Raw genomic sequence first — 107,596 nt, forward strand, 5'->3', positions numbered from 1 at the left:
TCTTTCCATAGGAACGGCTCCTTTTTTCCTCCCCCGCCCCTCCCCTGTCCTGGGACCTGGAAGATATTTTCTTTGGAGGATCCCTCCAAGCCGAGGGGTCCGTTTCTGATGGAGGAGCTTCCACCTGGGTTTACCTAAAGGGGGAGGAGTCAGTGGAGGGCGGGCCACTGTCAGGGACCTTGGAGGAGTGGGGATCGCTAGAACTCCTTTCCTAGGGTCCCGCACAGCCCCGTCGTGCCAGGGACACGAGGAAGGGGCGAAACAGAAGGGCAGAGGGCAGGGGAGATTGGTTTATCTCCAGCCTCAGAGGGGCAGAAAGCGATGGGAGGGCGGATAAATCCAAGAACAAAACATAAAAAAAAGATGATTTTGGGAATGATTGCCAAATTTTGTGATGCAGCCAAAGCAGTCTGGAGGAGAAATTTTCTTTCTATCGCTAAACGTTCTCATCAACAAAAGAGAGAGAACAGGTCAATGAAGTGGATGTACCATTAAAAAACCCTAAAAAGTCAACAAATTTTAAAACCCCAATTAAACATCAAATAGAAATCTTGAAAAGCAAAGAAGAGATTAACAAAAATGAGAGCAATTGTTACCACTTCTATTTAACATAGCTCTAGAAATGCTTTTTATAGATATAAGAAAAAGAAACTGAAGGGATAAGAATAGGTAAAGATGAAATAAAACTTTGCAGATTATATGATGGTGTACCCTAGAGAGTCAATTAAAAATAGTTGAAATAATGACTAACTTCAGGAAATGTCATGGTTCCATTGTTAATCTTGGAAAAAAGTTTGTGATAATTACTTTTTATTGGTAAATTCTTTTCATTTTTCTTCTACTTACTTATAATCCTCTTACCATTTTCATCATGAAATGACTGTGGGATAATTTTATTTGCTTAGCTATCTTGCCAAATTTCCTTTTAAAAGGTTTTACTCTCCACTGTTGCTTTATTTTACAAAATGACATTGAGTATAAGCACCCCTCATCATTCTTCATCAGGTTTTGCACAAGTTCATATTCTAGCCCAGTTGTCTTTACTAGGCATCTCTCCTCAGTTAGTAAATAAGTCAGATATTTGTTTGAAAATATTCTTTTTTCCTTCTTTCTGATAATAGCCATTTTGAAGGGCTAGTTGTTAAACATTTATAATTCTACTACTAGGTTTAGGAACTCCTCTTTAAGGGAATTCATAAAATCAAAACTATTTCTGTAAAGATATTGAAATATTTTAATTTTAATACAGTAAATATCAAGAGATATAACCCATGTAAACAAAAGGATTTTAGATATTTTAACTTAATTCTTTTAATTTGGAGGGTGTAAAGGGGTTTGGAGAATAAAAAGTTTAAGAACTGCTTTCTTAAATTATATAACTGTAAGTTATTATTATTATTACTCTATGGCTAATCATAAATATTTTTGATAACTGGATGAAAAAATCAATTGAGTCTATGTGAAGTAAAAAAAGAATAGGAAGAAGAGGCTATGTCAGGTGCACATTAAACTCCATAACTAAATATTAAATGCTAAGCATAAAGGCTCTGTGATAGAAGGTTAGGACTCAAGGTAAAAAAGTGCAATGTAAAGACCAGTGCACATAATCCTTGGCCCCAACTTTCACAGGTTGTGTTTGTGGGTTTTGAAGTGGAAGGGGTTTGGACAAAGTAGGTTACATGTCATCACTAAGCATGGAACTGGACTAGATGGAGTTGAAGTATACAATACTGTGATTATGTTGATAGGGACAAGGATGCCTGGTGTGTTGTTTTTTTTTAATGACTGTGTATGACTCAAAAACCTTGAGTTCTGGTCCCACATCTCCAATTAATTAGACATCCTTTGGGTTTATTTTCTGAGTCTATGTTGACATTTTTCTTTGCTAAGTCATTTGCTTGCCATGGCATGATATCCTTCAATCCACTCTACCACTACATCCTGTATTTGCACTTCATCTTGGCTAATAAACACAGTCTTAGGATGATGAAGCAGAGTCTCAGGACAAGTACTGTATCAAAAATGTACTTGAATTTGTTTCTGAAAGACCATTTCATCACAACATCAAACCTTGCATGAAAACTAGACCCTTACCATTCAAGGAAAGTGCCAACCATTGACATAGAACACCAGGCAACTGGGGAAGTGATATACATATACATATACATATACATATACATATACATATACATATACATATACATATACATATACATATACATATACATATACATATACACATACATTTCCTCTCTCCCTGTTGCTTCCTTGTCAATTTGTATGCCAGGAGAATCAAATAGAGAAATGACTATGTGTGGGAATTTTTGTCTCAGTAAATCCAAATGATGGAACCACACTCCTGTGAGTCCCATAGTCTTACCTGGTTCTGAATCTCACTCTGCAAATAAATCCAAAATGCCTATAATTCCCATAATCAGTGAACCTGATTAGTATACTCACCACCAGTTACAGCTCTTCCCTCTTTTAAAAATCATTGATAATGTCTCCTCTGTATGTTGAAGAAACGATGGTTCAGTTTAATTAAGTTCAACTGTGCTAGTTCCGTTGCTTTCCTAAGCCTCAGAATTTCATTTAGGCGGTTGCTATTTTATGGGGCTACTACCCCTGACCATGGTGCTGATAGTTTCTAATCACTGAAGTAGCATGTTGGTGTCCTTCTCAATATAATTTGAAATCCTCTGAAACTGAGGAAGAGCAAATAGAGAGGTGGCTTTAAAACATAAAAAAAAATTGTGTTTCTACAAAGGAAAAATGAATTAATCCTGGTTCTTCCATAAAAATTTATCCAAACTTCAGTAAAACCACAAACCCAATCTATGAAGGTGCAATTTTTCTAATGATCTTAAGGGATTTGCTGAAGTTTGGGTTTATAAGAATATAAAAATTGGGTATGTGTTGGTATGTATAAACTGTGCATTTTATTCAAATCTGCCTTGACCCTACCACTATCCTCAATTTTTTAAGAATAATAGATATTTTATAAATTAGGATGTTTTATTTGCTCAAAAAAGACTTTTCTCTCTCTTTCAAAGAACCCTCAATTCACCAAGGTTTAATGAACAACTTCTTTTTATTCTTTCCATTATATCTTAATTTTTTATTCAGAATTCAACCAACCATAAAGAAAATGAATATTTACTTATGCAAAGTAAAATGAAGTGAGATTATAGACAATACTGCAAGTCTCTTTATATACAGTTTGCTTTTCCTTTCAAGTAGGTAATAAATTAAACACATGACTTATAAAACTGTCCTTTTTGTGTTTTATTCTATTTTCTTTTGTTCATTTTAAAGACTTTCAATGACCCTCTTTTTTTCCCTTTCCTTTTTTTGCCCAACCTTATTGATATTTTCCTTCCAAAAGAGTTGGGGGAAAAAGAAAAGCAAAACCCTTATAACAAATATGCATAGTAAAGCAATGCAAATTCCTACATTGGCCTTGTCCAAAAATTTATATCTAGTTCTCAGGAAGTGGGTAGTAAGTGTCAATATCTGGAATTATGGTTGATCATTTCATTAATCACAATCCTCAAATCTTTCAATCTTATTTTTCTTTACAATGCTATTGTAAAGTTCATCTGTGATATATCCATAATCTATCACAAGAGCTTATAGACATTAACACACACACACCTTTCTCAGTCTTATGTCTTTCCAGGATGACAGACTCTAATAAGGCATTTTTGGTTTTATGCTCTGTTGTCAATTGGACCAAACTTGTCTCTAACCCAAGGATGGTAAGAGCCAAACAAAGCTGGCTAAAGACAGGAGAGTCAGGAGTCAAACAGAAGTTTAATTTCAAAGTCAGAGAAACAGCTTGCAAACAAGGAGGCAAATTAGGCATATATTCCAGGTCCTTGTCCCTAGTGGGGGGACTCAAGGCAATGTGGGGGGATCTTAATACTTATATCAGTTATATTATGCAGTGAACTGTAGCTCTCACAGTGAGGGGTCACAGCAACAATGAGACAGGTTTGATTCATAACAGGACTTATGGATAGTTAACAAAGTTTGTCCAGTGCTTGTCAGAGCACAGAGAACATCTGGTGCTAGTCAAAGCAATATAATAATTATGTGATTTTGCCAGAGTGTGAGATCACCCAGAGGGTGAGTGCAAAGGATTGTTATGCCAGTTTAGGTCATAGCTTGTTTGTTGGGTCTTAGTTCTGGAAAACAGGATTTCTTCTAATATCTTGACACTGTAGATAACTCAAATATTTGTATAATGCGGTTAAGATGTTTTGTTTTATTTTCATGTCTTGCCAAAAGATATATCAGATTTAGGGTCAATGTCTTCAGGCAGCATTTACCATAGCTTCTTGGTCCTTTCCTGGAATTGCATCAGAGAGTTATTATCTATTGTTAGAGTTTAATTATTTTCCCATCAATGTAATCAATATCCTGTACTATGAAGATCTCACACACATATATGTATATATGTATATGTATATATGTGTATACACACACACACACACACACACACACACACACTCACTTCTCTCCTCTGACACTGCCTCCATCCTGGTTCAAGGTCTCATTATCTCATGCCTAGACTATTTCAATAGCTTGCAGGTTGGTATCATAGCCTTGTGTATCTTCCCACTCCAGTAGTTCTTCCACTAATCTGTAAGATTAATCTTTCTTATACATAGGTTTGACCATGCCACCCTCCCCTCACACTCTGTTCAATAAAGTCCATTGGCTCCTTATTGCCTCCAGGGTCAAAAATTCTCTGTTTTGCTTTAAAAGGCCCTTAATGTCTTTCTGACCTTCCTAGTCTTCTTACACACTACTCTTCCCCAACTATTCTGTGACACTGGGCTTCTTGCTGTTTCTTGAAGAAGACATTCCATTTCTCAACTTCATACATTTATGAATTTTCACTGGTTATCTCCCATAGCTGGAACCGATCCTCTCTCCTCTCATTTCTGTCTCTTATCTCTTCTAGTTTCCTTCAAGACCCAGCTAAAGTCCTACTTTCCTTCCCAGTCTTCAATCTTAGTGCCTTTCCTTTGAGATTATATCCAATTTATCCTGCATATACATTTTTTTTATATAGTCTTTTGCATTTTGCATCTCCTATTAGACTTGAAGTCCATGAGAGCAGGGACTGGTTGTTGTTGGTTTTTTTTTTTTTTTTTGCCTTTCTTTTATCCCCAGTACTTAGCATAGTGACTAGCACATAGTAGGCACTTAATAAATGCATGTTGATGTACCAACTTTAAAACTCAACTTCCACATTTCTGTTTATTCCCTGAATTCTCCATGATTTGGCATCTCTATGGCTGCCTCAGGCTTGGAGATTTCACAATTCACTCTTTCCTCAAGATAATTTATAAAAATATTAGTTGTCAAGTTTTAACTCTGAGTCCTGCGTACCCCAGCATTTTCTACCTTTCCATTCTAAGAGATATTTCTTCTCTTTCCCCTCCTTCAGTCCTTTGTTTCCTGTCTCTAAACTAATTCCTTTCTGTTAAGGTGGCAAGATGTGCTGAAGGGTTGTCTTGAAAGATTTCACAGACTCAGACCATCTCCACCCAAGCAAAGGCATTGACTGAGGATTATACTCTCCATAGTGAGCTGGCCTTCTTAGAGGAACCAGCAACTAGTAAAGCAAGACAGGGATTTTATAGAACAAATGATGCTATTAGAATAACAGATTATATGAATATTATGAGTGAGTTTTGCTAATATGGGGAGGGATCCTTGCCTTAGTGGAACTGTGCATGTGGCTATCCATAATGCATACAGAAAAGCCCACTGGGAGGGTTATTAATGTATGATAATGTGCTATAATAAGCCTCTCTACATTATAAATTCACCTAAAGGACAGTTTTTGCTATTACTGCACACACATCCACTTAGGGAAAGCCTCTTCTATTGTTTTGTGGTAAAACATCCTGCTCCGTGTCCTGTTGATGCTGCTTTCTTATTGTCTGGCTCTTGTGGTATGTCTAATACTATAATGGCAATCAAATTAGGATCTTTTGCTGTTTTTGTTTTACTAAAAGTGCCTCTGATTGAATAATGTGGTTGGGGAGGATCTTTCGCACTTATTGATGGGCCTGTCTATTGTGAGAATCTTGATTAGGGTAGTTGCTTTGTAGGAGGGTCCCAAATAACTTTTGTTTTTCCTGTTGAGGCACTAGGTCAGAGGGTTATGCCCTCTGGTTCTAAAAAGTGTATAAATACTCTGAGGGTGAGATTTTACTTGGGGCTTATTGACTGGAAGTGTTTGTTTGGTCAAATGAGGACTCTGGGAAGCTGCTAAGGAGCCCCCTAGCTTTGAGAACCCATATGTCATGCTTCCATCTCTGGTAATTATGGTCAGACAGTGGTCTGTTAAATAATGGTCAGACATTTTGGAAGCATTTCTGTTGACTTTTAGTTTCTCTGTATTTTCTTTGAAGTTTGGGGTGCTGACACCCCTGAAATAAGTGAATAATATATGTGCTTGACTAAAGGATTGATACATGTGCTTGATTAAAGTGATTGTTAACCCCTCAAAAGTTGCCTTGCCTTTTATGAATGCAGATCTAAGAACCTGTGCTTACTGATACATATACCAGAAGGTTTGGTTTACGTCTATGTCTAAAACTAGATTGATGTGGTTAAGGTCATGGACATGTCTGCTGTTTTAGTGAGGCATATGAGGAAATTGGAATATTGGAGCTGGGGGCAGTAGGCTTCCTTGGAGTCTAGTGACTGCTGCTGAAATAATTGTTGCTAACAACACAGCTGTTGCTAACATTCCTACCATTACTATCCACCATTTTTTAAGCCTTACCTGTGATTTCATTGGTGCAGAAAATTCTATCGGTACATATTTCAACATATACAGAAATAAATATAATATGAGGTAAATAGGAGAGAACACTAAGGGGGTGGGGAAGAGGATGAGGTAAAATTTCACAAAGAAAGTGGAACCCGAGCTGAACTTTGGCAAAAGACAAGGATTCTGGGATTTTAAACTAGGAAGAGAGTGCATTCTGGGAACAGGATTACTTGTCTGCTGGGTGAATGGGCTGTGAGTAGGAAAATGCACTCATATGGCTGGGAAATTAGGAGTACTGAATTTGGAGAAACAACTGGAGAAACAAACAACCAACCACTTTGGTTGGAATGTAAGGTAAGTGAAGAGTAATATATGGGGGGAAAATCAGGACAGGGAAGCGCCTAGAGATAGTAGTGCCTGTTTTTGGCCTTTCTTCGTATCCTCAGCGCTTACCTGGTGCCTGGTACATACCAGGTTCTTGATAAATGCTCCCTGACTGGATTGCTGAGGAATTCGTGTTTTATTCTAAGTATCTTATGAGAAGAGTGACAAAATTAGACCTGTGCTTAAGGAAGATTATTTTGCCCGCTATTTGCAGTTGTTACATTACACAGCTTCTCCTTATCCCTCAAGAGCTCCAGTTGATTAATTGGGTGTTAATTTCTCCCCGCGGGAAAAGACTCTCCTGCCTTTTCTACCGGAATGTGGTCGGGGCCTAAAGCTCCGCCCCCTTCTTCGGGCCCGCCCCCAAAACGTTTCTTCCCCGCCCTTTCTCTACCCTATTGGTTCTCTCCGCCCTTTATAGCCCAGCCTCTAAAGAAGGCGGGTTTGTAGCCCTGATAGGGACCAAACTCTGGGCAGTGAAATGCACAAAGACGGGCTGAGACACTGCTGTCCTGGAGAAAACTTAGGATTGTTTGGTGTGGGGGGAGGGATGCGAAGCTAACCTCCGCCTGTGATTGGCGGAGAAATGGCTCCGCGTCCATTGCCGAAGCTGAGCTTCGCTTCTGGCGTGGCGCAGCTCAGGCATGGGAGATCGAGCCGGCGCTGGGAAGGTGTTGCCGAATTGGCCACGACTTGGCATCGGGAAATGGGAAGAAGGGAGTGGGGGAGGGCGTAGCGGTGGGTGGGAGAGAGAGTAGGAAAGACTGCAGCGGCTCAGCCCGTGTCATTCTGGGAGTTGTAGTCCCAGGAGATTCTCTAGGCGCAAGCGTACTGCGGAGCATTGTCTGGTAATGCGCGCGCAGACTTGACGCCATAATCGGCTTCTGGGCCGAACCCTCTCTTATTGGAGGTCAGGCCAAATCCCCGGGCTGAGTCCCAGGTACTTAGCGAGCCGGCCCTTAAGTTCTACCTCGCTGTGGGGCGGAGAGGGAGCGTGTCATTCCCCTCCATTCCCCACCCCTGAGGACGCGATAATGTGTGAGTGTCGGACGAGAGCTCGGTGTGGGTGTGCGTGTTTGTGTGGATGCACAGATACTCTCAGTCACTCTCTCTATGTTCACATTCCAGCAGAATCAGCGCCCCCTGGGTAAGGTGGCCTTGTCTCTGTCCCCAGCTCCTAGCACAGTGCTCGGCGTTTAGTAAGACGCTTGTTAAATGTTTATTTAGTTGGATCGGAGGTTTGTTGAATGAATGAAGTTCCTCAGGCGCCCTTTTGGACGCCCGACTTTCGGGCTCTCCCTCAAGTGCCCCGCAGGACTCATGCCGTGACTGAGGTTGCCAGGTTCTGTGTGCTGACCCTCATTCTCTCTGTGTCCGCAGCCCTGAGTACCAGAGGAACGGTTTCCTAATGAAGAAGCGGAGATTTTAGCTCCACGGTGAAGGTCCTGGGGAGCCCCGGAGCTCCCGGGCTCTGGGAGTCAGAATACACGCCAGCAGCATGCACTCCTGACCCCTGAGACCTCTGCCCAGAGCTTCCAGAAATGCTCAGTAAAATCATGGACGTGGCTGGTGCTGAAACGACTCCCGACCAGTCTGCTTGGGGGAGCAGGATTGGGGTGAAAGTACAATATCCAGAAACTAACCCTGGAAAATCTCAACCAAATGCTTCAAGACACAGGTGAGAATGACCGACTGCGGGAACAACGGATCAGTTGACCAGAGAGCAGTTTGTGACCTACACCAGTTGCCTTATACGTACACAAAATTACAACATTCTTTTACCTGGAATGACCTTTTCTCCTGGAAAATTTGCCTAGTGAGATGGGTACTGTTTTCCCTGATGGGGCTGACTGCACTCCCACCCTTCAGTTAATGCATAGGATTATTCTGAGAAAGTCAAAGGCAAGGGGATATTCTAGAATTGTAATGAGCAGGGCCTATGGAGTAGATTGTGAATTTGAGACAGAGCATACATCAGAATGCTTGAATGTAGTTGGCACTTTCAAGTAAGCCACATAAAGAAAAGCCATCTGAATGGCACCCCAGCTGGTTTGATTATCTTGGGAGGTGGTTTTTTGATTGGGACTAGAAGCTGTGGTTGTTAACAAGTAGAATGGGTGATAAGAGTTTGGGCCCAGAAGTACTTAGGGACCTTCACTCTGATCTGGGCAGCCAGATAGTGCTGTGGATAGAGGGGTGGACCTGGAATTAGGAAGACTTGAGTTCAGATTTGGCCTCAGGTACTTACTAACTGAGTGATGCTGGGCAAGTCAGGTGACCGCTGTTTGCCTCAGTTTCCTCATCTGTAAAATTGGGATCAAAGTAGACCTACCACCCAGGGTTGTTATGAGGATCAAATGAAACAATTCTAAATCACTTAACGTAGGTCCTGGCATATAGTAAGTGCTACATAAATGTTAAATGTTAGGATTATCTGTGAATATGAGGATGAGGTTACTTCTAGGTTCTCTTTGACTTTCTTTTTCTTTCATAACATTGGGACAGGGAACATATCCCTCTGTCCTTTGCTGCCAAGTAAATGTGGGAAACAAGACAGGATCTTCCTAATGATTCTTTTCTGTTTTGTAGCTTTGCCTTTTTAGGAATCTACCCTTCACAAGAAGGTAGCACTGAGAGGGAAGGAATGACTTCTAGACTCCTGACTACCAGATCCCAGGTAGGTTGACATTTCAGGACAAGAAGAGAGCACATCTCTCCAGTTTCAGAGAACATTTCTTTTTCTCCTCTTAGAGCTTCTCTTTCCAAAAAGCCTAGTTCAGAGACTGAGTCCCAGATGTTTTCACCTAGGAGACTGGGAGAATTCTCAGGGTCCTTCTCCCTGCCAATATTCAGTCTATTTAGCAGGATGTTCTAATGTACTAATTTTGGGGCTGTGAACAAGACAAAAGAAGAAGAAAACACTATCCTTGTTCTGAAGGACCATACTGAGGAGACAAAATGTCTCATGAAACGATGATTTAAAAATTTAAAAATATAAGGAAGCGTATGAGGGCCAAGTCAAAGCAAATGGTGTAGACAATGTCGTAAAAGCTGAAAGAAAAGAAAGGTTAACATGGCTAGAATGGACAAGGCAGGCTTTCTAAAAGAGATGAAATTTGAGTTGAACTTGAGGATAGATAGAATTTATATTGTTAGAAGATGGCAGAGGACATTCTGGGCAGAGAGAGCATCATGGAACTGGAGTGAACATGTCCTCAACTGAAACCCAGTGAGGAGACTGGTCAGACTGGAATAAAGGGTGCATTCTAGGAAGCAGTGAGAAATAGGTTTGTTCTTTAGCATGGGGTCATATTATAGAAGATTTTGAATGGCAACTTGAAGAAATATGAAATTTATCTTAGGATTAGGTGAAATAACTTGAGTGGTTTGGGAAAGAGGGGAGCTAAGGTGGGGGCAAGAAATAAAGTAGTGTTTGAAGAAGCAATGACTAGTGTAGTAGAAAGAATGAGAGAGTTGGAGATGATTTCAGAGTTTCCACATAGGTGGAATGATGATCTAGGCAATAAAGATGAATATAACTATCCATGAAAAGGTCTAATTAAGTTACTCTTTTGAAAAATCTAGAGAGAGATAGGCTAGGCTACAGTTATCCCTTCCATATCATGACTTTCCCCATTTTCGTTATGGGTCAACATAAGAAATTAAATGTGAATTTTTTGAGAAGTTTTGTGGAAGCCACAGATGACACATGAAGGCCAGTAGACAATACATAAAAAGTTTAGAAACTCAGAAATGCATAAAACATATGTATATTATTGCATAGTATCAACATATTTTATCTTTTAATACCATCAATATATACAATTTCTTTTTTTGCACCAAGGGAAGGCCAAAAAATTTTATGTGGGTTTTCTAGATCAAGGGGGCACCACCTCTACTCCCCATGATGTGAAAGGAGTAACTGCATACTATTTTTATAAAGATATGAACCGGTTGAATGGACCACAAAGAATAATCATGAATGATCCCACATCAGTGTGACAACATTCCTTCAGTGGAGTGCCCCAGGGATCCATGTTTGGCTCTGTACTATTTAACATTTTTATTAATGATTTGGGTAAAGATATAGATGGCATCCTAATAAAATTTATAGATTATACAAGGCTAGGAGGGATAGCTAACACATTGGATGACAAGACTTAAAAGGATTCTGAATCTAAGATCAGTTTTATTAGAGATACATATGAAGTATGCTTGTGTTTAAGAAATTGACTTCACAAAGACAAAAAGGAGGAGACAAAAAGATCTGGGGATTTTAGTGGGATTTAGGCTCGATATGTGTTAGCATTGTCATGTATAATAGCCAAAAAAATGAGTAAGGTCTTGGACTACTATGAGAAACTTAACTGTCAGGAACAAGGTGATAGTCCTGTGTTTGCATATGAATGCCTTGATCACACCTCATCTGGAAGGTTGTTTTAAGTTCTGGGCACCTGGTTGTGGAGGAACTTTGATAAGCTGGAGAATGTTCAGAGGAGAGTGATCAGAATGATGAGGGACTTTGAGTTTGGGTCAGGGTTCATGGTCTCTGTGTGTGTGTATGTGTGTGTGTGTGTGTGTGTGTGTGTGCGTGCGTGCGTGTGTGTGTGTGTGTGTATGTGTGTATGTGTTTCTCTGTCTTTTTCTCTCTCAGGAGGGAGAAATCAAGGTGATGCAACCTTATAGTGTTAGAGAGTTCTATTTGGGTGCTAAGGAGTCAGTTGATTTGCCCAGGGTCACATAATACATATCAGAAATGAGACTTTTCCTGACTGTGCAACTTGGCTATCTATCCACTAACTAGGTTAATGCTCTCTATATTAGCTATTTTTTAGCTATTTTAAAAGCCATTTGGTAGAAAAGGGATTAAACTTGTTTTGTTTGCTCTCAGAGGGCAAAACTTGGAAAAATTGGGTGAACCTGCATAGAAGCAAATTTAGACTTGATTTCAGGAATCCTCACAATTAGTTATCCACTAGTCAGCTGGCCTTCCTCAGGAGATAAGTTCCCTGTCACTGGAAGTTTTCAAGCAAAGAATGGATGATAGTAGCCATTTAATAAATGGTATTTGACTGAATGGTAGGGTTTCTTTTTGAAGATTAGATAGTTTTCGAGGTCTCTTCCAGTTCTAAATTCCATAACTCTCTGACTGTTTGAGGCCAGGCCCCAATGTAATAAGTAAATTATCACTGAAACATGTCCTACATGAAATGGTTTTCATATGTAAAAAAGTTCAAGTATTGTTCTTGTTCTGGGAATTCTTAAAGTAGTTTGGAAAGGCCTCCTGAGATCTGTCCTAGAAATCTGAGTTGGGCGAGTATTAGTATTTTCCTGGAAACATACATTTTCATGCCAAGAAAATAAAATCCTCAAGGCAGTTTCTTCTAGGAGAGATGAGCTAAATAATCTGAAGTTTTATGATTTTATTATCCAAAGCCAACTAAGTGTTATGGTACTTAGCTATTTAGATTATATTTACGTGTCACAATTAAAAATTGAACACCTTTTTTCATAGCTTTGGAAGAAAACAGGCTTCATAGTTCATTTCCTGTGAATCTTAACTCATATTTTATTCATTTTATCTTTTATGGATCAGTATCAAATCTAAGAACAATGATGATCTCATAGTCTTATGAGTGGAAACTTTCATATTCAATTGCACTGGTTTTAAAACACAGCTAGTCACTGGGTATTTCCATTATTATCAATCTAGGTTATAATATAGTATATTGTTATTTTTCAGTTGGAAGGAACCTTAGCTGTCTTCTAGGCTTCTTGTTTGATGACTAGAAGTTACTAGATTTTTTAAGAATTTAAAATCTATGTAATGAGGTACCATGCTTTAAAATTCATATGCAAATATATACTTATAGGATTTTAATTCAAGAAGAATTTATCATATCCTGTGATAGATACTCAGGACAGAAAGTCAAAAAAGATAGTTCTTGCCTTTAAGACAATTAAATTCTACTGGAATGTGAAAAGGAGTTTGGTGGGAACAATTTGAAATTCTGAAATAGGAAAATGTGTATCACATATTCTTAAGATGTAAGATGATATTTTGAAAATCAAAAAGCAGATTTAATATCTTATATTTTTGTCCAAATTTCTTCAAGTACTCTTCATTTTTCCTGGGAATATCCTATATCTATAGACCCCTGTACCTATGTGTACACACATGCCAATCCACTGGCAATCCACATATTTAACCATAGTGTCTTTTTGGGATCTGTGTCTTTAAGTGGTCATTTTTGTATTTTTCATAAAGCACAGCTCAAGTACTCCCACCTACATGGAGCTTTCCCCCCTAATATTCCCACACTGAAACTGAAATTACTTTGTATGTTCTTTGTGTTTACTTGTGTGCCTGTTACATCACCCTTGGTCAAATGCAAGCTCCTGGGGTAAAGTATTTGTTTAATTTTTGTCTTTGTAGCCCCAGTATCTAGCATGTAGCCCCAGTATCTAGATATTTAATAAATCTTCTTTGATTTATCTTTCTGGGCTCCAAATAAAATATATACATTATCTTTACTTAGCCATGGATCTGAGAGTTAGGAGAACAGAGTGTTTTTATTGACACTGCTACTAATTCAATGTGTTACCTAGGTAGAGTAAGTCATTTCACACTAGATGAAGTAAGTCATTTCATATCTAGGCCCAGGTTCCAAATATTCTCATTGTTGAAAAGCACCTCTGAGGTCATCAAGTACAACCCACACTTCAGTAAGAGAGTATCTTTGGCAAGTGATCTGTTTGCAGACCTACAGGCCCAAGGCAGCTTATTCTGCTTTTGGACAACTCTGATTGTTAGGTTTTTCCTCATAACAAGCCTAAATCTGATTCTCTGCATCTTCCATCCATTGCTATAAATTCTGTTGTCTGAAACCAAGCAGAAAAAGTCTAATTGCTTTTCCACATGATACATTATCAAATACTTCAAGACAGATACATGCTTCCCTCTAAGTCTTCTTTAACTAAACATCATCAGTTCCTTCAACTAGTTATGATATAGCATCTTTTCTGTTTTTCTCACCATCCTAGTAAGTGTCTCTTGGGTGAATTCATGTCTTTTTTTTGTGTCTTGTTATCACAGACTGATGAAATAAACATTATGATCTTACTGATATTGTAGTAAAGAGGATCTACATTTTAGATCCAGATTTACTGCTTATTTTAAGAAATTACATGTCTGCTCCATCTTATACCATCCTTCATTCTCTGCCTTCTGAAATGTTCCTTATAAGGCCCATATGAAATACTACCTCTTCCACAAAGCCTTCATTCATTCAGTCCCCCGATATATACCTGAAATACTCTTTCCCCTCTGGTCTTATATGGTATTCAATACTTGCTATTATACAAATTTTCTCCTACTTTATTCTGTTAAGCACTATGTTTATTCTCTATTATATAGTACTGAATATTTGTCTGTGTCACATACACTCCTTAGGTTGGAAACTTCTTGAGAACAAGGAGAGGGATAGGGACTAGATCTATGTTTTTCATTGGAATGGGGAACTCCCAGGTGAGGAAACTTCTCCTACCAATGAAAGTTGGTACCTCTCTGTAACTTACAGTCTTAAAGGGTTGCCTAGGACACTGAGAAGTTAAGTGACTTATCTAAGGTCTCACAGCTAGTATATATCAGAGATAGGACTTGAGCTTAAGTCTTTCTTGCCTCTTTTTAGAATGTAATAAGTTTCTCACATAGGCACAATCAAGTCACTCAGAGAATATCTCTTCACTGTGGGCAGTCTCATTCAGGCTTGGGTAGTTGGGACTCATACATAGGATATAGCCTCTTTGATGGCCTAACCCAATCCCTTAAGAGTGGTCCCTGAATCACATAGTCCCTTGATTGGTCATCCAATGAATAGTAGGTGCAGCTTGTTTTATGGTCTGTGGGGATTAGATCCTATCAGGTCTAGATCCTTATGAATTTGGGAGATAAAAGCTGATAGTTATCTTATAGTCCCTCATTGGTATCAGCCAAAACAGCACCTGAGGTGCTATTGAATTGAGTGTCTTGATCTCACAGAGAATTGAAGAAGACAGGTGATTCTTTATGACAGCACTTCATGTAACAACACTATCAACAGATGTTGTAATTCAGTTTGAAAAGTTGTTTTGGGTATCAGAGCCAAGATGGTGGAATAAAAGCAAGGACTTCCCAGAACTCTCCCCCACAGCCCTCCAAATACTTGTAAAAATGACTAAACAAATTCTAGAGCTATAGAACCCACAAAATGACAGAGTGAAATAAATCCCCAGCCCAAGACAACCTGGAAATTCTACAGGAAGGGTCTATTACACCAGGCAGGGAGTGGAGAACAGTCTGGCTTGTCCACATGGCACCTAGAGCAGGCCTCAGGGGACTGAATTATTGGCAGCTGTGGCAGTTTCCAGACTTTTTAACCCACAAATGCCAAAAAGATCAGTGGGAAAATTCTGTGGGACCTGGGTAAAAGAGGAGCACGCAGTCCCAGCCCCAAGGCAGTGGTGGTGATGGTGGTGACTATGGCCTGTGGCGGCAGCAGCAGTGGCAGAGGCTGCTTCCAGAACTCTGGGCCCACAGACAGTGGGGAATCGAATAGCTTATACAAAATCCCTGAAACTGGAACAGTATACCCACCCCTACCAGAAGCAGAGTTCTACCTTGACAAAGCATAAGAAACTCAAGTATTTGGCTGGGAAGATGAGAAAACATTGAAACAGAACAGACTGTAGAATCTTACTTTGGTGACAAAAGAAGATCAAAACGTAACTAGAAGATAACACAGTAAAGGCTCCTACATCAAAAACCTCCAAGAAAAATATGAATTGTTCTCAGGCCATAGAAGAGCTCAGAAAGGATTTTGAAAATCAAGTAAGAGAAGTAGAGGAAAAAATTGGGAAAAGAAATGAGAGAGAAATCATGAAAATTGAGTCAACATCTTGCTAAAGGAAACCCCCCAAAATACTAAAGAAAATAGCACCTTAAAAAATAGACTAACCCAAATGGCAAAAGAAGTCCAAAAAGCCAATGAGGAGAAAAATGCCTTAAAAAGCAGAATCGACCAAATGGAAAAGGAGGTTCAACAGCTCACTGAAGAAACTAATTCCTTCAAAATTAGAATGGAACAAATGGAAGCTAATGACTATAAGAAATCAAGAAATTATAAAACAGAACCAAAAGAATGAAAAAATAGAAGATAATGTGAAATATCTCACTGGAAAAACCACTGACCAGGAAAATGGATCCAGGAGAGATAATTTAAAAATTATTGGACTACCTGAAAGCCATGATAAAAAAAAGAGCCAAGATATCATCTATCAAGGAAAACTATCCTGATATTTTAGAACCAGAGGGTAAAATAGAAATTACAAGAATCTACCAGTCACCTCTGGAAAGAAATCTTAAAAGGAAAACTACTAGGAATATTGCAGCCAAATTCCAGAGTTCCTAGGTCAGGGAGAAAATATTGCAAGCATCCAGAAAGAATTCAAATATTGTGGAAATACAGTTAGGATAACACAAGATCTAGCAGCTTCTACATTAAGGGATCAAAGGGCTTAGAACATGATATCCTGGAGGTCAGAGGATCTAGGATTAAAACCAAGAATCACCTAACCAACAAAACTGAGCATAATGTTTCAGAGGAAAAAAAATGAATATTCAATGAAATAGAGGACTTTCAAGCATTCTTGATGAAAAGACCAGAGCTGAATAGAAAATTTGACTTTCAAATACAAGTCAAGAGAAGTGTGAAAAGGTAAACAGGAAAGAGAAATCATAAGAGACTTATTAAAGTTGAACTGTTTACATTCCTACATGGAAAGATGATATTTGTAGCTCATGAGACCCTTCTCAGTATTAGGCTAGTTGGAGGAAATAGATGCATAAAGAGATAGAGTGCAGAGGGTCAATTGAATATGAAGGGATATCTAAAAAAGTAAAATTAAGAGGTGAGAAAGGAATATATTGGGAGAAGGAGAAAGGGAGAGATAGAATGGGATAAATTATCTCACATAAAAGAGGCAAGAAATTTAGATTTCACAATGGAGGGGAAGAGGGGGGAGGTGAGAAGGAATGAGTGAACCTTACTGCCATTTGGCTTAAGGAGGGAACAACATACACACTCAATTGGGTATCTTACCCTACAGGAAAGTAGGGGGGAAGGGAATAAGAGGGGAAGATGATAGAAGGGAGGGTAGGTTGGGGGAGGGGGTAGTCAGAAGCAAACACTTTTGAAAAAAAGACAAGATCAAAGGAGAAAATAGAATTAGAGTGCAGGATAGGATGGAGAGAAATGTAGTTAGTCTTTTACAACATGATTGTTATGAAAGTGTTTTGCCTAACTATGCACATATAACCTATATTGAATTGCTTACCTTCTCAATGAGGGTGGGTGGGGAGGGGAGAAGAGAGATAATTTGGAACTAAAAATTTTAAAAACAAGTGTTAAAAAATTGTTTTTACATGCAACTGGGAAATAAGATATACAGGCAATGGGGTATAGAAATCTATCTTGCCCTTCAAGAAAGTAAAGGGGAAGGGGATAAGAGAGGGGAATGATAAAAAGGAGGGCAGATTGGGGGAATGGGGTCATCAGAATGCATATCATCTCGGGGTGGGGTGAGAGGAGAGATGGGGAGAAAATTTGGAACACAAATCTTGTGGAAATGAATGTTGAAAACTAAGAATAAATATAAATAAATAGATAGAGAAATAAATTGGAGAGGGACAGATGTAAAAAAAAAGTTGTTTTTGTGAGTAGAGGGAACAATTTTTGACCATGAAAAGCCCAACCAATTGTGGCTCCTATAAAAGTTTTGTGAGCCTGTCACTCAACTTTTTAAGCTGTGATCCAGAATTCCAAAATCCATTCCCAGATGCCATCTTCTTAAGCAGTCATTTTGCTTCCCAAATCTACTTTCTCTTATCCCTTGCTTTGAATAGGCAGCAGTGATGAAAACGTCCCTTTTCCAACAATCCTCAATTTCTCACCAAGACTTTGTAATCTTTGACAAAAAAACCTTAGTTGTTAGCAATATTTTTTATGCCCATGTAAATTACTAGAAATAGATATTAGTCTTGTATTTTGACAGCTGTTGGGAGGTTCTCTTATGATGTTTTAGAAATCCCTACAGAGACAGCAGACCTCTGTATTTTTGTTTTCAGGAACGTAACTTTTATTGTACCTGGAACCATGTACCTTGATTTTCTAGACATTTTCCAAAATATATAAAATTAATCAAAGTGAATAGCAGTTTCAGGCAGTCATTGATCATCAGTACATTCTTCTGTGAAGTATTCCCTTGTCCCTGAAACCAGGTGAGTCTCTTCTTTGGACTCATATGCCTTTACCATTTATTCCTCATGGTGTGGTGGTTAACTGTGTGTACAGTGTAGTGTTTCTCCAGTTTTGTCCTATGTATTTTTTTCTCGCAGGCAAAACTCTTATGTTTCCAAGGACATTAACTATGTTTTATACATCTTTTGTGTCTTTTATATGGTCGTCAGCATAAGGACATAATAGGAAATAAATAATTTGGTTGGCTTGAAACTCTCAGATCCTTAAACTTTGTCAGAATATATAACCCTGTCTGTTCCTTCTGATGCTCTTTTCAGTATTGTTAGTGGATGGCCCCAGGTTGAGCTGAAATGTGTTTGGCATTTTAGGAATCATTGACATTCAAGGATGTAGCTGTGGACTTCACTCAGGAAGAGTGGAGGAAACTGGATTCTGATCAGAGATACCTATATAGGGATGTAATGCTGGAGAACTACAGGAACCTGGTCTCACTGGGTAAGAATAGGTTTCTTTTATGATGACTGAAGGTCAGACTGCCTATTAGAGTATTTTTGTTTTCTCAGATATTAAAATGTATGTATATGTAGAGGTGTGAGGGAAAGGACTCCGAAGTGTTTATTTGTATTGTTACTTGGAATTAAGCGATCAAAAAATCCTAATCCCTTTTGGGTACAGGAACAGTCCTGATCCCTCTTTCCATTTGAGAGGTCTACACTTTGTAAAGTCTGAAATGGATATGTCTTTGGTGTTGCCATAACCTCATCTTTCATTGATCCTCAAGAAGAAGGGATTTGGATTTTCACGGGATGATTCTTTGTCTCCTGCACAAATACTCAAATTCTTTGTTTTTCTATATGAACAGGGCATCAAGGTTCAAAACCATATGTGATTTCCCAGTTGGAACAAGGACAAGAACCTTGGATAGTAGAGAGAGAAATCTCAAGAGATAACTGCAAAGGTGAGTGAGGGAACAAATCACATTGGAGTCATTGTAATTAACTGTTATGAGGGTTTGTAATCTTCAAACTATTCATGTAGTAGTTTTTCTCCAAGCCTCCCTGGCCTGTAAAGAAAACTGAGGTCATTTGGCATGAACTCCCTTAAGTATCAGTACTTATAAAATGTAATTTAATCCAAACTCTCACCAAATGCAGAAATCCTAAAAGCCAAAGAACATCACAACCAAATGGAAAGCTATGGTACTATGTTTGGGTCTGTAAGGTTTCAAACAAATTTCCAAATCCATTTCCTGTTTGAGATATAATTTTGGTTATTTTAGACTCAGGTTTATGGGGAGAGGTGGTAGTTCGTTACCTTGTTGACAAACATGAAACCTCTACTTGAACATTTCCAGCAACAGGAATTTCTTGACTTTCTGAGATAGCCTGTTACATTTGGGAAGGATTATAGATCATAAAGCTGTAAGGGGGTATGTAAGTGGCATTTAATCAACCCCCTCATTTTATAAATGAGAAATGAGGTTCAGGTAGATTAAGTGACTTGCCCAAGTCTACTCAGTGAGCAGATGTAATATTTGAAAACTGGGGGCCGCTAACTCCAATGTCAGTGCCCTTTTTAAAAAATTTTTAATGAAGTCTTGTTATGTTGATCTGAAATTTGCATTTTGCTAGATTCTTGCTGTTTATTCATCCTAGCCCTGACCTTTGGAGGGGAAAAAACGGTGTATTCCTTGTTCTACATAATGATCTTTAACCTATTTGAATATTATGTTAATCATACATTTTCTTCCTTTTGTACATCTCTCCAGTTTGAAGGAAGTAGGTGTCCCTCATCTTCCCTATCAACAAAGATTACACAAAGATGAGAAGGAAAAACTGACATGTCAGATGACAAATTCTGAATCTGAAAAGACCTTGCTTGACAGGCTAGAATATTTTGCTAAAATTTCACATCGTGGCAAAATTTAATAAGAATTGGTATAAGGGCTTACACTTAAAAAAAAAATCAACCTCACAAGTACAAGATGGGGACAGCATGGCTCTTTACCAGTCCACATGAAAAGGATCTGCATGTTTTAGTTTACTGTAATCTCCATGTGAGTCAATGATGTGATGTGGAAGCCAGAAAAGCTAATATTAAGAGTGGCATGATGACTCGGACTAGGGAAGGTCCCTTTATAATCTTCCCCTGTTATATCATATTTGGAGTCTTGTGTTCAGTTCTTTGAAGAACTGCACTGAGAAACACCCATAGGAAGGCAACCAAGATAGTGGTTAAGAAACCTTGACACTGCTGGGTGCTTAGCCCAGAAAATTTGTGAAGTTAGGCAGTACATGGTAGCTGTTTTTGAGCAACTGAAGGGCTATGTGTGAAAAGAGTATTAGATTTGTTCTGGTAAACCATAGAAGGCAAAGTAGAGCAGTGGGTGGAGGGTGTGGGGAGGTGGATTTATGTTTTTTGTAAGGAAGAAACTTCCTAGCTGTTGTCATAAAGGAGAATGGGTGGACCCAGCAGGTGGTATAGGTTTCCTCTCATCTTCCAGTAAAGGCTTCACAACCTTGTTTGGGATACTGTAAAGGGGATTATTTTTCTGGTGTTGAGTAGAGCACTTCAAAGGCCATGTCTATAAAAACGTCAATGACTGCATTGAGATTCTGTGATCTTGAAAGCTATTTATTTAATCACACTCTGGATGCAATTCCCAGTGTCTTCTTCCTGAACCTGAACCTTTAGATTATTCCCTTTGTCACTAGCATTCAGTTCAATTCAATTTAATAAACATTTATTGAACAACCTCATAGTGCTGTAGTTTGTGTCTTTCTGTGTTCATAGTCCCTTCTATTTTCTCTTATTTCTTTCGTTGACAAATTTCTCAAACTTGTACTTTGTACCCACTGTTCTAATTTTTTTATTGCAGTCTTTTTTCTGTTCCTTCTCCCTCCCCTAACCTTGCCCTCAAAACTTTACAAAAATAGTTCTTTGGATGTCACCTCTGACATCTTTCTGGTTAAACCTTATGGCTTTTCCCTTTTTTAACCTTCCTTATTCTTTGAGAGTATTGATCATCTTTTCTTGATGTTCTCTTAACTTGCCCTTATTTAGGTGATACTGCACAATATCCTGATCTTTTTTTATTAACCATTTACACAATTTCTCTTCCTTATTGTCCTCCTCCTGGAACTGTTTCCTAATTACAAGTGTTATTAAAGACTGTGCTCCGCATTCGGTTTTTTCTCTATGTAATCTCTTTTTCTAAAAGTTCATTCCTTCTGATGGCTTCAGTGCTGCTTTGTATGGTGATAACTAACATCCTCATTTCTAGGCTTTGTCTTACACACACACCAGGCTTACCTTCCACCTACTCACCAGCTCTTTCTACTTGAATATCTCATAATGAGTGAACCTGAATTCTTTTCCTCTTAGACTAACAGCCTTTAGAATCTTCTGCATTTTCTAGATGTTCCAGTACCATTTAAAAAACTAGGCTTACTGTCTTTCTCCCCAAATCTGCTTCTCTTCCTGATTTCACTGTTTTTTTTGTTGTATTTTTGCTTTAGTCTTCTCACTTCTTATATCCAGTTAATTATTAGGTGCTAAAATTACAGCCTTCACAATATCTTTCACCCCCTCCTCTATGTTCCCAATACTATCATCTTTGTGAAGGTCCTCATTTCTATCTACCTGAACTGTTTCAACAATCTTCATCAGGTCTTCTATCTCTTCAATCAATCCTTCACATGCCTTTCAGAATAACTTTTTGGTCATAAATGTTCAGTGGTACTCATTTGTCTTCTGAAAAAAATTTAAATTCCTTTGCCTGGTATTTAAGACATTCCAGGCGGAGCCAAGATGGCGGAGTAGAAAGACGCACATACACATAGCTCCAAACCCACAACCCACAGAACGGCTAGAGGGGACCAACTCACGGTGAATTCTGCACCCAGAGGCCACGGAATATTGGAGCGAGGGAGATTTCTGTTCCGGAGAGACCTGCAAACCTCTCGCGGGGGGTCCTTCGCGCTTCGGACTGGGCGCCAGGACTGGGAGCAGAGGGCAGCCCTGCAGCGGCTGCGACACCGTGAGGAAAAGATCCGAGCGGGCTACGGGGATGGGATCTCCAGCAGCCACGCGGGTCCCTCCACCCACAGAGGGACCTGCAAACCTCTCGCAAAAGGTCCGTCGCGCTGTAGACACAGAGCCCAGCCCAGACCTGCAGCGGCCGCGGCTCCGAGAGGTACAGATCCGAGCAGGCTTCAGGGACGGGATCTCCAGCGGCGGCACAAGCCCCTCCACCCACAGGTGATGGGGGTCGGTGAGAGAGTCTCTTTGGCGGGTCGAGAGGGGAGTGGGGTGCCCCCATGGCTCGGGCCCCCCCGGGAGATAGAAGCTGAGAGGCGGCTGCAGACAGGGGCTCCCCAAGCGGGCGGGAGCCTGGATCCACTGTGGAAGGTCTGTACATAAACCCCCTGAGGGAACTGAGCCTGAGAGGCGGCCCTGCCCCGACCTGACCACCTGAACTTAATTCTCACACTGAATAGCAGCCCTGCCCCCGCCAAAAGCCCTAAGGCGGGAAGCAGCATTTGAATCTCAGTCCCCAAACGCTGGCTGGGAGGACCAGGAGGTGAGGTGGGTGTGAGGAGAATATTCAGAGGTCAAGTCACTGGCTGGGGAGAATGCCCAGAAAAGGGAAAAGAAATAAAACTATTGAAGGCTACTTTCTTGGAGAACAGACATTTCCTCCCTTCCTTTCTGATGAGGAAGAACAATGCTTACCATCAGGCAAAGACACAGAAATCAAGGCTTCTGTGTCCCAGCCCACCCAATGGGCTCAGGCCATGGAAGAGCTCAAAAAGAATTTTGAAAATCAAGTTAGAGAGGTGGAGGAAAAACTGGGAAGAGAAATGAGAGGGATGAAAGAGAAGCATGAAAAGCAGATCAGCTCCCTGCTAAAGGCGAACCAAAAAAATGTTGAAGAAATTAACACCTTGAAAACTAGCCTAACTCAATTGGCAAAAGAGGTTCAAAAAGCCAATGAGGAGAAGAATGCTTTCAAAAGCAGAATCAGCCAAATGGAAAAGGAGATTCAAAAGCTCACTGAAGAAAATAGTTCTTTCAAAACTAGAATGGCACAGATGGACGCTAAGGACTTTGTGAGAAAGACAGATATCACAGAACATAGCGAGAAGATTGGAAAAATGGAAGATAATGTGAAATATCTTATTGGAAAAACAACTGACCTGGAAAATAGATTCAGGAGAGACAATGTAAAAATTCTGGGACTACCTGAAAACCATGATCAAAAGAAGAGCCTAGACATCATCTTCCATGAAATTATCAAGGAAAACTGCCCTGAGATTCTAGAACCAGAGGGCAAAATAAATATTCAAGGAATCCACAGAACACCGCAGGAAAGAGATCCAAGAAGAGAAACTCCTAGGAACATTGTGGCCAAATTCCAGAGTTCCCAGGTCAAGGAGAAAATATTGCAAGCAGCTAGAAAGAAACAATTCAAGTATTGTGGAAATACAATCAGGATAACACAAGATCTAGCACCATCTACATTAAGGGATTGAAGGGAATGGAATAGGATATTCCAGAAGTCAAAGGAACTAGGACTAAAACCAAGAATCACCTACCCAGCAAAACTGAGTATAATACTTCAGGGGAAAAAATGGTTTTTCAATGAAATAGAGGATTTTCAAGCATTCTTGATGAAAAGACCAGAGCTGAAAAGAAAATTTGACTTTGAAACACAAGAATGAAGAGAACCATGAAAAGGTGAACAGCAAAGAGAAGTCATAAGGGACTTACCAAAGTTGAACTGTTTACATTCCTACATGGAAAGACAATATTTGTAACTCTTGAAACATTTCAGTATCCGGGTACTGGGTGGGAGTACACACACACACACAGGCACACACGCACACATACATAGAGACAGAGTGCACAGAGTGAATTGAAGAGGATGGGATCATATCTTAAAAAAAAAACGAAATCAAGCAGTGAGAGAGAAATATTGGGAGAAGAAAGGGAGAAATTGAGTGGGGAAAATTATCTCTCATAAAAGAGGCAAGCAAAAGACTTATTAGTGGAGGGATAAAGAGGGGAGACAAGAGAAAAACATGAAGTCTACTCTCATCACATTCCACTAAAGGAAAGAATAAAATGCACACTCATTTTGATAGGAAAACCTATCTCACAATACAGGAGAGTGGGGGACAAGGGCACAAGCAGGGTGGGGGGGAGGATAGAGGGGACGGCATGGGGAGGAGAATGCAATCCGAGGTCGACACTCATGGGGAGGGAAAGGATCATAAGAGAATAGAAGTAATGGGGGACAGGATAGGATGGAGGGAAATATAGTTAGTCCTATACAACACAACTAGTATGGAAATCATTTGCAAAACTACACAGATTTGGCCTATATTGAATTGCTTGTCTTCCAAAGGGAAGGGGTGGAGAGGGAGGGAGCTAAAGAAGTTGGAACTCAAAGTGTTAGGATCAACTGTAATGTTCTTACCACTAGGAAATAAGAAATACAGGTTAAGGGGTAAAGAAAGCTATCTGGCCCTACAGGACAAAAGAGAAGACGGAGACAAGGGCAGAGAGGGAGGATAGAAGAGAGAGCAGATTGGTCACAGGGGCAATTAGAATGCTTGGGTTTGGGGGGGGAGGGGACAAAAGGGGAGAAAATTTGTAACCCAAAACTTTGTGAAAATAAATGTTAAAAGTTAAATTAAAAAAAAAAAGACATTCCACATTCTGACACCACCCTGTTTTTTGAGCCTTAGCTCGAATAATTACTCTGTATTCTGTATTCCAAGTTAACTAGTTTGCCTTCTACTTGCCAAACATAGTATATGCCCTCCTGTCTCCATGCTTTTGCTCAGGCTGCTCCCTGTGCTTAGAATGTCCTATTTGCTTTTTTAATTCCTATTCATCTTTCAAAAAAGAAAACTATTGATACATTTTGTTTTGACACAGCATGCACTTACCAATAAGTTCCAAAACAACTATCATTACAAAGTACACTTCTCAAAAAACAACTAGTTTATAGACAGGTATCAAAAAGAAGGGGGAGGGGGTCACGTGTCCCTTACATTTGATAGTATGGTATTAACATCGACTGTTATAATTGATCAGAATTTTGTCCCCTCTTCATGTTGATTTGATTTACAGTTGTAGTCATTGTGTATATTGGTTTTTTTACTCTGCTTTCTGAATTCCTCATCACCTCACACAATTCTTTCCATTTTTCTCCAAATCTTTCACATTTGTCATTCTTAATGATCTAGTAAAATACTAGTATTACATTCTTCTAACATAATTTGTTAAGGCATTCCCCATTCATTGGACACACTTTGTTTCTAGCTTTCGGTTTTAATAGATAATGATTATATGAACATTTTCATGCCTGTGTGGTATTTTTTTTTTTGTTGCTGATAACTTCCTTAAGATATAGTCCCAGTAGCAGAATCTCTGGGTCAAAGAGTAAGGATAATATATGACTGGTGAGGTCCCCTTCAGTTCTAAGGCTGTTTGATTTATGAACAGTTTTGCTTTTTGCAAAATTAAAAATTGATTTACAGAATTGCTGACCTAGCTTATAACTCTGAAAGCCAGGAATCGAAGTGTTTATCCTTTCCACAGCTCTTTCAAAAATGAATTTTCCTGTTTTTAGTATCTTTGTTAACTTGATAAATATGAAGTGATAGTTCAGTGTAGTTTTCATTTTTTGTACCATTTAAAAAACTTTTATTGGTATCTATTTTTACATTAATTTCATTTCTGAATAGATATCTCCTCCCTTCTTTATCCAATGAGTTATCTCTTGTAACAAAGAATTAACAAAAAGAGAAAAGCAAGTCAGCAAAACCAATATGTGCTTCAAACTGAGGCTGATAGTATAAGTAATATTTGATAGCAGGTAGGTTTTAATTTTCATTGTTTATTTTTATAGTGATTTAGAGAATATTTTTAGGTGATGATTGATAGTTTATCTTTCTTTTTCTTCTCCCCTCACCACCAAAATATTTATTCATGTCCTTTGACATGATGTGTTCCTGTCCTTATTGGATAGTAACTCTTAACCTTGTACATTTGTGTCAATTCTCTGTAGATTTTAGGTATTCAGCTTTTATTATGATTACTCTTTTAAATGATTTATTTATGTGCACCTGAAACTGCAAATCTATTATGTACAACTTGAACAAATTACTTAATGAGAATATTTTCCCAATCTGTATCTTTTCTTTTTTTCTGATTCAGGCTGCATTGATTTTATTTGTGCACAAACTTTGAACCTCACCACAACCCAGTAAGGCAAGTTCTATAAGTGTTATTATCCCCATTTTACCAGGCTCAGAGAGGGTAAGTGATTTGCTTATAGTTACATAGCTAGTAGGTGTCAGAAGCAGGATTCGTAACTAGGTGGTCATCCTTATTCCAAGTCTAGCTCTCTATCCGTGGTTACACTGCCTTGTATGTGTGATATTATGAATTCCCCTCAACTATAACTGAGATATATATAACCTTTAATTCTCCTTTAATTTTTAAAGGTGTGATTTTTATATTTATAGCTTTTCTTCCACATAGAATTTATTATGGCATAAGGTTCAATATATCAAAAAAGGTTTGAAGACCCTTCCCCTTTGCCTATTATGTTTAGCCTCCTTCATGATACCATCTTTCAGACTTCACTCAAAAAAAAGTATAACCTATTTCTTCTCTCTAGTCATGGCCCTGAAGTTGTAAAATAGCTTGAACCCTCAGAAAATTTAAAAAAAAAAATCAACCTTATTCATCTAGTTGACAGGGGGACTGACTAGTGTTTCCAGTAATAATCTCAATCTCACCAGTTCCCTGTCTACATAAGCTTTAAACTCGATGAGCACCCCATTTTATCTCTCTTATCTCTGTCACTGACTGTCTATAGACAGTCTATATCTTATAGAATTTTCTAGAATTTTCCTTCTATAGCCAACTGATTTTGCTGATACATCATATAGCTTAACATCACAACATTATCTTCTACAAATTTGCATTAGAAAATATCACATGGATCTTTATTTTTTTGTCAGCTCCTTGAAGAATTCACACATTTTCTTAGTTGGTAATTTTCTTCTTCTGACTTTGTGTAGCATTTTGTTTTATGATTTTGAAGTACCTTGTTTTGCAATACATTTTAATTTTTGTTCTTCTAGTAAACTGTAAGCTCTGTGAGGGCAGAGATTTGCTGTTACCTAAACTTTTTTTTCTCCCCTAATACCTACCATAATGCTCTGCACAAAGGAGACTTGATACATGCTTTTTGTATGTATGAATGCATCTAATTTAACATGATCAAATATAGACACTCACTTGAGCCCTATATTATATCCCAGTCTTAAATTACATAGTTCAGTACTTCAGTGGCTTTGAGGCTATAGATTCCTTCATAGAAGAGCTACTCAGCAAACTAGGCCCCCAGGTTTTCTTCTGTTATGTGAATAACAGTGCAGCACTCAGTCTGACCCTCTGTTGTTTTGGAAATGTGACTGATCTGCCTAATTTTCCAACTTGTATCTTTGGAAATCTTTTGTACTACTTCTTGTATGTAATTCTCCATTAGCAGTATGTATTCACACACTTATACCCATTGCCCTGGGTGTCATCCAAAATTTAGACTCTTTAGAGATTATGGCATTCTGTTATACATACAGCCCCAATGGATGAATATTGGTATTAAATTATGTGTTTTGCTATCAGCATCAGCTTGGAATTGTTGAAGCACAGTTTCCCCAAATGCAATCCAGCTTGCTCTCTTCCTCCTATTGAATTCTGGACCCAGCTCATTGTCAATCTGCAGTTTCTGTCCAAGATAATGTGTACTGAAGGATTACCTCCACATGAAGACACAGAGAGACAGTTCAATGAGGAATAAAGGTGGGAGTCATTTAAAGAAACTAATGTGGACACATAGAACACTCATCAACTAACTTAGATATTTTAAAGATGTACAGAAGATGGAAGCAAAAGCAGGTAATGGAGGATAAATACAGAAGCATGGCATGGTCCTGAAAGAATGGTGTCAAGTATGTTATAACTCATAATGAGCTGAGGTTGGTGAAGAAATCAGGACAATAAAATGGATATTTAACTATATTGAGGAATAAAAAGAAGAGCAAAGAAGGGAAAGGACCATGGTTTGGGGTAGAGGTGATGGTAACTAGAAAATGGAGAAACAAAAAATATAAATAATTATAACAAGGAGGCATGAAGTTCAGGCATGGGGAAGATCAGTATGCTGAAGGAGTCAAAGAAAACTTTTATTGTGAAAATGAAAGTAATACATAATTTGGTCTGTCAAGAGTTTTAAACATTTGGATACAGTGAGTACAAAGTCAGGAATGTTTTGGGCATTTGAAAGAAACAAATTTCACTCTGCCTTTTAACTTTAAATCTGCTAGAGATACTTTTTTTGTAGTTTATGCAAACAGTTTTGGGGAGAGCTATTAGACTGACAGAGTTTTACTCTTTTACCAGCCAAACTGATTACAATTTTCAATCAGTATACATAGCAGAAAATATAGAAGTGAAATCAAAGGTAATTAGGCTAGATCACAAGCTATTAATAAATATAGGAAATAAAAGCTATTACTAAATATAAGAAATATGGGTAGAGTGTGCAGTTCTCAGGTATGGTTTTGTGACATCTTTCAAAATTGTTCATCACAGTATTAATAGGAACACTGGTGATAAGAACATATAATAAAATGTTTGGGTCATTGGTTTGAATTCACAAGGAATAATAATAATAATTGACATTTATATAGCACTTGCTATGTACCACGCACTGTTAGGTACTTTATGATCTCATAGCAACCCAGAGAGGTAGGTGCTATTATTATCTCTATTTTACAGATGAGGAAATTGAGATTAAGTGGCTTGCCCAGAGTCATAACTAATAAGTGACTGAGACTAGACTTACCTTCAGTACAATTTCATATTAACCTCAGTTACTTAATTACTGGGGTGCCCTAGGTCTGTGCTTAACTTTGTGTTGTTTAAAATTTTTGTCAAACATGGATTAAAAGCATATTTTAATTAAGCAACACAAAGTCAAGCACAGACCTCTGAGGTACTCCATTGGATACTGCCTTCCAAACAGTAATGATCATTTTTTGGGTTCAGCCAATCCACTAGTTCCAAATATATCTGATAGTACTGTCTCACCTAACTCTCTCCATGTTTTCCACAAGAGAAACATGGGAGATTTTATTAAATGCTTTTCCAAATTCTATGTAAATTCTGCCTATAGTATTTCCATGACCTACTAGTTTAGTGAATCTGTCAAGAAAGGAAATAAGGTTAGATTGTATGATCTATTTTTTATTAAATCATGCTGGTCATTTGTAAACATTGCTTCTATTTCTAGATATTCATATACCAGATCTGTAATACACTCTGGAATTTTGCCAAAAAATCAAGGTCAACTTAATCTCCAAAGTAATTTCTTTCGGATTTGATAGTTTAAGACTGCACTAAAATTTTTGAGATATTGTATTTTATAGACTTCATTCTCTTCTCTTTTTTGAAAATTAGGGTAACATTTATTCTTTTCCAGTCTTGACATACCTCTAATTTCCTGCAACAGTGGCTCAGCAAGTACTTTGGCCAATTCTTTCAATAGTTCATCTGAGCCAGGTAACTTGAATTTATCAAAGAAAGATAGATTCTTTTTATCCTTCATTTACATTCTGTATCATTTCCTATTAGCCATTTTCATTCTTTCCAGAACCAAAGTCATTCTCTTTGGGAGAAAAAAGTAGAGGCAAAATAAAAACTGAGCAGTTGTCTGTTATCTGTTCTACTCCAAGGCTCTCTTATCTTTGACACAATCTAGCTTAAAACAAAACAAAACAGATTTTTTAACAAAACCCACGTTTATTGTCCTCAGCTTTCTTCATCAACTTAAATTAATTTTTGGCTTTAGAATTTCTGACCTTATTATAGTACCCTGTTTCACTTTTGTATTTGTCTTGTTACCTGTTGTTGTTTCTGTCTTCTGTTCATAACTTAAAAAAAATCTGAGTTGGTTGTTGAATTCTTTGTATATATACATCTCTTCAAATAAAACTTGTTTTTTCTCCTCATTGGAATACTTTATTGTAATTCCTTTCTTCATATCTTTCAGAATTTCATTTTTCACAGCTTCTCATGCCTGCAGGATCTCCCCTATAGAATTTAAGTCAATAGAATCCTACTTATTAACTCTTTAAAATCTCCTCTTACAATAACAGGAAACTTCTGTTAGCTTCACACTTGTCAGAGGTCCAAGGTTGGCCAAAGGCATGGAATTTAGAATTAGAAGTAAAATAGAGGAAGTCAGGTGTGAATGGTTCAAATAAGTCTCAGCAGTCAGAACAGATAAATGCATAAAATCTAGTAATCTCAGGAGAGTAAAACGGGAGACAAGTGAATAGAATGTAAAAGTGATACAGATAATGGGATACCAATATTTTGCTCTCTAAACCCTTTAACCACCTGCCAAATGAGGACAGCCAGGAACCTTTAGCAGTGTGTGACAATAGCAGGAAGTGGCAAGAGAGGTAGATAGAGAGAAAGATGTATTATTGTGGCTACAGATGGTCCCTGATTATAATTAGGGAAAGTAGGAGATTGTGTACTGCAGGAGTATTGTCACAGACATGAAATTGTTGCTGAAAAGGATTTCTTTGGTAGCAGTGAGTATAATCTGTTGGAAGGCTTCCACTACAATAATGGCATAGGGTGATGAAGCTGTGGACTTCCCAGATTGCCTGCCTCCTGGTATTCTGCTCTTCACTTTGCCTATATCCCATCTATTTAAGCTATTCCATCAGATAACCCTTCACAATTTCATCTTCCTTGATTGACTTAATTCACTATGCTGTCCTTGCACACCAAATGTTATCTCTCCAACCATCAATGTTCTCTTCTAATTGATCCTTACCCATCTCTCTCATTCTCTCTCCAATTGCAAGGTCTTATTTGAAAGTATTTAAAGCCACTTATTTTATACTCATTATTTCCCTTTCTTATGTTAGTGGTTTCATTTCTTCAAGCATAGTAGTTTCATACCTTTATATCTTCCAGCATGAACAATAGGGCACAGTCGCATTTTTTCTTTCTTTCTTTCAGATGGGGGGACCAGACCTGAACCCAAGGATCCAATTCCCATACAGGGCATTTCTGAAGAAGGAGCATCTCAGGAGGCAACAGTGGAAAGATTCATAAAGGATGGTATCTGGTACTCTAAATTAGGAGAAGCCTGGAAGTCTGTTGATCAGTTTGGGAAACAGCCAAATAATAAAGAAGATTATCTGAGGCAAGTTACAGTTTCCCCCAAGAAAATTTTCCTTGGGAAGATAGACCCTGAGTGTTACGAATTTAGCCTGAATTCAATCCTGGTTACAGAACAGAGGGTTCCTACAAGAGAGAGAGACCATGAATATGATGTATTTGGAAAAACTTTCAGGTGTAATTTGCATCTAATTGGACATCAGAAAATGTGTGTAGGAAAGAAACCATATGAATGTAATGAATGTGGAAAAGTTTTTAATAAGGGTGCCCTACTTAGACAGCATCAGAGAATTCATACAGGAGAGAAACCTTATAAATGTAATGATTGTGGAAAAGCTTTTAGACTTCGTGGAAACCTTACTCAGCACAGAAGAATTCATACTGGAGAGAAGCCCTATAAGTGTAATGAGTGTGGGAAAGCCTTCAGACTGCATGGACACCTTACTCAACATAAGAGAATTCATCCTGGAGAAAAAATCTATGAATGTAATGAATGTGGAAAAGCTTTCCATAGGGCTGCACTTTTATTGCAACATAAGAGAATCCATACTGGAGAGAAACCCTATAAATGTAATGACTGTGGAAAAGTTTTCAGTAATAGTGCCCTTCTCATGCAGCATCAGAGAATCCATACTGGAGAGAAACCCTATGAATGTAATGAATGTGGGAAATCCTTCAGACTTAGAGGAAATCTTACTCAACATAAAAGAATCCATACTGGAGAAAAACCTTATAAATGTAATAATTGTGGGAAAGCTTTCAGTAAGGGTACACTACTTATGCAGCATCAGAGAGTTCACACTGGAGAAAAACCCTATGAATGTCATGAGTGTGGAAAAGCCTTCAGACTTCGTGGAAATCTTACACAACATAAGAGAATTCATACTGGAGAGAAACCTTATAAATGTAATAATTGTGGGAAAACCTTCAGTCAGAGTAAACACCTAACTCAACATCAGAGAATTCATACTGGAGAGAAGCCCTATGAATGTAATGAATGTGGGAAGGCATTTTGTGATAGGTCATCCTTGACCAAACATCAGAGGATTCACACTGGAGAGAAACCTTATGAATGTAATGAATGTGGGAAAGCTTTCAGTAGGGGTGCACTCCTTACTCAGCATCAGAGAGTCCATACTGGTGAGAAACCCTATAAATGTAATGATTGTGGAAAAGCATTTAGTAAGGGTGCACTCCTTAGACAACATCAGAGAGTCCATACTGGAGAAAAACCATATACGTGTAATGAATGTGGAAAAGCCTTCAGACTTCGTGGACACCTTACTCAGCATAAGAGAATTCATACAGGAGAGAAGCCCTATGAATGTAGTGAATGTGGGAAAACCTTCCGTCAAAGTACAGACTGTACTCAACACCAGAGAATCCATACTGGAGAGAGACCTTATGCATGTAGTGAATGTGGGAAAGCATTTTGTGATAGGTCATCTTTGACTAAACATCAGAAGATCCACACTGGAGAAAAACCTTATGAATGTAATGAATGTGGAAAAGCTTTCATTAGAAGTTCATATCTTATTCAACATCATATAACTCATACTGGAGAGAAGCCTTTTGAATGTAATGAATGTGGGAAAGCTTTCAGTCTGCATGCAAATCTTACTCGACATCAGAGAATTCATACTGGAGAGAAACCATATAAATGTATTCATTGTGGAAATGCATTTCGGCATAGTTCAGCCCTGATTAGACATCAGAGAGTTCACAATGGAAAATAATTCTGGGAATTTAGTAAATGTTGTAGGCTTCTTTTAGATGTAGCTTTCATTCCTTATGGTCATGATATCACAGTTTGTCATTATGTGTGATTGTGTTTGGTGTGTTTTAAGGAAAAATATGCTTCTATTCACAATTCTCCATTCTCCCTCCCCCATGTACTTTCTTTCCTCATTATATATACACCCTGTTGCCTACAAGGGAGCTTATATTAAAAAGAAATTCATGATCAATTTGCCAATAATTAGTTCAACCAACAAAATTTAAAGATATTAATCATTTTTATATTTGAGTTTTATTAAATTACTAATTTTATGTTTTTATGAAGCTCTACTGGATTATTTTTGCATTACTTTTCATGATAAAATACTAGTGGTATATGAATACCTAGCAAGAGTTGATACCAATACATGTTAGCTTTTTTACTTTGAATAAATTGCGCTGTTTTTCTTAGAATTAATATTATACAAAACTCAGCGCAAAGTGTGCTTATCCAAATTGTTTAATGAAGTCCAATGAACTTCTAGTTTTCTTTAAAAGGATGGAAATAATAATTGTGGGATATTGATCTAAGATATTGAACAGAGAAGACTGAAGGGGATCATCATGAAAAGTGGCTAAAAATTCATACAAAAAATTAGAAAGCAACCAAATTTAAAATGAGCACAATAGAAAAAAAAGCGTTAATGCAATTTTAAAATATTGTCACATATATGAATTGACTAAAGTGCTAGAAGCAATGGACATAGGAAAAGAAACCATGCAAAGTTATTCCATGAGATGTCCTGACGTAGTAAATAGCATTTTCAAAGAAATTGAGTAGAAATTGGCAATCCTAAGAAAATCATCTGATCAAATAAAAGAATTTGAAGGAAGTAACAAATTAAGTGAGAATAAAGAGATAAAACATAAGAGTAGATGGAAAATACAGTAAAAAATAATCTCAGAAATCTGTAGCAGGTAACACTAGACATTTCAGTGGAAAATGAAATTACATCAAATACAGCAATTGGAAATCCAGGCCCATGGAATTATCCAAGCTACTGGGAAACACATCCAAGCCACAGACCTGAATGTTATATCACAATGCTGAATTTCAGTATTACTGATACCTCAGAGAACTTAGAGAAACAAAGACTTTGGATACTACATTTCAGGAAATTTCCTATTAACTGAATAATGTAGGCATAACAAACAACACGTCCCGAAGAAAATTTATTATTCCTCATTCCCACCCCATTCTAAATCCATATCTCTTCCTGACTTCCCCATTTCTGTCAAAGGCACCATCATTCTTCTAGTCAACTAGGTTCACAATCTTACAGTCATTCTTCTTACACTTCCCTACCCTACACATCTAAGCAGTTGCCAAGGATTACTTGATTCTGCCTCCACAACATCTCTCACATCCATCTCCTCTTTACTCACAAGGCCACCACCTTGAAGAGTACACATCTTATGTGAACTATTGCAATAGTCTAATTGGTTTTCGTGTCTCTAGTGTCTCTCTTTAATACATCCTGTACTCAGCTATCAAAGTGGTATTTAAATCTAAAGCACAGGTCTAACTATATTAGTCAACTGTTCAATAAATTCCTATAGTTATTATCTGTAGGAGCAAATATAAAGTCCTCTGTTTGACATTTAAAGTTCTTCTCAACTCATTTCCAGCCTATCTTTCCATCCTTATTATATACTACTATCCTTCACACATGCTCTGTGGTCCAGTTAAACTGGCCTTCATGCTGTGCCATACACACACACATATACATATACATACACACACATATATTCCCTCTCCTGTCTCTGTGCCTTTTCATAGATAGCCTCTCATGCTTAGAATGTACTCCCTTCTCACTTCCATCTCACAGAATCCCTAGATTCCTTCAAAGTTCGGCTTAAATAGCACCACCTATGTGAGGCCTTTATATTCTCAGCTGCTAGTGCCTCCCCTTGAAATTACCTTGTATTGATTTTTGTATGCATTTTGTATTTATTTCTATGTATATGTGTCTTCCTAAATAGAATGTAAACTCCCTGAAGGCAGGAATTGTTTTTTATTTTTGTATCTCCATCACCTACCACAGTGCCTGGCACATAGTGGACATTGAATAAATGCTTGTTGATTGAAATTGTCAAAGAATATTTTCAGAACTGGTGAAGAAACTAGCTAAATACAAATAGAATAAAAAGAACACTTAAGATAAAATATTTAATGAATTTAAACACGTCATATTTAAACTACACCACTACAATGATAAGGTAAAATACTGTCCAGTGTTTAAAAAGTTATGAAATCATTGACTCAGAAATAATAATTAGCATCAGAGCAGACTTTTCAGGAAAAAAATGCTAACATGAAGAAAGTGGAACCCAGCATTTACAAAATTAAGGTACATAAGCCATGAATGCAATATTACTGACCCAGGATAATTAAGCATGTTTTATATGAAGAAAGTATATGGATATTTGAGAAGCAAATATACTTCAAAAAATTTATAGAGCTTGTCTTTGAGCAGTTCTTAAGAAAATCAAGTCACCCTTAAGATGCATGCTTTAAAACAAGATAAAACAGGTGATAACAAAATGTGAGACCCCTTAGAACACTACATTGATTGAGTCATTGAAGGTTTCAGAATATGTCAGATAAACAAGGTAAAAGCCTCACTATTAAAATAACGGGGAGCAAGGTAATCCCAAAGCAAGGCTCCTCTCTTTGACAAAAGGGAAATCCAAGTTAAAGTAACTGTCACAGTTACTAATATGTCTACCAACAACTTTGTTTAAAATTCTGTTCAGTTTGGATTAATAGATATGAGATTAGGAAATTTTATATTTTCTTCTGAATGAGTCAAGGAAAAACTTCATTTTATCAGAGATCTGTAAGTTCTCCATGTAGTTTATAACCTATTTATATCTTAGAAAATAGTTTTAGAGAGTTACCTAAGCTTCAGAGAAGTTAAGTATTTACTGTGACTAAATTTAATCAGCAAACTACAAGAAACTTAATTAAATATTTATTAAATATTTACTATGAAATAAGTGAATTTTTCAGAATTAAGTAGTTTGCTCATGGTCACATAGCTAGAGCTAATAAGTATCAGAGGCAGAATTTAAAACCAGGGTTTCCTGACTCCCAAGACCAATACTGTCTACTACTTTATACCACATCTCTTTGCCAAAACAAACCTAAGAACTATAACTGAACACAAATTGGCCAAACTCCCCAAATAAATTGCAGAATAGTCACACAATGTCATTTAATAACAACAACATGCTTATGTGAAACATTTAATTCAGAAATATCAGTAGATTTGAAATGGAAGGCTAGTCTAAAATTCACCATGCTGCTGCTAAGTCATGAAGAGCATGAGTGGCGATGATATTGATCAAAATCAAATTCAAATTGGAAAGTAATTTTTAAAAAAATTGGGATATAACAATCATAAATATATGTAAATACATATACATATATTCATCTAATAATTCTGCTGCCCAATTCATAAAAACCCAACAGTGTAGCAAGAAGAAATAGATTTAAATAATTACACTTAAGAGATTTTGAAACTTCTTTATCAGAATATGATAAGTGTATAAAAAAGATAAGAAATCACAAAGCTGGTAAACATTAGAGGTATGCTTTGAACTTGGGTTTTCTGGCTCTAGAGTTTGACAGTATATGACTATTCTATACCTGTAGTCTAACCATTTCTACTGACAGGAGGAAAGTGTCATGGGTCTTTTGAAATCAAGATTGGTCATTGCACTTATTTGAATTATGAGGTATTTTAATATTGTTTTCCTTTATTTCTGTAGGCATTATGGCCATTGCTTTCTTTTATTTCTGTTTACTTCACTCTACATCATGTTCATATAAGTTCTCAATTTTTTCTGAAACCCTCATATTCATAATTTCTTAAGGGGCAATAATAAAAAATAATACTCCATTATTTTTATATGCCAAAATTTGTTCATCTTTCCCCCCAACAATGAGCACCCATTTCATTTCTAGTGTTTTTATTACCATAAATTTCCCTTTTAAATTTAACACCTTATGATTTCACCCTAGTATTCTAGCCATTAAAAATCTTTTTTGTATCTTGACTATGGTATGTTAGCTCTCCCTGCTGGTTTTGTGTCATCTTCAGATTTTATGAGCCTGCTTTCTTATTCAAACCTTTGGTGAAAATGTAAAAAAGTATAAGTCCGAAGACAGGTCCTTAAAGGGCACCCTATTACAGACCTTCTTCCAATCTCATATTAGACTATTAAAGGACTTTTGGGTCTGGTCATCTAGTCAGTTCCATATCCACCTAATTCTGCCACAGTCTAGTCTAGAACATGCAAATGAACACACACAAGGAATGGGAACCAGTAGTTGCTTCAAGATAGTTTATAAGAACAAATGTGCTATCAATCATTCTAGTTAAAGATCACTTCTTTACTTGCCATGTTTGTCAGTAAGTCTGTCCTTGGCCTATCTACATGACAACTTATAACTCTGCTGAGCCAAGTCTCCAAATTCTAAGGCATGTTATACACAACACCAGGCTTGTTTACAAATGTATAGTGTTTCTTTTCTTTGCCCTTTAGACAGGATTCCCTTCTGCCTCTTCAGATACTTTTACCCTGAATTCATTGTTACATTTTTTTTCTAGAAATATTTCATTCTCCCCCATAGCTTGGAGAATAAAGTGATATACTTCTAGCCCTTTTGTCCCTTCTTTCAGGAAGAAGATCAACATGTACTTTGTGCATACATAGATAGCAGTTACTTGCCATAGCAAAGAGACAGATATGATTCACTCACTACAAAATTCTTCTTGCAGTCTATCAATTGCAAGATCAAGAGTTTCAGTAAAATGCAAAATAGATCCATAACAATCATGAGCATTTCTATACAGTTAGCAGCAGCAACAACAATTTAAAAAAAAACCTAGGAAGAAATAGAAAGATAAATGCTAGTTAAAAAAGAACAGCTACAGAATGCATGAATATCTGAAGGTTAACCTGTCAAGGCATACATATAAGATTTATGTAAAAATGACTAGAAAACGCTATAGAAATGAAGGCAGACAAATAATTGGAGAGATGTTTACTGCTTATATTGAGCTATGTCAATATAATTTTTAAAATGCCTGATTTAATTTACAAATTTAGTACTATACCCATTTTATTTTATTTTATTTTATTTTATTTTATTTTACTGAAGGGATACTTTATATAACTAGAAAAAGGATACATGTAGGGACAGGGATAGGACTTGGACTTATTACCTCACTGATGTAGGGAACTCCCAGAACTAAACAAAATAGTAACTAAATTCACTTGAAGAGAAAAAAGGTTTCTACTCTCAAGGAATATGATTAGAAAAATGAGAATGAGAACATAAAACACCAGACCTCAAACTGTATTATTACATTACAAGTATTAAAAAGATACTGGTGAAAACTGGTACCAGTTAAAAATCAGAAATGCAGATCAGCAGAACAAACAAGATAAGCAAGAAACACAATTGGCATTTGACATTGATATTTGAAACATCTGAAAGACCATTCAAAAGTTTGACATGAGACTTGGTCCAATCTTGAAGCAGCTATGGGTGTAGGCACTTCAGGGGAGAGTGTTGGACATGTAAACCTTGTGGAACCACTTAGCATTGGTCATAAAGGGATATTTATTGACAGTTATATCCAAGAGATGAGAGGGATAACACAGCTATATGCCACTAATGGATTGTGGAGCTAGAAAGGATCTTAGAAGCTTTCCAAGTTCAGCCTCATCATTTATGGATGAGGAAATAGCTTCAGAGAAGTGAAGTATTTTTTGCAAGTTCACAAAATGGCAAATATCAAGAGGTTACTTATGAATTTAGATCTTCTGACTCCAAATCCAAAGTATAAAAGACTTTACCACATCATCTCCAGTGGAACAGAGGCCAGTCTACTGATGAGTAAGATGGCACTTAGGAACTCTTACTCCGTTGAAAAAACAATGCTCTCTTCATGATAGGGAACTAGGGGAGGGAATGAAGGATAGTATAGCCAAAAGAAACCCAGGATTGAGTTATGACTAGGAATGAAATGAAGTGTCAGAGGAAGAGGATGATGGTCAAAAGAGACGTTCACTGGCAATAAGGGAGTAGAATGTTCCAAAAGGCAGAAAAGGGTAGGCAGAAGAAATTAGGACTGGGAAGGGGGAGGGGGGGTTGTGATAGATGGAGATGAGTGTTGAAGGAAGGAAGAGGAAGATAAATTAGGTTTTGGAGAAGCAGATTTCGATGTCAGAAATAAAGGGAACAGAGGGTTGGATTGAGTAGACAGAGGTTATGGAATCTTCAGAATTTTACTTAGAATGTTGGAGTGGAACTTTTGTGATTAGTGTGTCTAAGCTGCTGTTTGGTGGAATCAAGTTGTCTTAGCAACTTGTGAGGAGCTGAGCTAGTTTTATACTTTCAGGAATAGTTTTACTGTAGTTATATTTCCTCTTGAAATATAAATTCAAAAATAATTTTTATCATAATGGATGTGCCCTTACTATGAGCAATGAGTATCTCCCCGATAAAGTATTCCTTTACTTCTTTAGAGGGAGTTTTGTATTGTATTTAGCTAAGTCCCATGTGTGTCTTGGTAGGCTAACTTCAGATATTGTATGCATTTTGTAATTTTGAATGGAATTTCTCTATCATATTCTCCCGGTTTGTATTAGTCATATACAGTAATGTTCAGTGTTTTTAAAAAATTATTTTTGCTACATTGTTAAACATTTTGATTAGTTTCCCCTCCACAGATTATCAGAATTTTCCAAGTAAATCACCATATTACCTTTAAATAGGAAAAAAATTACATCCTCTTTCCTATTATTTTTTCCTTTAATTTCTATCTCCTATCTTGCTGCTATGTGGAATCATATCTATAGAGAAAGAAGAAAAGTTAGAGGTCATCTGAATTCCTTAATTTTACAGGTGGGGAAACTGAGGTCTAGAGAGGTTAACTGACTTGCACATGACAACATAGATGCAGAACCAGAATTTAAACAAGTTCTTTCACTCTAAATCCATTGCCTTTTCCATGCCATCCGTGGTACCTCTGTGTCAGTAATAATGAATAGTAGATCAATCTTTCTAATTAATGCAAAATTTAGAAATCAATTTTAGTAAAAGTACTACAGTATTCAGTTTTTCAAATTATAATTACAGTTATCCCTTCCACATCACAACTTTACCCATCATGGTTTCAATATATCATGGGTTGGCATAAGAAATTAAATGGGAATTTTGGAGGAGTTTTGCAGAAGTCACAGAAGACATGTGAAGGTCAGTAGATGACATAGAAAAAGTTTAGAAACTCAGAAATGCATAAAATATATAATATGTAAATATTATAGAATATAAACATTTTCTCTTTTAATACCATAAATATACCCAAATTTTACAGTAAGGTATGGTAAACACCCCATAAAAGAAAAAGAAAAAATTCAGGCTTTTTCTCTGGTATCAAAGGAGGGCCAAAAAATTTTACATGGATTTTCCAGATCATAGGGACACTAAGCCCCTAACCCCCCCTGATGTGGGAGGGAGGGATAACTATATTGATTTTATACCAGGCCTATAAAAATGGTTCAAAATTAGAGGACAAAAATAGCACAGGTACTCAGATGGATCTGTGAGTAACAATGGAGAAAGGGAAATGCTTGCTTTACTATGGAATCTATTAAATCTTTGAAATCATTTTATTATTTATATAATTAGATATACGTACAGATACACATATGTGGGTGAATGCAGCATATACATATATATGTAATACTTAGAAGGGCCCTTCCATGTCCATGCTATCTATAGTTTTTTAACATAACTGATAAATAAGTATTGTATCTTGTCACATACTTTTCAGTATCTGTTGATATAATAAATATGTTATTATATAATCAACATATATTATATAATCATGTAATTAGTTGTTTTGGTATTTATATAATTTATATATATATGTATATACGTATATTATATATATATAATTATCTATGCTACATAAAATAATGGATGTGCCCTTACTATGAGCAATCCATAAAATCCTACTCTGATGTCTTACTATGGCATGAATTGTGGAGTCAACCGTGGGTTCCTGAAAGCTATGCCAATGGAGGGCAAGGTCTGGAAAGTTCTACCATGCTGGAAAAGTTCTGAGTATGCCCCCAGTAATAGACTGAGTCTTATTTTCCAAAGATCAACCTAACTATTTATGGAAAGGCACATTACTAGTAGGTTGGACACCTTGTGATGAAATTATTTTTGCCATGGCAACCCACGAAACAAAAATTTTCAATGGCCCTCTCTTTTGTGCAGTTCCCTTTTTTTTCTTGCAGTAATGGTAGCACAGTAGTGGGATGATACTAAGAATCTCACATTTTTCAGACTGTCAGCACATTTCCAGTTTGGCTAGTGGCATTCTAAATGTGAAATCTTTGTCCAAAGATCAATGGCAAACTTTTAGGAGAAGATGGACAAGAGTAGCATAGGATGGGCAGTCATGCATGGATTGCACTCTGTCCTTTAACTCCTGTATCAATAAGGCCACAGACTGTTTTGAGTATATTAATTGTTCTTTAAATGTTGAACCATCTTTATATGCCTGGCATAAACTAATTTTGATTACGAGTTTTTTATCTTACTGTATTCTTCTTGTAAAAAAATTTAAATGTTACATTAATTAGTGAGATTGCTCTGCAATTCTTTCTCTGTTTTATCCCTTTGTAGTTCAGATATCGATTCTAATTTGTCTCATAGAAGGAGTTTGGTAGAATCCATTCTTTCTCCTGAGAACAATTAATATAGTGTAAGTATTAATAGTTTTTAAAACATTTGATAGAATTCACTTGTAAGTCCATCTGAACCATTTTTTCCTTTGGTAGTTTTCCTGAGATTAGGTTAAGATCTCTATTTCCTTTATGGTTAACTTAGGTATTTTATATTTTTGTAGATGTTCATCAATTTCCTTTAAATTCTCATCTTGCTGTCACAAATTTTGTGTAAGTTTTTTTTATTCTCTTTATTTCCTCTCTATCCACTGTGGATTCATCGTGTGTGTGTGTGTGTGCGTGCATGCGTGTGCACACGTGCATGTGTGAAATTTGGCTTCTTTGTGATCAAATTAGTTTTTTTAATTGATTTTGTTAGTATTTAAAAACTTATCTTTTTATGTTAATTAGATAAATAGCTTTGTGGTGCTGATGAAGGTAGGGATCTCTTTCTCTGTCTCTCATTCTCTCCTCTCTTTTTTAAGAGCAGTGTATTATTTATGATTTAGGAACTTTGGGTTCTAGTCCTGGCTCTGCTCCTAATTAACAGATACCAGGATTTAGGGGAAGGGATATGCATATGCACAAAGTCACCACCTAGTACCTCTTTTTTAGTTAGTGTACTAGGGAACTGATAAAAGAAAACATCTTTTGGGAATAGGGAACATAGCATGTGGCATAGTGAATATAGTTCTAGCCTTTCAGTCGGGAAGACCTGAGTTCATAATCCTTCCTCAGATGCTTACTAGATGTATTGCCCTGAGCAAATCACTTAACTTCTTTTCAGCCTCAATTTTCCCATCCGTAAAGTGGTAATAATAATAGTACCTACCTCTGAAAGTTGTTGTGAGGGTCAAATGAGATGGCCTGGAGAAAGCACTATGCAAACCTTACTCTATTCACAAAGTTTACCTGCTTTGAGTCTTTTTTCTGCAGTCCAAAATACTTAAAGGCACCAAAGCTACTCATCCTAATAATTGCAACCAAAACCAATCCTTCCTTTGCCTTGAATGTCCTCTTAGTGTTAACTGGGGCATGCTCTGCATGGTGATACAGTGCAACACAGCGGTGGTAGCTTAGTTGTTTTTCTGTGCCTCAGTGATGATCCAGCTAGTTGCTGTCTGCTGTGCTGTTATCCCTGGCTATGGTGCTGATAGTTTCTTTAATAACAGTGTTAAGTATTTTGGCCTCTTTTCAGTTAATAATCCAAACGCCCCCGAGACAGTAGAACAGCCAGTGAAGGTCATTTTAAAACATGAAATAACTGTATTCATGTCAGGGGAATACCTGCCTGTATGTAGACAGAGGGACATTCATATACCGCATTTCTTCTATCAGAATTAAATCAGGTTTTAGTACACCTAAAGATTGAAGTTATTAAGGGTAGATTTTTTTCTCTCACAACCTCAAGGGATCTGTTGAGGGATGGCTTTGATAAGAATGTAAGAATTGGAATATGGGGTAAGATCTGATGTAGGGGCAGCATTGGATGTCAAATTAAAAAGGCTGGGACTCTAATATTCTAGTTTTTTAAAATGACCTATTATGAATCTCTCAGCCATATAATTTATCTAAGCTATTCTTGAACATACAGATATTTTCAGTCTTTAAGGGCAAGAGGTTACACATAAATTAGTACTTTTTGTCCAAAACTTCTTTCCGTCTTCAAAGTAATAATAATGACAGCCGACATTTATATAATGCCAGGCACTTTTGTTATCCCCCTTTTACAGATGAGGAAACTGAGGCTGAAGCGTCCGAGGTCAGATTTCAAAGTAGGTTTTCCTGACTTCAAGCCCGGCACTCGGTGTCAGCCAGCTAGTTCACTAAGCCTTAGTGAAGAAGTTCATGTTCAACCTATTATACCCTTCATGATTTTGTATGTTAGTGTGACCCCTGCTCTGCCCTGCGTCCTTCCAGGTGGAGGGTCTTAATCATTTGTTATCAGTTTACCAGCCGCATCCTCATCCTCTCGGTCACTGGAGTTCCATTTTCTGAGACTTCCAGCGCTGACACGTGAGTCAAGATATCTGTGGATCAGAACTGCACTTTGTGGTCTGGGTGCAGATGAGCCATGGGTTTTTGCAGAGGTAGAGAAACGCTTCCTTTCTTTTTCACCCCCAAAGTCCAGGGACGTGTGGCAACGTATTGGGCACAGGACTTCAGAGGGCAACCTGCGGACGGTTTGGTTCTCTCCCTGGTCCGCGTCAGAGCGAGGTGTACTGTCATCCTGTCGGGAGAGTTTGCGTTCTCCTCTGGTTGCATTCTCTTGTGTTTACCCGCGGTGAAACTCATCTGCCACTTCCTTGTCTCCTCGCAGAAAGTCCAAAGGTTCTCCTGCCGCTCGTCCGCTGTGGAGCGGCCTCGGAGCCTCCACGAGCCCCGGGACGGCTGCACGCCTGAGCTGCTCCTCGTCTGCTCCGCCTCCCTCTCTGACGTAACCACGTTAGACGTCCGGTCCTAGCTCTGGGTTCCGCAGCACTAACGCTTTCCCTTCTACGCGGTCCCATGATTTTAACTTTCCCCCCTCTGCCTTTAAACCGGTTCCCTCTCCATCCTAAAGTGTTCTGCCGCCCCACCCCCCAGTTGGTGACCTCATATCTGACCCGGAAACCTGGTCAAGTATTTTGAAAGTGCAAACGAATCATTCCATTCAATTCCGCAAACATTTATTAAGCACTTCTGCAAAGTGCTAAGAATACAAAGAAAGCAGTTCCTGTCCCGAAGGAGTTTATGTTCTAGGGGGAGAAGGGGCACGTACAGGAGCAAGCTTGATACAAGTGAATTGGTGAGCGCTGAAAGGCAACTGAGGGGTTTTCGGGAAGAGCCAGGAGGGACAGAAGTCCCATGGAGCGGTCCTCCACCCTAGGGGGAGGGGATGTCGGCGACTGTGGAGAATAGCTAGTCTCCGTCCTTTTACTGCTGACAGCTTAGCTCTGGTCATAGCCGTGCTCCGGGCGGAGAGGCCAGGTTAGTCCTGCTGGTGCTGGGCCAGAATCGAACTTGGCGCTGCTTGCGAGCGCGCTGCCTGCACCTTTGGGTGACCAGTCACAGGAACCTTGCAAAACAGAAGCAGCGTGTTCCGCGTCATTCTGGGAGTTGTAGTGCTGAGATTTCTTTGGCGCAAGCGCACTCCGAGGCGGGCCTGGAGATGCGTGCGCAGTATCCACGCCATCATTGATTCTTTGGCCTTGAACCAGCTTCTTATCCGAGGTCAGGCCAAGCCCAGGACCCAGTTCCAGGTATTTAGTGACCAGGCCCATTCCCAGCTGCCAAACCCGAGCTGGGCGGATGCGGACGGACCCAGGGGCCGGGCTTGTATGCAGGGCTCTTACCTCCTCTGTCAGGGGCGGGACAAGGGGCGGGCTTATCCTCTGTGAAGCCACTGGGGGACTGCGGGGAGGTCCCTTCTGTGTGTGCGCGTGCGTGTGTGTATGTGTGTGTGTGTGTGTGTGTGTGCATGTGTGTCTGTCTGTGCTTCCGTGCTTGTGAGCGCGTGTTGTTGGGAGACACCCTGTGGTTGTGCCCAAGTGAAGCAAGCTGTGAGAAGAACCCGCGGGGTGTGAATGTAGGAAGCACCTGCTGTGTGTCTGCTCTGTGATATGCCTTGTGTGTGTGTCTGTCTGTGTCTGTCTGTGCTTCCGTGCTTGTGAGCGCGTGTTGTTGGGAGACACCCTGTGGTTGTGCCCAAGTGAAGCAAGCTGTGAGAAGAACCCGCGGGGTGTAAATGTGGGAAGCACCTGCTGTGTGTCTGCTCTGTGATATGCCCTGTGTGTGTGTGTGTGTGTGTGTGTGTCTGTGCTTCCGTGCGTGTGAGCGCGTGTTGTTGGGAGACACCCTGTGGTTGTGCCCAAGTGAAGCAAGCTGTGAGAAGAACCCGCGGGGTGTAAATGTGGGAAGCACCTGCTGTGTGTCTGCTCTGTGATATGCCCTGTGTGTGTGTGTGTGTGTGTGTGTGTGTGTCTCTGTGCTTCCGTGCGTGTGAGCGCGTGTTGTTGGGAGACACCCTGTGGTTGTGCCCAAGTGAAGCAAGCTGTGAGAAGAACCCGCGGGGTGTAAATGTGGGTAGCACCTGCTGTGTGTCTGCTCTGTGGTGTGCCTTGTGTGTGTGTGTGTGCGTGTGTGCATGTGTGTGTGTCTGTGCTTCCATGCCTGTGAGTGCGTTTTGTTGGGAGACACACTGTGGTTGTGCCCAAGTGAAGCAAGCTGTGAGAAGAACCCGCGGGGTGTGAATGTGGGAAGCACCTGCTGTGTGTCTGCTCTGTGATATGCCCTGTGTGTGTGTGTGTGTGTGTGTGTGTCTGTCTGTCTGTCTGTCTGTGTCTGTCTGTGCTTCCGTGCTTGTGAGCGCGTGTTGTTGGGAGACACCCTGTGGTTGTACCCAAGTGAAGCAAGCTGTGAGAAGAACCCGCGGGGTGTGAATGTGGGAAGCACCTGCTGTGTCTGCTCTGTGATGTGCGGTGTGTGAGTGTGTGTGTGTGTGTGTGTGTGTGTATGTGTCTGTCTGTCTGTCTCTCTGTGCTTCCGTGCTTGTGAGCGCGTGTTGTTGGGAGACACCCTGTGGTTGTACTCAAGTGAAGCAAGCTGTGAGAAGAACCCACGGGATGTGAATGTGGGAAGCACCTGCTGTGTCTGCTCTGTGATGTGCCGTGTGTGTGTGTGTGTGTGTGTGTCTCTCTGTGCTTCCGTGCGTGTGAGCGCGTGTTGTTGGGAGACACCCTGTGGTTGTGCCCAAGTGAAGCAAGCTATGAGAAGAACCCGCGGGGTGTAAATGTGGGAAGCACCTGCTGTGTGTCTGCTCTGTGATATGCCCTGTGTGTGTGTGTCTGTCTGTCTGTGCTTCCGTGCTTGTGAGCGCGTGTTGTTGGGAGACACCCTGTGGTTGTGCCCAAGTGAAGCAAGCTGTGAGAAGAACCCGCGGGGTGTAAATGTGGGAAGCACCTGCTGTGTGTCTGCTCTGTGATATGCCCTGTGTGTGTGTGTGTGTGTGTGTGTGTGTCTGTGCTTCCGTGCTTGTGAGCGCGTGTTGTTGGGAGACACCCTGTGGTTGTGCCCAAGTGAAGCAAGCTGTGAGAAGAACCCGCGGGGTGTGAATATGGGAAGCACCTGCTGTGTCTGCTCTGTGATGTGCGGTGTGTGAGTGTGTGTGTCTGTCTGTCTGTCTGTCTGTGCTTCCGTGCTTGTGAGCGCGTGTTGTTGGGAGACACCCTGTGGTTGTGCCCAAGTGAAGCAAGCTGTGAGAAGAACCCGCGGGGTGTGAATGTAGGAAGCACCTGCTGTGTGTCTGCTCTGTGATATGCCCTGTGTGTGTGTGTGTGTGTGTGTGTGTGTGTCTGTCTGTCTGTCTCTCTGTGCTTCCGTGCTTGTGAGCGCGTGTTGTTGGGAGACACCCTGTGGTTGTACCCAAGTGAAGCAAGCTGTGAGAAGAACCCACGGGATGTGAATGTGGGAAGCACCTGCTGTGTCTGCTCTGTGATGTGCCGTGTGTGTGTGTGTCTCTCTGTGCTTCTGTGCTTGTGAGCGCGTGTTGTTGGGAGACACCCTGTGGTTGTGCCCAAGTGAAGCAAGCTATGAGAAGAACCCGCGGGGTGTAAATGTGGGAAGCACCTGCTGTGTGTCTGCTCTGTGATATGCCCTGTGTGTGTGTGTCTGTCTGTCTGTGCTTCTGTGCTTGTGAGCGCGTGTTGTTGGGAGACACCCTGTGGTTGTGCCCAAGTGAAGCAAGCTGTGAGAAGAACCCGCGGGGTGTAAATGTGGGAAGCACCTGCTGTGTGTCTGCTCTGTGATATGCCCTGTGTGTGTGTGTGTGTGTGTGTCTCTGTGCTTCCGTGCTTGTGAGCGCGTGTTGTTGGGAGACACCCTGTGGTTGTGCCCAAGTGAAGCAAGCTGTGAGAAGAACCCGCGGGGTGTAAATGTGGGTAGCACCTGCTGTGTGTCTGCTCTGTGATATGCCCTGTGTGTGTGTGTGTGTGTGTGTGTCTCTGTGCTTCCGTGCGTGTGAGCGCGTGTTGTTGGGAGACACCCTGTGGTTGTGCCCAAGTGAAGCAAGCTGTGAGAAGAACCCGCGGGGTGTAAATGTGGGAAGCACCTGCTGTGTGTCTGCTCTGTGATATGCCATGTGTGTGTGTGTGTGTGTGTGTGTGTGTGTGTGTGTCTGTGCTTCCGTGCGTGTGAGCGCGTGTTGTTGGGAGACACCCTGTGGTTGTGCCCAAGTGAAGCAAGCTGTGAGAAGAACCCGCGGGGTGTAAATGTGGGTAGCACCTGCTGTGTGTCTGCTCTGTGATATGCCCTGTGTGTGTGTGTGTGTGTGTGTGTGTGTCTGTCTGTCTGTCTGTCTGTGCTTCCGTGCTTGTGAGCGCCTGTTGTTGGGAGACACCCTGTGGTTGTGCCCAAGTGAAGCAAGCTGTGAGAAGAACCCGCGGGGTGTGAATGTAGGAAGCACCTGCTGTGTGTCTGCTCTGTGATATGCCCTGTGTGTGTGTGTGTGTGTGTGTGTGTGTGTGTGTCTGTCTGTCTGTCTGTCTGTCTGTGCTTCTGTGCTTGTGAGCGCGTGTTGTTGGGAGACACCCTGTGGTTGTGCCCAAGTGAAGCAAGCTGTGAGAAGAACCCGCGGGGTGTGAATGTAGGAAGCACCTGCTGTGTGTCTGCTCTGTGATATGCCCTGTGTGTGTGTGTGTGTGTGTGTGTGTGTGTGTCTGTCTGTCTGTCTGTCTGTGCTTCCGTGCTTGTGAGCGCGTGTTGTTGGGAGACACCCTGTGGTTGTGCCCAAGTGAAGCAAGCTGTGAGAAGAACCCGCGGGGTGTAAATGTGGGAAGCACCTGCTGTGTGTCTGCTCTGTGATGTGCCGTGTGTGTGTGTGTGTGCGTGTGTGCATGTGTGTGTGTCTGTGCTTCCATGCCTGTGAGTGCGTTTTGTTGGGAGACACACTGTGGTTGTGCCCAAGTGAAGCAAGCTGTGAGAAGAACCCGCGGGGTGTGAATGTGGGAAGCACCTGCTGTGTGTCTGCTCTGTGATATGCCCTGTGTGTGTGTGTGTGTGTGTGTGTGTGTGTCTGTGCTTCCGTGCGTGTGAGCGCCTGTTGTTGGGAGACACCCTGTGATTGTGCCCAAGTGAAGCAAGCTGTGAGAAGAACCCGCGGGGTGTAAATGTGGGAAGCACCTGCTGTGTGTCTGCTCTGTGATGTGCCGTGTGTGTGTGTGTGTGCGTGTGTGCATGTGTGTGTGTCTGTGCTTCCATGCCTGTGAGTGCGTTTTGTTGGGAGACACACTGTGGTTGTGCCCAAGTGAAGCAAGCTGTGAGAAGAACCCGCGGGGTGTGAATGTGGGAAGCACCTGCTGTGTGTCTGCTCTGTGATATGCCCTGTGTGTGTGTGTGTGTGTGTGTGTGTGTGTCTGTGCTTCCGTGCGTGTGAGCGCCTGTTGTTGGGAGACACCCTGTGATTGTGCCCAAGTGAAGCAAGCTGTGAGAAGAACCCGCGGGGTGTAAATGTGGGAAGCACCTGCTGTGTGTCTGCTCTGTGATGTGCCGTGTGTGTGTGTGTGCGCGTGTGTGCATGTGTGTGTGTCTGTGCTTCCATGCCTGTGAGTGCGTTTTGTTGGGAGACACCCTGTGGTTGTGCCCAAGTGAAGCAAGCTGTGAGAAGAACCCGCGGGGTGTGAATGTGGGAAGCACCTGCTGTGTGTCTGCTCTGTGATATGCCCTGTGTGTGTGTGTGTGTGTGTGTGTGTGTGTGTGTGTGTGTCTGTGCTTCCGTGCCAGTGAGCGCCTGTTGTTGGGAGACACCCTGTGGTTGTGCCCAAGTGAAGCAAGCTATGAGAAGAACCAGAACCTGCGGGGTGTGAATGTGGGAAGCACCTGCTGTGTGTCTGCTCTGTGATATGCAGTGTGTGTGTGTGTGTGTGACCTCTAGTGGCTGTGGCTGTGACACTCAGCAGTGTGTGTCTGTACCAAACACCCACAAAGTGTCTTATGTGAGTGAAGAACTGTGTGTGTGTATATGTGAAGAACACCGCTGTGTGTGGGAGGAATCCATAGAATGTCCAGGTGTGCATCTGTGTATGCGTCAGTATGTGTGTTTGTGTGAAGAACACGGCGTGTTGTGTGCCCCTGTGTGTGAAGACCCTGTAATATGTCTGTGTTTTGAAGCTGTGTGCATGTTTGTGAAGAACCTGCAGAGAGAGAGATAGATGTGTGTGTGTGTGTTGTGTGTGAAGAACCTGATGTATGTGTCTGTGTACATGGAGAAACTTCACAGTGCATCTGTGTGGTAAGCCATATCTTTGCTTGTTTGTGTATCTGTGTGAAGAACTTGCAGTGAATGTGTTATGAAAAATCTGTTGCGTGCCTGTTTCTGAACAACCCACCTTGTATGTGTGAATGTGTAAAGAACTTGTCTTCTAAGGCAGGCATTGTGTGTCTTTCTATATGTGAAGAACCATTTGGTTGTATCTGAAGAAGTCAGAGTATCTGTTTAATGTGAGTGAGAAATTCACAGTTGTGTGGGTGTGTGTCCATCTGTGTGGTTGAGAGTCTGTGGTAGCATGTAAGTGGAGTATCCACATGGTGTGTGAAGCACTTGCATTGTGTCTTCCCTTTGTGATGAGCCTGTTCCTGTGGGGGGGGGGGGGGAGGGCCTTGTGCGTTTGTGTGTATATTGTGAAGAACCTGTAGTGCCTGAGTGTCTTTGTATGTGAGACCTACAATGTATGTGTCTGTGCAAAACACCCCCAAAGTGTCTTATCTGTGAATGAAGACCTGTGTCTTCACACCTGTGTGTGTGTGTATGTGTACATTTGAAGAACTCCCAGTTTGTGAAAAACTCCACTGTGTCTGTGTGTGTGAAGAATCCATAGGATGTCTGGGTCACTATGTGTATTTGTATGCAGAACTTAGTGTGTTGTGTGCCTCTGTGTGTGAAGAATCTGTGGTATGTCTGTTCTGAAGCTATGTGCATCTGTGAAGAACCTGCAGAGAGAGAAGTGTATGTGTCTGTGTGTATGTATGTACATGGAAAAGCTTCACAATGCATCTGTGGAAAAGCCCCAAAGCATGATCGTATCTGTACCTGTTTATGTATCAGTGTGAAGAACTTTTGGAGTGATTGTATTATGAAAGTTCTGTTGCATGCCTGTTTCTGAAGAACCTTGTATGTGTGAATGTGTAAAGAAATTGTCTTCTAAAGCAGGCATTGTGTGTCCTATATGTGAAAAACATTTTAGGTGTGCCTGTTTGAAAATCTCAGAGCATCTGTTTTATGTGAGAGAGGAATTCACAGTTGTGTGTGTGTGCCCATCTCTGTGGTTGAGAGCCTGTGATAGTAGTGGGTAAGTGGAGAAAACTGTGAAATATCCACGTGTGAAGCATCTGCAGTCTGTCTCCACCTTGTGAAGAGCCTTCCCCTAGTGGGCTATGTGTATGTGTGAAGAATCTGTAGTAGCCAAGTGCCTTTGTATGTGAGACCCACAATGTGTGTGTCTGTACGAAACACCCACAAAATGTCTTATCCATGAGTGAAGAACTATCTGTGTGTGTGTGTGTTTTTGAAGAACTCTCAGTTTGTGAAGAGCCCCATATAGGTGTGTGTATGTATGTGTGAAGAATCCATACTATGTCTGGGTGTGTGTTGTGTGTGTCTGTATGCGTGTTTGTTATGAAGAATGCACAGTGTGTTGTATGCCTCTGTGTGAAGAACCTGTAATATGTCTTTATGTTCTGCAACTGTATGCATCTGTTTGTGAGGAACCTGCAGAGGGCGTGTGTGTATGTGTATGTGTATGTGTGTCTGGAAAGAACCTGATAAACATCTGTGCATATATGGGGAAACCTCACAATGTATGAGGTGAAAAGCCACACAGTGTGACTGTATCAGTGTCTGTTTCTGTGTCTGTGAAGAACTCAAAGTATATTTGTGTGTGAAAAACTTGCAGTGAATATGTGTTGTGAAAAATCTATTGTATACCTGTCTTCTGAAGAATTCACCTTGTGTGTTTGAAGGTGTGAAGAGCTTGTCTTCTAAAGCAGCCATTGTGCTATGTAGAACCCTTTTGGTGTGTCTGAAGGGCTTGAAGTATCTGCTTTATGTGAGTGAAGAATTCAGTGTGTGTATGTCTAAGTAAGGTACCTGTAACATATCTGTGTAAGTGTGTAAAGAACACACACACACAGGATCTGTGTGAAGAGCCCATTGTGTGACTGTGTGTAAAAAACACAATAGTGTGTGTGTGTGAATTCACAGTATATCTGAAGGGAAGAAATCTCAGTGTGTCTGAGTGAAGAACTAGTGTGTCTTTGTGTCAGAGAGAAGAACCTTCAGTGTGTCTTTGTACGTGCAGAGAATCCACAATATGCCTGTGTGTATATGAAGAACTTGCTGTGTGCATGTGCAAATAAAGAACCTGGAGTATGTCTGTGTGTCTCTGTTTATGAAGAACTCTCCTTGTGTCTGGGTGTGTGTGATCCTGTGTGTGATCCTGTGTGAGATCCTGTGTGTTTCTGGGTGTGTGAGGAGATCTTGTAGCATGTGACTAGCCTTGTTACTATAAAGAACCCAAGAGCCCACAGAGTGTCATTTTTCTGTGAAGAACTTGTAAGGGTGTCACTGCGTGTCTGAATAATCTGGCATTTTCTCTCTGCGTGTATCTGTGAGGAACCTGCAGTGTATTGCGTTTTGTTCTTGTTTGTAGACATTTACAGTGTCTGTCTGTGTGAAGAATCTACAGTGTGTCTATGTGGGGGCTGAACCTAGAGTATATGTCTATATGTGAAGAATCCAGTGTGTCTTTGTATATATGTGAAGAAATCTATGAAGCATCTGTTCTCTCAGTGTTAAGAACCTGCACTGGGTCTTTGTGTTCTAAAGAACTGCAGTGTATCTGTGTTTGCAAAGAATCTTCATTGCACTTGTGTGTGTGTGTGTGTGTGTGTGTGTATGTGTGTGTGTGTGTGAATCTGAGCTATGTCTTTGTGTTCTGAAGCTTTTCTTCTCTTCCTTGTCTCATATTACTCAGAAATCTTGCCTTACTTAGATACTCTTTTACTCTGGATGAAATTTTTGATGAGGAGGTGTCCCTTCTTACCAACACTTGTACATGTGTCTTTTATTCCTTCCCCTCTCATCTTTTTCAATGAATTGTCCCCATTATCTCCACTTTCTCTTTTAGCTTCAACTTCTCCCTATCACTGGATCTTTCCTTGATGCTTACAAGTGTATATATTGCCCATCCTTAAAAATCTTCACTTGATTCTACCATTCCTTTAGCTTTCATCTTTCTTTCTTCCTAGGCCAAATTACTTAAGAATTAGCTGTTTTAACTAGATCCCTCCATTTCCTCTTTTTTCAGTCTTATCTAAGTGCTTTATAGTCTGGTTCCTAACCTCACCATTCAACTGAAACTCCTTTCTCCAAAATTACCATTGATCTCTCAGTTGCCAAATCTAATTTTCTTAGTCCTCATCCTTTTTGACCTCTGCAACATTTGATACTGTTTGATCACCCTCTCCCCCTGGTTATTCTCTTCTCTCAAGGTTTTTGTGACACTGCTCTTTCCTGGTTCTCCTACCACCTGGTCACTGGATCCAGATGGCTCAGGAGAAAGTGAGAGTGGTGACCTTTTACAGCCCTCCCTCACTCAAAACAAAGTCAAGTACAAGTCATGTCATCATTTCTCTGATGTCATGGTCCTCTTCGAAAATGAAGGACGAACACAACAACAACACAGCAACCTGTCTGACCACTTGTACCTTCTCAGTCTCCTTGCTGGTTCTTCATCTGTGTTATGTGGGTGTCTTTCAAGTTTCTGACCTGGGCCCTCTTCTCTTTTCCCACTATACTGTCTGTCATGGTGATCTCATAAACTCCCTTGCGTTCAGTATCTCTGTGCAGGTGATTCCCAGATGTGTATATCTTACCCTGGTCTCTCTTCTGAGCTAAAGGCCCACATTACCAGCTCCTTTTTAGACATTTTAAACTGGATGTCCTATAGGCATCTCAAACTCAACATGTCCAAAACAGAACTTATTTCCCTAGATGCTCCCCTCTTGCCACCTCCTCTATCAAGAAAAAGGCCTCTACCATCCTCCTAGTCATCCAAGCTCACAACCTTGGTGTCATCCATTACCCTTCCCTCTTGCTTACCTCATACTCATATATACTTAGTAACTAAGTCTTGTCATTTTTACTTTCACAATATTTTTCATGTGTATCCCCTTCTCTCCACTTACACACCTACTTTAGTCCAGGCCTTCATCACTTTTGTTTTGATTATTGCAGTAGCTTTCCAGTTGTTCTCTCTGCCTGAAGTCTTTTCCTCACTCCAATCAGTCCTTCACTCAAATACCAAAGTGACTGTCAAACGTAGGCCTGATTGTGTCAATGCTCCCCACACTTGATAAGCTCCAGTGGCTCCCAGTTATCTCTAGTATCAAATATAAAATCAACTGGCATTTATAACTCTTCCTAACCTTGTCCCTTCATATCTTTACAGTTTTCCTACATTTTATGATCCAGCTACACTGGCCTCTGGGCTGTTGCTCGCACAGTCCTTGCCATCTTCTCAGTGCCTTTGAATTGACAATTCTTCATGTTTGGAATGTTTTCCCTCTTCACTTCTACCTCTTTGCTTCTCTGGCTTTCTTTAAATAGAAACTCAGATCTCACCTTCTGCCCCAGGCCTTTCCCAAGTTCCCTCAAATGGTAGTACTTTCTGCTCTGAAATTATATCCCATATACTTTGTATTTATTTCCTGTTGACATTGTTATGTACACGTTGTCTTTTCCATTAGAATTTGAGTTTCTTAAGGAAAGGGGCCATTTTTATCTTTCTTTGAATTCCCAGTTTGTTCATAGTGAAGACTTAATAATTGCTTTTTGATTGATTGCTTTGTATCTGTGCATGTCAAGAACCCTACTGCATCTTTGTATTCTGAAGCACTCAGTGTTTGTCTGTGTCTGTGGGTAAAAAAGGTTTTAGTGTGTTTGTGTTGATATCTTGTGTTATGTGTGTGTATGTTAAACTTTCTGTTTGTCAGTGCTCATGAAGAACCTTATTGTAGCTGTGTTCTACAGAAATGCTTGTGTGTTTGTGTGTGAAGAGCCTGTAGGTGTATCTGAGTGAAGAACATGCAGAATGTCTGTTGATGTATGTGAAGAAACCATTGTGTCTGTTCTGAAGAACCTGTTAGAGGTCTGTACATATGAAGGATCTGCGTTGTCTTCTTCATGTCCAAAAGACCTATTTCACATATGCCGTTTTCTGGGCTTACATGTGAAGAACCCACAAATTGTATGTTCTCAGTAAGTGCAAAGTTTCACTGTATTTTTAAAGAGCCTGCTGTATGTCTTTGTGTTGTAATGAATCTGTTCATTATATGTATGTGTATGTGGAAAGAACCTAGTCTTTGTGCCTTGAAAAACCCATTGTGTATCTGTAAATGTGGGAATGATCCACACTTTGTGACCTAACCCTCTCTGTGTATGTGTGAATTACCCACACTGCCTCTGTGTTCTAAAGAGCCCTCTGCATGTTCTGGTGAATGACCATACTTTCTGCATGTCTGTGGCTTTAAAGGGCATGTAATATGCATGAAGAACCCACACCTTTCTTTGGCATGAATCTGCTGTGTGCATGTGTTGATAAAGAACCCACAATGTGTCTGTGTATTCTGAAAATCACATAGTGTGTTTGGGTCTGCATGTGTCTGTCTGTGAAGAATTTATAATGTGTTTATATGTTCTGAAGAATCCATGATGTAGATGTTTCTGTTAAGTCTGTAAAGAACCTGAAATGTTTCTTTGTGTGTTATGGGTATGTGTAAAGAACCCAAATCATGATTTTGTTTTTAAGAGTTCTCTGTGTATCAAGAACCCACATCTGTGTCATTTTGTTCTCTAAGAACCACTGGATGTCTCTAATAGTGAGGAATCCTCAGTTTATCTTTATGTCTATGTCTGTGTCTGTGTGTGTCAGTGAAGCTCCCAAAGGGTGTAAGATGAATCTGTTTTATATCTGCCTGTTCTGAAAAACCCATTGTATATTGTGTGTGATGACCTTACACTGTGTTCTTGTATTTGTTCTGAAGGTCCCCTTGTGTATTCTGTGTTAACAACCTCATCCCCCCATCTATGACCTTGTAAAGCCTGCATTATGTTTGTGATAGATCAACCCATAGTGTATATGCCTGAGGGTCTATGAGTGAAGAATCTACAGCATGACTGAGTATACAGAAGAGTCCACATTGAGTCTGTATGTGTGGAAAAACTGTCTTGCATTGTTGAAGAGCCCATGGCATATCTGTGTATTCTTAAGAATCCTAGAGTGTATCTGTGAAGAACATTTTGCATGTCTGTATGTTCTGAAAAACCTGCCTTGTGTCTCTATATATGGAAAAACCTACAATGGGATTTTTTTAATCTGAATCTGAAGCATGCCTATGTTGTCTTTCTTTGTATGTAAAGAAATCTCAGTGTGTTTGAAGAACATGTGTCTATTTTGAACACTTGAACACTGTGGTGAGTACATTATAAACAATCCCCTTTGTAGCTTTGTATTCCATAGATCCTGCTGAGTGTGTGTGTGTGTGTATAAAGAGGCCTCATTATGTCTGTATATGTGAAGAACCTGCTTTGTGTTTGTATGTTCTAAAGGACCTATTGTGTGCCTGTGCCTGTGTGCAAAAAGGTCCCAGTATGTCTATATCTGTTTTTGCATGTGGGAAACTCAGTGTCTTATGTTGGGTCTTTGTGTGCTGTAAAATTTTGTTATATATCTGTGGGCAAATGAATAACTTATACTCAGACACATTGTGGGTTCTTCACCAACACATATGTGTATCAGATTCATTTCAAATAGGTGCAGTGTAGATTCTTCACATGTATTATATGCTCTTTACAGGCACAGACATACAGAGATGCTCTTCAGAACACAGATTATGTGTATCATTCATACATACAAACAAGATAGATCACAAAGACACAATGTGGGTCCTTCCCACATGTATAAATATATAATGATATGTACACTGAATTTTGTGTATGTTCTGAAGAAACAGCTATATGTATGTTTTGTGTATATATATGCATGTAAAGAAACCATTGTGTATCTATGCACTGGAAAATCAGCTGTATGTCTGTGTCTTGTGTGTCTTTCTTTCTTTGAAATCTGTGCTCTGGTTATGTTCTCAAGAACCAGCTGTGTACCTTTGTCTTGTCTATATGCCTGTTTGTGAAGAAGCTACTGTGTGTCTTTGGTCTAGTGAACAAGTTATGTGTCTTTGAAAGATCCCTCTGTGTGTGTATGTGTATGTGTGTGCATGCTTGTGTGTGCTATGGAGAACCAGCTGTGTGTCAGTGAAGAAGATGTGTGTCTCTGTTCTGGAGAACCAGCTTTGTGTGTGTCTTAGAAAATCAACTATGTCTTTGTTATATTGTGTGTGTCTGTTTGCAAAGAAGCCACTGTGTGTCTTTTTTGGGGGGAAGAACCAGCTGTGTATGTGCATGTATGTTTGTGTTCTGGAGAACCGGTTTTGTGTCTATATAGTGTGTGTGTGTGAATGTGTGTGTGTATTCTGGAGAACCAACTATGTAACCATGTTACAAAAAAAGCTGCTGTATGTGTTCTGGGGAATCATCTGTGTCTGGGTTCTAAAGAACCAGCTTTTTCTGTGTGTGTATGCACAAAGAAACAGCTATTTTGTTCTGGAGAATTAGGTGTGTGTGTGTATGTGTGTGTGTGTGTGTGTGTGTGTGTGCTGAAGAGCCAACTATGTGTCTTTTTTATGAATAAATATATGATTTTTATCTTTCCAAATTAAGCATTTTAGATTAATTTGCCTTCCTCAAATTAAGCAAAATAAATAAATAAGAAACCCCCTAAGTATATATCTACATAATCTGACAAAACAAATTTCCACTTTAGCAAAGTTCCACAATATATGCCTGCTCTGAGTTCCCTTTCTCTGTCTCCCTCTCTTTTCCTTCCCTCCCCCCCATATTCCTCCCTCTCCCTCTCCCTCCCTTTCCCTGTCCCTGTCCCTTTCTCCTTCTCTCCCCCTAATTCTATACCCTGAGTCCATCCCCTCTTTGTTAGGAGATGGATAGCATGCTTCATCATCATGTGTGTATGAGTATGTGTTCACAGTGTTGCTGCTGTTGTACCATTCTGATTCTTTTCTGAACTGATGTTTCATCAGTTCATAAGTCTTCAAAATTGTCATTTTTATATTGATATTTTAATATTAATTGGTCTGATTCTTGTCGCCTCACTGCATTAGTTCATACAAGTCTCTTTGAAATCATCATTTTCTTCATTTTTTTTTACAATATAATAGTATTTTGTTAAATTCATATATCACATCTCTTCAGCCACTCCCCAATTGATGGTCATCACCCTTAGTTTCCAGCTTTTTGCTATCACAAAAGTAGCTGCTATAAATATTTTTGTACATTATAGGACCTCTTCCTATTTCTTTGATCTCTTTGGTTACTTTGTAGTGACCTACACCTAGCAGTGCTGTAGCTGGGTCAAAAGACATACACTGTTTAGTAACTTTTGTGTTTAATTCCAAATCGTATTCTAGAGTGGTTCAGCCCATTCACAGGTCCAGTTAGTGTCTCAGTGTGCCTGTTTTCCCACAGTCCCTCCAACCTTTATAATTTTTTAAAAATGAGCTTTGTCAATCTGATGGCAGTGAAGTAGAACCTCAGCATTACTTTAATTTGTATTTCTCTATTAATTATATACATATGTATATGCATATATATGCATATATACATACACACACATATATAGTCAGTTTTTCACCTTAAGAACTGCCTTTTCATATACTTAGGCAGTCTTAGACCATTTATTAATTGGGAAATGATTCTTATAAAAATTTTTACTCTAAGAATAGATCTGATAGGTAATTTTTTCCTTGTTTCTCAAATTTGTTAATGAAATAACTTTATATCTAGATCACCAATCTATTTGGAGCTTCTCTTGGTATAAAGTATTAGTAAAATTTGTTTAAATCTGATTTCTTCCATACTATGCTTCAATTTTCCCAGCAGTTTTAATCAAATAATGAATCTTTACCCAGTAGCTAGAGTCTTTGTATTTATTGAACACTTGACTACTAGGTTTGTTTGCTTCTGTGTACTTAATCTATCCCACTGATTGATCTCTATTTTTTATACTACTACCAAGTTGTTTTGAATACTACTGCTTTGTAACATAGCTGTAGATCTGCTTCTGATAGACTCCTTTCATTCTCACTTAAAAATTTTTTTCCTTTGACTTTACTTTTTTTGCATTCATATAAATTTTGTTATTTTTTTTAGCTCCATAAAATAAGCTTTTGGTAGTTTGGTTGGTATGGCATTGAATAAGTAAATTAGGTAGTATTTTCTGTTTTGTTATATTGACTTGTCTTACCAATGAATAATGAATTTTCTTTTAAGTTGTTGAAGTCTGTCTTTATTTCTGTGAACAACGTTTTGTGATTATATTCACATCATTCTTTCATGTCTTGGTAGTTAGACTCCTTAATATTTTATATATTCTGTAGATATTTTAAATGGAATTTATTTTTCATTTTCTTCCTTCTGAGTTCTGTCGGTATTATACAGAAATTCTGGTGATTTGTGTGTGTATTTTATATCCTCAAATTTTCTGAAAGATTTTGTTTCCATTAATTTTTGGTTGGCTCTCTAATGTTCTTTAAATACACCATCATGTCATCTACAAAAAGTGATAACTTGTTTTTTTCTTTACCAGCGCTTATTGCCTTGATTTATTTTTCTTGTCTTATTGCTATAATCAGCATTTTTAGTACTATGTTAAATAGTGGTAACAAAGAACATCCTTTCGTTACCCCTGATTGAATTGGAAAGTGTTGCACTTTATCCCCATGGCATATAATGGCAGCATTTGCTTTTGGATACATACTAGTTATCATTTTAAGGAAAGGTCCATTTATTCCTTTTTTTTTTTTTTTTTGGTGTTTGTAATACACAATGACCATGTCGTGTGTGTGTGTGTGTGTGTGTGTGTGTGTGTGTGTGTGTAAAGAAACCTCTTATGTATTTATGCTATGGAGAATCACCACTGTGTCTATGTCTTGTACATACATCTTTTTCTGAATATCAAAAAAGTGTGTTTTGGAGAACCTATTGTATATCTGTGTCTTGTGGTATGTGTGTGTGTGCATGTATGTGTTTGTGTGTGTAAAGAATGTATTCATGCTATGGAGAATCACCAGTGTGTCTGTGTCTTGTATATATATCTTTTTCTGAATATCAGAAAAATCTGTTTTGGAGAACCTATTGTATATCTGTGTCTTCTGGTATGTGTGTGTGTATGTGTGTTAATCATGAAGTTGATGTTGTATGCCTGTGTTCTGGAAAACCAACTGCTTGCTTTTTGACCTGTGAGAAAGTCACTGTGCATTTGTATTCTGGAGAATTAACTGTGTATCTGTGTGTCCTCAAGAATAGTTGTGTGCCTGGGGCTTGTGTATCTGTGAAGACCATTATATGTGCATATTTCAAAGAATAACAGTTTATTTGTCAAGTACCCATTGAATCTGCCTGTTTTAGAGAGCACACTGTCATGAAGAACAACCATCTGTATCTTCTGTGTTCTCTTTATGTCTCTGTTCTAAAGAACACATATATCCATATCTTTTAATGTCTGTGTTTTCTGAAGAATAACTATGTGTGTGATGTGTGTGTGCACATGCACCTCTGGAGAATCCTCTGGGTCTGTGTGTTCTGAAGAACAGTGATGTGACTAGTTGTGACTATATCTGTCTGCTAAAAACCTGCTGGATCTGTGTGTTCTGTTTTGGCTTGTGTCCGAAGAACTTGCTAAATATCTGTGTATTCTGAAAAACAACTGTAACTGTCTGTGTGTTGTATATTGCTGCTTTTGAAAAACTTATTGAGCCTGCATCCTCAAGAACACTTGTGTGACTGTCAGTGTCTTCTGTATGTGTCTGTCTATGAAGACAGTGGTGTGTGGTCTTCTTGTTTTGAAGAAAAGCTGTAAGTTTGTTCTATGTCCTTTTCTGTCTCTAAAGAACCTGATATGTGTGTGTATTTGTGCCTATATGTTCTGAAAAACTGCCTCTGTTGTCTATATTGTGTGTGAAGAGCCCAAAGTTTTTCTCAGTATTCTGATGACTGTATTCTGTGTGTGTGTGTGTGTGTAAGAAGAGCCCAAGTTGTTTTGTTTCTGTGTGAAGAGGCTGCAGTATGTCTTCTTCTGTGATAACAAGTTACACAGTGTATCTATCTATATCTGTTGCACCTGAGATGTATCTGTCCCTTTGTTTCTGTGTAAAGAATATGCAGCAATGTGCATGTCTGCAAAGACCACTCTCTCTGTGAATATTCTGAGGAATAGCTCTGTGTCTGTTTCTTGTGTGTCTGTAAAGAACCCAGTGTATGACCTGAAGAATAGTTGTGTGCCTGTGTCTTTTGTGTCTATTTCTGAAGACTACATTGTGTGTGTGAGTGCATTTTAAAGATCTACTTTGTTTTTATTTTGAAGAACTCACTTTTTTACCCATGAAAAGAACCACACGGTGTACCTGCATGTAGAGCCCATAGCCTGTCATGCATAGCCCATATGTGTATGAAAAACATTCAGTCCATCTGAATGTAGATCACCAACAGTGTGTCTGTGTGTAGTGAAGAAGCTAACAGTGTCTGTGAAGAATAATGTGTCTGTGAATAACTTATTCGTGTCTTTGTGAAGAATCTGCTCTTGTCTGTGTGTGAAGAACCCCCTGTGTGTTTATGAGTGTTAACCTGCTGTGTGTCAGAGTGTTCTGGAGATGTTGTGTGCCTGTGAAGAACTTGCAGTCTGACTTATGTTGGTGTATTTGTGAAGTACCTTGTGTTTGTTTTAAAGCTCAGTTATTTTCTGTCCTAAAGAGCCTGTATATTTTTATTTTGTTTGTGTATGTCTGTGAAGCATCCACTCTGTTTCTGTGGCTCCTGAAGAACCCACTATTTTTTGTGTCTATGTGTTCTGAAGAACTCACATTATGTTTCTTCATGTGAAGAAACTGAATTGTGTCTGTGTGTTCTGAAGAATCCAGCTGTGTGTATGTGTATGTGGGAAGAACTTTTCATCTGTCCTTTTGTGTGAGAAGAAACTGCACTGTGTTTAATTGTCAGAAGGACTTACTATGTGTCTGTGTCTATATAAGGAACCTGCCCTATATCTTTGTATTCTAAAGAATTTGCAGCGTATCTGTTTTAAAAAATAACCTCATTGTTTCTATATCTGCCTGTTTGTAGAGAATCCACAGTGTATTTTGAGGAAACCAGTGTGTCTGTGTCTTTGTGTTTTGACATACCCATTTTATGTCTGTGTGAAGAATCTGCATTTTATCTCTCCTCAAGAACTCATTATGTGTTAAAAACTCGAACTGTATCTCTGTTCCCAAGAACCCACCATATCTGTGTCTGTGTCTTTTTTGAAAGTATGAAGAAACTGTAGTATGACTATGTATTCTGAAGAAGCCCCTATACCTGTCATACATTTCTTCTATTATCATCATCATATCTCATTTATCTTTAATCTGTCCTTATCTATTAACTCTTTCTCTACTAATACACACACACACATCACATACACAAACATACACACACAAACCAATTTCCCTATCCTTAAAAAATATCTTGCTTAATCCTCTTGCCTTTCCTGATAGCTGTTGTCCTGTATCTTCTCCTTCCTTAACTAAACTCCTTGAAAAGGTTTTCTATACTAGGTGCCTCTACTTTCTCTCCTCTCACTCTTTTTTAAACCCTCATTCAACTGAAACTGCTCTCTCCAAAGTTATTGTTGATCTCAGTTAACTGTAAAATCTAATGGCGTTTTATTAACCCACCTTTCCATAGCATTTGAGATTGCTGATCAACTTCTTTTCCAGGAGACTTTCCACTCTCTCTCTCTCTTTTTTAATGCTGCTGCTTTCTTTTGGTTCTCCTTTTGGCTGCCCTACTGCTCCTTCTCTCCTTTGCTGGATCTTCATCCATGGATATACATTCTTCAGTGCTCTGTCCTGGACTCCCTTCCCTTTTTTTCTATATACTGTCTAACTCGGGGAATCTCATAAATTCCCATTCAGTTATCATTTCTATGCAGATGTTTCCCTAGATCTGTATATCTACTCCTAGTCCTTCCTCAGCTCCAGTACCACATTACTAGTTGCCTATTGTACATATCAACCTGGATGTCCTATATGTATCTCAAATTCAACATATCTAAAACAGAACTCAGTATTTTCCCTTGAGAACCATCCCCTCTTCCTAAATTTTCTTTTACTCTTGCGGGCATCACTACCTTCCTAGTCATGGGTTTGTAGCCTTGCTGTATTCTTGACTTCTCATTCTTGTTTACTTCACATACTGAGTTGTTGCCAGAGCCTGTTGTTTCCACCTTCATACCTCTTAAATTCATTCTGTTCTCTCACAGTCACCACCCCCGTTCTGACCCTTCTCATCTCTCACCCAGACTTATTGAAATAGCCTTCTAGTTTGTCTTCTCCCCATTCCGAACCACCCTTCACACAGCTGCCAAAGTGATTTTTCTAAAATATAGGTCTGATCATGTTACCCCTGCCCTGCTACTCAGTAAACGTAAATGGCTCCTCATGAACTTGAGAATCAAACAGAAAATCCTCAATTTAGCACTTAAAGTTCTTTATGTCCTGGCTCCTCTCTAGAGCCTTCCCCTCTGTGTTATCTTTCATTTACTCTCAGTGTATTTTTTATGTAACTGATTATTTACATGTTGTTACCTCCATGAAAATATAGGAAGCTCCTTGAGGACAGCTTCTCTTTGTAACCCCAGGGCTGAGCACAGGATCTGGCACATCGTAATTACACAATAAATTCTTGTTGATTGATATACTACTGTGTGTATGTGTGTATATAGAACCTTAAGTTTGTGTCTCTGTAAAGAATGTGCTGTTTCTGTGTATGTATAAAGAATCCAAACTATTATAGTAGTTTTTGTATATCTAAAATTCCATTCTAATCACAATTTTTAGATAACAAGGATATTTGTGTCATCAATAACTTTGTCAAAACATTCCTTAGAACTAAAAATGTGTTTTCTATTTATACATATTCTGTATCATACAGGTAGAGGAACAACAGCTTCTCCTCAGGAAACATAAATGTTCTTTGGGAGTGAGGCATAGTCTTCCATCCATGTCTGCAGCAATATTCTTAAGTAGTCCTAGTGATTTTTATATCCACTTGCCACCCAGTATTCTGTGGTCCATTCTCTCAGATTTTTATCTCTAAGTCCCTAGCCTGAACTTCAGATCTAAGGATGGGGTCAGAACAACAGTTAATCAGAAACGTGTCCACAACGCATGTCCATTTTATAACAGACATTTTAATAAGTTTAAAAAAATAATCATTGTAGACACATTTAGTTCATTTTTCTAACATGCCTGTTGTTCTGGTCTTCCCTATCACTAGTGTTTCTACCTTCCACAAAATGCGTTGTTTCTTTCTTCTTTTTACTATATGGTGAGATCGTGTGAAGGGCTACAGGAAGTTGACAGCTTTGAAGTACTTGTCTGCAGTATAGATCTCATGGCTCAGATTCTTCATGAAGATTATTCCATATTTATCAGATTTTGCAGTAACATTTTAGTCAGAGTAATTAACTGTTTCTTGATCTTGCCACAATCACATTTGTAAGTCGAACCATTTGCAGACTTTGGGTTTGGATAACCTTGGGTAATAGATGGTTCATAGTCTTCAGCATCCTCAAGCCTTATTGAATGTGGAATCAGAAGATATGGTAAAGACGCAGAAGGTGCAGTACTTTATGGACCTCTAATTCTGATCAGAGGCTCATTCGGGTTCATCAGGTACATAGTCGCTGTGAACATTTTGTGCCTTTATAACCAAATGAACTTTATTTCTATATATTCTTCTCTATTTCTTATGATAGACTTGAGCAGTTTTATAAATAACTTTCCTGTATATTTTCTGAAGCTTTTTATAGCCACCTTCTCTAGGTATTTTTGTCTCCAGTCAGGCTTTTCAGAAGAGATTCTGGGGAAAATGGCAGCTGTTCATCTTTTCTCCCCACGCTGCCCCCCATGATTCCAGCAGAGAAAGAGTCATGTTTGTGCTTTGTGAGTGTGTATGTAAAGAACCTGTAGCATGTGTGTTTTGAAGAATATCATGTGTGTTCTTAAGCACATGTTATGGCTTCATTCTTATGAATCTTTGCTGTTTTGTGAAGAATCTACATCACATCTTTGTGTTTTAAAGGGTGTGTCTGTGGGTGAGGAGCCTACAGTAGTGTCTGTGTGTTCTGAGGAATTCAGGGCAGAAATTCTGTTTACAAGAATTCATGATATGTCTGTATGTGCCTTTGTTTTCTATGTGAAGAGTACACATTGCTGATTTTTTTTCCTCTTTGTATGAAGAATCTGCTGTATGCCTATATCTGTGTCTGGGAAAAACCTGCTGAATCAGTGTGTTCTGAAGAGCCTCTTGTGGGTCTGGTGTATGGTTATTTGTCAGTATATGTGTGAAAAAACTACTCACTATCTATGGGTGAGTAATCTGAGTGTCTGTAACTGTAAAGAACCCACAGTCTATGTGTGTGAGAAGAACCTTCAGTGTGCCTTTGTCTTGGTGTCTCTGTGTATGTGAAAAGCCTCCTGTGTTTATGTGTGAAGAGCCTTCAGTGTGTGGAGAAAATGAAGTAAGATTATGTTCTCATGAACCTAAGTTTCTGTGTATGTTCAGAAGAACATATGGTGTGTCACTGAAGAACTGGCATTGTGTTAGTGTATCTGTTAAGAACCCCCTTTGAGTCAGTCTGCTCTGAAGAACCTACATGTATGTGTGAGTGGGTGTGAGTGTGTAACAAAGTTATAGTTTGTTAGTGTAAGGGGCTTGGAGGGAATAAAACTGAAAGATTTGAGTTGGGGGAAAAAATCAGGTATGTCTGTGAGGAACTGTCAATGCTTTCTCTCTATGTTAAAAATTGTGTATGATTGTATTTGTGTGTGTGCGAAAACTACAAGTTGTCTCTGGGAAGAACCAGGAGTCTATCTCTGTGGGTCTTTGTGAAGAACCAGCGTTTGTTTGTGTAATAGTGGAGACCCTGTGGTAGGTTTCTTTAGGTGTTTTTGCATATGGAGACACCTCTATGTCTGGCAGAATCTGCTGGGTTTATGTTTGTGTGTGCCAATGTCTCTTTGTATATCTCTTCAAAGAACCTATTATGTGTCTTATTCATAGTATGTCTGTGAAAGTTTGTGTAGAGCTCAGTATGTATACATGTGAAGAATCCTCAATGTGCATGTGTGTGTCCTTAAGAAGAACAGTATGTGATATTTGCACATATGTTAAGAAACCATTATATGCTAGGGTATGTGAAAAAAAGACCACTGTGGATTTGTGTGGAGATAACATAGGGTGTTTGCCATAATGTCTGTGTTTGAAGAACTTACTGGGTATGAAGAACATGGGGTATGTTCGTGTTTGTGTAATATGCAGTGTGTGAATGAAGACCTGTTTGTGCATATGAAGAGCATGTGGTATGTATCTTTGTGTGAGAAGAACTCTGGTATATTTCTGGGTCTTCGTGCAAGTGAAAAAGCCACAGGTATCAGTGTCTGTGTGTGGGAAGAATCTACTGTCTCTCTGTGAACTCTGAAGAACCCCAGGTATATCTGTGCTAGCTTTTTTGAAGAGTGTGTTTATGTGTGTTAAGAAGATATGGAATGCGTCACTGTGTGAGAAGAAAGTTCACTGTGAGGAATCTCCCCATAGTTTGGCCAGAATGACTGTAGATATGATGAATCAGGTGGCACAGTGGAGAGAGTGCTAGAGCTAGAGTCAGGAAGAGCTGAGTTCAAATGTGACCTCATACTATGTAGCCCTGGGCAAGACATTGCTCCTCTCTGGGCCTTAGTTTTCTCATCTGTAAGGTGAGGAAAATGAAATTACCCCTGGTGCCTCTCTCTGTGTATGAGATATCCACTCCCATGTTGTCTGTGGGGAGAAGCCCAAGTATTTGTATCTTTGTGGGTGGGGGAGAGAACTCAAAAGAGGTGTGTATATCTATGTGTGTGTATACATTGGTAGGAAGAACCCACAGTTTGTATGTATGTGTCCATGTAGAAGACATTCCTCCTTCTATGTGTGTGCATGTGTTAAGAACTTATAGTGTATCTGAGTGTGAAGAACTTGTGGTTATCTCTTTGTTGTATATGTTTCTGTGTGAAGAACCATCTCTAGTGTGCCTGGCTGTGTGTCTTTATGTTAAGAATTCACAGTATGTTTTTATGTACTTTTCTAAAATAAGTATCTTCCATGTGTCTGTATTCAGAAGCTGCAGTGTGTTTCTGTGCATGTCTTTGAATGTGAGATGAACCCACAATGTGCGTGCCTGTGTGTGTCTATATTTGAAGAACTTGTAGGAGGTCTATGTGTGGGGAAGAAGAATCCTCAGTGTGTCTGTGAATGGGCCTGAATATATGGTGTGGACCCCAAGTATGTCTGTGCATGCCTCTGACTATAGGAAGAACATACAGAGTGTGTGTATTTGGCGTGTCTGTAGACCCAGCAGTGTATCAGTATGTATAAAGAATCTGTAGTATGTATGTAGTGTATGTGTGTATACCAACAGTATATGTAAAGAACGTGAAGTATGTATATATGTGTCACATTTACAGGCACATTGTAGTGTAGAACCTGTAGTTAGTGAGTGTACTTGAACCTGCAGTTTGTGTGTCATTGTGTATACAAGTTAAAATCACATGACAGTGCATATGTGTATATATGTGTGTTCTGAGACCCTTTAGTGCGAGGAAGTTGCAATAGGCCTTTGTCTGTGTGGGAAGATTCCTTCCCCTCTCTCTCTGTTTCCACCCCATATTCATAGGTGTCTTTTTGTGTAAAGACTTTGGTGTGTCTTCATTATATACCAAGGACTAATTATGCCTACATGTGACATTTGCAAGGGATAGATGGAAATATATGTGTGTATATATGTGTATACATGTATCTGTGCATGTATATATACATATATATGTATATGTGCATGTATGGGAAGTACTTGCATTATATTTGTTACTTTAAAGCATAGTATATCTGTGTGGAAAACCTGCAGTGGGTTTTTGTATGAGTGCCTACAATGTGTATATCTGTGTAAAGTATCAATGAGTCTGTGTGTGTGCCTGAAGAATTCACAGTGTATCTCTGCATGTCTGGGGAAAGAATATGTGTGTTCAATTTGAAGAATCCACAATGTTTGTGTGCCTATACATGTGAGAAACCTACAGTTTGTATGTGAGTCTGTGTCAAAGGAACCCAAAGCTTACCTTTTTGTGTGTTTGGTGTGTGTAAGGAACCTGTATTTGTGGAAAGAGCCTATAGAGTTGTGTATAGAGTGTGTGTGTGTGTGTGTGTATAGAACCTACAGTGTATGAAGGACTCCAGGTGTGTCTGTGAAATGAACCCGCAGCATGTGAAGGACCCAACAGTGTGTGTGTGTGTGTGTGTGTGTGTGTGTGTGTGTGTGAAGAACCTATGGTGTATGTATCTTTGACATGAACCCATAGAGGATCTGCGTGAATGAAGAAGATATATTGTCTGAGAATTTGAAGAATCTGAAGTGTGTCTATGTCCACGTGTGTGCAAAGAAACTTACAAATGTGTTTTTGTGTAGAAAGAGCTGCTCACTGTATCTGTGTCAGTATGTCTGTGTCAGTATGTGAAGAATCCCTAGCTTGTGTCTGGCTATGGCATGTGTCCATCTTTCAGGGTCCATTAAAGGAGTTCTGTCTGGGCTGTGTGACTGTAGTGTCATGTACCCTCTGACATTTTAGGCCTCTTGAGGTCAGACACCTGGATTTTTTCATTGTTGTATCCTCCACAGCAGCTGCCATAGGTTTCTTTGAATACAGTGAGTCCCCCATTAGATCCTTTAATATGCCTCATACATCCTTCCCTCCCCAAATTACCTTTTATTTATCTGTATACATGTTGTTATTGCCTCAGTAGAATCAAGTAGAGGCTCCTTAAAGTCAGGATCTGTTTTTTGTTTTGTCTTTGTATTCCCAAGAGTAGCATAAAGTCTTACACTTTATGGGTTCTTAAATGCTTGCTGAATTGAATTGAATTAGATCTTTGTTTAATGAATGCAATTCATCATGTGCCCATTTGTACATCTGGTCTTCTGGCTGTCTTTCCAGTGCTCTTCAGGTCTCAGACTGTGACTGAGGCTGCTAAATTCCCTCTCTTGATTGAAACTTCTCACCCACAGCAGCCCTGCAAAACTACCGCAGATATCTGATCCTGCTGAGGAGCTCAGAAATCTCAGCTCCAGAGGGAACTTTTCAGCTAAGGTGACTTTCCTTCTGAGACTCCAGACCTGCATAATCCAGGAGATCCCAGGAGCAGATGCAAGCAGGAGACCTCTAGTCGGACATTCAGGGAGGAGAAGGTCCTGGAGACGCTGATGCTTGAACGTTTCCTGATCATTCTGCTTGAGTAAGTAAGACTGCGGTGATTATCAGATATCTAGACACCTTTGAGGAGTGGATGATCTTGGTGGATCTGACCCAGATGCTTGGGGACAGAGGTGAGAAAGGAGAGGGGAAGGAGGTGTGGATTAACTAGAGGAGATTGCTTCCTCTCCTAGTTGCCAGAGTAAACTATAATATTTCGGAAAAGCACTTTTCATTATTTGACTTGGAATTGCCTTTCCTTTAGAATGATTGCGTAAGTAGGTGATTATTATACTCCCTGGGGAAGCTAAAGTGTACTTTTCACTACACGACCATGCTTTACTCACCAGCGGATGGTTTTGGGAAGGAGTCAAAGGCAGGATATTTCAATATATTTTAGTGATGTTTTCCTTGGGGCTTGGGATGAGAAGAAATGGGGATTTATAAGATTGTGAATTTTGTGCAAGGAGCATGAAACAGAATACTTTTAACTTCTGTAGATGCTGTAAAAATGAGTGAAGATCATCTTAATAAAAACTGTTAGCATTTTCCCTCCTCTGGCCTGGTAGTCTTTTGAGATGGTTTTTAGTTGGGGTTGTAGGCAGTGGCTAAATACTTAGCTAAAATCTGCTAGGACCACAAGGATAGAGCCTGGATTCCAGATGGTGGTATCTTTGAATCCTTTATTTGATGTGGGATTTGGGTAGTGCTATTTATGGGCTCCTTCTGACCTTCCTCTTTGTTCTGTAAGACCCAGGAGGGGTAGAGGTATTAACGCCTGCTTGCCCTGTGAGCATTGTAGAGTGGTGAGTTGGGGAACCACAGAGCAAGTGTCTAACCCTCAGGAAGCTCCTTTCTCTTTCACAGTTCTTCCCTCTCAAGAATCTGTTATTGCCCAACTGGTGAGCACTGATGAGTTAGAAATGACTTCGGGGCTTTTGACAGCCAGATCCCAGGTGAGTTGGGGGTTTCTTTTCTAGTAAGACAGTGAAAACATGTCCTCCTACCCTGAAGCTTTTCTACCCAACGAAATTTCATTGAGGATCCTGATCCCCTATTGTTCCAGTCCTGGAGACTGGGAATATTTTGCCTTTCATCTGGTAACATTCCATAGGGGCCTGTTTCCGTGCAGGCTTACACTTCAGATTCTTCTCCCAGAGCATGTGTGTGGCTTCTTTATAAATACACACAGACATCTTGGGAGGTTCTTCACATAGAAGCTAACACAGATTCAGTACTGAAAGCTCAACATTGTCTTAGTTTGTCTTCCTGTAGCCCCTCTAGCACTTTTAAGTGGGCTGGGGTAATTGTCTAGGATGATCCCCTGCCCTTACATATATTCTCATTTGAGATTCGTATCAACTCTGTGAGTTAGGTTCTATGGGAGTTATTATCCTTAGTTTTTATATGAAGACACTGAGACAGAGAGAGGCTTTAAAATGACTTGTCCATAGTTATATAGCTAGTAAATTTCAGAGGGAGAATTTTAACTCATATCCTCTTTAAGTTTAGCCCTTTGTCTACTACACTGTATATGTATGGTCATGCTAGATTATTTAGGGCCTTAAATACTAAACTAAAGAGGAACCACTGATGACTTTGAGCAGAGGGCATGTCCAGATTTATGCCCGGGCAAATTGACCTGTGCCAGCTATTAGTTAAGGCACTAAAATTATCACAGGAGTTCTCCATAAAAACACCTGGAACCAGCTCAGACCCATCTCAAGCCCTCATCACTTCCTTGTCTTGTTTTCTAACCATACATGTAAAAATCCAAAATTATAATTGCTCCTCTGCTATCCCTTGCTATATTCCCATCCTGATACATCTCAGCTTTTGCTTCCCTGTCCTTTTACATTTCCACTTTGACCTCCAGAATTCCATTCTTTTCCTCATGCCATCCCTTCCCTCACTATCAACAAATTTCCATTCATCCCTCATCCTTTCCTCTTACAGGCCTTCTGTATCCTTATGCTCACTAAAACCTAGCTTTCTTCTGAGGAAACCACACTCCTCAGCCCCCTGTTTTAGTGTTGGCAGTCCTGCTTAGCACAGTGCCAGGCACAGAGCAGCAACCTGGCAAATGTTTATTGACTGACTTCTCTCCATTCTCCTGACTTAGAGATCAGGAACATTTGTTATCATTCTCTGTTTCCTGCTGCCATATTCAGACCCTTGCTTTACTGCTGTCACTTAATAGCCTTTTTCCTTTGAAATTTGTGCCATATGATTTTATTGATCCTTATGCTTTTTGCTGTAATCCAGCAGCCTCCAGAACAGTCTCTTACTTTCCTCAAGGACCTCAAAACTTGACTTAGTTGCCTTATGAGCTGCTGCCGTGATTCTTATTTCATACTTAGCCCATCTCAGTCCTTTCAGTTTCTAAACCTCCTCAACTCTTATTACCACCGTCTCCACTCTACTCCTGCCACCCTCCTGAGTGGGCACATCCGAGACCTCAGATACCTTTGAAACTAAATTTTTTGCTTTGACCAGTATCCTGTCCTTGCACCTTTCCTACATCCTTATTCTTGAACTTATCAGCCATTACTGTGACTTCTATTCCTCAGTTCCACCCTGTCCTTCTACGTCTTCACATTTATTATGGCTTCCCTTTCCACCCATTACAGTTTTGATGCTATGGTCAATCACCTCAATAATATTTTTCCTATTGCTTTCAGTCTCTAGTTCTTTGACCTTCCACTGTTACTACACTGCTAATCCCCAATACTGGATGCTGTGTTCCAATTTTTAAGCAATGGAGTGCTGCTGAAAGAGGACCATGCACAAACACACACACCCCCATATACACCTTTACCCTTCTATCTCTCTGATCTCAAGTGAGCCCTTAGTGTGCCCCAGCAGTATTGGTAACGTATTACATTCCCCACAGTGGACATTCAAAACCTTTTAATTTGTGTCAGGCCCCTAACTCTATCTTAAGCTTATTCTTTTGCTGGAGGTAATGTCAACTACTACTTTACTGAGAATGAAATTATCCAATCCAAGTTCCCTTCATTCCTTTCCTACACAGTTTATATCCTCCCTGGTCTATTCCCATATTCTCTTCCATATAACCTCAGGAGATGAGGAGGCCTTTGACCTTGTTAGACCTAACCCTTCCATTTGTACTCTTGATTCCATCCCCTCTTGTCTCCATTGATCTATCCCCCTTTTTTCTTGTTACCTGCAAACAGTCTCAGGCCTGTCATTCTAAAAAATTTTCCTTTGACTTTGTTATATCCTTAAAGCTTTGGATTCTCAGTCTCCCTTTTACTACTAAATTTCTAGAAAGAGGTATTTACACTTTCTGATCCCATTGCTTGATCCCTCAGAATTCTACAGGTACAAACACAGAACCAGAGAGACCCATGAGCAAAGATATTCAAGAAAAACACTTAGGGCTACATTGCTTTTCTATAAAGAGGTCTCCCTAAGCTAAATAGCTTTTCCTTAGTAAACAGTCCTGCAGCAATAGTACAGTGGGCCAGCTTCTAAACCCCAGCTTAGGTTCTGCTTCTGCTTGATTTATCTGGTGCCTGCAGGAACTGATACAAGTGCTGTCCTCAAGGACTGCCTATGGCTATTCCTTACAGGCTTTCCTCAACCCCCTCCATTAATTTCTTTCTCTTATGACCTACATTCTCCCTCATTCTTCCTCTGATGCCTTTCCTGTTGATTCTCTGAGACTTTCCTCTGAAATTTCCTCCATACTTATTTTCTTAATTTTATTGTAATTTTTCATATACATATTTCAGCCCCCTATTTAATTCCATTCAGCTTTTAAAAATGCCTACTAATGCAAAAAAAGTAACAATCTCTGCTGTCAAGGTGCTTGCATTCTAAGGGAGTAGGGAATAAGAAAAGACATAGATAAATAAAAGTGTAATAAGGGGGAATGATGGAAACAAAGGAGAGATTTATACAAAGTGATCTAGAAGCATTAAATAATGAACACTTTCATCCTGAAAGGGTTTATCTTATTGCAAAATAATTATTCTCCATTGCTACATGGATATTTTTGTATGTATCTGAGAGACACATGCCATCCCTAAGTATCTTAGATTCCTTGTGGACGTATGACTTAAGCAAGTTTTATAGGATTAAAACCTATGATTTAGATAATGGAATAAGAAGCGACTTCTATCTTGTCTATGAACATAAGTTGGGATCCAGTACAACAGACTTTTTCATTTCAGAGTGACCAAAGTATTCTAGTAAATGCAGTTAACTAGCTAATGAAGGTTTTTTTTTTCTAAGCATACAATGAAAATGTCCCATTAATCTTGGCAGTTCCTTTTGTTCTAATTGCTTATTTACTAAGCTATATTCTGACTTTCAGTTTTCAAGTCATTTCATCAACCAAGAGGATAAAGCACCAATGGCTGGCACAAATATTCAGTTTACTTGGCAGTTCTGTTTCTCAATGTAAGTGAATGAATTGGTGGCAGAACTAAGAGAGAACAGTGTAACAAAAAATAGAGACAGGAGAGAGGCTTCAGAGTAGGGTGTGCTCAACCATGTCATATTCTATAGAAGTGTCAAGAAGAGTGAGAGCTAGTAGAAGGCCACTGGATTTAGCAATAGAAAGATCACTGGCATTCCACAATAGACAAGTAGGCAGAGTATGACCAAACAGTTACTGAAAGAATTGCAAACTATTCATTGTGATGAGTGTGATGAATATAGAGAAGCATGGAAACACCTTTATGAACTGCTACAGAGTGAAGTAAGCAGAGCCAAGAAAACATTATTCACCATGACTTTCACAATGTAAATGGAAAGAACACACATGCACACACACACACACCTCCTTCTCCCACAATGAATGTAGCAAAATTTAATGACTCAAGAGAAGAAATATGAGAGGACACTCCCAGCCCACCTTTTTCTGGAGGTGGGAGGTCTACAGGTATTGTACTGGTTTTTAGATTTTTTTCATTGTACTAAGCATTTGTGCTGATTTTTTCCTTTCATTCATTCATTCATTTATTTATTGTCCTTAGAAATCCTATTTGTTATACTGGATGGCTCATTGGGAGGAGGAGAAGAAGGTGTACTGGGAAAAATTATTTTGATGTAAAAAATACATAAATAAAAACTTATTTTTAGAAGAATTGGTGACCTTTGAAAGAGTATTTTTATTTGAAATGATAGGGTTAGAAGACAAATTGAAGCTGAATAGGTAATGAGAAGCAGGTGATAAGGGAATATAGTTAACAAGCGTAGGAACCTTTTTCTAGGAGTTTACTGTGAAGAGATGCAGGCTTGTGGAGTAGATAGAGATCTAGCCTTGGAGCTCGGAAGACCTGGGTTTAAGTTCTTCTTCTGCTATCATCATCATCATCATCATGAGCTTTAAGGTTTGCAAAGTGCTTTACAAATAACCAAATGATGGATGGAAAGAGCAGGGAGGTGTTAAGTGATTGGAGAGTACAGTAACAGTAAAGGAAAACCAAATGAAAATACATAGGAACATTATAGACAAAATTCAGTTTTTCAGGTCAAAGGCAGAAGGAAAGAGTTCAAGCACCCAGGTACCATTCTACATAATACAAGACTATATGCTGCAATTATTCTAAAGGAGAGAAAACTTTGAAACACAAGATTCGGAAAGATCAGAAAATGCTTACAATGAAGAGGAAGAATATCCTGCAAATTGAGTGTAATTCTCAAGGGGAAAAATGGATCTTTAATAGAATAGACAATTTCAAAGCATTCTCAACACAGCGTAGTAGAATCTTTGAAATGTAAGCACAAGATAAAACAAAAGGTAAATATATTTGAACAGTTGGAAGGGGTTAAGTGACAATGAAATTTTTTTTACTGCTTTATACACAACCCTTCTGATAATGAACCACCTTCCGTGGTTCTTCATCCTCAGACTTGAGCAAATAGTATACATGAATGGAATCCTGGAATAGTGTTTGTAATGCTACAATTCCTATCATCAGGATGACTAAGCTACTCTATTATCTGTTACAGAGTTTCTTTGTAATATGAACTGTTTTACAGGGACATTTTTTTCTTGCACTTGCCTTGCAAACCCCACTGTGCTTAGGTGATTTTCAGTGACATCTATTTAGCTAAAGTGGCATGTAAATAGATACCTAATAGTTATGGCACTCCTGAAAGTTTTTGAATTTAAGAAGTAAGGTTTGGACATGTTGGTCTCTTGGGTAGGATTTTAATTAAAATGCTTACATCAAAACTGGTCCATAGTTCTGTTAGGATCGTTTCTTAGTCATAAAAAGCTTGGAAAAATGTTTTCTTTTTCAATTTGCTTTTTTTAAATGTTATTATTTTAAAAATTAAATTTATATTTCCCTCCTTTGGGGTTTTTCTCACATCACCAGGATTTGTCCCAGTATTTAGGCCCCCTCTCCCCACTCAGAGAGGGATGACTATTTTATAAAACAAATAATACTTTTAGATGTTGTATTGTATTTTTATTTAATTTGTTAAACATGTCAATATTACGTTTTTATTTTAAAAATTTATTTTCAGTTTCAAATTCCTTCCCTCTCACCTCCTTCCATACTCTTTAAGGAGGTAAGAAATATGATAACCCATTATACATAAAAATCATGCAAAAACATGCTATTTCAAAAAATATTTTTATTTAGAGTTTTGAGTTCCAAATTCTATCCCTCTCCCTTTACTCCCCTCTATTCCCTCCTTCCTGAGACAATATGCAATCAGATACAGGTTATCAAAACATATTATTTTTTAAAGAAAAAGTTTGAGGAAATTTTATTCCCATAGGCTCTTTTCCCCACATTATTCTCTTTTACTGGTTTTGGAATTTTGCTTGATCTGTTCTTTTTTTTCTTTTTGTCTAGTTATCCTTTTCTTTTACCTCTCCTTCAGTTTGTTTTGTTAGGTTTTTTTGGTTTACTATGCCTTTGTTCTAAAAAGAATTTTTTTTCTCATTCTCTCCATTAATTCTCTTCCCTTTCTATCTATTCTAGATTTTTATTATTATATTCATGATCCTTATAGTTATTTATTCCTTCTTTGGTCTTTATATTCCTCATGAAATTAAAGCTTCTAAGATAAGTATTATGAATCCCTCTAAGCAATTTCTGTCTTCTTGCTTTGTAGATCTTTTTTTCTTTCTTTCTTCTGGGGTAATTTCTTTCATTATTTGTGGCTCCCTTGGTTACTGTATTTGTTTACCTTTCTTTTGTTTCTGCTATTTGGAAAGCAAATAGTGTGTGTGTGTGTGTGTGTGTGTGTGTGTGAGTGTGTGTGTGTGTGTGTGTTGGTAGGAATACTTAAAATGTGTTTCTTCTGTTGAACTTCATCTTGATTGATCACTGTCCACTGATGATTATGGGCTAAGGTCTTCAGGATATGTCACTGGGTTGCATTGTGAACTGCCATTACCTGTGGGTATAGAATAGTCTGGCATTATTCAGATTTATCTTCCTTTATTTTTCAAGATCTTTCTCCCAGTCACTTGCAGAGTTTGTTTGTCATTGGAATTATGAAGTTTGACCTCCATATGTCTTGGAGTTTGCAGCATAGGGTTTTATTACTGTTTGTTTGCTTTCTAGAGAGGATTATGGGTTCTTTCTATTAGAATTTCATCTTCTATGTTCAGAAGTTCAGGGCAACTTTGTATTATTTCTTGTGTTATCATGTTAAGGTGATTTTGTTGTTTGTTTTGTTTTTAGTTTTCACATTCTTCAGGGAGAAGTTGTCTCTATGTATTTTGTGTTCAATATCAATATGTTTTGCTTTCATAGAGATCATGTTATTTTAACATTTTTGCTTTTCTTCTTCTATATTGCCCTTCACTTCCTTGTATTTATATTCCCGGTCAATTGTTCTCTCTTTTCTTTGAAAAGACTCACCACCATGGATTCAGGCTTTTTCATTCTGCAAATTATTTCTGCTGTTTGCTATATGAACCATAAAAATCTGCTCTCATGATTCTTATATCTCTTAAAAAAGAATATCTTGCTTTTGTGAATCCTCAAGGGGCCCTGTCTGTCAATATTTATTCAGAGATATCTGGACTTTTTAGATATCCTGGAGGCTGTCCTCCTTTCTGTTATTAATATTTTTCCAGTTGGTTTTTCTGCTTGTGCTTGAGGTTTTTATGAGTTTTCTGGATCCTGAGACCTTTGGTAATTTTGGTCTTTTTTCCTTATATATTCTCCTTTTGTTCACTTGCTGACTTATTTTCCTTTAATATCAGAGCCTATGAGGGCTGTCTAAGCTGTCTCAGTCTCTTCACACATTGGGGAATTCACTTTTCTCCAGGCTCATTCCCTGCCCCAAATAACTTTTGTGGGGCTAGAACTGGGCCTAGTTTTATGTTAGTTCTCTTTCTTTCAGGCCTGGTAGGACTCCCCTCTCCCCCTCCCACCCCATCCCCTCACATTTTGGCACACTACTGATTGGGTCCTGCTGCTATCTCAGGCAGAGCACATTTATATTTTCCTATGCCTTCTTCACATGGGGAATGGTGGCAGAATTGAGTTCTGTTGCTTCTTGCCTTAAAATGTATGGTGGTAAGTGGTGGTAGTGGAGAGAAGGGGTTGGAATTTGACAGAAACTCTAGCAGCAACAGGGGAATTGCTGAGTGTACAGCAGAAACGTGCTGTGGTGTCCCTGTACTAGGGTGTGGAGGAAAGAGGGTGCTGAATGTGTTCATTAGGGATTAGTTTTCTCTGGTATTTATTCATCAAATTATAACCTAAGTTTCTTGGCCTATGGAGAAAGTTTCAGTTGCTTTACTTCTTATAATTATTATTTTGAAAAGTGTAAGAGGTTTTAAGGATCAGAGAAAATGTCGAGTCTTCTGTCTTCTTGTTCATGTGACCAGGAAGTCCCCTCAATTTCTTTTTAATTTTTATTGCTATCTTTTGTTTTTATATTATCTTCATCTCCCTTCTTTACTACCCAATGAATCATACTTTATATCAGAGAATAAAAGAGAAGTCAGTTCAGCAAAACTAATCAACATCAACCAAGTATGACAGTATTAATAAGCATTTATTATGCATTTATTGTGTACCAAACTTTGGAGATAGAAAGAAAAAGCAAAGGGGTGGGGTCAGGATGGGGTAGTGGTAGAAAGCCCTGTGGTGAGCTCCCCCTCCCACGAATTCCTTTAAATAGATCAAGAAAATAGAATCGGGTGGGGAACCTGTGGCCTCAAGACCATATGTGGCCCACTGGGTCTTCAAGTGCGGTCCTTTGACTGAATCCAAACTTCACAGAGCAAATCCCCTTTGTGCTGTATTTGTTTCTGGGTTTGTTCTATAAAACTTGGACTCAGTCAAAAGGCCACTCCCAAGGACCTAGAAGGCTACATGTGGCCTCGATGTCACAGGTCCCTACCCCTGGACCAGACTGAGGCCTGATAAGAAAATTAAAAAAAAGGTCTTGTTGAGTCATTTGTCCATCCCAGTTGGGCTTACAGAGACAGGGAAGCAGGTTTGAGGACAATGGCACTGGGTCTGGCCAAGAGTACACTTCATATGTAGCACTCCAGCCTTCAAGGAGAGGCTATACATCAGTGTGGGAGGAGATCCTGGACCTGTACTGGAATTCCTTAATAACCATACTGGGGCTCTACCAGATCCATACTAGGGCACTGCGACAGGGCAGGTGGGAATTGGCAGTTTTGTCACCCACTACCCAGTTTTGGGTCACAGACCCAATGTAAATCAGGGGCTGCAATTTCTCATACAAAAAATAATTGACCTGGAACACATATCAAGGAGAAAAAAAATTTAAGAATCATTGGATCATCTAAATGCCATGAGTGAAAAAAGGAACCTTGACATCTTATTTCAAGAAATCTTAAAAGAAACTTCCTAGATCTCCTAAAACCAAAGGGTAAAGTAGAAATACAAAGAATCCACCAAACAACTCCTGAAAGAAACCTCAAAATGTAAATTCCCAAGACCATTGCAGCCAATATTGTATACAGCTATGTGATGGAATACTGTTATGGTGATCTTATAGCATAATGACTAACCACAATTCCAAAAGAATTTCTCCACCAATTTTCAAAATACCTACTTTTGTATTTATTTTGGGTTTGTTAATTTGATGATTCTCTAGTTTATAAGACTGCATTCTCAATCTTCTCACTTTCTATTTTGTAATGTGCTATTTCAGAAATATCTTCTCAGAGGTCTGCTTTAGCCTCATCCCTAAATTTGCAGTTTCTAAAAAGTTATTTTCTTTTACATAGTTTATTGTTTGCATGATTTGTTATTTGATCTGCTTAATTGTTTAATCCCCACTATCATCCTTTATCTCTTTGGCTAAAATCCTTGCAAAGGTTGTCTACAATAGGTACTTCCACTTTCTTTTTCTTTTACTTTCTTCTTAATCCCCTATAGCCTGACTTCTGATATTATCATTTTATCAAAACTTCTTTCTCCAAAATTATCTATTATCTCTTAATTATCCAATCTAGTGCTCATTCCTTATTCTCCTCAACCTCTCTGCAGCCTTTGACACTGTTAATCACTTTTCTCCTCCTTGGTACTCTCTTCTGTCTCGGTTTTCAGGATACCATTCTCTCCTGGTTCTCCTACCTACCTGTCTGCTCCTGCTTACTCTCCTTTGCTGGATCCTCTAGATCATACCTTCTAACTGTAGGTGTCCCTTAGGGATCTGTCCTGGGCCCTCTTCTCTTCTTCCTCTATACTACTACACTTGGTGATTTCATCAGCTTCCATGGATTTATTTATAGTCTTTATTCTGATGATTCCCAAATCTACTCATCCTGCCTCAACTTCTCTGCTGAACTCCAACTTCCCATCTCCAGTTGCCTTTCATACATCTCAAACTTGATGTCTACTAGACATGTCAGACATATCAAAAATGAAATCTATTATCTTTTCCTCTAGACCTGTCTCCCTTCACCGCCAATGACACCATCCTCATAGTCTCTCAGGCTGACAACCTAAGAGTAATCCTGGACTGTCTCACCTCACTGTCTCACCCACTGTCTCACAACTGTTGCCAGGGCCTGTCAATTTTGCTTTTGAAACATCTCTAGAATAAACCCTCTTTTTACCTCTGACATTGCCACCAGTCTGGCACAGGCTCTTATCACTTCACTCCTAGACTCTTGCAATAGCTTACTAGTGGGTATGCCTGCCCTAAGTCTCCGCTGTTCCAGTCCATCCTTTATTCAGCCTCTGAAGGGATTTTTTTTAAAGTATAGGTCCAACCATGTCACTCTACTATTCAAGAAACTCCACTGGCTTCCTTTTATCTCTGTGATCAAATACAAAATCCTCTGTTTGGCTTTCAGAACCCTCTGTAGCCTGATCCTTTCCTACCTTTCTGGTCTTCTGATATATGATCCCCACTCCCTGCTCTTCTGCCCAATGACCCTGGCCTCCTTGCTGTTCCACAAACAAAATACTTCATCTCTTGGCTCTGTCCCCCATTCCTGGAATGCTCTCATTTCTACCTGAGGTCCTCTCCGGCTTCCTTTAAATCCTGCCTCATCTTCTATAGGAAGTCTTTCCCAACCTCTCTCAAATCTAGTGCCTGGTCTTTCAGTTATTTCCTGTTTATCCTGTGTATAGCTTGTTTGCTTGTCTTCTTCCCCATTAAACTGTGAAATCCTTGAAGGTAGGAACTGTCTTTTGCCTTTTTATATCCCTAGCACTTAGCACAGTGCTTGGCACATAGTGAGCACTTAATAAGTGTTTATTGACAGACAGAGAAAGACCTGGGGGAAAAGCAAACAAGCTGAACTCCTCAGACTTCCTTGTATTTAACTGCTTTGTATTCTTTTTATATTTGTACTCTATGTAAATACATATGAACTAGTTTCCCCATATAATATTAATAATAATAATGCCACTTATGAATGCTTTAAGGTTTGCAAAGTGCTTTACAAATATATCTCATTTTATCCTCACAATATCCTTGGGAGGTAGGTGGTGTTACTACTCTACAGTTGAGGAGACTGAGGCAGAAGTTAAGTGCCTTGCTCAGGGTCACACAGATGTTAATTTGTGAGTCTGTATTTGAATTCAGTTCTTCCTGACTAAAGGGCCACTGTACTCCCTAACTGCCTTTTAAGTAAGGATTATTTCATTCATTGTATTTGTAGCCCAGTGCGTAGCAATATACCTTGGAACATAGATTTAATAAATACTTGTTGATTGCCCAGGAGGCAGTTTGCAGTTCAAAGAAAGGAAAAATTTCATTCTTTAGAGAGGCAAAAACGTGAATTGAGCTGTTTTATGAGACAGTGACTTCTCTAGTGTTAAAGTAGAGGTTGGATGACTAAATATGGTCAACTGGAGAAGGATGTGTAGAGTATTCATCCACTAGGCAACCTATAAGGCCTAGTTCTACTGGATGACCTACAAGATCTCTCTCAACTTTAAGGTTCTGTAATTTTTTTGGGAAGTCTTCCCTTCCTATCAGAATCCAAGACTGTTTCTTTTTTTTTTTTTCTGACTATTGTTTGCTTATTATCAGTACCACACAGCTCAGCACTTTAGTAGATACTCTTTACCATTGTTTGCCAGCTGTGTTATGTGTATGTTTTTCTCCCACGCAAAACTATATGCTCTTCCAGGATACTGGCTCATACTTTTCTTTTTGCATGTCCTTTTTTTTAGACAGAAACCATATAGTTACCTGTATGGTAGAAGGTAAATTAAATAATGTAAGTTGGAATAATCAGATTTCCTGATCCTATTAAGAACATATATTCTTGTATCCTCCCTCTGATTTTGCAGCTTCTTCCTTGAGATCATTAACATGGCTTTTAAGGGAGGTCAGTGACCCTAACTTGAGCCAGCATTTGTTTGGCTTTTCAGGAATCATTAACATTCAAGGATGTCGCAGTGGACTTTACTCAGGAGGAATGGGGGCAACTGGATCCTGGTCAGAGATACTTGTACAGGGATGTAATGCTGGAGAACTACAGGAACCTGGTCTCATTGGGTAAGTGTACTTTTCCTGTGTGACTCAGGGTCATTCTGTCCATTGTAATATTTTTTATTTCCTTAGTAGTTAAAAGATGAGGGTGGGGGCCCTGGTGTATTTTTGTGGATAGGGGTTTGTGGCTCAATGATTAGCTTTTTGGTCACAGAAACAAAATGTTCCTACTCTCCCTAAGTGAAAGGTCATGCTTTGTAGAGGATGAAATAGATGCATTCTTTGTACTGTCTTTGATGCTGCAATTATTTTTATCCTTCGTTGATCCTGAAAAAGGAAGGGAGTGGAATTTTTCTGGGATAGTTCTTTTTTTCTGAACATAAACACCTAAATCTTTGTCTTTCTATATGAGCAGGACATCAAGTTTCCAAACCTGATGTAATCTCCCAGTTGGAGCAAGGAGAAGAGCCTTGGCTGCTAGGGAGAGAAATTCCAAGAGATGCCTTCCCAGGTAAGTGAAAGAGAACCAGGCACAAAACAGAGTGATTGTAACAAAGTCATGAGAAGTTATCTTGGAGCTATTGATTTCATAATTCTCCTTAAAGTTCTATAGACACTTGGCATAAGCTCCCTCAAATGTCTTGAGCATATTATATAAGAGTATTTCAAACTTACCAGTCAACTAGTAAATTTAAGTTCTTACTATGCCCAAGGAGTAATTAAGAATTATGGAAAGTTGTGTTAGTAAGTGGTTGTGAAGATGGTGAAGAGCTTTAAATGCCAAGATAGAGGAGTTTCTATTTTATTTCAGAGGCAGTAGGAAAGCCCTGGAGTTTTTGAGTAGGGAATGACACAGTTAAATCTATGCTTAATTAAAAATCACTTTAGCATCTATGTTAAGGATATATTGGAATTGGGAAGAGGCTTGAGGTAAGGAGACTAAATAGTAGACTATTTAGTTTAGGCAAGAGTTGATTAGGGTCTAAAAGAGGATGGTGGCTATGTGTGCAGAGAAGGCAATGAATTCAAGAGATGTTGTAGAAACAGAAACAGGGTTTGGGAACTGAATGGATTTGTGGGGTGAGTGAAAGTGAGAAGTGGAGGAAAACAAAAGTTGAACCCAAGTAACTGGAAGAATGATGGCACCTATGATTGTTATAGGGAAGTTGGGGAAAAGTGAGTTAGGAATTCGAGAGAAGATACTGAATTTTGTTTTGGACATGTTGAATGTCCAACAGGTAGTTGGTTATGAGGGACTAAAGCTGAGGAGACAAACTGGGGGCGGATAGATAGATCTGGGTGTCATTTAATAAATATCTTAATTGAACCCATGGAAATTGTTGAGGTCATCAAATGAGAGAGCATAGATAGAAATGAGAAGAAGGCCCAGGACAGAGCCTTGGGTAACACCAACAGTTAGTGAGTGTGACATGGACAGAGAACTAGTAAAGGAGACCAAGAAGAAGTGGTCACACAAGGAAGAAAATCAAGAGAAAACAATGTCATAAGAACCAAAAGAGGAGAGAATGCTCAGGAGGAGAAAATAGTAAAGTGTCAGATACACAGAGAGATCTAAAAGAATGTAGTCTGAGAAAGGACCATTAGACTTGGCAATCAAAAAGTCACTGACAATTTTTTAAACAGCAGTTATAGTTGGATGAGGTATAAGCCAGATTGCAGAAGAGAGTAAGAGAAAAAAATGGAAGCACTGAACATAGCATATTCTAGGAGATTAGCTAAGAAGGGAATAATGATATCCATGGGATGATAGCTATTAGGATTGGTGGAGACTTGGGTGTTATGTGTAGGTGGTAGGGAAGGAATCAGAAGATAGAGAGAGAATGTAGATTAAAGAGATAGTGGGGCACCAGAAATTTGGCTTCAGACCCCTTTGTAGGTCCTAATGAATATTGGCAATCCTAAACCTCTTTATGTCTATGTAGGAAATGATTGTAATGATTTGAAGACTAGATCACTGTTGCTAAAGCTGGGCTCTTATTATGGTCAAGGAGATTGAAGAGAAGCTAGGAATGCAGAAGAGTCCTTACTTTTGACAATGGCATTGTTGTTTATGAATGATTATTTTAGTACCAGTGGCATCAGCTGGGAGAGATAATATGAGGGGACCTAGGAAACCAGTTAGGACTCCAATCCAATACCTAGGCTACCTCTCATAATACTAATATTTGACCCTAGACAAATACCTCCTATTTAGCCTATTCCAATTTTTCTTACCTTTTAATCTTCCTTAACAGGCTTGTGTCTATTTCTGTGCTCATTGTTCACAGTCAGCCCTTTACAATTATGTGTGTCCTCTGCTTGCTGTACCTTGCCTCCTCTACTACTCTCTAGAGTACAGGACCATATTCACATATTTGAAAATTATCAGAAACCACCTAAACACTCGTCATATTCCCTCTCTTATTCTCATTTTATAGTTTCCACTCTTGTTGCACACATTCTTGTAGGCACAAGGGCACATTTGTTTTTTTTATTTTCTCAGATTGGGAGACAATGCCTGAAATCAGTGCATCAACTTTAAAGCAAGCTATTTATGAAAAGCAGCTATCCCAGGAGGTGACAATGGAGAGATTCACAAGGGACTTTTTCTGTTGCTCTAATCTAGGACAAGCCTGGGAATCTGATGACCAGAATAGGAGACAGCAAAGAATCCAAGAGAGACATTTGAGACAAATGGCAATTCCCCAGAAGAAAATGCTGCCTGTGAAGAGGGCCCTGGAGTACAATATGTATAGTCTGAGTTCAGTCCTTGTTACAGAAGAGAATGTTCCTAGGAAAGAGAGAGATTCTGAATGTAACATATATGAAAAAACCTTCAAGTGTAATTCACATTTAATTAGACATCAGAAAATCTGTGCAGCAAAGAAACCTTTTGAGTGTAATGAATGTGGCAAATCTTTCAGTAAAAGTGCACTCCTTCGGCAACATCAAGTAGTACATACTGGAGAGAAACCGTATAAATGTAATGAATGTGAGAAAGCGTTTAGTAAAGGTGCACTCCTTATTCAGCATCAAAGAGTACATACTGGGGAGAAACCTTATAAATGTAATGATTGTGAAAAAGCTTTCAGTAAGGCTGCACTCCTTATGCAACATCAGAGAGTCCATACTGGAGAAAAACCCTATATGTGTAATGAATGTGGGAAAGCATTTAGTCAGAGCATATGCCTTACTCGCCATAAGAGAATTCACACTGGAGAAAAACCCTATGAATGTAATGAATGTGGAAAGACTTTTAGATTGCGTGGACACCTTACTCAACATCAGAGAATTCATACTGGAGAGAAACCATATAAATGTAACGAATGTGGAAAAACCTTCAGTCAGAGTACAGATCGTACTCAACATGAAAGAATTCATACTGGAGAAAAACCCTATAAATGTATTGAATGTGGAAAAACCTTCATTCAGAGTACACACTTAACTCAGCATCAGAGAATTCATACTGGAGAAAAACCCTATGAATGCAGTGAATGTGGAAAAGCATTTTGTGATAGGTCATCCTTTACTAAGCATCAAAGGATTCACACTGGAGAGAAACCCTATGAATGTACTGAATGTGGGAAAGCCTTTATTAGAAGTTCAGACCTTATTCAACATCACAGAACTCATACTGGAGAGAAACCCTATGAATGTAATGCATGTGGGAAAGCCTTCAGTCTGCATGTACACCTTACTCGACATCAGAGAATCCATACTGGAGAGAAACCCTATAAATGTAATCAATGTGGGAATGCCTTTAGGCATAGTTCGGCTCTAGTCAGACATCAGAGACTTCATAATGGGGAGTAATCCTGAGTATATGGTGAATAATATAAAACTTTTAGACTTATTCCTTCTTCAGATACTCTGTAGTCACAATATCACGTAAGTTACTAGTTATTATTTTGCTTGGGGTATTTAAATTGAAAACTATGCCTCCTTTCCCATCCTCTGCTATGTTTCTTTCTCTTCTACAATAAAAGCTACCACATACAAAGTGAGGTTATGTCAGTTCATCTCAAAGCAGCCCATCTGATAAATTTGTTGAGTGATTAATTCACCCAATATCAATTTTCTAAGAATAAGCATTTTCATTTTGATTCTTTAAAAATTACCCATTTTATAAGAATATTTTTAGCTTCCATTATTTATTTCAAAATCGTTTTTGTTAATGAAACAACAGTGATGCATGAATATACCCATTAGGGTTAGAAAGATTGATCGTTGTCTTTAAGTGAATTGGCTTACTTTCCTTTACGATACAGTTGTAAGGAAATGTAACTGGAAAGTTTTCTTGTGTGGAATATCAGGTAATAATGAGTAGATTCCATAGTGTCTTCAAAAGAATAAAAATAACTTTTTAAAAAAATAGTTACAGTAACTCATGAAAATATCTACTGCAACACAGAGAAGTATTAAGGGATATTGGTAAAAGGAATACATACACTGTATTCTGTTGTAACTATTCATGTCCTTGAAATATTTATTTAAAAAACAAACCTTTTGCAATAAGACAAAGTAACTTAAGAAAAGTTTCAGAGCTAAAGAAATGAATACAGATAGCCCTTACAGTTACTTCTGCTGAAAAAGGTAATTTAAAGTGAAGTAAAGTAATTTGAAATAATATAATTCCCATATGATTTTTATATGGGAACAGTTTTATAATAGGGGTCACATTCCTGCCCAACTTTAAAAAAAAAAGGTAACACTTTTCTAAACCAACTTTAAATAGTTTATCTGTGTGCTATGAAGCTTTCTAAATTATAAATGGAAGTTGATTCAACAGGATGACACAGTAACAAATAGCAAAAAAAATTCATAATGTACTCTACCAAATTAATTTTCTTCATAATTATTGCCTTATTTTGTACTATAGGAAATCAGAAAATAAAGGAAAATCTTTGTTATCATCATGAAATTAGAAAGTGCTTCCTGTTACCTTTCATGTTTTGTTGCTTTTGTCTCATTACAAATTTTCCTGTAATATTAACCATAGGGATGGATATCAATTTGTTAGTATTGTTCTTATGTTTAATTAGCAGAATGTCTTTATTCTTTTTTGAACTGTCATATAAGCACTAGCAGTTTCACCTTATACCCTGATATTTTGCAGAGCAGACTTACCTTGAAAATACAAGAATCAGCTCTTGCTGGCACTGACATGTTCATTCTTTGATCTGTCACTATGTTGTGGATTCATAAGATTGAAAAACCTTGAAGTTTTGATTTTAGTGATTAACAAACTCAAACCAAAGTTGTGAGTTTGATTCTGAATTTGCAGAGTATATGTTGAAAAAGTTGATGAATGTCCTAAGTATTTGTGTTTGTATTTATATTTGTGTCTGTAATAATCATAAAATAGGCTTTTTTTTTTGCTTTGCCTGATTACTGACAAGGTGAAAATTTGTGATATATTGATGCAGTTGCAATACTCATGTATTTATTTTTTGTAAGACAAAGTTTCCAATGACAGTTGATTCTGCGTGTTTCTATCAGCTCAATACTGCCTGTGAATGTCAGACTGAACTACAAGGGGCTACAGAGTCAGGAAAAGAAGTAGTAAAGTCTGGAAGCCAACTTCATGCCATGAGGAGCATGAGAACCCAGACCCCATATTGTCTAGTGGGGAAAAATCCAACTGGAAAAATTAAATTGAGAAATGGAATGAGCATTCATGAATTCATAGTGTGTTTATCTTCAGATAAAGAGTTAAGAAGGAGAAACCCTCAAATGTGATGAGATGTTATAGCTTGAGGTCCAAACAGGAGAATTGTATTACTTGGTAAACAGAAGAGAAAGAATAAGATGTTGCCAGGTTCATAATCTAGTCTGAACTATTCTATGAAGGGCCAAATTGGAGATAATACTGATTTCAGATTCTATTAATTCCTGTAACTTAAGATTGAGGTAAATAAATTCAGGAAAGCTCAAATTCATCATCTTTATCCAAATCCATTAAAAGAGAATAAGAACTAAGATATCACCAACATGACACCTAGTAGTGAGTATGCAGGAAAGCATTCTAACTGGGGCCTAAGTGTAGGATTAAACTATTCACAACTTGCAACATATAAAACTTTACATCTTTTTACCTGTTATCATGACCATACCCTTTATATGTTACTTCTCTATTTTTAAAGTTAACCCCCCTTTAAAAATGATTTTATTGATATATTTGGTTTGTATATTACTTTTAGTTTCAAATCCCTCCACCACAAACTGGGTCATTTCTTGTAACAGAATAAAAGAAATGGAAACAAAGCATTTTAGCCATACTAACCAAAACATCAAGCTTGCCAGCAGATTCATTATTCCAAACCTAGTCTCCCTCCTCTGCAAAGAAGGAAGGGTGGTTCATTTTCTCACTTCTTCAGGGTTAAACCTGGTCAGAGTTCAGTTTTTAGTTCTTATTATTCTTTCCAGCAATTAAAGAAAAGGGATAATGTTCTGTTTCGGGAAGCAAGGGGCTATGGAAGAAGTCAGGTCCTTCCCTTAGGAAGCAATGATGACTGAAATCCAGAAAAGATCTTGGCATTTTAGGGCTCACTAATACAGTGTACTTTAATAGGTATATTTGTGGTAGCAAAAAACTAGCAACAAAGTAGATACTCATCAGTTGGAGAATGACTGCACAAATTGTGCTATATTAACATAATGGAGTGTTATTGTACTGTAATGATGAATACAAGGTATCAAGAAATGTGGGAATATTTGGACTACCCAATGCAGGAGCAAAGCACAAAGAATGAACAGTATACACAGTCCAAACAATACCATGAAAGGAAAATGACCAATCCACTCCAAAGGTCTAGTGATAAAACCACCTTACTTCAGTAAAGAGGTAGTATACTTGTGTTTGTCCTTCATTCTCAAAGAGGACCATGATATCAAGATGATGACATGACTTGCAGTTGACTTTGATTTGAGTGAGGGAGGGCTGTGCAAGGTCACCAACCTCACTGTCTTCTCCTGAGCCATCTGGGTCCAGTGGCCTGATATTCATCAGGACAACTAGAGATGGCCCAGGATACAATGTGAGACCCTGGCCGTTTCAGGCTACAGTCTTATCACATTCTCACTTTGAGTGAGATACACCCATTCAATGAATAGGCTTCTTTAAGTAGTTACTCAAGGGATGGCCCCTTTAAAAAAAAACTGGGAGTCCAGACCCTCAGGGTTCCTGGGTAAAAGAGAAACAATTATTATAGTGAAGCCAAATAATACTTACTACACAATAATAATAAATATATTCTTATTAGAGTATATATGTTTTGGGGATCAGTTGAAGTTAACCTACTTCTAAAACAGACTCCAAAGCAGTTACAAAGGTAAGAACTGGAAAGTGAAAGGTACCTAGCAGTGAGTGCAGGGGGATGTTCCAGTATTTAGGTAATAATGCATCTCACATTCCCAACTCACAGTTCCTTCTTTCCATCAGGAAATAATGTACAGTTGTTTCTTAGAGACAGTAGATACACTGCCACAGAACAGTTTTGTTTGTTCTAGAATGACAAATCCTCTAATTTGGAAAGGGGGGAGAGGCTGCCAGTGGTCACTTTTTCCCTTTGCCTCAAACTCCTTAGGAATAGAAGCTCATTTCCAGTTGTTTAGTCATTTCAACCTTGTCCAACTCTCCATGACCTCATTTAAAGTTTTTTTGGCAAAGATACTGGAAAGGTTTGACGTTTCTTTCTCCAGCTTATTTGACAGATGAGAAAATTGAAGCCAGCAGGGTGAAATGATTTCCCCAGGGTCATACAGCTAGTAAGTGTCTGAGGCAGGATTTGAGTTCAGGAAGCTGAGTCTTCTTGACTCCAGGTCCAGCATGCTATGTGCTATGGTGCCACTCAGCTGCCCATTTAAAATGAAATATATTAATTCAGTATTGAAGATCCTGGCTTTCAGCAGCCATTCAGTTGTAAACAACATAGCAAAAGTCTTTCAATAATTTCCTACTGGTATACAATTGTGTAGAATGAAGCACATGTTATCAGATGTGGTCTATGTTTTTCTTAACTGTACATATAAGGGAAGGTTCTATTGGTGGAGAAAGAATTGGGTAGCCCTTTGATCTCCAGGTCGGGGCTTCCAGGAATTGCAACTATAATGTTTTTGCATCCAATTGCATGGGAGTTGGGGTTACAGTATGTCTTTTTAATTGCTGTATAGCCCCTAAAGATTGCTAATTGACTAGAATTTTTAGCACTTGTAATGTTTCCAGTGTCTAGTGGTCCCATGAACTAGTCAGTTCATGTCTAATAGGTGGTAGAGCTGAAAAATGATATGGCTTGCCCATAATCACTATATATAACAAGGTTCTCTAATTTCATGTTCTTGGAGCACACTCTTTTGATTAATCTCATGTATACATATGTAAATATATAAAGTTTTACATCTATTATTATAGTTGATCTTCACAATAACTCTATGAGGAAGGTAATACATTTTTACCCCAATTTCATGTGCAAAATTCCTAGAAGCTGGATGAATTACCTGAGGTCACACCATTCACAAATAGTTAAATTGGGAATTAAGCCAATGATCTTTCCACTATATAATGGTTATCATTGATTCATCCCTTGATAGAGGCTTCCTTGCCTTTTGTCTTTTAAAGGACATCTTCACATGTCCCATTCTTTTTAAGTATTTATACACAGAGGTCACAGCTGGAATTTTAAAGAGGATAAGCTAAAATAACAGCTGAATTAATTTCTGAAAAAACTACCTCCAGAAGTCATGTGATCAGAAAGATGGCAAAATAGTTTATTTCAGCAGCCCAAAAACAAAAAAAAATTTGTGTGACATAAAGGATATTCAAAGATGTATCTATAAGATGGCAGAAGCCCCACAGATTGTTTTATATATAAATATATTTTGAGAGACAAGTCTCACCAGTATAGAGAGTTCCTGGTAAAGAATACCTTGTATCAATGCAAATCACTTTCTCTGCAACTTGCAGTCTGAGTTGCTTGGCTCACATGAAGCATTAATTAAATTGCTGGGGAAACAGCAAGTACGTGACAGAAGCAGAAATTAAACTCAGAATTTCCTGTCTCTAAGGCCAGTTTTCTATCCATTGCTTCTCATTAATAATGGAAGAAATATTAAATATGTTGTCAAGATTGTGGTCATTTTACCTCTTTTTACCTGTTGTTATGGGTCCACCTTTTTATATGTTCCCTCTCTATTTTTAAAGCAAATCTCCCTTTAAGAATAATTTTATTGATATATTTGGTTTATACATCACTTTCATTTTCAAGTGCCTTGTCCCTGTTGCTTAACTGTTTTACAAAGGATTCAAAGGGGTGAGGAGGTGGGGGGCTGGAAGAATGTATACTGAGAAATGAGTAATGTAAAACAAATGGTGACTCATGTCACCAAAGATGGTGGAATACTTGTGTTAATTTTTGTAACTGAAAAACTTCAGGAAAAGGAATTATGCACAAATAAACAGCAACAAATGTTAAATTTAATGGATGAGGACAAAAACACTTAACAGGATAAAAACCATAAACTAACATCAGAGAACTTAAATACTTAAACTCTTGGTCTCCCTACCCCCATTGCCATTTCACATACATGTCCCAGTAAGTACAACAAGCAAAGTGGAAGGCCTGTGACAGGGTCTGGCTATATTACTGACTGAGTCTGAGTTCACATGGAATAGCACACATAACTAGCCAAATGTGAAAAGGAATAGTTCCCTCCCCCAAGAAAAACAAAAAAACCCTCCTATTCTGGAATAATAAGTATGTCTAACTTTGGAGATCTGTGCAACTGGAGAAGAGGAAAAAGACATGTGGGAGACCAGAAGAAAATAAAGGAGACAAAAGGGCTGAAATACCAAAAGTTCAAGACAGAAAAGTCAGAAAACTATCTCAGTCCATAAACAGATAAATAAACAAAATATTAAAAATACAACAAAGAATGTATCAAATATCAAAGATGATAACACAAAGTATAACATGGAGAAAAATGAACCAAAATTACCCTATGAAAAAGAAAATTCTATAGAATCCGACAAGACTGGCACAACAGCAAGAAACTCCAGAATTGTTCTTAAAAAAAACTTTTTAAAAAATTAGTTTATTGAAAAAAGGGGGGGGGCAGTTAGTATAAAAAAGATGATGCAGTAGATAGAGCACTAGCCTTGGTGGCAGGAGGACCTGAGTACAAATCTGGCCTCAGACACTTACTAGCTAGTCAAGTCACTTAACCCTGATTGCCTCCCCCCACCAAAAAATTATTTTATTGATTTAGCACCATGCTATCTGAACAACCAAGGACTTAATTTATGAAAGTAGACAATAACAAAATTCACCTGAAAAAATAAATCAAGAATCTCAAAATGATGAAGGAAAGTAGGAATAAAGTAGGCCAAGTATTACAAGATCACAAATTATCCTCTAGGATCATTAATCAGTAATTATCAAAACTGGATAAAAAATAGAAAAGTTGATCAGTGGAACAGGTTAGGTAAGCAAATCTCAAAAGCAATTCAACATACAACTCTTCAGTAAGCCCAAGGAAGCTAACTACTTAAGGAAAGATTACATACATGACAGAAACTTGGAAAAACTGAAGAAACCATCGAGGAGAAATTTTGTTGTTGTTGAGGTGTTTCAGTCGTATCCAACTCTTCATGACCCCTTTTTGGGATTTCTTTGGCAGAAATACAGGAGTAGTTTGCCATTTCCAGGACCAGTGACTGTTCTCAAAACATTTTGGAAAGTTCTCAAACTTTTTGGTCTCAGGACCACTTGATATTCTTAAAGATTATTGAGGATCTCAAAGAACTTTTGTCTCATGTAGGTTATATCTATTGATATTTTGTTCAGTCATATTTGACTCTTCATGAACCCATTTGGGGTTTTCTTGGCAAAGATACTGGAGTGGTTTGCCAGTTTCCTTCTTTAGCTCATTTTACAGATGGGGAAACTGAGGTAAACAGGATTAAGTGACTTGCACAGAGCCACAGAGCTAGTAAGTATTGGAGGTCAGATTTGAACTCAGTTGAGTCTTCCTGACTTCAGTCCTGGCATTCTTATCTACTGAGGCACCTAGCTGCCCTAGAGAAATAAGGTTTGTACAAATATCTTACACCATTTGCTACAGTAGGTTCCAAATGAATATTTGAACTAAAACTAAAAGGTCATGTAAAAAATCAGAGGCAAAAGAAATATACGTTGTATACCTTTTACATCTATGGCTAGAAAAGGATTCTGTTGTGTTCAACTGTTACAAATGAAAAACTTCAAGAAAAGGAATTAGGCACCAAACATACAGTAACTAAAGCTAAATCCAATGAAGAAGAGGACAAAAACACTGCACAGGGTAAAACAAATCATGAAATAGCCTCAGAGAATTTAAATTCTTTTTTTTTTTTGAACTGTAGAATTTATTTTTTATTTTTATTTTTTAAAATTTATTTATTTAACTTTTAACATTCATTTTAACAAAATTTTGGGTTACAAATTTTCTCCCCTTTTATCCCCTCCCCCCCCAAACACCAAGCATTCTAATTGCCCCTATGACCAATCTTCTCTCTCTTCTATTCTCCCTCTCTGCCCTTGTCTCTGTCTTCTCTTTTGTCCTGTAGGGCCAGATAGCTTTCTATACCCCTTTACCTGTATTTCTTATTTCCTAGTGGCAAGAACATTACAGTTGATCCTAACACTTTGAGTTCCAACTTCTTTAGCTCCCTCCCTCTCCACCCCTTCCCTTTGGAAGACAAGCAATTCAATATAGGCCAAATCTGTGTAGTTTTGCAAATGACTTCCATAATAGTTGTGTTGTATAGGACTAACTATATTTCCCTCCATCCTATCCTGTCCCCCATTACTTCTATTCTCTTTTGATCCTATCCCTCCCCATGAGTGTCGACCTTGAATTGCACTCTCCTCCCCATGCCCTCCCTTCTATCATCCCCCCCACCCTGCTTGTCCCCTTATCCCCCACTTTCCTGTATTGTGAGATAGGTTTTCCTACCAAAATGAGTGTGCATTTTATTCTTTCCTTTAGTGGAATGTGATGAGAGTAGACTTCATGTTTTTCTCTCACCTCCCCTCTTTATCCCTCCACTAATGAGTCTTTTGCTTGCCTCTTTTATGAGAGATAATTTGCCCCATTCAACTTCTCCCTTTCTCCTCCCAATATATTTCTCTCTCACTGCTTGATTTCATTTTTTTTAAGATATGATCCCATCCTCTTCAATTCACTCTGTGCACTCTGTCTCTATGTATGTGTGCGTGTGTGCATGTGTGTGTGTGTAATCCCACCCAGTACCCAGATACTGAAATGTTTCAAGAGTTACAAATGTTGTCTTTGCATGTAGGAATGTAAACAGTTCAACTTTAGTAAGTCCCTTATGACTTCTCTTTGCTGTTCACCTTTTCATGGTTCTCTTCATTCTTGTGTTTGAAAGTCAAATTTTCTTTTCAGCTCTGGTCTTTTCATCAAGAATGCTTGAAAATCCTCTATTTCATTGAAAGACCATTTTTTCTCCTGAAGTATTATACTCAGTTTTGCTGGGTAGGTGATTCTTGGTTTTAGTCCTAGTTCCTTTGACTTCTGGAATATCCTATTCCATGCCCTTCGATCCCTTAATGTAGAGGGTGCTAGATCTTGTGTTATCCTGATTGTATTTCCACAATACTTGAATTGTTTCTTTCTAGATGCTTGAAATATTTTCTCTTTCACCTGGGAACTCTGGAATTTGGCCACAATGTTCCTAGGAGTTTCTCTTTTTGGATCTCTTTCATGCGGTGTTCTGTGGATTCCCTGAATATTTATTTTGCCCTCTGGTTCTAGAATCTCAGGGCAGTTTTCCTTGATAATTTCATGAAAGATGATGTCTAGGCTCTTCTTTTGATCATGGCTTTCAGGTAGTCCCAAAATTTTTAAATTGTCTCTCCTGGATCTATTTTCCAGGTCAGTTGTTTTTCCAATGAGATATTTCACATTATCTTCCATTTTTCCATTCTTTTGAGCTTGTATTGTGATATCTTGCTTTCTCACAAAGTCCTTAGCCTCCATCTGTGCCATACTAATTTTGAAAGAACTATTTTCTTCAGTGAGCTTTTGAATCTCCTTTTCCATTTGGCTAATTCTGCTTTTGAAAGCATTCTTCTCCTCATTGGCTTTTTGAACCTCTTTTGCCAATTGAGTTAGGCTAGTTTTCAAGGTGTTATTTTCTTCAACATTTTTTTGGGTCTCCTTTAGCAGGGAGCTGATCTGCTGTTCATGCTTTGACTTCAAGTCTCTCATTTCTCTTCCCAGCTTTTCCTCTACCTCTCTAACTTGATTTTCAAAATTCTTTTTGAGCTCTTCCATGGCCTGAGCCCATTGGGTGGGCTGGAACACAGAAGCCTTGCCTTCTGTGTCTTTGCCTGATGGTAAGCATTGTTCTTCCTCATCAGAAAGGAAGGGAGGAAATGCCTGTTCCCCAAGAAAGTAACCTTCTATAGTCTTATTTTTTTTCCCTTTTCTGGGCATTTTCCCAGCCAGTGACTTGACCTCTGAATATTCTCCTCACACCCACCTCACCTCCTGGTCCTCCCAGCCAGCATTTGGGGACTGAGATTCAAATGCTGCTTCCCACCTTAGGGCTTTTGGCGGGGGCAGGGCTGCTATTCAGTATGAGATTATGTTCAGGTGGTCAGGTCAGGGCAGGGCTGCCTCTCAGGCTCAGTTCCCTCAGGGGGTTTATGCACAGACCTTCCACAATGGATCCAGGCTCCCGCCCGCTTGGGGAGCACCTGTCTGCAGCCACCTCTCAGCTTCTACCTCCCGGGGGGGCCTGAATTATGGGGGCACCCCACTCCCCTCTTGACCCGCCAAAAAGACTCTCACCGACCCCCGTCACCTGTGGGTGGAGGGACTTGTGCGGCCTCTGGAGATCCCGTCCCTGAAGCCTGCTCGGATCTGTTTCTCTTGGTGCCATGGCCGTGGCCGCGGCCGCAGCAGGTCTGGGCTGGGCTCCGCGTCTGCAGCGCGACGGACCTTTTGCGAGAGGTTTGCAGTGGCTGCTGGAGATCCCATCCCCGAAGCCCGCTCGGATCTTTTCCTCTTGGTGCCGCGACCCTGGCAGGGCTGCACTCAGCTCCCAGTCCTGGGCGCCCAGTCCGCAGCGCAAAGGACCCCCCGCGAGAGGTTTGCAGGTCCCTCCGGAACAGAAATCTCCCTCACTCCAATGTTCTGTGGCCTCTGGGTGCAGAATTCGCCGTGAGTTACTTCCCTGTAGCTGTTCTATGGGTTGTGGGTTTGGAGCTATGTGTATGTGCGTCTTTCTACTCCGCCATCTTGGCTCCGCCCCCAAGAATTTAAATTCTTAAAACTCTCAGCAGCTCTGCCTATGAATCCATTCCACATACCTGTCCCAGAGGCTTAAGCAAACTTAAAGGCTTATGACAGGGTCTGACTGGAGGGAGCACTGGCTCATTGTATACCTTGGGTGTGCAAATTTTTTTAAAAAATATTTTTATAAACTTCAATATAATTTATTTCTTTTATATCCTCTTATATTTTATATTTTATTTTGTTCATTTAAAAATTTTATTCTAATGAGTCCATAGGTTTCAACAGCTTGCCAAATAGGATCATGACAAAAAATGTTAAGAACTTCTGAACTAGAAAGAGAATGCTTACTTCGGGGCTAGAGATGATAACAGAAGATAAAATTCAGTTTTAATTATGTAGACTTGAAAAGTTTTCACAAACAACAATCAATGCAGTTAGAATTACAAATGAAACAGTTAACTCAGGCAAGGGAGAAAGAAATGTTTTTGTCAATTATCTCTGATAAAAGTCTACAATATAAGATATCTAAAGAATTTATGCACATGTATAAGAACAAGAACCATTCCCCAATAGTTAAGTAAAGGATATAACAACTAATTTTCAAATGGAGAAATGAAAGCAATTAATAGCTATATGAAGGAATGTCCCAAACCACTAAAAAGAGAATTACAAATTAAAACAGCTCTGAGGTTGCAACCTACCAGATTAGCAAAGATGACATAAGAGCAACATAATTGTTAAAGGAGCTGTAGTAGGATGGGAACGTTAATGTAATACTGGTGAAGCTATGAATTGGTCATTCATTCTGGAAAATAATTTGGAACAAAGTAACCTAGAAGACAGAGTATGAGGCAGTAACAAGGATCCCAGAATATCACAAAGAGCCAATTTATTGATCATTTATTATGTTCTGTACTGTGTTAGGTGTTAGACATCCAAAGTAAAAAAAATTAAATAGTTCCTGCCCTCAAAGAGCTTATATATTCTATGGAAGGATGGGGAAACATATACATAAGTTTATAAAAATTATGTGTTAAAACATTTATTTTGTGTTTTTATGGCAAAATACTCTGCTAAAGGCTGGTGATAGAAATAGAGAAGTAATACAGTCGCATTTTGAAGAAGCTAACATGTTAATAGGAGACAATACATATAGGTTTTGAAGCAAGAAATACCCTTTAAATATAAAAATTAACACAATTGAAATAGAGGCTGAAGAAAAATCTTTGCTTCAGGTGAACTAAATAATTAGGCATATTGTTCAGTCATTCAGTCGTGTCCAACTTTTTGTGACCTTGTGGACCATATCACATGGATACTATCCATGGATTTTCTTGGCACAGATACTGGAATCGTTTGCCATTTTCTTCTTCAGTGGATTAAGGCAAACAGAGGTTATATGATTTGCTTAAGGTTACATAGGTAGTAAGAGTCTGAAATTGCATTTGAACTCAGATTTTCCTGACTCTAGGCTTAACCCTCTATCCAATCAGTCACTTAGCTGCCTAAAAATCAAGAGTAGTAATCATGATTACAGACAAGGCAAAAATAAAAATATACATCAAAAACTGCATTATATTTTAAGATGCCATTGATGACAAATTAACAACTATTATTTATGTATGTGCATACATGTATCTGCAGTGAATGACATAATATCTAAATACATGAAAAATTGTTGAATTGCAGAGAGAAATAATAAAACATAGGGAGGATCCTGAACATATCCCTTTCAGACCTAGACAAATCTAACCAAAAAAAAAAAAATTGCAAGAATAAAGGAAAGAACTGATTAGAACTTTCGAAAAGTTAGATATGATAGACATCTCATAATACTAAATGGGAAAAGAAAAGAATTTATACATTCTCAGAAGTGAATAGTACCTTTGTAAAAACTGGCCCTCTTTTAGCAAGTAAAACCTCACAAATGAATGCAGAAAAGCAAAATATTAAATGTAATCCTTTACCATTGACCATACAGTAAAATATCATTTAATAAAGGACTTTTATACAAAGAATTAGCATTAATTGGAGAATAAATAACTGAACTTTAAAGAATTGGAGGGGAGATTAATGAATAAATCATAGAAACAATAGATGATTTCATAAAAGAAACTTCCAAAAATGAAACAACATACTTGTGTAATTCTTAGATTTTGTATCTCTAACTGCTTTCATAAACAAGACAAGTAAAGAATGGATCCATGAATTGGGCTTACAATGAAATAAACTAAAAAAGTAACAAACAAAAAATGTCAACTACACACCAAAATAGAAATTCTGACAATCAAGAGAGTAGTAAAATTGAAGGCAATAACTGAATTGATAAATAAAACTAAGGGCTGGGGTTATTTTTTTGAGAGAGAAAAACTAATAAAGTAGTTGAAAGGTAGTTTTAAGAAGAAAGGAAAAGTAAATTATATAAAAAATAAAAAAGGTGAATTCATGGCAGTTGAAAATGAAGTAAAAGAAACTATGAGGAATAATTTTGCCCAATTATATGCTAACAAGACTGATAACTTAGATTAAATGAATATTTATGAAAATATAAAACACCCAGAGTAATAGAACAAAAATAGTTTATTTAAATAGCCCTATATGAGAAAAATAAAGAAATCATAAATGAATTTTCAGACCAAAAAATCCCAGGAAAAGATAGATTTAAAAATGAATTCTATCAAACACTATAAGAACAATTATTTTAGTATTACATTAACTGTTTGTAAAAATAGGAGAAGGGATTCTTCTAGGCTCTTCATGATGTAAATATAGTCTTGATAATTAAACCAAGGAAAATCAAAATAGAGAAAATCACAAGTTCAATATCGCTAATGAACATTGTCTCAAAATAGTAAATAAAATATTAACAAAGAAGATACAACATATTAAGTTAATGTGCTATTTCTAGGTTGGATTTATGCCAGAAATTCAGAGTTGGTTCAATATAAGGAAAAGCATGTATATAATAAACCATATTAATAATAAAAATACATGATTATATCAAAAGATACTGAAAACTTTCATAAAATCCTACATCCATGACATTAAAAATTACCAGGTAGTGTAGAATAAATGGAAATTTTATTAACTATTTAATGTGGTTGGTATTTATTTAAAATCTAGAGACAATATTATATGTAATAAATAATATGTAGAGGTCTTTTTAATAAGATCAATAGTAAAACAAATGTGTCATATTAGCCGGTCTTATAAGTTTGGGGTGATATTTTAATATTTTATTATTAGAATAATAATTTTATTTTAATAAAAATATTAGTTATTTTAATGTGCACTTCTTTAATCAAGAGTAATTTAGAGTATTTTTTCATATGACTATAGATAGTTTTGATTTCTTTGTCTGAAAATTGTTTATATCCTTTTACCATTTATCAGTTGGGGAATGGCTCTTATTTTTATAAATTTGACTCAGTTCTCTATAGATTTGAGAAATGAGGCTTTTATCAGAAAAATTTGCTCTAATTTTTTTCACAGTTATGGTTACTAATTGTATATTTACTTCCATCCTATTCTTCCTCCCCTATTTATATTACTCTCTCCTTTCTCCCTATCCATCCTTAAAAGTCTTTTACTTCTGATTACCTCCTCCCCTACTCTGCCCTTCCTTCTATCCGCCCATTCCCCCTTCTCTTTTCCCTTCTTTTCCTATTTTTCTGTAAAGATTTCTATACCCAACTGAGTGTGTATATTTCATTCCAATGAGAGCAAGGTTCACTTGCTTCCCCCTTTTCCTCTATCTTCTCAAATATAAAAATATGCCATTTTTTGTGAAATAATTTACCCCATTCTACCTCTTCCTTTCACCTTCTCCCAGTGCATTCCTCTTTCTCATCCTTCAATTTTATTTTTTTTTCAACTCACACCCATGTCCTCTGTCTATGTATAGTCCTTCTAACTGTCCTAATAATGATAATACAGATCTTAGGAGTTACAAGTATCATCTTCCCATGTAGGAATGTGAACAGTTTAACCTCATTGAATCCCTGATGATTTCTCTTTCCTATTTAACTTTCCTTTTACTTTTTTATTTTAGACAAATATGAAAACTTAAATACATAATGAGAAAAAAAAACATTATAAACTTAAGTGTAACATAAAAAAGAAAAAAAAGTCATGTGCACAGCAAAACATAGGAGAGGATTCAGAATATATAGCAATAACTTATCGTTTCAAGAAAGCCTGTACATTAAATACTGTGAGTTAAGCTGAAACCTGTTCAGCTTTTCTTTGCTTCTTTATAGGTTTTCTTTTGTTCTCTGCTATATACTTTTTACTTTTTCCCCCCTACTCCCCCCCTACCCACCACCCCAAGGCTACAATTGAGCATGGCTATATTTATATATAGGTATTGATATATACATACATGTATACATATATACACATACATATGTGTGTGTGTATATATATGTATATATATATATAAACATATACTTTCCCTAAGAGATTTTAATCCTGATTTTGTTTTTATGTTTGTGCATATCTCTTTTTTCTTATGTTTCCTAACTCATCTGTTTTACTTCTACCTGCTACCTTGTCCTCCTATTACTTAACCTACCCCCCATTCCAGCAATACCTCTCTTATCCTCCCATTCCCCTAAAACTAAACACCCTTTTATATACCCCTTTGACCTATTTCATCCCCCTGCCCTCTAAGACTCCCTCCCTTATCCTCTCATTCCCCTAAATCTAAAAACCTTTCCAAATCCCCCTTTTAATCTATTCCCTCACTCTCCCCTCTAAAGATTCCTCTTTTATCTTCTCCTCCCCAACACTTTAGAGTTTTATTTCTTTCTAAATTTAGACTTTTATACACTTCTAAACATATATGTATTTTCCCCTCTTAGACCCATTCTTGATGAAAGTAGGTTTCCAGAGCCTCCTTTCCCCATCTAATCCCTCTGTATCAGTTTTTCCTTTTGCACCTCATTTGTGTAAGATAATTACTCTTTTAGCTGTTCTTGAAGAGTTTTATTTTTTGAAGTCATATCATAATCAGGTCTACCCCAATCTTTCTTATAAGCTGCCTAATTACAAGTAACAATCTTAGATATAGGTTTTACATTTTCCATAAAGGTAAGCATTCTATTCTTATTGAGTCCCTTGTAGTTGGTCATTGGTATACACCTTATATTTCTCTTGGCTCTTGTATGTCAAATCTTCCATTGAGTTCAGGTTTTTTTTTTTTTAACAGAGTTCTGAAAGTGTGATGGTTGATCAAATATCTATTTTTTTATTCAGAATTATGGTTAGCTTTGTGGGGTATGATATTTTTGACTGGAGGCCCAGTTCTTTTGCTCTTCAATGTACAGTATTCCAAGACATTTCTTTCTTTTAGTGCTGCCAAGACTCGGTCTTGTGTGATTCCAATTGTGGTACCATCATACGTAAATTTTTTTTTCTTGTTTCTCATAATATTTTGTCCTTTGTCTGGGGGTTTCAAATTTTAATTATAATATTTCTGTGAGTTTTCCTCATAGGATTTCTTTCAGGTGGTGATTAGTGGATTTTTTCTATTTCTACTCTCCACTCTTGTTCTAATACTTCAGGACTTTTCTTTAATTTTGTCTTGTATTATTGCATCAAGATTCTTTTTTTGATCAGGATTTCAGGTAGTCCAATTATTCTTATGTTTTTTCTTCTTGATCAGTTCTCTAGATCCATTGTTTTTCTTTTTTTCATATAAATTTATTTATTTTCAGTTTTCAACATTTACTTCCACAAAATTTTCTCCCCATCTCCACCCTCCCCTTACCCCAGGACAACATGTATTGTGATTGCCTTTTGCTCCAAGCTGCCCTCCCTTCTCTCACCACCACCCCCTCATCCCCTTCCCTTCTATTTTCCTGTAGGGCAAGATAGACTTCTATACCCCATTGCTTATATATCTTATTTCCTAGTTGCATGCAATAAAAACCTCTAACATTCATTTTTGAGGCTTTGAGTTCCACATTCTCTCCCTTCCTCCTTCCCCACCTACCCTCATTGAGAAGGCAAGCAATTCAATAAAGGTTATACATAGGTGCTCATGCAAAATACCACCATGACAGTGATGTTGTGAAAGACAAATGATATTTTCCTCTATCCTGTCCTCCCTCCATTTATTCAATTCTCTTCTATGACCTGTCCTTCTGCCAAAGTATTTACTTCCAATTACCCCTTTCCCCAGTTTGGTGTCCTTTCTATTATCCCCTCTCTCTTATCCCCTTCCCTCCTGCTTTTCTGTAGGGTAAGATAAACTTCCATATCCAATTAAGTGTGTATTTTATTCCCCCCTGAAGCCAAATCTGATCAAAGGAAGGCTCACATTTCCTCTCACCTTCCCCTTCTTCCCCTCCATTGTAAAAGCTTTTCCTATTTTATGTGAGATGATTTACTACATTCTACCTGTCCCTTTCTCTTTTTCCTAGTACATTCCTCTCAACCCTTAATTTTCTTTTTTAGATATCATTCCTTCATATTCTGAAGCCCCCCATCTCTGTCTGTCTCTCTATCTCCATCTCTCTCTCTGTATATATGTATATATATATACATACACACACATATGCATATTATATATATTCACTCCAACTATCTTCATGCTGAGAAAGGTGTCATGAGTTACCAATATCATCTTTCCACATAAGAATGTAAACAGTTCAACTTTAATAAATCCCTTATGGTTTCTCTTTCCTGTTTACCTTTTCATGTTTCTATTGATTCTTTTATTTGAAAGTTAAAATTTCTATTCAGCTCTAGTCTTTTCAACAAAAATGTGTGGAAGTCATCTTTTTCATTGAAGTTCCATTTTTTCCCCTGAAGTATTATCCTCAGGTTTGCTGGGTAGATGATTCTTGGTTTTAATCCTAGCTCCTTTGACCTTTGGAATATCATATTCCAAGCCCTCCAATTTCTTAATGTAGAAGCTGCTAATTCCTGTGTTATCTTGATTGTGTTTCTACAATATTTGAACTGTTTCTTTCTGGTTGCTTGTAATATTTTCTCCTTGATCTGGGAACTTTGGAATTTGGTTACAATACTCCTAGGAGTTTTGCTTTTGGGATCTCTTTTGGGAGGTGGCTGGTGGATTCTTTCAATTTCTAGTTTACCCTCTGGTTGAAAAATATCAGGACAGTTTTCCTTGATAATTTCTTGAAAGATGATGTCTAGGGCCTTTTTTTTTTTATCATGGATTTCAGGTGGTCCAATAATTTTAAAAGTATCTTTCCTGGATCCATTTTCCAGGTCAGTTGTTTTTCCAATGAGATATTTCACATTGTCTTCTATTTTTTCATTCTTTTGGTTTTGTTTTATAATATCTTGATTTCTCATAAAGTCATTAGCTTCTATTTGCTCATTCTAATTTTAAAAGAGTTATTTTCTTCAGTGAACTTTTGGATCTCTTTTTCCATTTGGCTTATTTTGTTTTTTTAAGGCATTCTTCTCCCCATTGGCTTTTTGGATCTCTTTTGCCATTTGGGTTAGTCTAATTTTGAAGGTGTTATTTTCTTCAGCATTTTTTTGGGTTTCCTTTAGCACGTTGTTGACTTTTTTTCATGATTTTCTTGCATCACTGTCATTTCCCTTCCTAATTTTTCCTCTATTTTTCTTACTTGATTTTCAAAATTCTTTTTGAGCTCTTCCATGCCCTGAGACCAATTCATATTTTTCTTAGAGGCTTTGGATGCAGGAGCTTTGACTTTGTTTTCTTCTTCTGGCTGTATGTTTTGATCTTCCTCTTCACCAATGATGTAAGAAAATACCTCTTCACCAAGAAAGTAAAAATTTATACTCTATTTCTTTTTCCCCTATTTGCTCATTTCCCCAGCCAATTACTTGACTTTTGAACTTTGTTAAGTGGAAGGCTCCAAAATCAGCCTCTGCTTAAGCAGTGGCTGCAGCCACCCTGGGACTGAGGCTGGGGCTGGAGCTGGACCATATTCCCCTCTCAGCCAGGTGAGAGACCTGTCACACTGACCTTTGAAGCTATCTTTACTGTTTGTGGATTGAGAAGTCTGAAATCTATAGCAGTTGCCAGCAATCAGTTCCTTAAAGTTGTTCTCACTTTGTCTGCGCTAGAGTGGCCCATTCCAAACTGTGCTCCATTCCCAGACCAGTGCACTAGACACTTCCTGTTGACCTTCCAGATTGTCTTGGGCTGGAAATCTGCTTCGTTCTGTTATTTTGTGGCTTATGGTCCTGTAGAATTTGTTTAGAGTAATTTTTTATAGGTTTTTTGAGGGGTTTAGAGGGAAAGCTATAGCAGGTCCCTGCTTCTACTCCACCATCTTGGATCCACTGTTTTTCTTATGAGATGTTTCAAATTGTCCTCTATTTTTTCATTCTTCATATTTTTTTAATTTCTTCATCTCTTATAATTTCACTGGCTTCCCTTTGCAGAATTCTGATTTTCAAGGAGTCATTTTCTTCCTTAAGATTCTGGATCTCCTTTCTAATTAGTGGACTTTCTTGTCATAGTTTTATTTTCTTTTATTATTCTTATTTTTCTTTTTAATTTTTCTTTCATCTCTCTCATTTGATTTTTAAAGTCTTTTTTAAGTTCTTCAATGAATTCTTTCTGGACAAGTGACCATTTGACATTACTCTTTGGAGTAGAAGTATCTTCCTCTGAAGATGAGCCCCAGTCTTCTTTATTCCCATGGTAGCTCTCTATGGTTGGATTCTTTCTCCCTTGCCTGTGCATTTATTTTTTGGAGATGATTTAATTTTTATAATCACCTGTACTCCTGGGACATGGGGGATAGTGCCTATGGCCTCTGATCCTCTTCAGTTCTCCCTCTGACCCTGAACTTAAACCAAGACCCCCAGTCTCCTGTAAGTGCCCACAGCAGTGTTACCACCCCACTGCTTCTGCACTCACTGGCATGTGCTAGTTCCTTTTTACCTTCTCTGCTTGCCACAGTACAGCTGGCTCTGACATTCCTTGTCAGCAGAGGTTCCCTTGATCTTCCCTGGCTCAAACACCCAACTCCCATCACTGTGCTGGGGGTAAAGTTCCTGTGTCTGGGGCTGAGGTAGCCTCTCAAAGCAACTAACCCCAGCACTTGCCACTTGTTGTTAAAGTGGGCCCTAGTCTGGAGGTGTTTACTCTTCACAGGGAGGAAATCTTCTCCTGGTATTTTTCATCAGGTCTTCTCTGATTGTCCTAAGAAAATCCCTGTTATGCCCCTACTCTTATTTGTTTTCATGGCTCTATGTTCCCCTAGAGGCACTATGTTATCTCTTTTGTGGAGGAAAATCTTGAGAGCTTGAAATTTTCTGACTTACTATGCCATCTTCCAGGAATCGTCTCCCTTTTTTATGTTTCTCTTAAGCCTTGTATTTGAAAACCAAATTTCCTATTGAACTGTGGTCTTTTTATCAGAAATACTTGAAGGTCTTCTATTTTGTTGAATATCCATTTTCTCCCTTGATGGATTATACTCAATTTTCCTGGGTAGCTGATTTTTGGTGGTAACTCTCGCTCCTTTGCCCTTTCAAATATTATATTCCTTGCTTTCTACTCCTTTAAAGGAGAAGCTGCTAAATCTTGTATTATCCTGACTGTGGCTCCATGATATTTAAACTCTTTCTTCCTGACTACTTGCAATATTTTCTCCTTGACCTGAGAACACTGGAATTTGGCTATAATATTTCTGGGATTTCATTTGGGGACCCCTTTCATGGGGGGGTGATCAATGGATTCTTTCAATTTATATTTTACCATCTGGTTGTAGAATATTAGGGCATTTTTCCTTGATAATTTCTTGAAAGAAGTTGCCTAGGCTCTTTTTTGACCATGGCTTTCAGGTAGTCCAATAATTCTTAAATTATCTCTCCTAGATCTATTTTCCAGGTCAGTTTTTTTCAAAGAGTTATTTCACATCTTTTTCTATTTTCAATTCTTTTGGTTTTATTTTTATCATTTCTTGAAATCTCATGGAATTATTAGCTTTCACTTATCCAATTTTAAGTAATTGCTTCCTTCAGTGAGCGTTTGTACATCTTTCTCCATGTGGCCAATTTTGCTTTTTAAAGGAGTCTTCTCTTCAGTGAATTTTTGTGTCCCTTTGACCATTTGGCTTATTTTGTCTTTTAATGTGTTATTTTCTTCAGTGCCTCCTTTACCAAACTGTTGACTCTTTTTTCATTATTTTCTTGCATCATTCTCAATGCTGTTCCCAATTTTTCTTCCACTTCTTTTATTTGATTTTTAAAAATCTTTTTTGAGCTCTTCTAGAAATTCTCTTTGGGCCTGAAATCAATTCAGATTTTTTTTTGAGGCTTGGGATGTAGCATTTTTTTGTTTTTATTTTTTAATTTATTTGTTTGTTTTCAGTTTTCAATAGTCACTTCTATAAGATTTTGAATTCTAAATTTTCTCCCCCTTCTGCTCCCTTCTCCCCAAAATGGTGTGTAATCTGATATAGTCTACACCTATACAATCATATTAAACATATTTCCATATTAGTCATATTATAAAGAAGAATTAAAACCAAAGGAAAAAACCATGAGAGAGAAAATAGTATGCTTCGATCTGCATTCAGACTCCATAAATCTTTCTCTGGATACAGCCAGCATTTTCCGTCATGAGTCTTTTGGAATTGTCTTAGATCATTGCATTGCTGACAAAAGTTAAGTCTAT

General features: G+C 38.5%; 1 protein-coding gene across 1 annotated transcript; it reads left to right on the plus strand.

Annotated features, from left to right (window-relative positions):
• Positions 1–7,635: 7,635 nt before the first annotated feature.
• On the plus strand, positions 7,636–88,595 carry LOC140518325 (uncharacterized). The gene is made up of 13 exons (XM_072630368.1): positions 7,636–8,218; positions 8,561–8,858; positions 9,770–9,857; positions 18,846–18,972; positions 19,340–19,435; positions 31,600–33,495; positions 44,421–44,739; positions 45,365–45,612; positions 69,812–69,817; positions 70,642–70,730; positions 82,596–82,722; positions 83,072–83,167; positions 85,160–88,595. The coding sequence occupies exons 2-13, from the start codon at positions 8,722–8,724 to the stop codon at positions 86,467–86,469; spliced, it is 4,539 nt and encodes a 1,512-aa protein (XP_072486469.1). The 5' UTR covers positions 7,636–8,218; positions 8,561–8,721; the 3' UTR covers positions 86,470–88,595.
• Positions 88,596–107,596: the final 19,001 nt, after the last annotated feature.

This window comes from Notamacropus eugenii, chromosome 1 (genome assembly GCF_028372415.1).
Source record: "Notamacropus eugenii isolate mMacEug1 chromosome 1, mMacEug1.pri_v2, whole genome shotgun sequence".
Lineage (NCBI taxonomy): Eukaryota > Metazoa > Chordata > Mammalia > Diprotodontia > Macropodidae > Notamacropus > Notamacropus eugenii.

What these genes read in the sequence shown, in the direction of transcription:
- LOC140518325 (XM_072630368.1), top strand. Translation starts at nt 8,722, where the DNA reads ATGCTCAGTAAAATCATGGACGTGGCTGGTGCTGAAACGACTCCCGAC. An exon ending in CTCAAGAGATAACTGCAAAG is followed by an intron (nt 19,436 to 31,599) that starts GTGAGTGAGGGA and finishes TCTTTCTTTCAG; the next exon opens with ATGGGGGGACCAGACCTGAA. An exon ending in TCCCTCTCTGACGTAACCAC is followed by an intron (nt 44,740 to 45,364) that starts GTTAGACGTCCG and finishes CTTGCAAAACAG; the next exon opens with AAGCAGCGTGTTCCGCGTCA.